This window comes from Diadema antillarum, unplaced genomic scaffold (assembly GCF_040938485.1).
Source record: "Diadema antillarum isolate AM-2024a unplaced genomic scaffold, OU_Dant_1.0 seq00000514_RagTag, whole genome shotgun sequence".
NCBI classification, from domain to species: Eukaryota; Metazoa; Echinodermata; class Echinoidea; order Diadematoida; family Diadematidae; genus Diadema; species Diadema antillarum.
The window spans coordinates 297,145-436,658 of NW_027271468.1; the positions used below are offsets into that span (position 1 = coordinate 297,145).

Below are 139,514 nucleotides of genomic sequence, written 5' to 3' on the forward strand. Positions count from 1 at the left end.
CTAAAAAAGTAAACCCAACTTCAACGGCAAATTTTCAGAAAACTACAAAATATTTACACATTATTTTTTCATGGTTAGATAGTCCAATAAGTCTTCTGTCCAATGATACCACGTAGGTTATGTAACTCTCATGCATGACTGAGCATGATTCAACTTAGTGAATGGGTGTGAAATCATCACTGTGGCAAGTTCCGTGATCAGCATATACTTTCTCACATTGTACCAGATAGCTCTTTTTGTTGGAGGCTGCCTGTCGGGGAACTGCACCCGAAAAGCCTCTTGAACTTCCAAGAAACTTCTTGTTTCCTGGTATCGAGTTACCAGGAATACTCTCTGCTCAATTGTCAACTGTACCATGTGTGGAAAGCATGTGAAGTGTGAATGTGTCAGGAACAACCTTTGCTGAAGTTGTTATGTGATCATAGGCCTAACATGTGACAAAAATTTAACTTCAAATATGCCCTGAATGCATGACAATAGCAAGAAATAACTTGCCACAGTGATGATTTCACACCCATTCACTAAGTTGAATCATGCTCAGTCATGCATGAGAGTTACATAACCTACATGGTATCATTGGATAGAGGACTTATTGGACTATCTAACCATGAACAAATAATGTGCAAATATTTTATAGTTTTCTGAAAATTTGCTGTTGAAGTTGGGTTTACTTTTTTATGGTGTGTTCCATAGCATGTTCGTTCAATTTGTTTTGTATGAATTTGTATCGATTACAAACATGTGTTATTGGAAATCAAATTTCTTTTGATTTGAAAACAAAAAGAAAAGAACCCTGATAGGTATATACCGCGATAGGTAATTCATAATTCCAGGAGAGAAAAGTGTACAGCAGTAAAGTTAGGTAGACTGTCAGTCATCTAAGTTCAAAAATAATTGCCAAAAGTAGCTGGTAACCAACAAAAGCATTTCAACATTTTAAACTTTATTTTCGATATCTAATTTCGAACAGAGCAAATAGTGTGAGAATGTTTCAGTCACGTGAAGAAAGCCAGGGAATTTCGTTTACTTTATTAGTTGATTAATGTCATTTAGTGCCCTCTTCTCCACTGCAACATACTGGGCAACATCATTATCTTCACTATCATCACAGTCATCGCCATCAATACCAATGTCATTATCTTCATTATCATCATCCTCTTGAATATTTTCACTATCATCATGATAATTATCATAAGCATGACTATCATTGTCATCATAGTTATCATCACCAATATCACCTTCGTCATCATCAACATCAATCTTTCTACCCTTTGAAATACTAAAACCATTTCGATTACTTTGATTGCTTAAAAGTCAATTGAAATGACATCTATGACGAATCACGACTAGCTGTGAAAGTGGAATTCGTTAAACAGATGATAAAGCATTTCAACTTTGACCGTTGTCCAGGACCATTGCCTGGGTGCTAACCACACACTCAACATCAATCTTTCTACCCTTTGAAACAACAAAATTGAACACTATTCAGCTATTGCCAACATCAATGTCAGTGTTATCTGATGTATAGTTTTTGAACTATTAAGGATCAAGTGGGAAATATATATGTTTTTGTAACTCGAGCAGTTTCATTTTAATTGCATTTTAGATAACACGGCTAACATAAACTGGCTAATTAAGGTGAACTCCTCAGTGCACATGTTCTAAAGCTTTAAGTCAATTAAACATGTTCGAATTAAGAATTGATATAATCCATTGATAACATCTGATATATTAGCCATGATGTTTCCTAAAGCGAGATTACGACAATCGTAGGGCTACATGTGCTATATCAGTGATGATGATGATAATAATATAATAATAATGATAATAATAATAATGATATTAATAATAATAATAATATTAATAATAACAATAATAATAATGTCTTATTTATCCAGGAAAGCTTCTTCAGTGTTGCCACTGCTCTACCAGAGGGCCCTGCCACATGACGAATTTAGTCATCAACTACTGCACATTTTTGTTTTGTTTGCTTGCTTGTGTGGCGTGTGTGATGTGGTTTTGACGAGGCACATCAGTCACCATGGTTAGCACTCGTACAAAACAAAATACAATACAAAATTGAATCAATTCATCAACGCCCTGTTTTAACTCCGAGAACGGTTTCACGTCCGATCCTGGACGCTTCATCAGCTTGTCTGATTTGGCAATGTTTGGTGGCGGGAAGGCGTCTCGATCGTTGCCAATAGGGGCAGACGCACTACCAATGTTATTGTTCTGAGTTAGTCGTCGAGGATTATTCCAACACAAAAGTTGCTATAGTGCGATGACAATTTCTTGTTTATGTGTATAGGTAACTAAGTGTTGGAGTGTATGATTTAAGTATGTTAAACGGAATCGAAATATCAGTGATAAAGATAATATGTTATGTCAGTACGTATGTGCATCGTGGCAGTTCAAAATGTTGAAAGGTCTCATTATGCATTTGTGTGTATATAATGCGTAGCGACCTGGGATGCGACAACTGTGATAGTTTTCCTTTTATGATCAGTGAAGAGCGTGCATATATATATATATATATATATATAATCTCCATCACCATTATATGCATTTATATACATGTGTTATAGATTAAGATTAAAGTAAGAGAGAAGAAAAGTAGCCATTGCTTGAGTTAATTAGGTAAGGGGTGGGTTCAGTATAATGTCATTGATTTCGGGGCTATCTTTTTTTTTGTATGTCGATCAGCGAATTGACGGAATATCGGAATCTACCTTAAAAAATATGCGTTGTGGACATAATGGGGAGAAAACGGTGTATACTCATACGTGTATATACCTCTTTGCATAATTAATGTGTATGTTGAAGGTTCAAAAGGAAGAATGTCTCCGTAGATTACCATGACAATGCGGAAAAACCAACGTTTTGGGGGTCATAACAGTAAATTTGTCTGCTTGATTATCTAACTCTTGTCAGAATCTGTCAGCAAGACTGTGTGTAAAAGGAGAAAATGGCGACGCTGCAAATAGGTCAGCGGGTCGTGCGCAGTGACATGTGGACCTGGCCGGACCAAGATGGTGGAAGTGGTCACGTGGGTACCGTAGTGTCACTTCCAGGACGTTCCATCCTTGAGGTGCTAGGGTCCGTTCCCCATGGATGGGTCAGAGTTCGATGGGACGTAGGTAACGGCAACAACTATCGCGCTGGCGGTTCCGAGAAATATGATCTGCTCCTTCTCGACAATGCTCCAGCTGGTGAGTCATTGGTATAAATACTTGTGTATACTAAAAAAAAAAAAAAACGGTTAAAATGTGTATTTTTATTTATCTACTTTATTATTATAATGATAATTTATCATTATTATTATCATTATTATTATCATTATTATTATTATTATTATTATTTGCTGCTTAATAAGTTGGGGGTGATTGTAACCAGAAAGCTATATTTGCAATCGACCCTCTATTTTCAGCCATAGCAAATTCGTCATCCTGAAACCTTTGTGATTGAATTTGGCAATTCCATTGTAGTAAAGCCCCGTGGTAATCTTTATAGTTGTACTTGATTGTTTGATGAGGTTTAGTGGATTATGATGAGTACAGGGGCGGATCCAGGATTTCCGAAAAGGGGGGCGGGGGCGCCTTATTTGCAAAATTAAAGGGGCGGGGAGCACGCGTCCCCTCCCATTTTTTTTCTTTTTATTCTCTTTTGTTACAAAATGAGGGGGGGGGGGGGGCGCTCGCCCGGTGCGCTCCCCCTTTATCCGCCACTGTCGACTGTGAGTATTATGTTGTCGCTTATTCTATAGTTCATTAATTATCATTATGCGGAAAATACGCGTATGTAATGCTATAGGTAAATCTATTTGTAATTATTCGTGAATTCGAAATATATGGTAAATGCTTGGTCCTGTATATACAAGTTTCCCCCTTTCCCTCTTATTAAGGTCAATATTTCTGAATTTCAATTGAAGCAACTGTTTTTACAATTCAAATTTGGTTGGCTTTGGGAAGAATTCTTTGGTTTGGTATGGTTTTCGTTTCATTTTCCATCTGATTTTTTTTTTTTTTTTTTGCTTTTGATATTCAAAAACAAAAGCTGTAGGGTTATCCATGTATTATTTCGTTACATAGTTAGTCAATTTAAAGCCGCTTTTAAAATAATTTTCTTGCCACGTAATCTATACCAAGGCGTGGTACACAGTACCATCACATGCGACCATTGTAGAGAACATCCTGTAGCTGGCATCAGGTGGAAGTGTAGCCACGAGAGCTGCCCGAACTACGATCTCTGCACGAAATGCTACATGGCCAATGAGCATGACGTCACACACACGTTCATACGATTCGCCAGTCCCAACGAGACAGGGTAAGAAAATAAAGTGGAGATGGGAATATCCCCAACCTCCGTAATAACAAACTTCTCACATGTGTATGTGTACATGTAATTTTTGCCTCTCTCGGGTTTTTTTTCTCAGTCGTATCATAGACAAACAATTTTATCGGTAATTTACAGGAATGTGCAATAATTTCACCAGTTCTTCAACTGTATTTGATGAGGACAAACTGCTCATGGCATGCTTTCCAGAATAAGATGAAAATGACAAGATTTTGAAAATTACTTTATTTAGGTTATTTTGGCCGGCCCGGCAGAGAGCCCCATTGGGGCACCACAATCACTGATACAAACTAAGATTCTTTACCCATTGAAGAGTCCTTGCAAGTTTGGTCAATCTTATAGCCACTTTTTTTTTTTCAATAAAGAGATGAAAATGTCAGAACTTATGAAAACTGGGTAATTTTGCATATTCGGGCCGAACCTTATAAGGGGCCCATTATGCGGAACTCCCATTTTTGTACCAAATATAAACCCAGTACGGCTGTATATGAAAGATTGTTCAAAATCAAGCCCCGGCCGGTTTTCCAGAAGAAGATAAAAATATAGGCATACAAAATCATGACAATTTGCTAATTTGAGGTATAAATTGTGCCCCACACACGGGGCTCATCGCGAAATACTTGGTATAAAAAATCACTGCTGGACCACGATTTGTAAAATGCGATTTAAAGTTTGGAACTTGACTATGCTAATGTAATGTTGATATCCACTTAAGACGGCAGAAAGAGAGAGAGAGAGAGAGAGAGAGAGAGAGAAATATATAGCATGGATATTACAAAACTCTTGGTTTTACACATTTATGAACAAAATATAATGAACGTGTGAAAACTTTTTTTCTTGTCTTTACTAACTTTTTGCTCGTGACCAGGATCCAAGTGGGACCTCGAGTCGTAGAGGAGTTAAGAGCTGCCAAAGGCATATTTCCAGGGGCAACTGTAAAGAGCGGGAAAGACTGGCAGGGAGGAAACTCGGACGGTAGGTCAATGAACACTGCTTGGGACTGGTTGTAGGTAAAGGCCGTGTCACACCTTTCCGAGCAAGCTACCCGGACTTGTTGCGAGGAGGGATTATTTTTTCCAGCGCGGGCGGACAAGAATGTTTGCGACTTTCGTTCTTTTTTTTTCTTACCTACTAGACGCGTGCTATCTTCTACTTGCGTGTATTCCATGTGACCTGTCTGAGAGCTTTGAAACCGATCCGTTTTCCGTTACGAGCGACTTACAGGTACTGAGAAGTACCTGCGTTGGAGTTGCTTGAGAGGTGCTGCCGGTAAGGGTCTCCTACTGGTGTTCTGCGTGTGCCTCTGCGAGCGAACCCCCACGACTCACTCGTAACAAGTTTTGAGCATGCTCAAGGTCTTGTCATACCGTATCTGGGGAAGTTTTGCGGCTTGACATGCGGGGAAACAAATTTGCTACCCGGAGCTCTCCGCAGTTGGTCCGCACCTGACAGTACCTGGTGCGTATCTCGCCTGTAGTTGCCCGGAGGTGCGCAACCACGTTTTGAGCATGACCAAAACTCTTTCCGGGTGAGTCGCGGGGATGCCTTCACTGGGTGCGGTTCGAGCGCTCTGAAGCGAACCAAATCGAACTGAACCCCTCAGAAATTGACCGGTATAATACTGTAAAACGAGAAATTTTCGCGTAGCATTTTAATTTCTCGAATTTCGCGAGCGCCAAAATTCGCGAAATTAAAAATGCACGCGAAAGTTTTTGTCTATACTACATGCATTGAACACCTAGTGGCAATTCGCGAAAATTTCATGCCACGAAAAGGGCTGTCAGCTCCAATTCGCGAAAATTTCATGCCGCGAATATATCATGTTTTACAGTATGCTGGGAAAATTTCCACACACAACAAGCCCGCGTAGCATGCCCGGAAAGGTGTGACAGGGCCTAAGTATGGTCGCGGGTAAAAATATTTAGGTGCGCACCTCCGGGCGACTACGGATGAGATACGTGCTAGCTACTGTCATGTGCAGGTCATCTGCGGGGACCTCCGGGGTACTATTGTTCTTCACAAGTCACACGCAAGGCTTGCCCGGAAAGGTGTGACACGGCCTTAAAGACAATGCTGTACGTACTCATTATACATACATAGGCACGCCCAAGGAGAGATTACTGCAGAATTTATTAGAGTGGCAACACACACATATACGCACACGCACGCACACGCGCGCGCGCGCACACACACACACACGACACACACACACACACACACACATATGCATAATAATATGTATTAATACGTGTATTTTACAATTTTATTTCTTTTCTTTTAAGTATAGGATGCGGGTACATGTATTAGGGTATGATTATTTTTGTTTTTTCTTTGTCTTGTCTTTGTACTCGTGCATTCTACTGGTCACATCTTCTTAATAATAATCATTGAATATTCACTTATCATTGTTGCTGCCAATGGCTATATTGCTGTTATTGCCATTACTCAGGTGGACCGGGCAAAGAAGGCTAAGGTCGTTGAAATCACGGACCATTCTGGGATTCCTCGTTCCGCTGCACTGGTCCAAGTGGGGCTCCACCAAGTCCACCAGCAAGCACCAAAGTCGGCTGTAACGGCAAGATGGAACTATCCCTTGTCAAAAGTGGAGCCCCAGGACCAACCTTTTACCCCAGACACTTGCCGCACTTGGGTAAAATTGTCGACCCTTTATACCTGTACTCGTTTTCAATTTAAATCAGAGCACTCCAATCCCTACTAACATTCTATTCTACTAGTAAAAACACTTGGACCCGTAGATATTTGACTTCTCCGTTGTATAGCCAACACAACGCCAAAGATAAGAAACAAAAGTTCAATGCAACTCTTCGTTGTCCGTATATAAGGATTGTAAAATGGAAGGTCACGATGTAAAGCAATGCTTTTTAGATGTGCATGGATCCCCGATGGAAATCTTAATAACCCTCGAAATTAAACAGTCTGATAACGACGGTTTTTCAAATCCGCCCATCCCTCTATCGATTTTACCTGTTCATAAAGCTTCATCTGTATCAAACTGAAACCAAATTCCATTCGCTTTTGGCCAATGTGCAAGGTATACAGGCAGCATTTTTGCTTGTTTGTTTGTTTACCAGAAAGGCTCCCCCCATTATTTCGTGAGTCATCAAGGATGGATTTCATTCTCACAGAATTTGTCAATTTTATATTATTATGTCATCAGTTGTTGGTCATAGTGTTACAAGTAGTTATGATAATGTTTGCTGATACCAAATACGTGTTTTCATGTTGGTAACGTCAATCGTATTATCACTTCCTTTAGTTTCATCTGCATCGCTGTTGTTATTTCAGCTACGCTGTCGATATCATTAAAGCATCATAATCATTCAAACCAAATCGATTTGGGGATTATTAGTAAATGACATTCATCAGGGAATTCGGATATGAATTCATACTAACTTCTATCTAGCAGATTACACACATCAGACATGATGTGACAAAAAAAGCAATGAAGTAAAAAAAGACAAGAGAGAAACATGAAAAATGAGATCAACTTGAAGCTCCTGAATTGATTATTACCTGACTCTGTGAAACTGGTTCTTCCTTGCAGGAAAGGGAGTTTGCCTCAAAGTTGGTGATTCCGTAGCGGTTACCTTGGATACTGAGGCACTAGAGGCAATGCAGGTGCTAGTAAGGCTCCAGTGGACGCGCCGAGATGAAAGGGGTGTGTGACACAACTCTTTCATAGATTTGTTTCTGAGGTTAAAGACATTTTCCGTTTCCAGATTAAACAAAAACCTAGCTTTTGTGCTTCAAAATAGTTCTAAATAACTGTTAGAGATAGAAATAACCAATGTAAAATTGTTAATCAGTGTAATCAATGTTAAGTTTTGTTGAAAATAATTATTGTGAACAGTTGTAATCAAATTGTTTCTAAAATAAACCGACTACAGTTATGGTTTATTGTGGAAAAATAATGACATCTCCTTATGTAAATTAGGCTTTATTGCGAAATGTTTATAATAGTGGTAAGTTGTTTGGTGCTACAACTGACCTGCACATATGCATCAAATGTGATAACCTGGAACGTTTTTTATGTCCTATATATTATAGCATAACCTATTCAACCTTCCTAGCATTTGGAAATCTAAGCAGCAGCATTAACATCAACAATAACAACAATAACAACAAAAACAACAACAAGACAAATATGTGAATTTTCTAAGACACTAAAAGAGTAAAAGCGCAATTGTTTATTCCCGGAGAGAGTAACCTGATACCTTCCAACCCTAACACTTTTTTATGCAGGTAAAATGTGATATTGCATTGAATTACCAAAAAAAGAAAATAATGTACGAGACAGTGTGATGTTGTTGTTGTTGTGTGTGTGTGTGTGTGTTTTTTTTTTACTTTTTGTTACGATTATAGACAATGCAATCATTTTAGCATATTTGAATATTCCCTCACCAAATGCCAATTTCACTATGCACACTTAAAAGTTGGTATGGATGTCTGAAAAACTTATAGGTTAAATAACGCATTCAGAGTTGGTGTCAAAAAACTCTTGACTCATATTATCTCCTTATGTGACCAAGTGGTATAGTCTGTAGTTAATAAATTGTGTTATTCTCTTCCAATCTACCCACGCTCCTCAGGTTTTTGGGAAAGTGACTAAAATCTCAAAAGTAAATTCACGTGGGAATGTGCATGTTGTCTACTACGGTAGCAACAAATCGTTTGTCTTTCATCCAGAAGTTCTGAGCAAGGTGAGTCAATTCTCTGTCTCTCTGCATGTGTTCTTTCCTGTCGTATATATCTTATTGTGCAGCTTATAGGGATCAGTTGTGACAATAAGCGAATGTGGGAACCGAATTGTAACAATTCAGAAATACGATGAAAAGAATACTTAGTAAGCCTGATGATATAGTTCACAACATGAATAACTGCAAAATTTATTGATTTCTATATCACAGAGACACGCACACAAAAAATACTCTATTCTTTTTGGTAAAATGCACGTTGTCTCTCTCTTTTTAAAAATCTTTTTTTATTTCGTATAATAATAATAATAATAATAATACATACAATGAATAATGAAAAGTATATATTAAAAAATAATGTATGTATATAAATTATATAATTAAATATAGACCCCTTATATATATATATATATAGGAATTTACTTGTATTATATATGATTGAATATAGCACCCTATATATATATATATATATATATATATATAATATATATATATATAGTATATACATACATACATATTATAACATACATTGCTTAACATCACTTTGTATATGTATATATATTTTTTTGGGGGGGGGAGGGGGGGGGGTGGAGGAGGGAACGTTTGTATTATCTATTGTTAGATATAGTCTGTGAATTCTGAATTGTGAATCATGCATAGATTTTTCTCATCTGTAAGTAAAAGAAGAAAAAACTGCGTCTGCTTATGTTCTCATCAAATCTCTGTGCTTTATTAGTTTTGTTTTTTCTTGAAATTTGGTTGTTGTTTCTTCCAATGATATACGTCAATCTAGATTCCAAATCTGGGCAAGGGGGATCGGGTCCGTGTGTTACCTGACCTCACCTACGTGAAGAACCTTCAAGACCGAAGCATGAATGGTTGGGTAGACGGTATGGAGAAGGTACGATCACACGCTCGAAAGTGCATGATGATTCCCTCGATATGACTTTTGTTTGATTCCTCATACACGATAGAACTGAAATTTAGGTGGTGAAATCGCATGTATTGACAAATTCCTTTCACCAACACAGTTAATGAATAAAATGTGTATGGCTACAGCTCACGGATGGGTGCTCCAATCATTGTGCCGATGCTTTACAAAGTCCGATATGCATAGTCATATCGTGGTTGTTTTTATAATGCTTATTTATATTTGTGGTAGAATGTAAGATTAAACCAAGATATATAATGCGTAAAAGATAAAGTACAAGCAGCAAACATAAAACTAAGAAGAAAAATGTTTTTTTTTTCGTTTGTTTGATATTTATTTTTGATATTCATTTCAGCCATGCTAAAAGGGCTGCTTTTTACTTTATGTTTAGCATGCAAATAAACCAACTTACCCTATATGATTCCTCAAAGTTTCATTCTAATTTATTTTAAACAACCTTAATTGTCCCCGCCGAACGAGTTCGAGCAGGGGACTATGAAACGGGCTCCGTACGTGTGTGTGTCCGTCCGTGTGTCCGTGCGTCCGTGTGTCCGTCCGTGTGTGCGTCCGTGTGTGATCAAAATGTTCAAAATGCTACTCCTTCGCCATTTCTAACCCGATTTTGATTCTGTTTGCTTTATATGATAGCACTACATGGGAGCTTTGAAACTTCTATACAGAATTTCAATTGTGACCTTTGACCTTGACCTTTGACCTATATTGTACATTTTGCTTCAAAATGCTACTCCTTCGCCATTTCTAACCCGATTTTGATTTCGTTTGCTTTATGTGATGGCACTAGGTGAGGGCTTCAAAACTTCTACACAGAATTTTGACCTTTGACTTCTTTGACCTTTGACCTTGATTTTTGACCTATATTGTACATTTTGCTACAAAATGCTACTCCTTTGCCATTTGTAACCCGATTTCAATTCCGTTTGCTTTAAGTGATGGCACTAGGTGAGGGCTTCAAAACTTCTACACAGAATTTTGACCTTTGACTTCTTTGACCTTTGACCTGATTTTTTTACCTATATTGTACATTGGCTACAAAATGCTACTCCTTCGCCATTTCTAACCCGATTTCGATTCCGTTTGCTTTATGTGATGGCACTAGGTGAGGGCTTCAAAACTTCTACATAGAATTTTGACCTTTGACTTCTTTGACCTTTGACCTTCATCTTTTTACCTATATTGTACATTTTGCTACTAAATGCTACTTCCGGCGGGGACATATATTACGCACCGCGTAATTTCTACTTTTCCTTGTTAATTCATTGTACGATATTACGAATGCACTGCTCTTGGCTAGTTGTGAGCGTTTGAAAGAAACCCATTATCAAAATCATGATATTTACTCAAAGGCGCTCGATCTCGCGAACGGATTTCAGAATTATTTGAAAATGAGAAGTGCATATTTTTATTTCACTGTAACGGAGGAGAGTGCATCTATTATATACATCGTACATTATTTTTGTCACCTTGATTTTCTTGAAAGAATTTACTTAACATATTGTCCAAATATTAACAGTTGGGTGCTTAGTAATTAATCGCATTTACATTTCATTTCATTTCTTTATTTTGTTTTCCATATTCAAGTAATTCATAATTGTATCAAAGTAACAATCATCATTTCGTACAAGCAGGTGAATATAGATATAATTATAATGTTCTACACACATTAAAAAAAAAAAATAAGTGACCCTGCACCGTCCCTGTCTCAATGGTGCAGGGAAAGTGACTGTTCCAATCTATGCTGGAAACAACAACCAGTGCTGTTCTCTGAACAGTCAACCATCGGAGATGATCAAAGGATGATAAGTAAAAGTTTTCGCGACAGTCCCTTCGAACATTTTGGTAAAATTGGTTTTTTGGCAAGGTCTTTGACTATCTCGAAACGCATCAATTTCTTTCTAGCTGTATGATACGTGGTAATTGCCCTCATTCATACGCGCGTATCTGTTGTTCTAACAGTGTGTCGGTCTGCAGGGAGAGGTTAGTGGGGTGGACATCCACAAGAACGCCCGAGTGAAGCTGGTGGGCATAATGAATGAGCTGTCGTGGCACCCGTGCACCCTCGAAATCCTAAAGAAGATCAGTCCGGACGCTCCTGCCTCGGACATCCTGCCAGGTTTGCTGCAAGGGAGAGGCTATAATAAGGTTTGGGATGCATGGAGGACGTTCATAGGGGTGGGGCGTTATAGGTTGGACGAGCCGCGATTACAAGGGGGTGTTTGGACTTATACGGGGGATATTACACCACGGTATTCTTCTGGGTAATTGTCTATCTTAAGGCCGTGTCACACCATAACGCGGGCTTGTGGCGAGGAGGTATAGTTTCCAGCACGTAGAAGATTTTCAGCGGGCGAACAAGAATGTTTGCAATTTTCATTCATGCCTTGTCATACCGTACGGGGGAACTTCTGCGGCTTGACTTGCGGGGAAACAAATTTACTCCAAGGAGCTCTCCGCAGTTGGTCCGCACCTGACAGTATCTAGCGCGTAGTTGCCCGGAGGTGCTCACGCAAGTCCGATTTAACCGCAGCCAAGTTTTGAGCATGACCAAAACTTTTACCGGGTGAGTCGCGGGAATGCCCGTAGAGGTCCACGAAGAACGCCAGTAGGAGACCCTTAGCGGCAGCACTTCCCAGGCAATTCCCACGCAGGTACTTCGCAGTCCCGTATAAGAGCGAAGATAATGAAATTCTGTGAGATTTCAGCCATTCCATTAGAGGAATTCCTTAACTAAGTTGTCAGACCCCACGCGACTGGTACAAAGGTCACACAGTATACTCGCAAGTATAACGCGTCCAGCAAGTATAAGACACATGCGCTGACTCGCACAAATCCTTTTCCGCCCTCAGGAATGTCCGGTATGCTAGAAAATCCCTACACGTAACAAGCCCGAGTAGCTTGCCCGGAAAGGTGTGACAGGGCATAAACACGGTTGCGGGTAAAAAAATATGCGTGCGCACCTCCGGGCGACTACTTTTGAGATACACGCTAGGTACTGTCATGTACGGATATATCTACGGGGACCTCCGGATAGTCAAAATTGTTCTTTGCAAGTTGCACGCAAGGCTGGTGTGACACGGCCTTTAAGGCCGTGTCACACCTTTGCGGGCAAGCTACCCGGACTTATTACGTGTAGGGATTTTCTAGCATTGCGTTGCGTATTTTTCTTTTTCTTTTTTCTTTTTTACCCGCAACCGTGTTTAGGCCCTGTCACACCTTTCCGGGCAAGCTACCCGGACTTGTTACGTGTAGGGATTTTCTAGCAGACCGGACATTCCTGAGGGCGGAAAAGGATTTGAGCGAGTCAGCGCGTGTGCCTTACTAGCTGGACGCGTTCTACTTAAATTATACTTGCGAGTATACTGTCTGACCTTTGTACCAGTCGCGTGGGGGCTGACAACTCAGTGAAGGAATTCCTCTAATGGAATGACTGAAATCCCACAGAATTTCATTATCTTGGCTGCATACGGGACTGCGAAGTACCTGCGTCGGAGTTACATGGGAAGTGCTGCCGCTAAGGGCCTCCTACTGGCGTTCTGCGTGGACCATTCCGGGCATTCCCGCGACTCACCCGGAAAGAGTTTTGGTCATGCTCAAAACTTTGTTGCGGTTAAATCGGACTTGCGTTAGCACCTCCGGGCAACTACAGGCGAGATACACGCTAGATACTGTCAGAACTGCGGAGAGCTCCGGGGAGTAAATTTGTTTCCCCGCAAGTCAAGCCGCAAAACTTCCCCAGATACGGTATGACAAGGCATGAATGAAAATTGCAAACATTCTTGTTCGCCCGCTGAAAATCTACGTCGTGTGGAAACTACCTCCTCGCCACAAGCCCGCGTAGCTTGCCCGGAACGGTGTGACACGGCCTTTTGAAAGGCAATGGAGTTACGAGTACGTCCTGGAAGATATCACTGCATAAATGCATAAATGCCGGCATAAATGTCGTCAATTTGTTTGTAAATTCTGAAGAAGGAAAGACGAATAAGAAGGAGGAGGAGAAGTGGAAAAGAAAAATGATCACTCAGGTCACTCAGATCATGATATTATTAGGATTGTCTGCCAGTATCACTCATACGCTATCCTGATTTATCGTTGTTGGTTTTTTTCTTCTGAATGGAAACATCCCGTTGTATTGTGCGCAAGACAAATCATGGATAATATATTGAACTGCAGCTCAAAATTAGGAAAGAAACAGAAATCAATGTCATTTTTAACGTTTATTGAATTGTCGTAATAAAACCTAAGCCCTGTGATAACCCGTGTTCTTTTGTTAGGTCTGGATGACGCTGAGGTGTTCACGAAAGCCCTTATGTCGTTGCTGGGAATACATGCAGATGATGAGTCGGACTCCTCGTCGAGCCCCTCGTCGGACGATTCGGGGGACAAAAAGGACGAGGAATTCATGGAAGTGGCCAAAGCCGGCAAAGTCGAACGTGTCGTGGAAATCATCACTGAATCCCCAGATAGGGTTAGCTAACCACACTAGCACCCCTTCCCAACCCTCCTCCACTGATATAATACGTGTATATATATATATATATATATATATATACATATATATATATATATATATATATATATATATATATCCTATACTATAATACTCGAAGTTGTTGTTGTTGTCGCGGCCTTATGTATTTCCTGTTTTATTTCGGCGTTGCTGGTTTGTCTATCTCCTCCCGAGCCGTCGGCTCCGGGCAGTTGCGACCGGTGCCGTCGGCCGCAGGAGAGTATCCTACATCGAATGGCGCAGGTTTCGTCCCCTCTCCGTCTCCGTGTCGACGTCGAGGACGAAAAAGAAAATTTAATTAGCTACATGCATAATGCATTTTTGTGCGTGACGAAAGAGCCGAGCGTTTCAATATTCACGGAACCTGCGCTGGCCTCCTGCTTTCTCGATCTTCCATCTTTTAGCTTGCAGAGACACTGGGGGATACTAAAGATGATGGTGCAGCGAAATCTCTGACATCTTCCGGCGGACGCGCACGCACACACACAATGTACCTCGCAGAACTCTATACACACTCTACACTGTGTGTATATAGTTCTGTGATGTACCTTTGCCTCCGCCTGTTACGTGTACTGAATGTATTGACGATGGTTACACGAATCTGTGTGTGCGTGATATGGACTACAAGGGCATTTACGTACAGTTCGCCATTATTGGCGTCCCCAAATGAAAACAACGAACGTCAGGTACGTCATTTAGTTTGCTCGCCGTTTGCTCTCAAGTCCGGTGTCACTGTACGCAGACTGTTTAGGACGCGGCTAAATATATTTGCCGATCGTACCCTTACATACTAGTATCAGATTACACGCGCAGCTGTGTCCATTCGTTTACTGCAGAGCTGCTGTAATCATACATATTCATAAGATGAGCGGACGTAGAGGAAAACCTCGCTTTGCCGACCGCCTATTTTTAAAATTGCAAGTGGAAATAGAATGTGTGGTTCTATGGTCTATCAAACCAATAACCGGAGGGCCAAACCCCAAAAAGTCGCTTACTTAACGTGTGAGTTGCACTCTCTCTACAAACTAAGTAGACCATGCTTATTTTCAAGTTTTTATCGTAACAAACAACATTCCACTGGTCTACCTCAAAAAATTTGTTGCGAAAGCCTCCAAATCCAAGATGGCGTCCAAGATGGCCGCCATATTTACTAAATTTGTTATTTGAATGATAGAATTTGATAAAAACATCAGATTTCAACAAATTTGATGTCATATGAAAGAGAATAAAATTTTCTACAAGTTGATACCATTTTTTGTGGGTTATTGTGATAACTGGATTGAGATTTTAAGGAAAAAACACTCATTTTTTGATATTTTTCTGAAAAAAGGAAAATCATGAAAATGCTTGATTCATCATAAATCAAAGAAACACTGAAGGATTATCTTGAAACATCTCAAGAATTTTGTTTGATATATAATTAATACTTGGAGAAAATTAAGGGTCAGTACCGTTTTTGGTTCAGGAGTTATAATGTCTCAAACTTGAAAACTCACTATGTAAAAATGGCCACTTTAGTTGTGACAAGACTTCGTTGGTCGTAAAAAAAGCCTGCGCGCGCCAAGACTACTACACGCACCACTGGCACTGGCGCTTGTAGCAGTGCCAGTGGTGCGTGTAGTAGTCTTGGCAAATGCAGACTTTTTCTTTGACAAATAAGGGTTTGTGCCTGCAAACTAACTTTTCATACCAAGTGGTAGCTCGGGTGACGCTGATTGCTATTATTTCAAAGTAGATTGTTCTGAAGCAGATGAGATGAAGCAAAAAATATCTTTCAAATAGAGGTAGAAGCTTGAAATAACCTTGCTATAGAAAGTTTAAAACAAAATTTGGATCAATCACTCAAAAAATTCAAGATTGTAGGTCATCAAAGCTGACATAGTGTATTGCGCCAAAGTAAATGTATCATTTCGATTTTTATACAATTTTGTCTGTTTTGGTGTCTATTTATATGGCTTTTATATATTCTGAACATTTTAATGCTATTTCAAACCATCTTAGGTTTTTATGGAGACATTTTTCAGAATGCACCATGAATATTTCTCTAAAAAGTTGCACAAAATTAAATTAAAAATGTTTATGAAAACCATGCAGAAATTAAAATCTTTCCCATATAATCAATATTTGGAGGTCAGTATTGTATTTGGTTCAGGAGTTATAATATCTCAAACTTGAAATCCCATTTTACATAATATGTATTTGCACGCATCTGTTCCCAAAGACGTCACAGAGGGTCAAATCCAAGATCGTGCTTACTTTTCGAGTTCAACTCTCTCTATAAACAAAACCATACATAATATTAAGCATACTAAGCAATGTTCCGTAAGTACACCTCAGTAGATTTGTTGCTAAAACCTCCAAAGTACAGATGCGGTCCAATAGGGCCGCCATTTTTATTGAATTTAACATTTCAAACATAAAATTTGATAGAGACATTGGATTGCAACAAATTTGATGTCATATGAAGGAGAGCAAATCTTCCTAAAAGTTGATACCACTTTAGCTGTGTATTGTGATAAATTGGGGGGGGGGGGGGGTTGTTTGCTTCTCTCTTTTTTTGGGGGGGAATCAATATTTTTATATTCTTTTGAAGAAAGTAAGAAATGTAAAAATGCATGATTTAGTATTTATCAAAGAAGAACTGAAGAATTATTTTGAAACCTGCGATTGAGATTGAGATTTACTGAGATTGAGACATAATTCATATTTCTGGAATTACAGGCAATATCATACACTGTTGACAAGTTAACATCTAAAACTTGAAAAAATTATATTCATGCATTATAAATTTTGCATACAATGTGTTTACATGGTCACATAATAATACTGTAATGGTCTAGTGACTTGCAAGTACCTGCATGCAAACTAACTTTTCATGCCAAGTGGTAGGTGACGCTGGTCGCTGTTACTGTAGCATTTCATTATAGTAGATTGTTCTGAGGCAGATAAGATTGAACAGAAAGTATTTTCCAAAAAGAGATAGGAGCTTGGAATTTGGCACAAATTTTTCCAATGTGTAATAATTAGCGATAAAAACAGTATCAACACAAAATTCAAGATGGCGGTAATTAATCGAGGTTGTCTTTCAAGGCATTATTTACCATTAGTGCACGTAAAACGAAAAGCGAGCTTTAATTAACTCCTCAAACTAGTTCTAAACTGTGAGTTAGGGACAGAACAACTAATGTGCAAACTTAAATCAGTATATTTAATGCTAAATATTGTTAGATGTACTAAATAGATCTGATAAGAATGTTTTTTTTAATATATAATTCAAATTCAAATTCAGATACTAAATTGTTAACAGTTATCATGGTTATGGTTTCTTGAAAAGAAATGATGATATCTCCGTATGTTTTAGGCTTTATTATGATTTTTTTACATAGTAGAATGTTTTGTAATACAACTAACCTGCACATATAAATCGAATGTGATATCTCTCCCAATGGCAAAAAAATACCTTAAGTGTGTTGCGTCAAAGTTAAATCTCAACTTATAACTTATAATTTGATATATATTTTTGATCTTCTTATCTTTCTGTCTATTACATGTTTCTATACATCCGAACGATATTGTACTAGTGTAAACCATATTGAGGGTCTTTTTTTTTGGGGGGGGGGGGGGTGGAGCTCATTCCAGTGTTTGGGTAAGGCCCAATCTTTGATAAAAAAAGAAATGCTTCTGTATCAAAGATACTATATGCTTTTTTACTTGTATGTTACTCTGCTGTTGTAGAAACGTGAATGATGATAGTATATGTGTAATAATGTCTGATCCGTATATGTCCTTGAAAGCCCTTCTGATCCGAACCCCCTCCCCCCCCCCCCCAAAAAAAAAAAAAAAATCCGACATGGCGGCAATTTCTCTACTTTGCTCTTAAATGTGTTGTGCGAAATTACTTTTCAGTATATTGTTCGAATAAAATTTTCCAAATTGATTACTCGTGCTGTATATTCACATTTACAAATAAGCATGCTGAAACTGTATTTACTGTTATCAGATTTTTCTTACAGTGTTTTTGGGCTGACTTCATGTGGGTTATAGTGTCACAATTGATCTGAACTTATGCCATTGGTAGATGCTTTCCCATATTAGATATCAGGATCACTCGAGAGTGAAAATATTCATTTTCATTTATTTTAGAGTGACCTCGGGGATCACTCGAAGAGTGACGAGTGATCCCTATTCAAAGGCAGGGCTCGACACTAACGTTGGTCCGGTGGCCCGGGGCGCGTTTTTTTTAAAGACGGCACAGATTGGGGCATGGCGCGTGTTAAACCTATGGGAAAAACGTTGGGTTAGGGTTTTTGGTTATGGTTAGAGTTAGGGTTAGGGTTAGGGTTGGGGTTAGGGTTAGGGTTAGGGTTAGGGTTAGGGTTAGGGTTAGGGTTAGGGTTTGATGGTTAGGGTTAGGATTAGGATTAGGGTTAGGTTTAGGGATAGGGTCCCCGATAGATTTTTAGTTTCCCCAATCTGTGCCGTCTAAAAAAAACACGCCGGCGCCACCAAAAACGCACGTCGGGCCATCAAAATGTCAGAAATGAAGAATTTGGTGGCCTGATCGGGCTACCAAAAAAGGTCAGATATTTGCCTTTGGGCCACCAAAAATAAAAGTTATTGTGGAGCCCTGCCTAAGGTCACTCTAAAATGAGTGAAAATGAACATTTTCACTCAAAAGTCACTCCAATTTCACTCTAAATTCACCGTTTTCTGTTATTCACTCCTCACATCAAAAGTAAAAACTTCCACTCGATTTGTTTTTTTCTTTTTCAGAGAGTAGAATATCACTGCTTTTAAAAATGTGTCCATAAAAACCTAAGACGGTTTAAGATATCACAACAGACAAAATTGTATCAAAATCGAAATAATACATTTAATTTGGCGCAATACACTATGTCAACTTTGATGGCTGTCATCTTGATTTTTTTTTGAGCGGTTGATCTAAATTGTGTCTTAAACTATCTATAACAAGATTGGTGCCCAGTTTCAAGCTATTACCTCTATTTTTAAATTTTGTTTGCTTCATCTCATCTGCTTCAGAATAATCTACTTTGAAATGATAGCGATCAGTATCACCTGAGCTACCACTTGATATGAAAAGTTAGTTTGCAGGCACAAACCCTTGTTTGTCAAAGAAAAAGTCTGCATTTGCCAAGACTACTACACGCACTACTGGTGCTGCTGCCAGCGCCAGTGCCAGTGGTGCGTGTAGTAGTCTTGGCGCGCGCAGACTTTTTTATGACCAACAAGGTCTTGGTCACAACTAAAGTGGCCATTCTTACGTAGTGAGTTTTCAAGTTTGAGACATTATAACTCCTGAACCAAAAATGGTACTGACCCCTAATATTCTCCAAATATTAATTATATGTCAAACAAAATTCTTGAGATGTTTCAAGATAATCCTTCAGTCTTTCTCTGATTTATGCTGAATCAAGCATTTTCATGATTTTCCATTTTTCAGAAAAATATCAAAAAATGAGTGTTTTTTCCTTAAAATCTCAATCCAGTTATCACAATAACCCACAAAAATGGTATCAACTTGTAGAAAATTTTATTCTCTTTCATGTGACATCACATTTGTTGAAATTTGATGCTTCTATCAAATTCTATCATTTAAATAACAAATTCAGTGAATATGGCGGCCATCTTGGACGCCATCTTGGATTTGGAGGCTTTCGCAACAATTTTTTTGAGGTAGACCAGTGGAATGTTGTTTGTTACAATAAAAACTTGAAAATAAGCATGGTCTACTTAGTTTGTAGAGAGAGTGCAACTCGACCTCTGTTTTCAGCTTTTGGCCCCCCGGTTACAAGTTTTGGTGACAAAAAAAGAGGGAGCAAATGAAGACGAATGCAGTGATGTATATATTCTTCTTTCTTCCATAACATGGGAAAAATATTAAAGAAAAAAAATACGAGGTCGTGAGAACCTACTCCCACGGGTGCCTTATTAAACCTGATGACTATAAAACCTGATGACTATGATCTCCCCCTCCCCAAATAATAACAATGATGATGATAATAATAATAATAATAATAATAATAATAATAATAATAATAATAATAATAATAATGAGGATAATGATAATAATGATATAATAATAACAATAATAGGAGCAATAATTGTAGGCCTAATATGAATTATGATAATGTACAATCTGAAGCAGATGTAGTTCTATATTAATATGATATATCAAGCCAAGTTTGGGTGATTAAAGACAAAAAGGAGGGAGCAAAATTATGAAGACGAAAATATCTTATTTTTCTCTCATAACGTGGGGAAAAGAAACATGAAAAAAAAAAACACAAAACAAACCGAGGCCTTGAGACCAGCCGTGGATTCCCGCGGGTGCCCGCGTGGATGCAAGAGCAGGGGGTAATCAAAGTCATAGTGTTAATATCTTCCCGTTTCGACGGGAACAACCTGTGGGCAGAACTTTCGGGGAATCTCATTTGCGTTTTTGGTAATTTTTCCCTGAATGTTTTTGTTTTTTGCCCTGCGGAGGTGGAAATGTGTGTGTGCGTGGGGGGGGGGGAGGGGTGAGGGGCAACAAGACAGCTGTTGGACTTCAACGGGTGCAAATAACCCCTCGAAACTCAAGTTCTATAATAAAAGCAAGAAGTGGCGGGAATGATCCCTACCAATGGACCGGATCGCCTGGCATATACTACAAAAATGTATTATAAAATTTCTGGGAAGGGTGGTCATTTAGAAGACAGCACAATTAACGAAAGAATGAGAAGACTTTTCTTTTTATTTCTTCAATAAAAATGTGCAAAATCGTATTATGAGAAAAAAAAAATAAAACCCCTCAGACCCGTGGATTTCCACGGGTGCTGCTAGTATATATATAAACACACACGCACGCACACACAACCACACACACAAACACATATACACATTTCAAAAACATTCATGTGGTCTCGAGGGTCAGCAGTTATTGAATATCAACGGGCTATAGGCTAAAATAGGACCCTGTTCGCCATACAGCCTTCCTGCACCTCAGTGAATGTGTATTATATATATATGTATATATATTCTTACTCCCTTGGGATATTTATGTACCAGTTAACTAAAGACGAATTACCTTATGCTTTCACTCCCATGTTTGTAAAAAATAAAGTTATACATTCTTACCCTACAAGACAGGAAAATTCATTTCACTTTTCTCCCGTGAGAACTGCATTTGCTCTTAAAACAATAGTACATACAGGTCCGACATTCTGGAATAGCCTTGACTCCGACATTACTGAATCGTTGTCATTGAATTGTTTTAAACGTAAACTAAAAAAATCCCTTGTGCAGGCTTATATCTAATAATACAACATGCAATTTTATTTGAACTCCCTCTTCTTTATCAGATTCGTTGTTTATCATATGTATTCCATGTTTGCCTTTCGTTCTTTTTACTGAGTCATTTATGTCAAGGCTATTCCTGAATTGATGAATCATTATGTATCATGTGCGTTTTTGCGCATTCTTACAGTTACGTAACTGTGTTGCTCGGGTGACAAGGAGTCTTGTAAGCGCGTTACAGGTGGCTACTTTTTATTTCGCTATGCTTTCGTATATTTTATTCCTTTCTTTTGCTCTTTTTGCTCTCTTTTCTTTTACGTCCCTTTCCTTCCTTTCATAGTTTTCGTTTCTAGGTTGTTTAAGAAGACCAACACTTTCATATATACAGGGACCTATTACATGCTTTGCTTTTTAGTAGGTCCCCACATTTCATGTTTGTTAAATTGTCTTCTCTTGTATTCTTTGTAATTACGACGCTATGTTCAATCTTATGTTCAATCGATCGTATCATGTTTGATGTTTTGAAATGTGGAACAATAAAATAAAATCAAATCAAATGATAGGTTACTAGTACTACTACTACTACTACCAATGACTACTTCGACTACTACTATTGCCACTACTTCTACTGTACTATCACTACTACATGCTTTAAAGACTACTTTTACATCTTTAACATCTCCAGCTCCTCCTCCTTCCTACCTTCAACAATATTCAATTCAACTAAACCAGAGTCATGCTAATAAATCCACTCTATTACTTCTGTAACTATCACTGAGTACAATGTGCTATCTTTATATTTTGATCTGTGTCATCAAAGTATGTATGGACTTTATTAAAAAATATTAAGTGAAATCAAACTTGTCTGTCAAACTACGGTTAACTAAAGCATGCTCAACGTAGTGAGTTAAAGTTGTTTAACGTTCGCTGTTTTCCTGCGCGTCGCTCTCTTTAAGGTCAATCACAAAGTGAATGGAAAGACCGCCCTCCACCGTGCATCCCTGCAGGGGCACATTGATGTTGTCATGGCACTTATGGAAGCGGGAGCAGATGCCAATGCTACAGACAGTTCTGGAAATACCCCCGTAATATTTGCTGCAGAAGGGTAAGGCACTAGCTTAATCCTAAAAGTTGCATTACTTGCATATCTCTGTGTTCTAGAATCATAAATAATTATGTACGCATACAAACAATCTCTCTCTCTCTATGTATATATTTAGTTTATAATATATGTATGTATATATATATATATATATATATATATATATATATATACATGTGTGTGTGTGTGTGTGATTGACATGACAAAATATTCATAAGAGAAGGAATCGCACAAAAAATGGTCTAAGTTCGTGTTTGTGTATTTCTATTTCTATTCATATATACAATATATCATATTTGTATTTATATTCATCAGTCATCAAAGCTACCTTTTTTTTTTCTCAAAATTTACCACTTTGTGATCTTGAAGGTGGGTCTTCATAAACTGATTAAAATTGGCACTCTTGAATTCTCCCAAAAGCACAACCTCTGTACGTATTACGTATCAAACATCGTTTCGTTTTCCAGTCTCAGTTTGCATGCGGTTCATGTATACCATGATCAACAATCTTTCTGAACTTGCGTCTTAGGGCATGGGGAAGACTTTTTGTGTGTTGAGGTCGTATGGGCATAAGTTAATTCCAACGCATACCGTCTCATAGGTTGTTCATATATTCTTCTCGCCTTAATTTCTGGTTTCTCTGTTCTTTTTATTTAGAATTTCTTCGGGTTTTTGGTGCTTGTTGCTCTTGTCTTTCTGCTTCTAGTCTGATTTTTGTCCCTAGATCCAGCTCGCGTCGTGTGTGGGTCCGAAATCTGAGCTTGTTGATTTAGGCAGTTTTAGTTTGTTCTGTGAACAAGTTCTCAAACATCAAGAGTATATAAAACAAATTATGAAGGACATACTGTACAATACACAAATAAGAAAATTTGTTGTGGATGAACTCTCACAAATTTTACAATGTTCAAGAAGAGAATTCTGTTCAAATTTTATTGAATTTAACAAAACCTCGAACCTGTCTGCTTGGTTAGTTTCCCGGACAAGCCCCCAAACTTACGGCACACTTCGCACTGCTAATCAAGGTTAACACAATTCATTATGTTGAACAGTAAAAAAACAAAACAAAACAGAATTTCAACAATTACAAAATAAAGATGACAATGACATGTCAAAATACGACAATCTTCACTGACAGTTTTACCCTTGCAACAAATCAACGATTTCTTTTTTTTTTTTTTTTGGTTTTGTTTCAATAGTGGCTGTTTTACACTGTAACTTACAGGTGATGAACCTGACTTAATTTGCCAGATCCAAATAGGGCTAATCCTGAAATATAACGGTTCAGTAGAGGTCCGCAGTGATTTGGCTGGATTCTTGACTGGTGGTGATGCACTCATCAGAGGAAAGTTTGCAGTTTCTTACTTAAACGTTGATGGTGTTTCTCCTCTCGTTTTGTTTTTCTTTTTCTTTTCTCTTTCTCTGTAGGGATGAACCAGCAGTTGTCAAGTATCTCGTCGGAAAGGGGGCAGATGTGAATCAAGGAAACAAAAACGGTCGCAGAGCTGTTCATTGTGCCGCCTACAAGGGTTTGGCCGACTGCATGCGAATCCTCATCAATAGCGGCTGTGACGTCAATCTTCAGGTGAAAGATTAAATGCGTCAGTTCTTGGTCCACTCCTGTCACACTTCTGACCTCAATAGCCCACCCGGGCAAATGTAATATCGACCCTAAATACAATACATCTTAACCCTAAATATAATACAAAAATGTCGGATGCACATTTAATGCCTCCGCCACCAAGTGTCGCCGAAGGCATTTTGTTTTGAAGGCAGGTTGTTCGTCCGTCTGTCCGTCCGTCTGTCTGTCCGTCTTTCCGTCTGTAATCAATTTTGTAGACAGAGTAGCTTAAAACCATTTGAAGTATCTTATGGGCAATTCCGCAGTTAGGTGGACATGACATGGATAAAAGAAATGTGCCTCTTTATCTTACTCTTTTATTTAGGTATCAACTAATGCCATGGATGTTCACCAATCATTAAGGTCTTTCAAATTCAGTAGATTTTATTTTTTTTTTAATTTATTGGTTTTGCGAGATCTGAAACCATCATTTAAAATGTACATGTGGGACTGGGGACGCTGAAATTCACTTAAATGCAAATTACAGTGGGTTCCTTTGAAAATTTTTCCTCAAAGTTTTGCTTAAGGGTATTAAAGATGAATACATTTAAACACTCCAGAAGTCATGTGACATTTTGTCAATTACAAAAGGGTGAAATGACCCGCGGAATTACTCCGGACAAATGTAACGTTACTAACCATGCTTTTGGGGGTCTAGCTAATAAATTATCGGTCGAACTGCTAAAAATATTTGCATGAACGTTGGTCATGACGCAATAATAGAAATAAATGAAACGCTTTGTTTGAAGTAACTTGAATTTTTGCACACTTTTTGTTGCAAGACATTGATTTTTTTTTTTGTCATGTCCTTTTTTCGTAACGTTACTAACCAGCCCTTTTAGTTGCCATAGCAATTCTAATATTTATTAGATTGTATTCATTCTTTTCTACTAGATATCATAAACCTGGGAAGGATGAACATGTTTTTAACATGATTTTGACTTGAAATGAAAAATGGTGATTTAGTAGTAGAAATAAATATCTAAATTTGTTAAAATGTAACTTTACTAACCGAGGAATTGCCTTTTAAATACTTGGCATGTAGTATGTATGAATGGACGAAGTTGTACGTGTCATATTTTGGGTTCACAAAAAAAAAGGTCAAGTGAAAATGCTAAAATTTCCCCATTTTTTTCTCCATATCTCTTGAAATGGCTCAAGGCATCGTCATAAAAACTTTGTAAATAATACTGCCTGACAATGATTCTCTTGGGAAGTGAGCCATTTATGAGATATGGAGAAAAGTGAAATGATAGCATTTTCACTGGACCTTTGATCTTTGACCTTTCACCCCCAAGGCCCAAACTTTTCCTATATAGAATCTTTATCTGGTAATACATGTATACACTAAATATCAAAAAGTAGGCATTGCATAGATGTGGGGAAATAATGAAATTTTGAGAATTTGACCTTGACCTTTGACCTGAGCATGAGCACCCGAAATATGACAGGTACAACTTCGTCCACCCATACATAATATCCCAAGTTTCATTTGGATACCTCAAACGGTTTTTAGGTTACACTATGCACAAAATTGACTGCAAGATGGACGGAAGGACGGACGGACGAACAGCCTGAAAACATAATGCCTCCGGCGACACTAGGTGGCGGAGGCACAAAAAAGTGCATCCGACATTATTTTTTGTATTACATTAAGGGTTAAGACGTATTACATAAAGGGTCTATTATACATTTAAGGTTGAAAGATATTGTTTTTAAGGTGGTTTTCACATTAATGGTCAAGATGTGTTACATTTAGGGTTGACACGTATGGCATTAAGGGTTATCTCTGGTTAGTACATTTAGGGTTAAGGTGTTCTATATTAGGGGTCGTTAGTACATTTAGGGTTAACAAGTATAAGGCCTACTTTTAGGGTGGATTTTGCATTTAGGGTGGATGATACACTTAGGGTGGATGTTTCATTGAAGGTTGACATGCATTACACTTAGGGTTGTCACTTAGGGTTGTCTGCGGTTATTACCTTTAAGATTAAAATGTATTACATTAATGGTTGACACGATTGTTACATTTGGGTCGATTTTTCAATTCGTTTTAAAACGTATTACATTTAGCGTTGGTATTACATCTAGCGTTGACATTACGTAACCACAAGGCGTGTGGCAAAGACAGAAGGAACATGCAAGCAGGGCGGTGGCTTGAACCTACCGAATGTCGTGTGTGTGTGTCCCAAAGAGGTAAAAGTATCTTATACGAAGAAATCTTTACCGTCTTAAAAGGATGACGATGGTGATACTGCGATCCATGACGCCGTCAACAAAGGGGGTGTTGATGTCGTCGAACTCCTACTCGGCAGTCGGGAGCTAGACTTGGCCCTGACTAATAAGAGAGACCTAACTCCACTCCAGTTTGCGGCGTTCCTGGATCGGCCCAGGTACTTATGATTTGCTCCAGTTGAACTTCATGTGCATGATTTGTCCATCATATAAGCACTTAGAACCGTAACAAGCAATCACGTGACTGTATCGGGGCTTGAGAAGTGCGCCATTTTCCCCATTCGCACGCTAGTGCCAATTTTTGGATTGTTTTGGAACATTGGTGCATAAAACTTGATTTCCCTCTGTCTGGCAAATAGTTTTATGAAAGCGTAGGGTCCTTTGATGTGCGATATCTTTTCAAAATATATTACTGCACACTGTATGAAGGAATCATGAAGTTCGCAAATTATTGAGCCACGCGATCAATTCTGACTGTTTTGTCACATTTGCATTTAAGGCGTTTTCAACATTAGACCAGTTCAAAAATAGCTTTAAAATAGGCGTAATATACTTGCCAAGTACTTTGATGAAGAACTTTTTTTTTTGGAGAAGAATTTCGTTAATAGGCCTACATAGAAATTCCTTGCGGCAACAAAATACGAGAATACTAGTACCCGAAGAGCTGTTTAAGACTGGCAGCATTTATTTTGCAATCAGTTCACGGAATCTACATATAAAGAAGCAGTACTCCACCACATGAAATTTCATCTCCTTTTCTTTTTTTTTAATTCTGTGAATGACCTGTAAACATTCAAGTTTCAAGACTGACCTTTGTAAGAGTTTGTTTTTATATTTTATGAAGTGATAGAATCGAACTTGTGACGTTCGTACACTTGTAGAGTTTGGAATTTTTGACGCTTTGTTCGTTTGACTGAATTTGTTTCATCGAGTGATGACATTTTTAAAGGAGATATTTGTAAGCTGGTTTTGACACATTCGGCGCCTTTCCATGAAGTACCTAAAAACAGCTAAGGACGGTAAATATAATAATAATAATAGTGGCTACTTGTATAGCGCACAGGTCCACTTTTCAGTGCTCACGGTGCTTCAAAAATGAAAAGATAGCATATATTTACATGCATATACATATTCAAACATTTCAACAAATAAGATAATGGTAAACAACAACAAATATATACCAAATAAAGAATACAACATATACCAATTAAAAATACAATATTTATCCAATATTAATGACATACAGCAATTACAGTCCTCAGTATGAAAGGAACAGATAAGTTTGAAGTTTGGATTTGAATGACTCTGTAGATGACAGTTCCCTTAACTGAAGAGGTAACTGATTCCACAGTTTTGGTCCCATAACGGAAAAAGCACGATCACCATACCCATGTTTTACTCTGGGTGTTTGGAGTAAGAATGCATCTGATGATGAACGTAGCCTTCGTGTCGGATTGTATTTTTGAACAGAATTACTTATGTATAATGGGGGAAAAGAATGAACTGAATGATGTACTAATAACAGAATCTTGAAAATAATCCTTTTTTCTACAGGTAACCAATGTAAGGAACGGAGAACTGGTGACATGGAATCAAACTTATTAGTAAAAGTTAACAATCGGGCAGCAGAATTTTGCAACCGTTGAAGTTTTGTGACATCTTTTTTTGAAAGATTACACAACAATGAATTCGAAAAATCCAACCGAGAAGAAATCAGAGCATGAATAAGTATCTCAGCTGCAGATTTAGACAAATATTTCCTTATGAAACTTAAATTACGCAACTGATATCGAACATTCCGCTGAATATGAGTTACATGACTTCGAAATGACATTTCCTGATCAAATATGACACCTAAATTACGGGCTGTTTTCGACGGAGTAATGCAAGTGCTAACGATATTGACATGACATGACTGATAATCAACTTTGCTTAACATATGCTTTGATCCCAATAACAGAAACTTAGATTTATCATCATTTAGTTTAAGGCCATTGGATGTAAGCCAGATTTTCAGGTCTTGCAAACATGCTTCGAGTTTTGCAATGGCGGATGACAATGAAGACACAGTGGGTTTAAAAGACAATATAGTTGTATATCATCCGCATAACAATGATAACTAATACAATGCTTGCGAAATACTTCACTAATTGGTTGCATATAAAGAGAAAAAAGCAGCGGGCCTCCAACAGAACCTTGAGGTACACCAAACTTTGTCATAGTTTTACAAGAGGTAGAATCACCAATTCTGACATTATTGCTGTCATAATATAATAGCATCAGGTGTGCAGCGACCTATCAGTCGTCAACATCGAAGTAGGAACACAACTGTAATTCCAGCTGCAATTGCAACATTCGTTTAGTTTCACCCGTCTGTGACGGCAGACCCTGGTAGTGATACTAAACCTCTTGTCATTGTGTGTAAAGAAAAAAATCTAAACAAAAAATATATATCTACATAGTATGATGTTATACATATTGATACAGAGGAAATTGTGTTCACCAGATTTATCAAACTGATTGGTATTTGCAATGGCAAGGTACATTTATTATGAACTATATGGGGTGACAGCTTAAGAGTACATGGGCGTCACCAGGGGGGGGGGGGGGGTGCGTTGGGTGCGAACGCACCCCCCTTCAGACCCTTAAAAAAAACAAAAAAAAACAAAAAAAAAACAACAACAAAAAAAAAAAAACCCTCAGTCTGCGAGCGACCTCAACGCCGGACACTAAATGATTATTATTTTTTATCTATTTATTTATCTTTTTGAAATTTTGCATCGGGGACAAAAAAAAAAAAAAAAAATCGTGGGCAAAAGCAATTCGCACCCCTGGTTCTGGCAGCACTGATTTTATACATAATTATCTACTAGTGCAAGTGTATTCTATACAGTGTTGACTATAATACATAGATTTTGGACATCCTTCCCATGACATACTTGGTCACTTCGACACCACCTCACTGGTCATACCTCCCCAGTCATGAACATAAACCGACACCCTTGACTACCAGTGCCGGATCCAGGAGGAGGGGCTCACCGGGCGTCCCCCCGCCCCCGCCCCTCTTAATTTCAAAAGCGAAAAAGTATAGCTACAAACGGCAGTTTTTAGACTGTAAAATGTCAAAATTTTCAAGCTCGCTCGCTGGCATTTAGTTGTAATGCCATTCTCCTGAAGTTGCTGCCAGTAATTGCCGGCAGTTCCACCCGGTGCGCCCCCCCCCCCCCTTACTGCAAAAAATATAGCTACAAACGGCAGTTTTTGGAGTGTAAAATGTCACAATTTTCAAGCTCGCTCGCTCCGCTCGCTCGCATTTAAATTCTCCTAATATTGCTGCCAGTAATTGCCAGCAGTTGCGCCCGGTGCGCCCACTCAATATCGAATGCAAAAAAAGATATAGCATCAAACGGCAGTTTTGGGACTGTAAAATGTCAAAATTTTCAAGCTCGCTCGCATTTAATCTTTATGCAATTCCCCTGATGTTGCTGCCAGTAATCGTCCAGTTGCGCCCGGTGCGCCCCCCCCCCTTAATTTCCAAAGCGGAAACATATAGCTAAGAACGGCAGTTTTTCTACTGTAAAATGTCAAAATTTTCAAGCTCATTCTCTTCGCTCGCTCGCATTGAATCGTTATGCAATTCACCTGATGTTGCTGCCAGTAATTACCAGCAGTTGCGCCCGGCGGCATGCGCTCCCCCCTTAATTTCCGAAGCGAAAAATATGGCTAGGAACGGCAGTTTTGGGACTGTAAAATGTCAAAATTTTCAATCTCGCTCGCATCCAATCTTTATGCAATTCCCCTGATGTTGCTGCCAGTAATTACCAGCAGTTCCGCCCGGTGCGCCCCCTCCCTTAATTTCCAAAGCGAAAAAATATGGCTAAGAACGGCAGTTTATGGACTGTAAAATGTAAAATTTTCAAGCTCGCTCTCTTCGCTCGCTCGCATTAATCTTTATGCAATTCCCTTGATGTTACTGCCAGTAATTGTCTACAGTTACGCCCGGTGCCGCCCCCCTTAATTTCCAAAGCGAAAAAATATAGCTAACAAACGGCAGTTTTTCTACTGTAAAATGTAAAATTTTTAAGCTCGCTCTCTTCGCTCGCTCGCATTGAATCGTTATGCAATTCACCTGATGTTGCTGCCAGTAATTACCAGCAGTTCCGCCCGGTGCGCCCCCCTCCCTTGATTTCCAAAGCGAAAAAATATGGCTAGGAACGGCAGATTTTGGACTGTAAAATGTACAATTTTCAAGCTCGCTCGCATTTAATCGTTATGCAATTCACCTGATGTTGCTGCCAGTAATTGCCAGCAGTTCCGCCCGGTGCGCCCCCTCCCTTAATTTCCAAAGTGAAAAATATGGCTAAGAACGGCAGTTTTTGGACTGTAAAATGTAAAATGTTCAAGCTCGCTCTCTTCGCTCGCTCGCATTTAATCTTTATGCAATTCCCCTGATGTTACTGCTAGTAATTGTCTGCAGTTGCGCCCGGTGCGCCCCCCCCCCCCCCCCCCCAATTTCCAAAGCGAAAAATATAGCTACAAACGGCAGTTTTTCTACTGTAAAATGTCAATATTTTCAAGCTCGCTCTCTTCGCTCGCTCGCATTGGATCGCCCGGTGGCATGCGCCCCCTCCCTTAATTTCCAAAGCGAAAAAATATGGCTAAGAACGGCAGTTTTTGGACTGTAAAATGTAAAATTTTCAAGCTCGCTCTCTTCGCTCCCTCGCATTTAATCGTTATGCAATTCACCTGATGTTGCTGCAAGTAATTGCCAGCAGTTCCGCCCGGTGCGCCCCCCTCCCTTGATTTCCAAAGTGAAAAAATATGGCTAAGAACGGCAGCTTTTGGACTGTAAAATGTAAAATTTTCAAGCTCGCTCGCATTTAATCGTTATGCAATTCACCTGATGTTGCTGCCAGTAATTGCCAGCAGTTCCGCCCGGTGCGCCCCCCTCCCTTGATTTCCAAAGCGAAAAAATATAGCAACAAACGGCAGGGGTGTTTTTTTTTTTTTACTGTAAAATGTCAAAATAGTCAAGCTCGCTCGCTCCGCTCGCTCGCATTTAATTGTTATGCCTTTCTCCTGATTTTGCTGCCAGTAATTGCCGGCAGCTGCGCCCGGTGCGCCCTCCCTCCTTTATTTCCAAAGCGAAAAAATATAGCTCCAAATGGTAGTTTTTTTTACTGTAAAAGATGAAATCCTAGCTACGCCGGTGCCCTTTCCCCGCTTGGTTTCCCTCAACAACAGTAAAAGTCTAGGGATTGAGAGCTTCCTATATTCCAAATGTCTGTAAAAAAAAAAAATCTCGTTACGTTCGGGTCAAAACGCACCCCCCCTTGAAAAAAAGCTGGTGACGCCCCTGGAGTAGTACATGACGGATTGCAATAAAAAAAAAAAATGATAATGATATTATCATTCATTATCAACCTTAGAAAGTTTGATCATACACAAAGGCACAATAAATTCCTGTCTGTGTTCCCTTAACAGTGAAGCAGAGCTGATTGTCAAGGCGTTCCCCAAGTCTATCATCATTCCCCGAGAGGATGGGAACACCGTCCTTCACATCGCCGCTGTCAACAACCACGCTGAGGTCATTAAAAAGATTCTCGCCGTTCAGGTATAGGCACTCTATACTTTTATGAAACATACATTTTGAATTCGTTATACAAATTGATTAGTGTAATGTAACACAGACTTTTGATATCACAATGAATGAGCAGTATAAACATATTTTTTTTTTCTCAGTACAATTATTTTCTTGGGGTTGCAAGGGTCAACAAAAAAAAAAAAATCAAAGCATGAAAGCATTTACAACCCTTGAAGAAATCCTAAGCATTGTAATATTTTATGATGTTGGCACATAGGAAGAGACAATTAGACAGTATAAGTGATGGAATCTGATAGGCCTATGCAAAAGTAGAGGTTTCTAGCAAAAAAAAAAAGATAAAAAAGTTCTCCAAAGAAAATTATGAACCAACCAACAAAAGAAGTAGTGTTGTTTTTAATCCTTTTTAGGTCAAAGGACATTATGGTTAAATAAGCCAGTTCACAGTTAGCACTAGTCTGCAATGACCTCTCCAATCACAGACTCTACAAAACATGGAATAGTCTTTAAGAAGAGCAGTTGAAAACAGCCATGTAGGAAGTGGTAATTTTACATGTCAGTGCTGCATGAATGGCTTTTGTTAATGCTGCTGAAAAGAATGCACATTCACTTGCTCATACCAATTTGCACCTGGTTCATTTACAACACAGAGGACCTTAAGCCCTGTCTAGGTTTTGAATACCTCAGTTGCAAGTCGATTTCAAGAGAAAGTCTGCAATGACCTTTATCTGCACATGCTCAATTCAGGGGCGGATCCAGGAATTCCGTAAAGAGGGGGCGCGTTGACAAAATTAAAGTGGGGGGGGGGGGTGCACGCACCCCTCCCCCATTTTTTTTCTTTTCATTTCTTTTGTTTCAACAAAAAAAAAATAAAGGGGGGGGGGGGCGTGCGCCGGTTGCGGTCCTCCCTGGATCCACCACTGCAATTGGAACTGTGAACTGGCTTATATAGTTATCCTCTTTTGCTCAGTTGTAAAATTGTATTTCAAATGATCATCATTATGAATACTACAATGTACGTCTGCTGTCTCCTGTAGGACCATGGACTGTGTCTGGACTCAAAGAACGAAGATGCACTGACTGCTCTTCACCTCGCGTGTGCCAAGGGCCAGACACAGTGCATCGAGTTGCTTGTGACTGAAGGAGCGGACGTCAACTGTCAAGGAAAGGACGACCAGGGCGCCCTTCACCTCGTGGCATTATCAAGCAGGAGCGAGGAAGATGTAGAGGTCAAGGACACACCCACACTTCAGAAGGTATGGGACGTCCAAATACTTGGAAGTCCTCTTCTTATAACAACTCGATAACAGCCGTATAATTGACGACATATTGTCTAGAGCATACTAGAGTCGCGCAATGAGAGAAGGTAATATCAACATGATCAGTGGAATATAATTTTACAAAACTTGATAGTATATATATCTAGCATGACCTGAACGGCTGGTAGTCCGTGATTTAGAGGCAAAAGCTTTGACGCACATCCACAGCAGAGTATTGGAAATTATGTTAATAAGTTTCTTTGCAATGTTTTAGAATGTCCTTTGCTCATACTATCACTGTTTATAAACGTTGATGATGATGATGATGATGGTAATAATAATAATAATAATAATAATAATAACAATAATATATAAAAAAAAATATATATATATATATATAGAGAGAGAGAGAGAGGAGAGATAATACATGCATACATATATATATATATATATATTTATATATAACACAGCAATAATTAGTTTCTGCTCGGAGTCCTAAGAAAGTGTAGATTCACAACAGTAGGTCAATATAAAAACTCCGTTAGAGACGTGAATTTGACGAATTTTCGCCCAAAGGGCTTTGTCAAGTCAATACATTTGACACTTTATTTTGAAGCAGATCAAAATAGAAGACGCGTCGTCACTGGTAGCGCGTCCATCATTTTGTTATGGACGCGCTACCAGTGACGACGCGTCTTCTATTTTGATCTGCTTCAAAATAAAGTGTCAAATGTATTGACTTGACAAAGCCCTATGGGAGAAAATTCGTCGAATTTACGTCTCTAACGGAGTTTATATTGACCTACTGTTGTATATATTTTACATATATATATATATATATATATATATATATATATATATATACACATGTCTTTGTACTTAATTGGTGTACGTGGCACATTCTACATGCTGTTCTATTTTGTTCTAAAGAAGGGGTCATTTATACACACGTGTAATGGCTAATGCGATGTCCTTGCAATAATATGTAACAAAAATTAAGATGATAAAGATTGACAAATTACTTATCATAAAATTGAATCATAGTGATATTTTCAATCGCCAACCTGCTAGATCCGTCAAACTTACCAGAAACACGGTTGCAAGGACGCCGCATCCGCACTGCTCATTTTCATGGTCAAACACGGAGCGTCTGTTACCCTAGAGAACATGAAGTGCCGAACTCCCCTCTCCTACGTCAAGGACCAGCAACTAAGGGCGACGCTGAAGAAGATTGCTCGGGGAGAGAGGTGGGTTTCCAAATCCCAACCTGATTAGTCAAGATTAAGGAACACGGCCACCTGCATCCCTCCGTCTCTCATTTTCCTGCTGTGTCCTCTCCATCTCTTCTTCAATGTCATTAAGGCAGTCAATGTACATGTTATTGACAACAAAGAGAATATCTACGCATTGTTTTTGTTTCTCTCCCTTTGCTGTTTCTCTCCTAGTCTAGCTTCTGGACTCTTTTTAATCGTAGGGGTGATTCAGTGTACGCGACAAGCCGTATGAGGGCGTGACACCCGAGGATTGCGATACGCCGAGAACTGCGATACCCGAGAGACGCGCAGTCTCTCGATTATCGCAATCACAAAAATTTGCGCCCTCTCTTGGTTTATCGCACCAAGGAAAAGGGGATGGAGCCCAGACTACTTCTCTCTGGGACCTCCCTCTCTCTCTCTCTCGCAGTCTTTCTAGTCCAGTGGAAGGTATAAATGTAGAAGTCCTATTCAAAATTCCACCAAGTAACTACTTGTCAATACAGTTTGGTTTGGTTTTGGTTTTATTTCTGCACTTCTCATAATCTTAATGCAAAATAAAATCATTGATAATATTTGTCTACATTAGAGACAACAGGATATACAGTGTAAACATATCTTTGCAAATCTATCATCAACGATGATTAAAAGGAATATTCATAAAGGGAAAATGCATCAGACCATTGTGATGGCAATGGGGTAGAAAGATTATTTTTCACTGATCACGGTCGAAATGACGTTCGGTGTTTTCCAGACTTCCCTCATTCCAAACAAGTTGCAAAACCCCCATGGAAAACTCATGCAAGATTTACAACAAACATCTGCCACAGATTTCGCTATCACAATGAGTACAGCATTTGTAATCATTCAAGGGCATTTTTCAACGTCAAAGTTTGTAACACTGTACAGAAAAAATGATTAATGACACCAGCGTGCGACCAGGTAATTTTTCAGTCTCGGAATTAGTTGCAATTCTTTGTCCGTAAGGACCGAGCAATTACTAGTAACGAGCTAAACATTTCAGCTACTTCTGATAAATCAGTCACAATGTTTGGAATCCGGTTTTTATATCTCAGCGTAGGGGTTATTACGTCAGGCAAGTCTCAAGCAGGCTTTCTAGAAATCAAAGACGGTTTTTTTTTCTCCCATGATGGGTAAGCCTTTAGTATGAAAAAAAAAAAAGGTTAATGAACTGGTCTACTGCAAAATACATCTCCGAACAGAAATCCAAATACAGTGTAGTCCTAAACCCTCTTACCCTCTGTAAATGACAAAATTGCAGACAATGTCCAGGAGCGGATCCAGGAATTCCATAAAGGGAGGCGTCTTTACAAAATTAAAGGGGTGCACGCCCCCCATTTTTTCTTTCTATTTCTTTTGTTTTAACAAAAAAATAAAGAGGGGGAGTGCACCCGATGCGCCCCCCCTCTGGATCCGCCACTGATGTCATGTGTTTGTGATTGCAGCGTCAGTGATGACGGCGTGGATATGTCGACATGGGAAGACCTCGGCGAAGACGAGGACGTGAAGACGGGTCGCTTGGGTGGCGATCCTGTTGATGAAGTGGAAAACAACATCGTCGATGACGCACAGACGGCTGGACGGACTCGACGTCGATCTGAGCGGGTTTCCGAGGAAGAGCCCAAAGAGACAGGATCGGCGTCCAAGACAACAGGATCTGGCTTAGCTGGTACATCTTCACCAGGAGTGAAAGGTGACACATATACACACAGACAGACAGACACACATACACAGACAGACACACATCCACACACGTACACACTTTTTCCCCCTTAATAATGATTTCATTCGTATCATTCATAAATTAACCCATTCTTGGTGTAACATGAACAAAAACGGTACAAATGCAAGTCAAAACACAAACAAACAAACACACACACGCACACACACACACACACACACACATACACACACATAGTGACATTCATTTGTAAGTGGCCTATAAGATACAGAGCTCAACATGAGCAGTGGCCCGGTGGCCTGGGGCCGCCAAAAATTGATGTTGGGCCACCAAATTTCCCAAAACGGTAAATCATTTTGTGGCCTGATTGGGCACTTGAGATAAAAAATGGATTGTTATGTTTCCATTTATGTTGAGTCACTACATTTCTTTTTAGGAGCACCAAAATTTAAGATTTAATCTAAGATTATAATGACCCAAACAGGACATCAGAGGAAAAAGTATGGTTGAGCCCTGGTATGCCCTGGCATGTATGTCACATATGTAATTATGTATATATATATATGTTAATCTTGGACATGTGTTACATATATATATATATATATATATATACACACACACATATATAAAACACATTTTTCTCTGTTGGCCCGATTGGGGCCACTAAGATCTTTGAATTTGAAATTTCGGTGGCCCAAAATAAAAGGAAATTTATACAACATTGACATTTTGAACTTCAGCTGCCAAAAGTGTGGTGGCCTGATATCAAATTTTATTGGCCCTGGCCTACCACACCACACCCACTGTTCAGATGCCGAACCCTGATATATATATATATATATATATATATATATATATATATATATATATATATATATATATATATATATATTATGATATGTATAATACGTACATACATACATACATACATACATATATAAATATATATATATATATATAATGAATTCTTGGGTGACATCTTAATTAGACAACAAGGGGTTGATAATACATTAAGGACACTGTAAACTTTAAGGAGACAGCTTTTTGTCTTCTTTTGTTTTTGCCTATATATCTCCCAATCAAAAAGTGTTTCACAGCTGACAATGCTATAGTAAACAATCTCTTTGATACACTTGAAGAGTTTGTTTGCAAAAACCGATAAGTCCATATTTGCCAAATGGAGATATTTGCGATTAAAGGTCAAGAAAAATAAAGAGAATAATAAGAAAATGTTTGCTTCTTTTGACCATAACTTAAAAAAATATACCTTTATATGTAGTGACCAATATATCATTTAAAAGGTATCATTTTGTAGTTTCTTACAATGATCGTACTTCAAAATCTTCAAAAATGGACTTATCGGTTTTTGCAAACAAACCCTTCACTTTCTCCGATAAAAATGCCATCTAGTAGTATATAGCATATTGACTATGAGCATAATCATATATATGTATTTTTCTATCTATCAATAGTAATACAACTTTTTGAATTGCTTCTGATCTAATTTGACAGGCACCAATCCTCTGGTGTCAATGCAACTCATTATCTTCCAGTATAACCCTGGACTGTAATTGTATAGATTAGTGGATACACGTATTATGCGATTGTATATACAGTGACGATCATAATGTCGTAATATACAGTTCAGAATCATCATTCATTATTTCCTATATCTAACCCCACCCCTCCCCTCGTTTGCGCTTTAGTGTTCGACCTCGTACATCAGGTAGGAGCTCAGGAGCTCGACCTGGGTGACGTCATTGGGTCTGGACAGTTTGGCACAGTATACAGGGCTGTCTGGCACGGTACTCCAGTGGCCGTCAAGAAAATCTCTTTCCTCGGAAGCAAGCAGAGTGAAGTGGAAAAAGAGGTCGCCATTCACAGGTGTGGCTAATCAATTACAGTATTAATTCAATTTAAGCTAGTCTGATATGAAAGAGTAAAATATTAAGAGTTCAACAGTAAAATTTTGATTAAAATCGGGTGAAAAATAAGGAAGTTATGACATTTCAAAGTTTTGCTAATTTTTCAGGAAACGGTTCATGAACGATCGATATGAATATGCAAATGGCAAAGTGAGCATGTCATCCCCTCACAACTTGCCATATACATGTAGCTTGTACATAAATTTTGAAATTTCTAGTTTTTCATTCAAAGGCAATATGCCCGATTATGCCCAAGGCTCAAATCCTGATATATCTAACTGATCGCTATTCTGAAATTATTCCACCAGGAATAACATGGTCAGACTTCAATGACAGAAACATTGGATTTTCAGGTATTTTTTAAAAGCATCAATTGAAAATTGTGAAAGTAGGACATGGTTAGCTCACACATTTGCATATTCATATCCATTGTACAAAAACTGTGTTGCAGAAATTAGCAAACCTTCAAAATTTCTTAATTTCCTTATTTTTCATCCGATTGCAGTCAAATATTTGCCACTGAACTCATTGGATTTTACTCTTTTCTTGTCAGACTAACTTATTTTTGGACTGGATTTCCCCTTTTAGGTGATGACCCACATAGGTATTTAGCCATCACTCCTGCATATCTAGGGGTGTAATTCTCGTGTATGAAATATTACTTTCTTTGTTTTCATCTCACTCGAGGAAATGAGGTTAAAATGAAAGAAAGAAGCACATTGGTGTACAATCGTAATTAGCCCACCACCATTTTCATAATCTTATGATGAAAGCTTAATGCTGCTTTTACGAAAGAACAATAGGCATACAGTGCTATGATGAAAAGCACATCACATTCATTTGATTAACAAGCAAATGCCACCATTTGGGTACATAAAAAATGACCAAAAACTTCTCTCATTACTGTTGCTTTCCTCAGGCGCGCATCACACCCAAACATCGTCCAGATGATGGCGCTTGGCTACGAGGGTTTGCACGCGTACCTTGTCATGCAGCTAATAGATGGAAATGCTCTCGCGGATATCCTCTTTCCTACCAAGAGTGGACAGAAGAAGGTAAGATATTATAACATTGTCTCGTGCGATGACACCACTGCATGTAGACAAGCAGTAAAATATGGCATCGTTCACACAACACCTCACTTTCTATGAATACACTGCTGCCTACTGATCCATCAAGACTTATGTGGGGAGATGTCCCCTCCAACCACAACTTTGTTATTATGTCTCGATTTTATCACCTAAGGTTCAAACAGTTTTGTATCAACATGATCAAGTAGTCGATCATCATGTCCCCAAATTCATCTGGTAAAGATCATATGTTACTCAGGAAAAAAACCCACAGTGCAGCTGTAATATACAACCAGCTTAGCTAAAGGTAGCACAAATTGTGTGCAGGTTCTTTGGTATTACTATGCACAAGAGAGTAGTTTTAATACATGATGTATATGTGCCATTTGCTGGGACTTAATTGTGTTGGTGAAGGCTACCCCTTCTGATCATAGTTAAAAACTCTATCTGTTCTCCTATCTTTCTGTATACATGCATAAATCTTTTGAAAGGGAGGGGAACCACAAACGATGAAGAAAACAGTAATATAACAAAGCAGGAAATGAAAAGAAAAGTGACATCATAAAGACACTCATCAGAACTTTAGTCAGATACAGAAACTTATAATCTTTACTAGTTTCTGAAGTTGAATGATTAGAGTATACACACGTGCTTCAATTTACAAGACATGAGGTTTATAAAGAGGCACAAGAATTGGGATTTTGGTGAAGGATACTAGGAAATAGAAATAGAGAGAAAAAGAAAGAAGAGATGGCACAAAATAAGAGGAAATGTTCCAAAGGACTAAAATGAGAAAAAAGGAAAGTGAAACATGATAGTGTGATCTCAGTACCGTAATGAGCTTCTGTAGCTCTAATAGATACCCCAAATTTTCTGCGACGAAGCAACAATCTTCACATGGTTTATTTGTTCGTGATTATCTTTTCATCCTCACAGATGAGTCTGAGTAGCAAGGAGAAACTCCAGATATCTCGAGGGATCCTCCAGGCTGTGTCCTACATGCACGCCTGCAACATCCTACACCTGGACATCAAACCAGCGAACATTCTGGTGGGTATAGCCTCTATAGTACCGGCTTCCTCCTACAGCATTCTTATTTCAGGATGCTTTATGTTTTGGTGACAAAGTGTAAAAGAAAACTGACGGTGTTTACTTTGATACGTTACTTGCAATTTGCCAGGCTCCACGAAAGGCACCCAGCAGGGATTATGACTCTGTGCGTCGAGTTACAGATCCAACATGTGACTTCGCGTGGCAGTCCTGCAAATAAACTTAAATTTCATTCGCCTTGTTATAAAGGTTACGGGAAGGGGGTTTTGTCAGGAGATTGAATTGCATATAGAGTTACTTCAAGTTGCCCTCTGTGGAAGAAATGCAAAAAACCCCCCAAAAAATGCATTAAGCAATCATCGTATCAGCTACTACAAGTACCATTTGAAGAGGATAACATGTCTTCCCTATCAGATGAGGTTGTTACCACTGCTGGCAAAGGATTCGTGCCAGGAAAATCTCAAGATGCCATCCAAGAAGTAACAATAACTCTTCTTCATGTAAGGCATCCTGGAAATACTACTTGACAATTCTGTTCCTTTTTTCATTGGTCAACACCCGATATAGATTGAGACTTTGACGAAGCGACCATATATCTGCGACCTTGGCCTTGCCCACATCAAGAACCGCAACGCCATGTCGCAATCCTCTGTCAAAATCCGTGGCACGCCCTGCTACATGCCACCAGAAACACTGTCGCCAACTCCCGACACCAAGCATAGCAACAAGCACGACGTGTGGTCTGTGGCGGGCACCCTGGTTGAGTTGCACTCTGGGCAGCATTTGTGGGGGGAGGGCCCCATACATCCACTAGCATTCCTGGCGCAGATGATGACGGGCGTGGAGGGCCCACCGCAGGCCCTGGCCAAGGTGGAGTCCGGCATGAGGAGGATCTTGGAGCCGTGCTTTAAGCGAGACCCAGACCAGAGACCGTCGGCACAGCAACTCCTGGAAAAATTCAATGCCCTCACATAACTAGCCTTATATCTCCTAGTCAGCGTGCAAACTGCTTCCAGGCGATGTCATCGTGCATGTAAATATTCCCCCACAAACACTTGGTGCAATGAGCCAGTTCGTAACAACTTATGCCAAAGCAGTATCCACCAATTTTCCATGCTATAAAGCGAACTCGTACAGCTAGTTGGAAAATATGATTACTAGGGCATCATCGATAATCATGCAATGTTTTGCCTGTACCACGCATGACTGTATGGTGAGGGTGGTTCACATTATGAGGAGTAAAAGTTGTAAGCACGGGATCTAAATCATTTTACACTTTTGATCTCAAAATACTCCAAAATAATTCATTATCCTAGCAAATTGCGTCAGCCACTAAAGTTTCTTGGCAGACCCTCTCGATATATTTCAGGGAATTTCCAACTGGTTGAAGATGAAGTTGGAAGATTCTGGGAACATTTTTGGCTTAATTCAAGCACTTACGTTATCGTTCATCAATGTGTGATCATTTTTGTTTTGTTTGAATTTGTTCAATCTGAAGAGTTATGGATGCACCTGCACACAGTGCATTATATTCATGGATGTGTGATGCTGATCATTACTTCATTCTGCAAAAAAAAAAAAAAAAATTATGTGAAGATGCCATTGCCAAACATGAGATATCTTTGCACACTGTATATTATTTCCTTTGAATGAAGAAAAACAACAACATACAATATTGTTTGAGTAAGTTTTCATCGTGTTATAGAGTTGAAATAGGAGAATAATGTCTCCCAAAGCTGTGAATAAGAGTGCAAAGTGTCATTAGTTTGTTATTATTTTTCTATTAACATTGGGAAATTAAAGCTCTTTGTAACTGGTCAAAGACTGGTTTTTCTCTCTGGCAGATTTAACAGGCAAAGATTTTTATGTTGTAAAAGTTTGTAACTAAATGTCTAGCTGTTGGTTGGATACAAAAGTAGCAGTTCAATACATGTTGTTGTTGTTGTTTTTTTTCTGGAAGACTTTTGAGATTTGTTGTGTCATATTTTTGTACCTAGAAGAGTTTTATGTGAGAAGATGCCTTCCAACAGGGAGCTATACATTCACGAAAAATCCACACTGATCAATTCAGTGCTGACTTAGGTTGATGTAAGGCAATTTGTCAATCAGGTGCAAATATCCACACTGATCATGCATTCTTCAGTAACCAGGGCAAGTTGTTTGGTTTGTTTGTTCATGTACTTGTAGAGCATTTATACATGATGCAAAATCTGTGACTGATTTATGTGAGTGTGGCCTAATTTTTTTGAGTATGTCCAAAATTCCATCAGATATGGATAGCTGTGTAAATAAAGATACAAATGTCAATAGTTATGCCTAATGCCACATGTGAACTACAAATACCAAGGCATGTTTTCTTCTTCTTTTTTTTTTTATTTTTAAAGGTGAAAACCTTGTGTGTTACAGTTGGTAGCCACAGTCTAAAAGGCATAGAAAGCAAAACATTTACAGCAGAGTACACGATGTAAATGGACTAGTATTTTGCACGATGTATTATGCATATTCTCATTTAAAACATTGTGTATGATGTACATTTTACACATTGTATTTCCTAATATGTATCAGTTTTGTTGAACTGAATTTGTCATCACAAAAAAAAAAATGAAATTTGTCAAATAATGTTAATTGCATGTACTACCTTCTGCACAATAGAGAAGTTGATTTTGTCGCAGTGATTTTGTCTCAGTGTTAATGTAAACCTACGCAGTGCACTCCCATTATAACACAAAACGAAATTTTGGAAACAATGAAGCAAAAACCCAGGGGCTCGTTTAAATACCAGGAATGACCAGAGTTGATCATGTGGCCACGAAGGGAAGTAAAATCCATTCATGGAGTCTCTCATAAGCCTGTCTTATGAGCGGAAAAAAATTAATGAAATGGACCTTGAGTCACAAGATTATTGTCTATATATCCTTTACGTATGAAATTTGTAAACCATTTGGCTGTAATGAAATTTTGGTAAACACAAAACAAACGAAACAAAAAACTGCCTTCCCCGAGGATTTCGTTGTAACAGGAATTGCCTGTATAGTGAGGGGAAAGATACAAAGGGCAAGGGGAGTACATGTGTGCCTTGAAATCTTCAATCAATTGAAAGGAACTGAACGCAAAAAGGTTACATAAATTTTAATCAAATGTATTGTGCAGCCCTGGATGAAAATGGCACCTGAGAAGCATTGATCTGAGCACTTAAACACTCAACACTTGCATCAGCATTTGTTTATATGCCATTTTGCCTATTTAAACAAAACAAAACAAAAATTCACATAAAATTACTGCATGTCAATGCTTTGTAAATAGACTCTTACATATATACAATATACAATATACACTTGTATGTGTCAAGTATGTAAGGAGGTAGAAGCAAGTTTGTCTCAACGAAAGAGAATGTGTAGGCCTACTGTAAAAAGTAATGCAGTTTTACATCGCAATATATCGTGATGCATAATAGAATTATACGTAAATACATGTACTTTGATTTGTTTATACAGTACCAGTATACCACCTTTTTCACTTGATGTTTAAAGGGCCTAAAAAGGGTACTAATATTTCATTGGTTTGGAGACTGAAGGTATAGGTGGTGACCTGGTGACAATGTGAGTCTTGCTGATTGTGGAGACATCTCCACGACATCTCCCGAGACCAGCCTGGTCTCCAAGGAGTTGGGAGAGAATCAAACCATTCAAATTCTTCAGAGACTTTTTCCAGTCTCTGGCTGGTCTCGGGAACGTCTCCATGATACGAGTGTCCTTAGTTGCGGCCAAGTTGCAGAGACTAATATTGTTCGCGAAGTCTTCGGAAGGTCTCTGCGACTTTGCGGAGACGTGGATACCAATGGTGACCTACCAGCGATGTTGTGGAGACATCGCAGAATTGCTAAGTCTCCTTATTGGTGAGAGTGCTGGACATTTCCACTTGCAGTGACTGACCCATTTCAGCGATGTCTCCTCCAGTGAGATGCTTGTAGACCCTCTAACAGTAGGCCTACCTGTTTCCTAGGTACATGTACATTCTATCGTACTTAACGGGTAACTAACAATCATGTAGCAACGGATTCTCAAAGGTTGCATTCTACTACAGCACTAGTACATGTACTTACAGAGTTATCTTGTGCAGTGTAAGTGACGGTGACCAAAACATTTGCTACTGAATAAATTCAACCTTGTTGTGAATTAAGTCTTTCCTTGTGTCATTCAAATATAGACGGTGCATGCTGTGTCCGTATCTGCGAGAGTGATTGAGTGTGTTGTGCATATAGCATATGTGATAAAATTAGGAAAGCTTGCACCACAGAGCTACCAACAGCATCTTAGATTGAGAGGCTGCATTATAGATCTTTTGTACTTGGATTGCGTTGCATTATGCAATAACTTTATTAGACAGAAAAATTTTCTGTCCAGAGGATTTTGTTTCGAAATCACTTGTTTGTTTGTTTGTATTTTTTAATTTTACGGCCCTACACCTTGGAGGGGATTCCGTGAAGCCAGACATGTAGTCTCTGCGTGACATATCTCCAATGACAAGATACAGACTGATCTTTCGGTCAACAACTTTGTAATCACAGATGATCATGGTACGTGTACATGTAATCCAGCCCCTGCTGCTTTGAATACAAAACCATTCACATACACACGAACCCACACAAATGACATGCTCACACAAACAAATGAACACAAACAAACAAACAAACAAACAAACATACACAAACAAACGAACACATACCAACACTCAATAGCTTTCTATAGCCCTCATCTTATAACTATGCAGTGTGCCTGAAAACCAACAAGAAAACAGAAACGAGTATCAGTACCAAAGTTGTCATCATTTCTTGTTTTATTTTTTTTTCCAATGGAAAAAAAAACAACATATCCCTGCTTTATTACAAACATAAACTTCACTGAAACGTGTCGTGTCTTACCGACTATGATACTGTTCATGCAGACATCGTGGCAGGGTGGTTCATCTCCTGTATTAACTCTCTGCATGCCTTTCAGGGAATTTGACCCACTAAGCACATGCAGTATAGTGCTGGCTTCATTATCATCAGTGGAAGTGACAGGATTAAACTTGAATCTACTTTATTGGGCTTACACTTTAGTATAAAATGATATTCAAACACACTGAGAGCTGAATGCAAGCTCCATGTTTCTCCAAAGAAGAAAAAAAAAGGTATAAAATCAGATGAAAACTAACTAGCAACAATGGCCCAGCTGACTTTAAAATATCTAGACCTCAAGTAAGCCTTCTGTACACTTGGGGCGGTCTCTGGCATACCTAAAATGGGAGCAAGATTTGCTCGCAGCTTGCCCAGCCTTGTGCCTTCAGGAGAAAAATTCTACTTTTTGAAAATTCTAGCTATGACACACAGTTGAAAGAAATGGGGGAACAGACGAATATCTAGTCATCCTTACTTTGGGAAATCAACATCTATTGTTTGAACATATTACCAAACTAGTCCATATGGCAAAAGATAATTCAAGAAATACAAACTATGACAGAGACTTGCTTTGTTTGTCCATTGATTGTCCATTTTAATCTTGGCTCATTCAATCTTCAGCAGAAAAAAAAATGATGAAGAAGAAGAAAAAAAAATCATGTCTTAAAGGACCCACTTATGGGGGGGGGGGGGGGGGGGGGGGAGAAAGGAGGAATTTTCCAATCAAGGTTGGGTAAAAGCTTTACGAGCTGAGTGAATGTCTGCCAGCTTAATGACTGATATAATATTATCATGCATCACAATATTCACTAGACTCGCCCCTAGTGCTGTCAGTACAGCTTTACAACATCAACACTCCATTTTACTAAGATCATCCTAGCCTGGGCAGCAATTTTGGGTGCACATTGTGTTAGGTTCAATCACACGTCTAAAGCATTCAAAATATCCCCTACAAGGCACCCGCCCTTTCACACTTCTGAATTTGTATATAGGGGAATATTGCAGACAATGCATTTTGCAATTAAAAGGATGCAAGTGCCATTTCAGGGTTTTGAACCCTGAACCTCCAAGCAGGACAGTTACCAACACAATCATGTATGGGTGCAGTTGTATTTTATGCCTACCTGGCTTTCTACCCATGATTGTTTAACGCTGGGGCAAAAACAGTCATGTTGAGAAGTTAAAAAAAAAGGGACTACTAAAAAAAAATCACATAATGCTGTCATTATCAATAATAAAAACACATACAAATTCTATAAATCAATAATGTCCATGAAATGATCCAGCAAACACAAAGAAACAAGATTTGTATGTCATACAGTTGTAAGGAATCATGAAATAATTTCAACTAGAAAAGATTTTTAATTCACTTGGAACAAAACTCACAAAAACACATATTCTGAGAAGTTTTATTTTAACTATTTGTTCTGAAAACTGGAGGCAACTCTTAAAAAAAAGAAGGAAGAAAAAAGTGTGATGGCTTTGTTCATGTAGATCTATTGACAAGTCCCACTATCTACCATTCACAGATGGCACACAGAGTATAAGACCCCGTTTACAGTGCGAGGCTCGGCCGTGGCTCAGCCCACCTTCATTTCAGTGTAAACGCGCAAAAGGCCAAATGCGAGGCCAAAATTGGCCTCGCATTTGGCCTCGCTCTGGAGGTGGTCTCGGCCGCGGCTGAGCCGCGGCCGAGCCCATGTAAACGCAAACTGGGCCAAATGCGCGGCCAATTTTAGTCTGGCTTCAAAACCCTCTGCCTGCATCTTTCGCTATTCAGGATATTAACCCCCTCAACGTTGAAAACTAGTATAGATTACGGTAGTTTTGTCCTGCAAAGGATTTTTTCTTTCGGCAAAGGCCTTTGCACGAACGGCAACTTTGTCGCCACGGAATTCAGTTGGCAAAGGGTCTAAAAACCAGACAATACCAAATTGCGTTTGTTTACAAGCAGAGCGCCACTACGACAAAATATTGAAAGGTTCGAATGAAAAGCGCGGCCGAGCCCTGCAGTGTAAATGGACAAACTTGCGGGGCTCGGCCTCGCAACTGAGGCTGGGCTCGGCCGCGGCTCGGCCCAGCCGAGAACTGTAAACGGGGTCTAACACTATTAGGAATAATACTGATATTAAAAAAAGGTAAAATCATTACATAGAATCTTTTAAGCACAAAAGAAGAAGAAGACAAAGAAGAAGAAGAAGAAAAAGAGCAAGACAAAAATATGACAGTTTCAATGACATCTCTGGGAGAAAACTTTTTGATACCCAACTAAACCAGGAAAACTACAATTGCCATTATCAGACACATACAAATGCTCTTTATCCGTAATTTGTGCACATCTTTCACACACTTTGACCAGCATCTACCCACACTCTGCTCTGTGGGGCTGGGGTTGGGGTGGGATAAAGATGGGACACGGTGCATGTGTAGCCTCTCTTCCTTTTGCTTGAAGTCCCTCTATGTATGAACCAAGTTACAAACCAACAAGTACACAAAAATACACCCCAACACAGTCATTTCTCTCTGTCTATATGTTTCATTTTATCTTAGATTGGAAAGAAGGGGCTGTACCGGTTCTTGCAGGTTCACACTGTAATATAACCTACTGAACAATATAAATGGTGATACATATGCATTGACTCTCGAATCTGATCCAACCACTATGTTCTGAAGGGTAAAAATACTTCATCTCACCATCGTTGAATAGACACAACTTTGCCTGAAATTGGCAACACGATGTACATACAAAACTATGTTTGGGTATCTTGCTATACAGTGTGTGTATCATACAATAAATGTTATCACATTTTTGTTTTTTGTTTTGTTTTTTGTTTTTGTTTTTTTTACAGCAGTATTAACAAAATCTCCACTATCATTAAAAAGGAATAACAAATAAAGCTGTATAAGAACATAAATCAAATTATACACAATATAAAAGCCTTTTGAAGCCACAAAGAATCGGTGGCTGAATTCCACCGGCATCTCAAATGTACAGCTGCTTTTCTACGACAAACTAACAAATATCATTTCATACATACGAGTGAGTGCGGCATCGTCAATTGCTTCCTAATCTCTTAGAGCAGCGCGAGTTGAAATCCCTGTTCTTGGGCATAGAGTCTGTTGCCGGTCTGCAAGAGTTTTGGCAAAATGTCCGAAAATTCATTTGAATACTCTTGTACAGGATGCAGTGAAATTCATGCACGACATTGACCCTCTGACGCATCCATCTCAACTAAAGTGGGATACGCACTTCATCTGACTTTTAGTCGTATAAGTCCGGACGGGTGGAAAGACATTTCAAAACGCACAATACATTCCTCCTCATTGGTAATATCCACTCATGTGCACAGGAAGGACCCAAAATGGACCCAAAATTCCAAGCATATATTAGGCTCTGTGCTAAAGCAGTCAACACGCTAATGGTCATGTAATCTGGATAAAGTGGCTCTAAGCATTTGAAGCATAGAAGTCTCAATATGAAATTACCGTCATCTCTGTTATGCTTTTTGTTTTTTCTTCCAATGTTTCAAGGAGTCCAAGCATTAACTACATTGTGCTCGCCTATAGAGGGCAGCATACAGAAATGAGTCGAAAGGCCTCTGCGAAGCTAGCTCAGACTAACTCGAACGCCAAAAGATTAACAAACTCTGTCTGCTGAGAGCAGGTGTGGGTCGGTAGTGAAGGAGACATACCCTGCCTACCACCGGGACTCATTCAAAAATATGTGACCAGCGACATGTAGAACAGGCTTTCCTGTCGGTGAATACGTGCACAGAGGCATGTGCTCATCGGTAAGACAAGATCCTTCAGTTACGCGTGCGTGTGCTGCGTATAAATCTGTACACAATTCGTTATGGGGATGGTCAAATATATCTAAGTTGGGTTGAAATTCGCAATTAAGTGTTCCCACACTTCTGGGTCTTAACCTTCAGAAATTACAATGAAAACTATTCTGTAAAAGTGGAAATTTTCGCGCATTTCGCGTAACCCGAAACTAGCGCGAAAATAAAAGCACGTGAATATTTTTGCTTGCCATATGTTCCAGTAGTTGAAGTCTTGATTCCGCGCAATTAAAAACACACGAAACTCTTCTTACCCCGCCGAGCGCGAATAATTAGTCACACGAAAATATCCTCTTTTACAGTATCTAATTCTCATCAAATTAGCAACAATGAAATTTACTGCATAGTTGATATCGGAGAAAGTTCAGATAAAACTGGTCAAATACATAACATCTGTCCAAAGTCAAGATTTAAATATAAATAATTGCCAAAGTGAAACAGATGCTTTACGTGTAAACTTTTTTAGAGGTGTTGCCAATTTGGGGATCATCTATGAATCAAGCTGTTTGTAGGCCTGTGATAATTTGGCAACTGAAACAAACAATGGAATACATATGACCAAAGTAGGGCTAAACTGAGGAGGACATTTTGATTTCTAAGTATGTTATACAGGCCATGAGTGACAGCAAATAAAAATAAAAATAAAAAGATCCATAGCTCTAAACTAAAGAAATATGTTTTTTTTTTTTGACCTGGTGGATCCACAATGAAGGCAATGTGCCATGACAAACAGATGACGCGATAATTCAGAGCATGTCACACATACATCTTACATCCCATTTATAATAAGCAAAAAGCGGGTCCTGAAGCATCCTTGAGCAGCCCTGAGCAGCCTTTCAGCTCAGTATACACAAACAAAAAATGGAAAAGTAGATTCGATCCGATCCGAGCGGGTTCTGAAATCAGCTATAGGGGTGGTTTCAGAGCCTCCTATAGCAGCGGGGAGCCTCAGCTTCAGTATCAACGCTATGGGGTTTGAGAAGCAGCTTTCTTGCCAACCCGGAAGTTAATCAGTGAATATCATCGCCAGTTAATGTGAACAAACCACCCGTTACGACCGTCTGCTGCTGATAAAGACTGCACAACTTGCACACTTTCGCTCCCAATTACGTTCGCAGTTACATGAAAAAAATTCAAAAGCCTGTGCTGTTTATTGGAGGGGACCTTGGTTACCATGAAAACTGAGCCATTGAGGGCCTGCTTTGGGCTGGTGGCCCAAGCAGTATAAACAGACAAGAGACTGCTTTTTTGAAAGGGTTTTTGCAATGGTTCGAGGAAGCTCCAAATTTTGGCCACATATAAATGGGGCATAATTACTGTCAACGCAGACAACAATCTTGTCATCTTTAGAGGAACATGCAAGATTCTACTGTGAGTGCCATTGCTAGGGAGAAAAGATTACCTTCACATATTTCCTGTCTAGGGACATATTCTTATTCAAAAGCCATCTGTCTACTCAGAAAAGTAACAAGCCACAGCAAGCCAGAAAGCAAATTCTTCAGAACTTTGTCAGGACTTTGCAGTTATATTGTTATTGCTAGAATATACCTGATACATACTTTCACTGCACTATCTATGTCAGTATTTTGAAAGATAATTGAAATTCTTTGTTCGATTAAAGACAAAATTGAATAAACATAAAAAATAAGCACAAAGGACACATGATATGACTGAGCTTATGAAAATATGATCTCTATCATCCTGCAGTTTTGTCTTAATGTTTTTTTCATGATATATGGGAATCTTAACAAATATGATAATCATGTTTCAGGAAACGTTTCCCTAGTTTTGCTTTTTGTTGGCATTGGTGTGCTATATTAATTGCTAAAATTACATCTTGCTATTAAAATCACCATGCAAACTCAATTCACTTGCAACTTTAATCATGCACGAATCCTCTTCAAAGTTTTTGACAGGCAGAAAAATATCATTTTTGACAAATATGATTTTTTTTTCTCTTGTAAAGTTATATATAGTATATCAATGATTGCATCAGAAATGGCCACGCAATGATCAGTGAAATTCTACCTCCTACTTTCCTTCCAGGTGGCATTTTTTGGTACATGATGACTCCTGAGGGCAGGGAGATGTTATGTCTCTAAATATGTGGCAAACAGGAAAAATATTTTTCCCTTTCGCTTAATTATGTGCAGCATACAAGACAACACAAAAAGTGGTATTTCACTATGATACTCTCCTGCCTACAGCTGCTCTGTGCAATTTACAGGGTCTATTAGGTTAAAGATTAATAAAAGAACTGGAAGGTCGGCCAGAATGAAAAGGAATGAAAGAGAAAAAAAAAATTAAAAAATGTAAGTTCCACACACAGCCTGTCAATCACAGACAAATCTCACACGAGACAAATATCCATGTACTTCAATCAACTGATTTCTCGCGCTGTTAGGTAGGCCCCGAAAGGATGGAAACACTTGCGAGAAAGACTTACATCGTGCACGGCAGCCCGAAGGCGTAAGAATGCGGACGGTGCTTGATAACAAGGCATGGGCATTGCGTATTCCCACATTTCCATTGCCTTCCCTCACTGACACAGAGCTATCTGAAACAAGGTTCTAAGCTACAAATAAACTCGTCACGTTAAGGGGGATAGGCTCAAAATTTTGGAATGGAACTGCTCTCAATACCACTGATGCAATTGGCTGTTGTACTTTTTAATGCTCCCACTATTGCCGAATTTGTTTAATGCACGGGAAACAGAATGGAATAGAATTGCGTTAAATCAATTGCGAAAGTATGCATGAGCAAACAAAAAAGTATTGCAGGATTGCGCTACTGTTGCAGTTCACTTCACACTTGAGTACATGAATGATGGTATTGACGCACAAACATGGCCTTCACTGTTAACATTTCAGGGAAACGTGCGGCTATGACTCTTTGAATGATGCTATGAGTTTCTCTTAGAATATAGAGTCTGAAGCAAAAAGGAGAACAATCCACGCATCTGAGTTGACTATATATTCACTGTATTGAAAGAGTTCACTGCTAAATAATAGACTTTTTTTCAGACTTCAGCTGATACATACATTTTTGATACAAAGTATATGTCTTTCATTTTCAATTGAAAGATATCTGACCATCTTTGCCATTTAAATAATTTGAGTGCAAATGTGGCCACGAGACAACAAAACAAAACAAAAATGAAATGATCCTGAAATAGATGATATACTAGTAGTTTGAAGAAAATGAAGGATTTAGCGGAACTTTCAGTGACCTCTTTGCATTTCAATTTCTTCATTGTCACTGTGCTGAACATAAGCTGGTACACCATTTATTTATCCACGATCTTGTACTTGTGGAATACCATTACCTTGTCCGGTACAGACACGAGCTATCAAAATCACAGTAGGCCCATTCACAAAGCCACAAATATTTACAATTACGGTGTTTTCAATGTGTGTGGACATAATAATTGCAAATATTAGCAAGATCCAAATTGTGGTGTGCTATGTTTCTGAAATAGTAAGTTTTTTTTGGTTTGTTTATTTGGTTTTTTTTTGTGTGTGTATTAAGTAGTCATAATGTTCACAATGTTCCCATATATCTGCTGTGCGAAATATGTGTGAACAGTGTGAGAAATCACACAATTCTAAAAAAATTCACATAATGCAAGGGGCGTGGGGGACAGTCGGGTCAAATTTGGGTAAAACTACATAACTCGCTCATGTACAGTTTGGCCTAGCTTGAACCGGTGCGATAAAAATGGTGACTATTATTTTTTGCCTGTGTATGCGTGAAGAGTACAAAAAAAGAGTGATTTCAATCGTGATTTCAATCGCGATTCAAGTTGCGTTCTTGTTTCTTGTTTTCAGTGTGTGCAAATGGTCCTACGTAGTGCCCGCACGCAGTAGTCACTCTAGGTGAAAAGTCAGCATGTGGAATGATGTGGGTGCGTTTTGTCCTTCACGTTGTACCATGAGAGACTCATTACTATGAAAGTCTGCCTCCCTCCTTCCATATTTACATTATGGGAAAAACAAACCAATAAAAAAAAATCACTGCTTCAGAATCTTGGGTGATGGAGCCCCTTCTTTGCAATTATATTTCAGCTACACCTAAACAGGGACTGTAAGATTATATACTAAAAAAGGAAACACTCTTATGCAGTTTTCCTCCTCCGAGGGAACTAGAAACAGATTCCCAAGATGTGGAATATCTTGTCACTGGAAAATTTGAACACTTTTCACAATCTGAGGGACCAGTGTAAAAAGGAAAGTAATTATTTTTTTTTTTTCCATTGTTTGCATAAAAGTTTCATCAGGCATGAATTTTCCATTTACCAAATACTACAGAAATGCAAAGCTTGCAATGAGTAGCCAGTTGGTCAATGCACTTCAAAAATGCAGATCAAATGTACACGAAACATCATGAGTGCGGAACACTAGACTATCTTCAGCTTTTTTTCTTTTTTAGTAGTTGATAATATTTTGATACACAATAGACTCATCACCTAACCTGGTAAAGTTGTAGACTCCTCACCTAACCTGATAAAGTTGTAGACTCCTACGGCCAGAAAAATTTCAATTAATTTGATTTTTCACAGACATTTTTGATAGATGTTATTTTTCGCGATTTGACATCAAGGCTGTCATAATCCATTCGCTCCGCAAATCTAATGTGTATCAAGATCAGGTGGCGATATTTTTGCATGTTACTAAATTCATGGTCCATCAGTGATTCGCTAAGTTTGCAAAAATTTCAAAAATAGCAGCTTTTATAGTATATGGCGGCCGGCATCCAAACTCTTTGGAGAGGTACATGTAGGCTTTGGAAAATATAGAGTGGGACAGAATCATACAGTGCTGGAAAGCTCAGAGTCTGGAAATTTGTAAAATACTAGTAATAGGGAGTCAATGGAGAGTAACTTCTTTAGGCTTTCATAGTGATGGTTCATATTCATAATACAGCATCTGCATCCATGTAGAACAGCTTGCATGGGACGTGTGCACGTATGACCATCAACATTGGAAATTTGTAGCTTACTGTTGTTGAATGGAGACTGTTCAAGCCCGCTGGTTTTTGTCAATGTTTCTTTTCCTTTTTTTTTTTTGTTTTTTTCTTCTAATCTGCAGTAGCGGACAGCACGAGTGTGTCTTTAATAGGTAATGGGAGTGTGTTTCACTGTATCGCCCTGGATGAAGGAATTTCTCTCCTGAGATAAACGATCAAAAATGATTATCAAAACAAATGATACTCCACACAAGGGTCGAGAGAGAAGCTGCAATGTTAACGAAGCCCATCAAACATCTGCTTCTGGTGTTTCTCTTCACATATCTATACCAACATAATTTCACTCTTCTCTACTGAATAACATACGACAAAAAATCTACGAGAGCTAGGCTCTAAAGCTCCGACTCCATTTGCATCAAATCAAATCATAGCGACATGACAAAAATCACGCACGCAATAAGTGAAACGACCCCAAAATTCATAATATATACAAATGTACAAACCTTAGACAAAAAAAAAACACAATATGACAGAAAGCCTTTTTTCTCTGTGAAGACAATAGCTTTACAATAAAAGAAAACGGAGGATAGGAAAAAGCACAAAGGGAAATGGGGGGAGGATAGAATCTGGACTAATACTACTTCTGGTGACAATGCTACGTCCTCCGAAGGACCGCCGAGAGAGGCGTGCCCACAGAACTGGGCGAGGAGGACAGTAATGTGGGCGGGGCGGAGTGGCTGACGTTTCGCCTGAGAACGGAGCGCACGTCGCTGGTGAAGCGCAGCGCGTCGAGGAAGGGAAGAAGGTTGAGGAGGCCCGCGTCGGCCGGATCAGACATCCACGACTTGATGGGGATACCGTTATCTAGAGAGAAGGCAAAGAAGAAGTGGTTGAGGCCTTGTTGTTATGCATATCAGAATTTTCATGAACATTATGTTCACTATGATTTTGTATATGAATACGCTTTTCTAATACTCAATTTGTATTAACATGTGGAAAGTGGCAATTAAGTTTATCTGCCAATGTATTTCATCATCTGGGCCCCATTTTATCAAGATAAAGTTAGCGTTGATTGTGAAATCAACGCTAACTTTGATCAACTTAAAGTTGGCTATAACTTTAAATCAACTGTAAGTCTCCATTTTACAAAGAGACTTGATAGTCGATCATAGTTATAGCTGATCACTATGACTTGATTATTGATTTAGTCAAAACAAAAAACACAGGACGAGGCTGGTTTCCGGTACTGTCTGCTTAAAAAACAATACAATACATAAAGTAAAAACAAACAACAAAAACATGAATGTACATGATTGTTTGCCACGGCCACGGAAGCGTAGTCTGCTAGTGCGGCGCAGTATGATTAGCACTACAACCGCTGAATTATTGTATGTTTGCAACAGAACCGCAAAATACGCCGTTTTGCAGTGTATTGATGAAAGTACGTCGATAGATCTACATGCAGCACATCTCGAGCTCAACGAAAATCTGCGTACGCGCGTACCGTGAAGATCCTGCACACTCTGTAGGATCTTAGATCTAACGTGAGTACTCATTGACATGGATAATCTGGCACACAGGATTTCTGCAGTGGGACTGTCCATGGTGAAGGTGAAGGTCATGTACGCATTGTTTTTCAAGTCTTGTGTGTTATGTGTAGGATTATGGAAACTTGTGAGCGTGTGAAGACTAGCTTGTTTTTACCTCTACGGTGCAGATCGGCTTTGAAAAGAATAGATCGAGAGTCTACATGTCGAAATTCTTGATCTAGTAGACGCTCTAGTCTGCAGTGTTACGGTTAGTGCAAACGACCCCGCTGTAAACGCTATGTTAGGCCTAACTGGTTAGATAGATCTTACTGTCGTACTCGGTGCTATAGAATTAAACTCTTTACTTTCTGTATAGGCCTACTTCACTATTAATCAATATCTATTGACGAACTAAATCTACGTAGGCCTACGCACGTCAGAAATCACTGGTTTCCTCGCATATTCTTTGGCAAGATATGCATTGCACACAGACATAGTTCCAGCGTTCGGTTACTTGCCCTTGCTGGCGATGGCTTGATAGGCAGGCGGGCGGGCCGAGGCGCCGGGCGCGCAGGGTGCGATTGAGACTGCTGTCTAGGTGTTTGCGTGCAGCAGTCGCGTATGCAATGCATGCCGATCGTGAATTTCATGCAAGGAAAAGACCATAACTAGATGAAAGGAACGTAACTAAATGTTAGAGAAAGTGAGCAGTTAACAGACAAACATTTGTGGCAAGACCCCAGCTAAACTAGAAAAGTATGACACTCACTTCCTTCTGTAAATTGCCTTACAATTGAGTTTACCTAGACTGTCTCTGCTTATAGTTGATTTTTTAATCAACTATAAAGTTATCATGGATTTGGAGCGGTTGTGAAAAATTAAAGTTGATTTGGGAGGAAGTTAAAGTTCATTTCATCTTTGGGTCTCTTGATAAAACAGACTTTAAGTTGATTTGGAAGTTAATCATTGATTAATGGACTTAGAGTTGATTAGAGAGGTTAATCATAGATTATCTTGACTTTATATTGATTTTATCTTTTGATAAAACAGGGCCCAGGTATCATGCCACTGTTACACTTCATACAGTTACAGTCCACAATTTTCAGTGAGAGCACATACTGAAGTGAATCAAAAATACTTCCCCTTCCCCATTTTAAACAGAAGCTTGTATTTGGCATGTGATGCTGCTTCACAGCATTTTGCATCGTTTCCAGAGATTCACCGAGTTTGCTAATCCTGACTTCAGGCTGAAGTCATGCCTGCAGGTAGCACTATAAATGACAAGTGCTTGATTCCTGATATCAACCACAAAATGTCAATAACTTTCAGAAGTATTCAGACAAGGTGTAAAAATCAAAGAAACAACAACCAGCAAATTGCATCCCTGATGATCTGCTAAGGAGAGTGAGTACACACTGGCATCTAAATGTGGAAAAACAGCTTTAAAGGGGAAGGCTAGTAACTGATCAGTGGGAATCAGTGGAAATGCTGGGAGATGATTGTTCCAATTCTTATGGGATTCATTCAAGAGTCCATTGTATATCTATTGTTGTGTGAAAATGATTTGCTTCAGAACGGTCTCATATTCAAGTAATGTGCAGATTAATGCCCCGTCACTGACCAGGGACGCTAACCTGGAAGCATTAAACTGCACATTACTTGAATATGAGACCATTCTGAAGCAAATCATTTTCACACAACAATAGATATACAATGAACTCTTGAATGAATCCCATAAGGATTGGAACAATCATCTCCCAGCATTTCCACTGATTCCCACTGATCAGTTACTAGCCTTCCCCTTTAATACATGACAGACCTTTCAACAATGAAATTAAGTACCTCCTGTACTTAAAATGTACTATTAACGTCTCATATGCTATGTTGTTTCATCTATAATTTTGCTCCTTTTGCTTCCTTCTACATAATAAATTGTGGTTCACAAAATGTATTGGTGTGGGAAGCAGGAGACAAAAGTAGGATACCTATACAAGTCCCACATATTGCGAGAGAAGCATTTACTGTACGAGCTGAAAGTTTCGCGGTGGTTTTATTTTTGTGAATTTCGGGAATCCCCTTTGAAGCGCGAAAATAACAACACGCGAAAATAATAACACGGGAATAAGTAAGTTCAGTTAGACCCTCGTGAAAATAATATCTGCGCGAAAATAATAACACATGAACAAGTAAGTTCAGTTAGACCCTCGCAACCGCGAAATCAACAACACACGAAAATGTCCTCCAAATAGCAATTTGTGAAAATATCTGTACGCGAAAATTTCAGCTTGTACAGTAATCATTTCATTTTGAATATTCACCCGGCATCCACGTAAAAAAAAAAATATGTGTGTCTATCCACATAAATGCTATGTATGATTATAGTTACTTGTGGAAAGGAAAAGATTCATCAAAACAGGGAGAGAGAGAGAGAAATGAGTCCAAAAACATGGACAAAGAGGGAGGGGAAAAGATGCTTGAATACCTGGAAACAAGCGGTATGCTCCCGGCGAGTTATCCACGATGAATATACTGCTGAGGTCTGGATGTACCGCCGAGAGGTCTTTTGTGTAGCTACCTGAGTCTAGCGTACAGTGCTGAAACAGAGAATAGACAGATCTTACGTTTACAAACATTGGAGGACAGAAGGACGTATAAAACATGTCTCAAAACACCTGCTCATTGAATACTCAGTTGTATCATAATTGCCTTGATAACTGAAAGACACTCTTTCCCCTCCCAATAGGTGAATGTCTATATAGTACACATTTCTTGTGACTGTGAATGTTTTGAATTCCTGTCTCAGACACAACACATAGTTTCGCAAAGCCTTTGAGGTGTCATAACAGGAGAAAGCAAAAGCTAGGGCAAGTTGATTTAACTACATGCATAGGTTACTCCCACAAACTTGCAAGCATAACCTTTCTATTTTCTAGATCATCTGTAAAGCAGTTGTCACACATTAACTTTAATATTTAAAATCAAGTCAGTCTACAATTTAAGTGAAATACATTTCAAGAAGCTGACAGAGAGAGAGAAAAAAAAATCATATAACATCCTGCTTGTAAACTTCCAAATATACCCTATTTTTCAGATATTTTAATCATTAATTAGATGCATCCAAACAAGCAATATCAAATATTACAAAAAATTACTTTTAAACTCAAACCATCTCTGAATATTTATCAATTACATGGTTATCTAAAACATACACACACACAAACATACACACAAGCCACGGCATGCTTTCTGGGAAAAGGGAGTTAGGGGTAGGGAAGCATTATTTGTTTTTTGTTTGTTTGTTTGTTTTTTTATTTCTTTTCTTTTCTTGGCTTGTAAGGAGCAAAATATATCTATTTATATATATATCAATGATTACCAGAAAAAAAAAAACACAAACAAAAAAAAACTTTAAGGAATGAATTACTCCCAGCTTGCAAACTCATCAGACATTTGGGCTTACTTGTCTGTAGTATCTTCTCTGTAAAAGACCTCTACCATTGTCTAATTTTTCTACGACCGGCGATCCGTAGATCTCCATGCTGGCTGTAAACACTACCAACTCGTACCACTGGCTAACCTGGGGGTAGATGGAGAAAATGAGAAGAGGAAAAAAATGTGTAAGGCACATTTTATAAGTTGAGTGCAACAGTATAATACAGTGACCTCAAACAGACAACTGAAGAAATTTCAGCAAAATCAGATGTGCCATGCACAATGCAGTTAGAGAATTTAAAGGTTCATATTTTTGCACAGAACAGAGATATTGATTGCTTACCAAACTTCTATGACAAGTAACAATCACAACAGTGACAGTAATCTTCCTACTTCTACAGCTGATTATACGCATTTTACTTCAGCCTGCAATAATAGTTGAAGGACGATGGTAATACTTCTATCTTTACTTCTACTACTTGAATGACGGCAACAAGCATAATCATCATTCTACATATCAGATATGATTAGGAAAGATAAATTTACCCAACAAACACTTTTAAGAGATCAGTGTGCTAATAAATGCCATGCGGTAGTGTTCTTGCCATGGCGTGTTATGTACAGTACAGGAGATGTGCATACTCGGTTTATCTGGACTTTGACATAGTTAAACTTCAAAGCAAGCAGACACTAGTGTTTGCATTGAAAGGAGCAATATCTCCTGTATGTGTTCAACAAATGACATTGTGGCATATATTATTTGAACAGCAGCAAATTATGCACAGTTTCAAGTAATGTTCTGTTCCACTCCTCTTTTCCCTAAAAGTAGTACCCACAAAAATGTATCACTTTAATAGCTACCGTACTGCTGACTGTGTTTAAAGGGATCGCATAGTTTTGGTTGAGACTTAACTTCAGGTTTTTATCATTTTTTGGTGAGATAGTGAGAAACTTCTTATGAAATATGAAAGAGCATGTAATTCCAAGAGGGATTCAATGTTTATTTGATGAAAATTGGTTTTGAAATGGCCGAGATATCCAAAACAGAGCAATTCTAATAAAGTGTGGGACCCACATTTTATTACGATCATTTTGTTTTACCTTGTTTTTGGATGTTTTAGCTATTCCAAACCCGATTTTTATCAAATAAACTTTGAATTCCTCTTAAAATGGTATGCTCTGTACTATTTCATGAGTGTTTTCTTGGTATCTCGCAAAAGAGTTAAAGCCCAATTTTCATCTCCACCAATACTGTACCATCCATTTACGCTTCTTTCCCTTTTTCATGCACACTTTCAGATAATTATTGTACATCACTGGTAAAAATGGAGGAAACCAACGTGGAACAGACATCACTGGACCTACAAGTGTACCAATGACTGCTATAAACTTGCATTAATAACATCATTTTCATTTGTATAATCGAACAAACACAAAAATGATAATTCATGATGCAATTAAGTAATTTGTCTCTTATAGTATAGGTGAGACTCTGAAAATGCATACTTCCCGTTATCTGATCTACCACAGATCATACAGACTGGTGTACTTCGAAAAAAAAAAATAGCACTTGCAATTTGCAGCCCCAATATCTTCCTTTCCACATCTAAACAAAACACTCAAATAGTTTTCTTTTCTAATGGGGGGGGGGGGGGTTGTGTTACCTATTTACCCATTTTTTTTTTTTCAAATCTAAAACAGATGTTCATCTAGGATTTTTATAAATGAAATATGGACATTTGGCAGCTTTTCTTTTTGGTGAATTAAGTGAAAAAAAATCTACCCTACATATAAAAAATATATGTTTAAAGTTGATGTGCTTGTAAAATTCAAAATAAAAAGTAAAATTATGAGAATAAAAGCTTTTGAAAAAAAAAAATCTGCCCCATAAACAAATTGCAATGTACTTGTAAAATTTAAAAGAAAAGTAAAATCATGAGAACAGCTTTTGTACAAGAAATTTTATTTACTTTACAGTTTCTCCATGCATCTGACTTTCCTCATGTTTTATCACATTATAGCTTTATACATGATTTCAATTGTTATTCAAGACCACTGATAATAAGTTCACATTTGTACTTAGGAAAGGAATGAAAAACAAACAAATAAACAGACAAAATGAACAAAAACTAAATTAACACATTAGTCTTTTCTGATCACATGATTTCTCTGGTCAGAGACGTAATGGTCAAGTGACAATGCTGATCAATACAGTGGTGCCATACACAAGTATGCACGTGATTCATCAACATTCACAAGTGTCCCAAATGCCATTAAACAGCCTTGTCTATAATGCTCTCAAGCCATGACTGGTTGTATTGATTACATTGTGCTGATTTTCTGAACATTTAGTTTGATGTCTTTTGCTTTCATCATCTCCCAATGCTACATACTGTCCTCAAGAAACCACAACAGTGCTCTACACGTGATACTCTTGTATTCACACATTCCCAGGTCACAATGGACGTGCCATTTAGCTTCTAAGTATTTCCTCCTCTGAAATCTGGCGGATTACAGACACACCATCACTTTCACTTCAGATATCTCCTAATGACCAATCTACAGAACAACTGTAATGTGATCCCAAAAGAAAAGCTCAAAAAGAAAAAAAACTTTCACTTTCTAACAACTGCTAGTTCCGTGTATGCATGTTATCACACATTTTGTTGAATTAAATTGCTCGCATTCACAGCTAGAATTATATTGCAATGCAGAAGACTCTATGCTGCTTGAAAGAGCAACTGTGAAAGAATGAGTCTGTGTATGTAAGGCCTGAAATCACAGTGATGGTAATGTCAAGAGCCTTTCGCCTTTGAAACAAACACTTGCAAAATCATCATGTGCCTTGGATATAATCACTGGAAGTATAAACCCATAGAAGACAGGTCCCAAGAATACTCAGGCAGTAGGAAATGCATGTTTGTTGTAGCAAAATTGGTCCATCCTCAACGGGTTAATGCATTTGTCCTTTTTTTTTCCTTCTCTTTCTTAATTCTCTCTAATTCATCCCAGGTATGACAAATAGTGTCAAAGATGTTTCGTCATGCTTTCTGGCAGAATTGTGGGACTGATCATATACAAGAGTAACAAGACAACCATATCGTATCATGACAATTAATCCCCGAGGACAAGTGTTCATGAAAATTCCACTTTCATAGTTACAGTCTTCCAATGAAAATGTTGTCATTTAGAGACAAAGATCTGGCATTTTGAACGAAAAAAAAAGCCACAGTCCTTCACATCCTCCCCCTTCTATAGGATTGCACCAGACAAAGTTGTGTTTTCTTGTTTATGGAGGTTAAGTCTTTGTGTGCATGACAGTACAACTTCCCCTAATTCCATCAGACCATATGCGAAATGGATATTGCTATGAGGCTGTCGGCAACAGAGCGCACCGACGTCTGCCGACTGCGCCGGCAACAAGGCAGTCTGCGAAATTTATAGCTACTTCCTGTGCCGGTGCTGGTGAAGATGACAAAAACAACAACAACAACAAAAACCACCCCTAAATCCCAGAAATTCCTGATATCACCCAGTCAAAGCTTCCTGAGTAATTATTTCTATGTAACTGCCTGAGTCACGATGGGATCACATGATCCCAATTTTCGCAGTTAGCTGAATATTGAACATTGGAAATATCTGTTGGGATTACACCCTCCTGAAGATGAGCACAATCAACGTACCATGACTGGACCTCTTTCCTCCCTTTTGATGTTTGCAAATCTCTAATAAAATGTCTATCCATCTAGCTTATGTCAGAATACCGTGAAAATAGTAAAATGTTTCAATGGGATTGAAAAAGTACATTTGCCATGGCAAATACTTGTGCGTGTGCGCGCACGAGTGTGTGTGTGTGTGTTTGTGTTATTATCTCATTGCAATATTCATTCTGTGCGTGGCTTTATTTACCACAATGTAATTGTAAACAACCTGCTTGTTTTCTATGTCGTCATCCCCTTCAAATCACTGGAAGAGGAATAAAAACTGGAAAGGGGCATGATACATGGAGTGAGATTCAGAAGGTTGACATATTACTTTAATAGCAGAAAATATAAAAATATAAATATTGATTTCTGTCTTTCTTCTTCTTTTTCTTACTTTTTTCTTTATTTTTTCCTTTCAATGTAGAGAACAAATTATAAGAGTTTTCGCATGACAGAATATTTGTGCTATTATGCTCCCATAGGCATACCAATAAAAGAAAAAAAAAATCCAAGACAAACAATTCAGGATTTCTTAGAAATTTGAGGCAGGGGTACATCTAATGAACTGCCGACATACATGTATTACAGTAGTCTAGACATCAGACATTGCTGTGGGTATACTGCAGATATTACACAGGAGTACAGTTAAAGAATTGCATTCTGTCTGTTTTGCAATCTACTATTTCCATCATCATCAAATTTTCGTATCTAAAGTTGGATGGATGTATTTACTTTAAAAGGTTGGGCAGAGATGTACATGTACATTGTATATTTGTTCAGTGTTATAACCATATCTTTTTCTTTCTCTCTCTCTCTATTATGTGTATATACTAGATATCTACACTGTCTGTACATACATGCTATATGCATCTGGCATGACAGTAAAAGGGACGTGATTACAAAATTTCACAAGACTTTTCATGAATGCAAACACTGGACTACTACAGGGGTAAATGACTTTTACGTGCACTAGAAAAGGGCTGTTAACTTTCATGATGGTGCTCGCCATGTGCAAGTGACAAAGGCATTCGATAACAAAAGGGCTTTCACATGTGTGACAGTCAACGACAGATACTGGTACTCTCGGAAAAATGTATCGACCGAGTGGTTGAAGACACAAATTCCTTTGGTCTGTTGCATATCTCACCCTACTTTTTGGGGTGATTTATGATAAAACCGCAAGAACAAAAAAAAAAAAAAAGATTCTCAAACATGGCTAACTTCAGATTGCTGAGACGTGAAGTATTCCCTAGATGGGGATAGATAGGCTGATGTGTCTGCAAATGCACGAGTGTTTTGTTTTGCACACACTGACCAACCACCTAGCCATCAAACCAAAGCTTCAATATAACACATGGTAATATAGATTTAGGTGAATATATTTGAGTGTAATTTTGAAGAAAAGTCTGGAAAAAAATCTGAACCTTATATGGGGAAAAAAGGTCCAAAGTGCAATACGATGTGAATATTTATTTCAATGTGTTTGAATTGCCAAAAAGTCTGAAAATGGGTTTTGGGCAGAGTAGAAAAAATTCTGAAATCAAAACTCTGAACTCTCACATCCCTGTATATCAAATGCTCACAGCTCACAATTTTAACAAGTCATACTATCTGAACAGATTTTCTTTTCTTTTCCAAACTTGACCACAGTGCATTTTTTGTATCACTGCATGCACATGTCATATCTAAAGATTGCTACAATAAATAAAGGAACATTAAAGGTGCATAGTCCCGGTAGTGTAGAGGGCGCTGCTGATGATACTGCCGATCACCGTTAGCATTGATATGAAGATTACCGAAGTTGAGCTGTTTAGAAGAGTAAAGTGCGTAGGTGTTGCTAATGCAGCAGTCATTTGTATGACGCACCTCTTGACCCCCGGGATAGGTGCGTCAAAGTACCAATGTGCGTCATACCTTTTAGGTACCATGACGTACCCTCCGTCACAAAAAGTGACACACCTCTCTGAGACATTGACGCATTAACCAGTCAAAATGGTGACGCACCTCTTCGTGAAAATGACTGACCCTTGACGCACATGTTATTCGCGGTACGTACCAGACTGGAATGCTGCAGAGCTCTGAATGATCATAGAAAAGTGTGCGCTCACGCAATTCGCTGCCTGCGAACTGTGTACACCGAACGGGACTTCGCGCGCGTGAATCCCTGTCGCCTACGGACCCTTGCTGGATGTTTACATCGATCGCCGTGGTACTGTATCCCCATGTGTGGGCGGCTGGGGAGCGTGAGTATAGTAGCTTAGCTGCACACTGTAGCCAGCTGCCACTACACACTACATTACCCTGTTTCGATTTGAGTCGGGGTAGAAGCGTTCCGTTGTGTAATGTCTGCTTCTTTTTCTCTTTTTCTCTTCTTCTTCATCCGCTTGTCCCTTGCCTCCCAAGTACGAAATGATTTTTAGAGTGCTGTGTGTGTTTTTTTGTAACGTTATTGCATCATTTTTCTGCAAGGAAGAGGTGAGTTTCTGTTCGTGTATTGATGTGCACTGCAGTAAGTGCAGGTGAAAAGCGTTCGAACTTTCTTTCCCCGAGTATCGTGAAAACTCGATGTATTTCTAGGCCTATCAAAGGAGATCTCATATAACAGAATACTTATAACAAACTATTTTCCGGTCACAATGAATTGATTTCCTTTGTTTTGTATCGTTAATTGACTTGATCCTAAGGATCTCGTCGCAATACCGAGTTTCCAATGTGTATTTATTTTCGCGTAGCTTTCGGTGCTGTAAACTTTTCTAGGGCCTAAGCTTGCCTGACCAGACCGCTGTGCAAAGCACAAGCGACAGCGGCTGCGTGTAGTTAGGGCCTAATAAAAGCCTACTACTAAACTTACCGTTCTCCACTGTCGTTTCTCACACCTCGTTTGGTACGATTTCTTCCATTTTATATCTCTTTATCCGTTCCCTTTATACTTTGAAGTATTTGACGTAATTTTTTCAAGTGTCTCGCACTGCTATTTTCGTAACGGCGTTTTCTCCGCTTTGCTGCAATACTTTTTCGAATCGAAGCGACGAAGTTTGATACCAGCCGCTCTAGTGTGCTGTGTGTTGTCTTTTTTTAAATATTTGTGTTGTTGGGAGGTGTTGATACTTTGTATTTGTTATTTATTTTCCTAGGTCTTTGTCTCGAGGGACTACATTGTATGCATGTTTCTTAATGTTGATAGGAAAAGGCTAAAATTGTCTGAGTGATGTCTGATGGTGATGATGATAACTATGCTGGTGTAAAAAGACGGCTTACTGTGAATGCTGAGCGTACGTGCCGTTCGTTTCATTTCACTTTCCCTCTTAGTCTTATTCTTCTTTCCCCCTTACTCTTCTTTTCCTTCCCAAGAATGATAAAAAAGAAATTACATACATCTCACAACAAAATAGAACCACGTGCTACAAGTTAAATCTAAATGTTCAATATCAGCAAAGAATAAGGGGAAAGCACGAATGACAATAAATTAGAGCGAAGAGATTGTTTTACATGCAGTCTCTTCGGCTCGAAGAAACTTGACACCCCACCCCTCTCCCCTTGTGGAAATTTCCACAAAAGCAGGTGCCACACCCAGGTGCGTGCCAGACGAAAGAATGCGCGCACTGGAATAAACAGCGTGTAAATATCCTGGAAATATCGATCGAAGAACCAGCTCATTAGTTGAATTAAGGGAATCATTGCAAAGATATCGTGATTCTATAGCCTTTCTTTTGGCGCATAGTGGGAAACATCAAACAGTCGAATATAGTGTACTTGATCGAATATCTTATGTTCCCTGAACAATAAAAAAAAAAAAATCACAGAAATACTTAAAAGGTCTCGTATGCCCAGAGAAATTCACTACGAGTAGGTTCAATGAGATGCAGTCATCACCTGGTTAGACAGCAAAATCATGACAATTAATTTCAGTTCACGCTCATCATAACTGCTTATTACTTATCAAAGTTTTGGCTATCAACATTCGTTCGTAGGTGTTTTTTGTTTGTTTTGTATGTTTTTCGTCGTGAAAGACGTAATGATTTCTTCGTATCGAACGTAGACTGCATGTTTACCATTTATCCAAACAGTAGGCGCCTGAATATATTCAGAAATTTCTATCAACATTTTTAATATATAACAAGACTCCCAAATACCAGTTGAAAAAAATAAGAAATCGAATTTTTGAGATATGAACAACAAAAAAACAAAACAAATAAAAATGCGTAGGAAAAAAACACTTCAACTTCGAATGACTTCGAATTTCTCAAAACCGTTCCCTAGTTCATGGACATCCCACTGAGAGGGGAGATCAGTGGGACATCCCATAGAAACGCGTGTTTTGATATACACGTTGCTATGGCATGTCCTCGAACTATCTAGTTTTGCGAAACTACGGCCTGGCCACAGTAATTTTTTCCGTATTAACCCTCCCGCCTCCCCTTCCCCGATTCGAAAACAGCTTGATTGAAGCCCCTGCCTATTTAAACACGAACCTTATTAAACCCCAAGTTAGGTACATGGTTTATATGGCTAGTGTTTAAATAGAATTTACTATTTTAAGTTAATATAGGTTTTAACAGACTCTCAGTAGTTCCATAATCGTTTGTATGTGTTTTGCGGCCTGGCCTCTGTCATGCCTCGTCTTCTGTACGTACGCCTGTACTGTATACGTGTACCACACGGTCACATCACGCACGTGATTTTGCTGCAGATTCCACGGTCGACGGTCGATGCTACACTACACAGAGCGATTGAAGGATAGCGAGCTTCGCGATGCCGCGGGCTGTATGTGATGATTTTAATCACAAATCGTGTTTGGTAGTGTGGTTTTGGAGCAAATTTGTGCTCAAACTTTCTGAAAAGACCTTTAGTCTGACATCAGATAGAAAAAGAAGACATACGAGAATGAAGTGAGTATCAGTATGTTATAATAAAACTGAATGAAAATTGTGTCATTTTCGCGTTTTCAGGAGCCGGTGAATTCGGCCGGCTCGCGATTGCGAGTTTGTTTTCTTCTGTTACGGAGGGATACCATCAAGCCTCGCAAAATTACATGACGGTCCTATTAACGAACCTTTTGACACACTCTGGTTAAATGACCGACTATGACGCACATAATGGGTCAGTGTTGTGACGGACATTTTGCTCCCGTGACGGTACCACGTGTCATCAAATTGGTGGTACTTGACGCGACCATGACGCACCTTTCCCGGGGGTCAAGAGGTGTGTCATACAAATGACAGCTGCATATAAAGTAACGTTGCCTTCGTTGTCTTCTCTGCGCATCGCCCAGTCTGTAGTAATGCCAGGGTGCGTGCATATGTGCTTCTTATTATGACATCACAAAAGAAGTTTGCTAAAGCTGTCATCCCCCTCAGCCGAATTATGAGCCAAACTGTGATCAGACCACTGACTACAGTGAATCGGACTTCTTCCGACTCGGGGAAGTGGGCCACGGCGTAAGCGCTAAAGAGGAGTCGATAGCGTAGGTCTCTATAGGAAACTTGCGCCATGCGCCCGCGTACGCATTTGACTAAAACACCGGGACCATGCACCTTTAAAAGACCAGTGCAATGACCTACATTGTATTAAACAGAACACTGAACTACTGATTACATCTCACATTTCTTCCAGCTAAACAAACCTACCGAAATGGGTCAGTCAACAGTACGTTGACTTCCACTTCCACATTTTTGTATTGCTTTACAGAATGCCTATGTTTTAACTTTATATGAAAAATGTGGTCTTGACAATAACAGCATTGGCATCTACATAATATATGCCGGCATACTGCTCGGATGGTTCTGTATTAAAACTTAAGTGTGAACAGGGTCATGTAGCATATTTATATCCAGCTACTTGTAACCCGTTGCTCTGTAAAGTTACATCAAACCCAAGACCACTATGGCCTTGCCTTAGAAAGCAAGATACTACTGAAAATGTGCGACACTGGGCCTGCCATACTTACTACACTGAGAAAGAAGTCTACATGCGGCCTCTTGTAGACGTAAAACCTTTCTGGAACAGAGTCTATGGTGACCTACAAAAGAACAAAAGAAAATAAGTGCATAAAGTATGAGAGTATTCATCATGACCAAAGATCAATGATTTAGATTTCAGGCAAGATACAGTGGTTTAAGTAACTTACTGCTGATATATAATACAAATAAACATTTATAAAGTTCACAGAGGCAAGGGCATTAGATGTTTAAAAGTACTAGGTAGGTACTACCTCGTATATTATGTTGATTTATACATGTCTCAAGCCTACACACTTGGAAGTCGCTGCAAAAGGTACATGAAAACAATAAAGATAACATGAATCAAGATTGGTTGGAATGTACATGTACCCCGTAGTACTAATACTCATTGGTCACTGCCTCTGAACAAGATCAAAACATTGCACTCCTTTTTACTTGATAAAGTGATTGGGTAAGAGAGGCAGGCTGGAGTTTTCAGAGTTTACTTTATTGACCAGATGTTACAGTAGTTTTGACTGCTCTGTGCAAGTACAGTGTACCAAGTAGAGGGTATAATGTGACAGATGCAACAATGTAATGCAGGGCAACGCAAGCAGCTGACATTTATCTAATAATGAAACATTCCGCTGGGTTAACACAAAGAGTCAGTACAATGAAATCATCTTTCCAGTTTGCTCAATGAAGAAACCGGTCAAGTGTTGAGCACTGTATAAAGCAAAAGTTCACTCAGAGTTTACTAGCCCAATGACCAGTTCTGGTTATCCCTGGGCAACAGCATTTGGCAAGCAGTTGACGATATTGAAACATTCAGCCGGAAAAGTCAGTTCGGTTGTCAAGTCATAATACACGATGACACACACTGTCCGATTTGAATGATGGATGGCACTGTAAATCTATCCTATCCCTCTTCTCAGAGTCACCAAATGTGTAGTCCCAAATACCCACTTTTATATAGACTTGTGACCTTGGGCAGAGTATCAAGGCCAGTCTGTACCTGAGCAAGACATCACACAGCACCACATGGTCCTTCTACATTTACCTGGTATTAATAATGTGATTATGATTTTCCCACATCACTCTATGAATGAGTTCTGCTTTGAACAATGAGTTTTCTATTTTCTGTCAATTATGCAGATATATTTACATAAACTTTGACAGTCAGACTGTCAAACTGTACCTAGTCATATGACTGACATACATTTAGTGTATCGATCATTGCTGTGAACTTGCAATCTGTCTAATAAAACACAAAATGATAGAATGGTTTCTTTTATATCTGGAATGAAGGAATGAATTTCATCTCTCTTGGAAAATGTGGGGAAAAATCACTATGTTCTCAACATACAGTGGTAGATCACAGGAGCACAGAAAATACACTGCATATCTTTCAAGAAAATGAGGCATTTTTTTAAAAGTTCATCATTTAGCAAGCAGGTCTATTGAGCAGTTCAGCAATATAAACTGATAATATATACAAATAATCACATGACAAGGGACAATGCTTGCATTCTGTAAACCCAGCAGACAAAATACAGGCAGTTATTAAAGACTGGCATTAATAGTTTTGGTTCTGCCTGATGTTTCTCATGTTTCACAAAGTGTTCACGCATTCAGAGAATACATACATTGTACATGTATGTCACCACGGAGTACCAGGTCTCTTCTCCCATAATCCACCAACAAATTTACTGGGGGCCCAGAAATCTTCACCTCCTTGTGCACTTTGAATGGCATGACCCCACTTGGCTGGTGGTGCACCAGATGCCAAGCTGAAGATTCACTCTTACCGCCCTTTTGCCGTTACAAGAAATCTATTAAAGCTTGAACCAAGAGGGCCCCGTGAAGACAGGCACAGACTGGAAAAGTAATCAACCCTTGGTTTACATCATCACAAAGGAGGAGAAAGAAGGTGGCAACAATGGTAGTGATGTACACATAGACAGACAGACACATAGACAGACAGACAATAGAAGCAGAGAATGAAGGACTATGTGAGTGGAGAATAGACAGACAGACAGACAGACAGAATGGGACACAGAGAAAGAAGGATGAGGGAGGAAGGTGAAGGGGGGAGCAGGGAAACCAAGAGTGAAGACCTATTCAAAACACATGATTGATATCTGATAGACAGAGCTGGTACATTGTAGAACAGAGAGAGACATTATAACAATATGTGTAACAGATCAAACTTTTGGGACAAAATGCTTGGAAAAGCTGGAGAGACGAGGAGAACAATCGTACCTATACTGTAAAAGTGGATATTTTCGTGTGACTAATTTTTCGCACTCGGCGGGGTAAGAAGAGTTTCGCGTGTTTTTGATTCCGCGGAATCAAGACATCAACTACTGGAACACATGGCAAGCAAATATATTCGCGTGGTTTTATTTCCGTGCTAGTTTCGAGTTGCGCGAAAAGCGTGAAAATTTCAACACCGCGAAAATTTCCACTTTTACAGTAAATCATTTAATCAGAAAGGCTCTGTGAGGTCTGCAGTATTACAGTAACAATGATTTCAGTTTCTAGGGAAAGTACTAGTGATGAAACATCCAGAGTTTGGCAATGCTTCAGAATCAGAATTACTGTTTGACATACATTGGGTTGTCAGTCATGTGCCACAATCAACTCATGTCCTTGGTGCAGTGATGTTTGGGGAGTCCTAGAATGACCCCAAATCAACTCTAAAATAAACAGACTGTCAGCTGACAGCCTCCCAGATTGATCTGGCTACATCCTGCTGGGTGCACATGGCGACATAGGCCTACTTACTCCAAAACCAGAAATGTTCGCCTGCCATCTAATTTTACAAATTCCGCAAGAGCCAAAACTTGTGAAATCAAAATGCACACGGAAGTTCTTGTCTGCACCATGTGCAATGAACGCCACTGGCAATTAGCAAAAATTCAAGCCCCGAAAATAGCCATCGGCTCCAATTCACAAAAATTTCATGCCGCGAATACAGTAAACTGTAGTCCAGTTTTGAATTGTAGGCCTACCTCTTTTCACTCTCCATTATATGCATACTGTGTTTCATGTATTGCAATTCATGATAATGAAAAATTGTCAATGTTGTAGGCAGAAACAAAATCAAGAGAAGGAATAGATGTGAGGGGAGGGAAGAAGGGAGAGGAGAGAGGGGAGGGGATGGAAGAGAGAAGAGAGAGGGAGGGGAGACGGGATGGGAGGAGGGGAGGGGAAAGGGAGGGCGATAGGAGGGGTGAAGGAGCGGTGAAGGGAGGAGAAAGGCAGGGGAAAGAAAGAGATGGGGGAGAGGGTGGGGACAGGGAGGGGAGAGCAAGGGGAGAGCAAGGGGAAAGGGAGGGGATGGGAGGGAAGAGGGAGGGGGAAAGGGAGAGGAAAGGGAAGAGAGGGCGGGGAGGAGGGGAGAGGGAGGAGAGAGGGAGGGAGAAGGGATGGGAGGAGGGGAGGGGAAAGGGAGGACGATGGGAGGGGTGAAGGAGGGGAGAAGGGGGGAGAAAGGCAGGGGAAAGAAAGAGAAATGGGAGGGGAAAGGGCGGGGACAGGAAGGGGAGAGCAAGGGGAGAGCAAGGGGAGGAGAGAAGGCGAGGAGAAGGGGAGAGGGAGGAGAGGGTGAGGGGAGAGGCAGGGGAGAGGGAGGGGAGAGGAGGGGACAGGGGGATACAGCAGAGTGAGAGGGAGGAGAATGGCTTTAAAAGAGAGAGTGAAAAAGAGAAGGAGAAAAATATCAAATGATCATAGTTCATTCTGTTGAGCCACTCTCTAATGATGGCTGGGACGGAATGTGAAGGACGAGAGACCTGGAAGTCTGAATATGATCTGTCTTTATATATCAAGGGTGAGTCTGTAAGGAGCCTGTAGGTAAGGGAAGGAGCCCCCCCCCCCCCCCCCCTTCAGATCCAGCTCCAGAGAGGGAGAGAGAGAGAGAAAGCAACTCAAATCACTTCTTTCTTGGTATAATTTGCTTTTTATGCCCTTGACAGGAAAAAAAAAAAAACCTCTTACAACTATGTCCAAGTTACTTTCATACAAAATCTCATTTAAGCAAAGGAAAAAAGTGTGCTTCAATTCTGGAATTCTCTACTAAAGCCAAGTGTCTGTTAACATGCGGTCTCTGCTATGATAATCATACATACATTTCTCAGTGTACATCTCGTTTATTACATTTACACTGTAGAATGACTGTCTTCCAGCATTATCTCTATAGTAGATGTGTGTAAAGAAATCAGCATTAACCCACTTGCAACCATTGTTCAAAATTCTTACATTGTATCTCAATTGCACACACCAGCCTTGCCTTTTGGCATGACAGGTTTAAAGGCAGAATGGTACAGACATAAAGTCAGCCTTGGGGATGATTTGTGTGAAAGGCTGTGATGGTGAAAAGGGGGGGGGGGGGGATGGAGACATGGTTACATTTCTTAATTCATGATGCGTTCCTGACTACAAAATATTACTGCCATGTAATTAATGGCCCTGCACTTTTTATGTTGCTGATGTACAACCCTACAATACTCCCTACCCTGGTGTGATCAGCATTTCTCCCAAGACAGGGACATGAACCGGTTGTCAGCTGTATGCTTCCTGTAGCCTACAATTATAGCTCCCCCAGCTCTCATCCCGTTCTCTTCCAGTGTGCTCTATGGATTATGGAGTACCTTGCATTTTCATTAGCCTAGAGACAAGGCTAATCAAGTACTCCAGAGAGTCACGATCAGGACATGAAGGAACACATTAACTGTATACATGTATGTGAAGTATTTTTGTAGTCATGCCCCATGAGGGACATCATACAGTGTATTTCACAAATCCAATATGGTACTGTACTGTTCTGAGAATTCAACTCTAACCAGGCCAGGATGTTTTTGGCTGCAAATTACATTAGAAATTGTAGACACATCCTAACATACATCTCTGTGCCACGCAGCACCACGGCTGCCATGATATCACAAGTAAAGTGATAGGCCTACATTCTGCAGTGGACTGTGCTTTACAAGAAGAAGAGAAAGGTTACAAAAAAATTGTCGTTCATTGGCTGTGCTGGTTGTTGTTGCGTTCAGTTGTTATTATTTTTCTTTCTTTCTTCCCTTTTAAAGGTCAAGAAACAAGCTCTTACAAGTGAATTAACCATAGCAACTCTGATCCTAAGAATATTCACATACATGTAATTACATTGTATCTTATGCTTATTACACATGCAATGCATATGTGGGCCCTACACATTGTACATTGTGGTTATTGAAGATTAAGAAGATTAAGATTAAGAAATGAAGTTGAAGCACTTTTTAGGTTTCAAGAGACTTCTCACGCTACACAAGTCTTAATTACAAGGAGAGGAAAGACCTTGAGTAATGTATATTACAGAAATCTCTCCAAGACTGGTGAAAGAATTTGAGCAGAACATTAGGTCAAGGTACAGTATGAAAGGTCAAACAGATCAGACTACACTGCACAAGGTTAGTGGGTATACATAAATCATCTCCAATGTTACAGTCAAGTATGATTGATAATCCAGAGGATAATGGCAACAGCATGCCGAGTGGAGAAGAGTCCAACTTTGGGTCCACCTTTGAATTTTACAATTGAATAATATGCCCTATTCTGTATTCTTCAACTCTGTATATTGCAAACAGCTTTGAATCAAATGATGTACACAAATGCAATGATTTTTGGTTGAAATACAATTACTCACATTATATGAATATATTTTGTGAGATGGCCAAAAAGGAATATACTGTATACGCTATAATTTTCGCGTACATAAATTTTCGCGAATTGTCGCTGTCACACATTTTCGCGAGTGGTTAAATTCGCGATTGGGGGACCAGAGAAAATATGAAGTGGCAAAGAAAGTGTGAATTTTCAACTTACTAGCAAATAAGAATGATACTAGTTATACACTGCATGAAAAAGACTTGCCAAACTCTGCGAACTAGTAAGTTAGAATTCAACATTTTTGAAGTGGTTATTAAAAGTCCATCGCGCTAGATTTCTTACGAGTGGTCCCCTTGCGATAATGGATTGGCTCTCTACAGTATTCGTAAGTACACGTGGACGTGCGTAAACAAGCTTAGCCAGTATGGTCTGTTCGGTAAGCCGTGACATGGTACATGTATACTAGTACTGAAATGTTCGTATCATCAAGGCAAGGGATTCATTTTGGAAGGTAATATTTTCGCGTGTTGTTAATTTCGCGAATAGCTCCCGACTCGCGAAATTCGCGAAAATAAAACCCCTGCGAAATATATAGCGTATACAGTACACAAAAATACAATTATGTATCCTGTTAATCGCTGGTAGTTTGTTCAGATCAATGAAAATATCATGCCACTGGAATTAACGCAGGGATACTGTCCTCTCTGCGTACATGTACCGGTAATTGTTACCAACAAGTCCCAGTACTATGGAGGTGACTGTAATAATTTCTGTTCAGTAGCATAAGGGCATTACTTTCACAAAGTTCTGTATCAAAACTCTATGGAGTTGTGCCCCTCTCCTTCTGTCATTGATATGTCCCTCTGTCCTTATCTGTTTGTCTTGTGTGGTTGGTGGGCGGTGTGGGGGAGGAAACACCACCACATACTTTGTGGTTTCCATCTGCTCAGTGAGCTGCTTGCATGGCTGAGTGGTTTGTTTGGCAATAAAACCGTACATAGGCATTCAGACTTTACAGCTAGCCTTGGTCATGTCAGCATCCTTCACTGGCAGGGACAGTATGGTATGGTTTGGTACGTGTAAACAGAGGATATTGGAAGACTTGCCTGAAATCAAATAGACCTCATACGATGAAGCAACCACTTGTAATGAACCTACAGTGTATGAGTTCTCTAATGAAAGTCGATCTGTTGCTCAATGAAACCGACATTCATTGTACAAAGTAGGCTCTACACATGTATGGGCTGGCATTGTGAATCTCTATTAGTTTACAGGGAAGGTCATTTTGGCATCAAGTGTTCATTGCGTATATTTTTCTTCCTCTACAGTTCGACCTCGATTATCCGGCCATGTCGGGACCGGCGCTCATCCGGATATTAAGCGAATTGGCCGGATATGGGAGACACAATGTTAATGTATAGCTGCCGTCAGTGCACTGGCAGCTAGGCAGGTAGTGTACCCCGCAACGGTGGTGATGACTGCTTACTTTTACGATGATAATGTGGTGTGAATTTATGTCAGTTCTGTCGGGAATATTGTAGGGAGTTTTTCTCAATTTTTGGATGAAAAAAAAAAGTCCTTCACTGCGTGAACGCGTCCGGATAATAGAGATTTCCGGAAAAAAGGAGGCCGGATAATCGAGGTCGAACTGTATCTACAGTGCACCATGATCACGTAGGATTCATAAATTCAATTACCATCTTCTTCATCCCCCCCCCCCCAAATCTAGAGGGAAAATACAGCTGTATCAGTTGATCTTTCCCGAATCAATTTTCATCATCAGTTCATACACTTTGTACAGAGTGCTAGTTTATGCACCATATAACATTGTAAAATGCAATGCAGGCCCTTCATTATTAAAGCACAGAGGATCCCTGAAAGCTTTGCCTATTACTTAACAATGTGCAATGGATGAAAAAAAATGTTTATAAATATTCAAACTTGCGACCTTCTCAGTGCAAAATAATAACTTAAGGCATTCATACAATATAATATGCACAGGGTTGTACATGCTATGCTATAAAGTCTTGTATGTGTATCTTCATGGGCTGAATCACAATAAACTGTCATTTGAGAATTTTGTTGGCAAATAGCAAACTCTAATTTCAGTCACCAACACAAAACACAGACAATGTTTACATTTTAACTCTTGAACTGATTCCTTTGCTCCTTCCCCCTCAGAAGAGTATTACCAGAAAGTTGCATACTAAAGGGCTTTTTACACTTGTAAATTTTTGCTTAGTCCCGTACCAACGGTGGGGCTAAGGGGGGGGGGGGGGGGCCTTAGCCCCACCGTTGGTACAGGACTATCCTTAGCCCACTTTCTGTTTACACTCCTTTTTGCCAAAGTGGGCTAGCCCCACCGATAGTCCCGTACTATCTGGCCCTGCAAAACAGCAGGGTTAGCACCACAATTGCGGTGCCAAGCAAGTGAGTGTAAACAGAACGAAAAAATAATCTGGGGCTATTAAAGCGATGGAGACGAAGTCCGACCCCCACTAACCAATCAGAAACGAGGTATTCAAGTGCTGCCAGTGCGTGCGTGTACGTGTACAGTGCACAGCGTAATCATGAATATTCATGTGGTTTGGAAAGTCTGGGGCTAAGATATACGAGTGTAAAAAGGTCAGTTTTCTCCTTAGCCCCGGACAAGAGATAGTACGGGACTAATTGGCCAGTGTAAAAAGCTGAAAAAATTGATACGGGACTAACGATAGTCCTGGGTCAGAGAAAGTCCGGGGTTAAGAAACATGTGTAAAAAGGGCTAGAGTCACTCATTCAATATTAAGGGCCATCCCACTCCTCCCTCCCCATCTCTTCCTCAGGGATGCCAACATTCTAAAATCACAGAGATTCTAAGGACTGATCAGGAAGATAATTGTTTGCTGCATGCATTTCACTAGACAAAATGAATTCCCAAGTCAGGGGGTATTTTTCTTTTCTATTGTATCAAGACATAAAGAAACAAAGTTTTCAGGATGCCTCCAGTAAAATCTGGGAGACTTGGCAGCGAGTGCTTCCTTTACCCTTCTGAACCTTTGACCCCTTCCCACGATGCATGAGAAGACAAATATTGTGTATGATGCTGACAATAAATCAATACCGATGGGGCACATACATGTATGTGTATTCTTTTGACACAAGAGCAAGGCTCCTCTTGCATGCTGCATGCAAACTTCCACCCTTCCACAGTGTCCTGTATGTACTTCAAGTTTATACTGTACATTACACAGACCATGCTTACCAGGAGGACAAAATCTGGTGGTATACTTGGTCTATTCGGCCGCATCGTTGGACTGGCATGCTGAGAATGGACTAGGGTTTCATCTAGATCCAGGACCAGAACTTTCCGCTTGACCAATGCTGGAGAGGAAGCAGAAAATTGGGGGCAAATTGATCATACAGGTGTAATGACAGATATGTCACATGTAAAGGGAAAGAAGAGACACTTACAGGAGAAAATAAGGACAGACAGGCTAAAATCCAGACACAATTATTACCAACTGGGCAAATATATCAATTTGAGCAAAGAATATAAAGATCGTTCATCTCCAAAAAAGTGGCACTCTCAAATCAGCAACATCCCTGTATTACTGATGTTTAAATAGTGGAGTTATTCATCTCCATACCCTTTAAAATGCAATACTGCAATAACGCATTCAAATCATCAACTCAGTTATAAAATGTGCTTTACAGAGTTTTGTTTCACAGAGTACTTCTTGTAGTCCAGTGCCCATCATGCAGTCTTCATGAACAGCATGCATGTAATGGCAGCAACATGCCTGCATGGCTGGGGTAGTCAAAACTTAAAGAGCTCTTCTAATGTTCCTGGATGACTCAACTTATGAGCCTTGACAACAATACATGTACAGTTTGTAAGTAAGAAAAGCAAATCTTTCAGTCTAAGTGACATGATGTTCTCTTCACATTTCATGTAATGTACACATGTACAAGGGGAAATTTGAACATAAGCAGTACTACATGTAGTTTATAAACTCCAGGATTTACATAATATGATGTAATTGGAAAGTGCACAAAGGTCAACAAACCTGTAATCACAGGGCTCATCAATCAAGAGACATTATAATCCTTGGAAGAAAAAAAAAATGTCTCCAATAATGTAAGCAAAAGGATAGTGCCCTTTTTTCAGCGATCTTGGGTCCATGGAAAAAACAATTTGTACATGTAACCCCCCGGAGACTCAGCCATGTACGAATCATAAGACATACATTTTCTCTGAGCACTACAAAATTGTATCTAATAAGTGGCATCATCATGAACTTGATACAACGTGCCATACCTCGCAATGCATTGCTCCCAAAGAATCAATTATGAGCAAATCTCTCATACTACAATGTACAATGCATGTATATTATGCAAGTCAACTTTAGAACATGCTTACAGTGAAGAGGTTCATAACATGACATACAGTGATCTATAAAAAAAATAAAAAAAATAATGCATTTATCTACCGTCTGTTGGTGCTGACACTACATTTTTCAAACAAACGTGGACATGAGGGTGAAAATTACGACTTGCAAAGAAATCAGCAGGCTTCAATAATCTTTGAAACCAGATATTTTAGACTTCATTTGTATATCTTTCCATTACAATTACGTAAAATAATGAAATTAAATAATAGAATGTCGCCATGTGCATTGGGGTAAAAGTGCAGCACAAGTTGTACAATAGCACCAATGTCAATTTGCGAAAACATCTTGCGAAAGCGTCTGTGATCTCCTCATTCGGGAAAATGTCTGTACCCGAAAATAACAGCTACAATGTAATGGTATCTTTAGTCTCCCAGACTAGTTTGCGGAAGTTTGATAATAAGCCATTGAATGGCCTGTTTGCATCGGCGACTTCCTGTGAAGGAACTGGCACATCAAACTTTCCATTCTACACTGCATGCTCCTATCAGGTCATGATGCCTACACCAAGGAAGTGAGAATCTGAAAATGTCCACAAGCAGATGCCTTTGAATTATGATTTCTTGTTCGCCGTTGAACTGTTTTCATGTGGCTACCAAGGAACGATAAATGCTCAAAGCAAGCAGCATAGGGACCAATGAACTGTATCATACCTGTAGCTTTTAGTCTCCATGCCAGAATTTTGAGTTCTTCTTGTTTTTCAAATAGGGTTTAGAAACATGCATGAGGGACATGTTTCAATCTGTTTTACAGCACAAACACTAGACTGGTTTAATAACAGCAATAAACAAAGAACAAAGTTGGTGTTTACAAAGAATAAACAAGCATTAATTGTTAACACACATGAGATATTTCATTTTTTTGTACTGCCTTCATTGTGCTCTACAACAACCAAGTTTTCTCAATGGCTCTGTAGAATAATGAGATCATTACTATCACACATAATAATCATGGCATGTTTTGTGTACTACAATTTCATGATTTCTCTCGCTTAAAGGGACAGTACAGTATTGGTGGAAATGAGAATTGGGCTTTTAACTTTTTGCGAGATACCCAAAAAACACTTATGAAATAGTACAGAGCATACCATTTTAAGAGGAATTCAAAGTTTATTTGATGAAAATCGGGTTTGGAATGACTTAAACATCCAAAAACAAAGTAAAATAAAGCGATCGTAATAAAAGGTGGGTCCCACACTTTATTAGAATCGCTCTGTTTTGGATATGGGCAAGTCCAAGATAACGCGCACGTTACGTATGGGACATTCAGAGATTTTTATGACCTAAAAAATAGTGTTAATGGCCTTTGATCATATTGAACTTTATCATGGTGATTGATATCTAGGAGAAGTATAATCATGTAAAAAATTGAGAAAAATAACCATGACAATTAAATTCTAGAAGAGAAAATGTGTGCCGTTACGTATGGGACCAGAAAATTTTTGTTTTTTTGAACATTTTTTTCAACCTCAAAACTCTCTGAAAGTATACCATTCTACAACTTGTAACTCACTGTGATGAAAGTCACAACACTCAAGATTATCATAGGTAAGTTTCATGTCATTAGGCAAAAAGCTCTAATTACAGGTTCTAATTAAAGACAGACATGACGTGTTACGTATGGGACAGTTACGTATGGGACAGTTTGTCCCCCATTCATTTAGTGTGTGAAGAACCATGTTTATGGGTATTTTGCATAATCATTGAAGTAGAATCAGTTGAAACTACTCAAATACTGATCCAGATTTTCAAGGAAACAATATTCCCCAAATATTCACCATCATAATCATATTCAATCACATTTTTATGTTTTTATGACCAACCTGGGTATGCATGCCCTTTGTCCCCCATTCGTTTAGTGTGTGGAGAAGCATGTTTATGGGTATTTTGCAAAATAATTTTGCAAAATACCCATAAACAAATTTTTGCATAATTATTGAGGTGGAATCAGTGGAAATTACTCAAATACTGATCCAGATTGACAAGGGAACAATATTCCCCAGATATTTACCATCATAATCACATTCAATCATATTCTATATTTTTTATGACCAACCTGAGTATGTATGCCCTATTTTTATCAGGACAGTTACTACTGAAAAATTGAATACCTGGTAGTTTAAAGTGTTTACTTCCATTGATGAAGGGCAGTTTGCCATTTAGTTTCAATAAAAAACAACTTGACACAAGAAATATTAAGTTTAATAAATAAGGAATACCTGCTGCGTGGAACCCCAGTGATTGAGTAGATATGATGTCTGTCTAGCAGTCAGGTCATTGATTCGAGTCACACCTCAGTATGTATACCCATGAATTTTGTTGTGGCTACTACTGAAAACTGAATAAGGACAATTTGTGTATCACTTGCATTGAAAAAAAAATCATTTTACTTTTTATTTTGTTTTCTATATATATCACAACCATTTCAAATTGGATCTCCGTCACCTAAACTTTGAATTCCTCTAGTCTTAGGATTTTATGCTCTTAAGTAATTCATATAATTGGTTTCCAATCATCTCTTTAAATGTTGAAAACTGAATCCCCATTTCTACAAAAAACTAAACCATCCCTTTAATGCTGGTTTTTCATTGTGTGTTTCGCCATTTCCCCCTCCCCCTTTCTGAAAATTGTTCAGTCAAGTTCATGTATTGTTTCAAGTGTCTATAACTCAAGAAGTAGCTACAATGTTGGGATGCTTTCTTCAGGATGATTGACCATTTGTGTACTGAGAGACCTTCCCAGCTAGCTACATGCATTCACATGCAATATGTATGAGGATGTCCCATACGTAACGCATTTGTCCCATACGTAACATTATTTCAATGCCTAATAAAAAATAGTTCTTTTACTTTTTTTTCTTTTTTCTCTGGTATTTCATTTCTCTAAACAATAAATTAGAACTTTCCAAAAGGGCATTAAAATAACCTTAGCAATTTCAGAAAAAACCTAAAAAAATGACCTCATTTTGTTACGTATGGGACATCTCATGATAGGACACGAGCTAATTTGCATAATCATTTGCATAATCCCTAAATTTTCATACCAAGTTATACTATGTGATGAACTTCTTATGTCCACATATTAATCAAATATTATTTGCTTTCCTTTGAATTAATATGAATTTTTATAAATGTCCCATACGTAACGCTGTGTTTCACATATATGCAAATGAAGCCCTTAAAATTTGCATAAATTTACATAATATCATTTTTTCCTCCACGGAAATCAAAACTTCAACTCATAAGCTTCAAAATGATACCAAACATGTCAATATTTAGCAAAGATGAAATTTTGCCTTCTGAGGGGACCTTATCTTGGACTTGCCCATATCTCGGCCATTTCAAAACCAATTTTCATCAAATAAACATTGAATTCCTCATAGAATTACATGCTCTTTCATATTTTATACGAGGTTTCTCATTATCTCACTTAGAAATGTTCAAAACATGAATCCCTTTCCCTCAACCAGTACTGTACAGTCCCTTTAATGATAATATGTCGTTTGTGATATTTTGTTTTCTTTCACACTTTATACCTTTCTGTTTAAAAAAAAAGGGGGGGCAATAAAATCATTTAGAATACTAAATTTCACAATGCTTTTCTCCAACATACAAAGTCTTCTGTTTTCTAACAATAAGCCAAGTTTCTCATTATCTTACCAAAAAATTTTAGAAACCTGAAATTAGGTCTCAACCAAAACTATACGATCCCTTTAAACATGTACACACCCTCTATAAAAATGATATGGTGTAAAGTGTATATTCATTTGTTTTCATATATTAGGTGATTATCAATATCAAATTGCCATATTCTGGTGTGCTTCATGCAACTGAATTGCTACCTGACGCTGAGCCAGATCTTGATTTTTGTGTTTGTACATGTCATAACAAAATAAATTTTATTTGTGAAAGTGAGCCACAGGCCATGAAAGTAAAGACGTGCTTCTGAAATCAAGGAAATGACATAGCACTCAGCTTCTTAACAAGGGTACAAAAGTCCAGAAGCAACAAGAAGTGTGCACAAAATAAAGAATTCCACAGGAACAAAAATCTACATGATCAGGTTAGTAATGTAAGAATTTGAGAACGATCCGTAGGTCTTTGAGTCCTTAATTGTATGGGCCTAGATACATGTACAAGAAGGATCCCTATTTCTAAGCACTCAAGTTTACAGTGAAGCTTGCATTGAGAAAGAAAAAAATATTAACAGCAGAGCTCATTGTCACATCTCAGCTCATAATCAGCACTGACAAAAGAACTGCACTCCTCCAATTTCCTTATAATTTCATTAGTTGCTGCACATTTTCCTTTCAGGCATATTATGAATGCTTAAACTGTTTAAGGCAGGCTCCAAATGTCAATACAGTTGTACCAAGCACCACTGCCGCTCTGCAGATTTATGCTTTAAATCTTTAGTGTTTAGATCTTTGAGTAGCCATTGAATTGCTGGTTACATGTGGGCAATTCCATAAATTTGTCAACCAGAGGGTCAATTTTTCAAAATGAAATTATCAGCACAAATTATATATCATTTTGATGGGAATTGTTCAAACTGTTCAAAAATGTGAATTAGAAATATACTTAACCAAGGTCAAGGTCACAGGAGTGATTTCAATGAAGCCATTTAACAACTGCTCTGGAACCACTTTTATAATCCACTATTTCATTTGATATTTTTTGTGAAGGAAAAGGAAACTTTTCAACTCACTACATCATTAAATATGAAGGTAATGAATCACTTTTTCCATATCCATAGGGTAGAGAATGTGAAAGTGACAATTTATGTTGTTTTCTTCACTTTTATTTTATGCATTATTTCAATGTACGTCCGAAACAAAAAAACACCTTTTTTTAATCCTACATAAAAACTTGATTGCCAACAAACTGCAAAATCTCAATGCAAAGCAAGTTTTTGTTGCTTTTCAAATGTGTAACTGTAGAATTTTGTAATCATCTCTAATTAATGAAAAAATATGTGTTCGGACGTACACATTTTTATGTACGTCCGAAACAACTTTTATGTACGTCCGAAACACTTTTCATGTTGACTTCTTACTGTGCTCTGGAAGCCATTGAAAACAATCCCATTGAGCTTACATGTTTAAGGAATACATTTCTGTGTCTAATCCTCTTGTATACATAGGTTTATAATATTCAATAAAATTTTAATTATTCATTAAATAACAAATTCTGTCCATGTATGTGTGTACACAAACAAGTTAGGCTGAACAGAAAGTGTGGTCTGAAGTTGATACTGTGGAATGTATGAAAACCACCAGCAGTAGGGAATGGTCATAGCAACATTCTGGGACATTCTTTAGACAATGTGTCTTTACAAAGACAGATATTGATTACTTGCTTTAACTTACATAGAGCTGAGAAGGTGGCTTGTTGTATGAAATACCCTCCTATTTTGGCCAAGACTGAGTATTTCAGCTTCTTATCACCTTGCGTTCACATTGCAATACTACAATGTACTGTTTACTACCATTTTTGTCGGCTGGTGTTTACAATCCTAATCCTGTGACTTGAAGGTATCATCTGCATCTTCATGCTTTTTTTATTACAGATATATGGACACACAACCTGCAATTTAGGCAACAATAGACATTGTTATGACCTAAGACCTCAAAAACATACAATGTTCAATTCACTTTGGTTAGTTCCTAAACCTTAATTGTCAATTTTCTTGACAAAGCTATGATGTATTTATCTTCTTTCAACATCGGTTTCATGGTCTACTATAGTATCTATGTCATATCATATCTTTTCAATTTAATGATTTAATTCAATGCTGCACACTGGCACTGGTCCGATGGTCCAGCACAAGTAAAAATTACTGTCGGACCAGTAATTTTTTTTTAAAGAATGGACTAGTAAAGGATGGAAAAACTGGGCACCTACTGGTCTGACAGACCAGTCTGACCAGTAGAAAAAATGGGTATTAAAGTGTGCAGCCCTGTCTAATTTGTGATTTATCTTCATGCACTGTTAATAATCATTCATTTGAAAATTACAGACTAATGTTGCTGCCGAAGGAGTACTGGAGCTGGTCATGCCATAAAAATGGTCATGATAGTGTTAGTGATTTATAATAATAATGATAAATATTTCAGAGTGAATAAGATTTTTTCATATAATAAATTATGCAACAAAAATACACTGCATAGAGCCCAATGGTTAGCAGGCACTCAATAACATTTCACTATTAAAAATCTAATATCTAAAAAAACAACATCAAAAGGCCTATGATTACCAGAATATTCCAAGCATAATGCAAAACTGTCCAGTGATATGTTACTTTCTTCATACATTACCATGCATGTTTCTGTGAGCTTGACCTCACAAAAAAGGAACCCATAATGTTTAAATTACACTGAATGTTGTGTTTAATATATAAATCACTCATAAATTGAATGTGACCATGCACATTTTGCTTTGCTCTTTTCATTGAAAGTTCAGAGAATTTTGAGAACAGAGTAAAATTTCATGTAAAATTTTCTGGTCCAATTCATGTACTTACTGTTGAATCAACATAAAGTAATCAGCAAATGGTTTCTTTTGATTATTTTTTTCCATAATTGTTAAGGTCCTTGTTTACTAAGTACTGCAATATGCTTTAATATAGACTAGGGTTTAATTCTAATATTGGCAAAACAGGGCTATTTTTTACTCTTCTTTCCCATAAGATGGCAAAATAAAATAGCTTTGACTTGCCCATGAACAATATCCATTGTGTCAGGATTACTCTACTGTTGTCTGTAAAAAAAAAAAAATGTATTTTTTTCTCCCATGGTATACATGTAATAAATATCTAGTCAGTATACAGTTATTGGCTACTAATGTAAATCTTTCTATTTTCCACAAATTTTATTTTTCTTTCTGTTTGTAAATACATGCATCTGGTACAGTACTTCGTTGACCGTACATTATTTTGTACCTTGATCACATTCATTGTGAAAAAAAAATAAACAGAAATATAATGTTTCTATAAATCAAAATGGTAATTGGTTACCTACAGTTTGCAACACATGTGTTTCTGTTGTTCTGGCCAGTTAGTTTTTAGGCTGTATTTTGTGTTATAATCACAAAGTTTGTTATTAGAATTTTGGTTCTGTAATACAAGTACATGTACGTACATATACTTATCATGCCTGAATATTGTTACATGTATTAAGGCAGCTGATAATGCACAAACCCTATGTACACAGTAGTTTTCATGTTCTGAATCTCTTTTATTCATTTACACTGGTAATGCTGACATGATAGACAAGTGCTATCATCTCACTCTGAGAAGGGCCTAGGATGAATAATAGTTATGTAACAAATGTCTTTTTGCCTTTATTATAAGTGTTGTTGAGGGCGTACATAGTGTACGTCCGAAACGGCGGTCGTGTACGTCCGAAACTGTACGTCCGAAACAAAAAACAAACATAAAAATTTCCATGTTAATTGTCTAAATTGCTAATTCTTTTTATGTTTCTACATCATTTCACATCTACTTTAACTGATATAATGTGAATTTTTAGAAAAATATTGCATACTTCACAGAACTTTGTTACTGAACTTACGAAGTCAGAAAATTCACTTTTTCTGTGTACGTCCGAACACATGCTATCTTTTAATCATTCCAAGGTCACTGAGGTCTTGGCATAATTTTTTCATAGTTAATTGTTTTGTACTGACCACTTGTCATATCATGGCCAGAAAAAAGTTTCATATTTTCAATCTTTGTATCTTGGGCAGCTAAATAATGTGTTCAAAATGTACGTCCGAATTTATGGAATTGCCCATGTGTACATACATTTAATAAAAATGCTAAACATATCCTCCCTAAGATAATCTTATGTTGTATAAAATTTAGGCTGCTACAGTAGTTGAAAACAAATCTTGCCAAAATCACTGCTCATACACATATAAACATGTACAGTACAAGCTGTATTTGCAAAAGGCTGGTACAAAGTCCAACCACAGGACCTGAACTGAAGGTGATACTCACAGAGCTTGTGACTGGAAAGCGGAGAGGAAGGAACTGTGTAGTAGCGGATGGTCTGATACTCCAGTACCTGTGTTGGGACAGAAAGTAGAGGAATATAACCAAATGTACATTGTATAATCTGATAAGACAGTAATCATGCTTTAACTGCGGAAAAATCATAAATGTTCAAGTACTGGGATAGAACTTCAGACACTACCTACTAAACCAATACGTTGTTGATGTCCATCAATGCACAGCAAACCCAAGTTTCAAATTCACTCTTCGTGGTGAAGAACTTGTAGTTCATATTCTAAAAGCAAGGTGGAACAAAAATCATTCTTCAATCAATTAAGAACAAGAACATAAACCGCAGACAAAGACCATAATGAAAGTGCTGTTCAAGTGTACATTTCACATGCTTAATGCCGTTTGTTACACTACACATTTCTTTAGTCAGGGCTCCACACTAACTTTTATTTTTGGTGGCCCAAAGGCAAACATCCGACCTTTTTCGGTGGCCCGATCAGGCCACCAATTTCTTCATTTCTGAAATTTTGTTGGCCCGACATGCGTTTTTGTTGGCCCGGGCCACCGGGCCACCGTTAGTGTCGGGCCCTGCTTTAGTTCAGAGCTCGTGATAGACCTGTAGGAAAGCAAGGCAACTGATATAAAAAACAAACAAACAATTAAGTATCCAATTCTGATGGCTTACATTTTGGATAAGCCACTAGACTAATTGACTATATGAATACAAACACAATTGTATGTCAGTTTTACAGCTCTCTTTCTCTCTCTCTCTCTCAAAATGAAAAAAATGTAATTTTGATTCATTTGACCACCTACAGTGTATGTAATATGCACAATTATACATGTACCCTAAATATATGGTCATTCACACTGATCTCAAAGGGTTCAATTGACCTTAATTCACAAAGGCCATGGCTGCTTGAATGCCACTTTCAAACATCACTGTATAGACTCAAACATTTCTTGCCAATGTCATTTTTGCGACTTCATGACATTTTGTGCCAAATGCAGCCCAGTATTCATAAAAGTGGATCAAATAAATAATAAAGAAAGAAATGAAGTCCTCATCTGATGTACTGTACACTTTACATTCCAATGCGCCATTACTTTGTTAATACAGTTGTATCTGCCTAAAATGACCAGAAACAGCACTGGTATTAAAAAAGGGGTCTGCTCAAATTTCAGGACCTTTGCTTTTTAGAGTTCACCAGACTGCTTGACTGAGTCATTATCCCATGGAAATATAATACAGGATGCAGCGATTTAATTTGCAAATAATATCAAAATACAGTTTGTACTGTAGTGCAGATTCACTGGTTGCTTTGGTTCATCCCGGTGACGTTCAAATTCAACTTTGCATTTCTTATGATCTCTTGACCTGGCCTGCAAAGGAGACCTTCTAATGATGACAGCACAGTAACAGAAAGAATGCTAAGGGGAGGGGGTGGTATCCTGAAAGTTTTCCTACAAACGCCATCATCCTTTTCATTTTCCCTCCGGCATACAATTTCTTGTGCATATTTCTTCATCTACCTGTTTTCTTCTTTTCCTATTGTCCTTCTTTCTCCATATCAATATCAGTTAAAAAGAACTGAATTTCAAATATAACAGCATTTTCATTATTGACATGCATCTTTATTAAGTCTTATAGGACAAAAGAAAAAAAAAGAAACAAACAAATTAAAATGTATGTGTTAAAATGTATTATTACAGGAGATGAGGGCTTCTAACTATTCATAGCCCTTCATAATAGCTTCACAAGTGTCACATTTATTTGATTCATTCCTGTAGATTTGTGTGCAACACACAGGTGTACAGTGTACATTAACTCTCTACTACTGTTCAGATTTGCAGACATTATACATTGTTTGCACCCCTCTGTAGTATTTTATTTCTTCGCCAAATAATGTCCCCAAAGTTCACTGACCTCACTCTAGCTACTGGTGTACAATGTATGTTCAGTCATAAGCTGATGAGAGCTACACTGTTCACCACCCCCCCCCCCCCCCCCCCCCCCTACCACCACCACCACCAATTATGTGTGTGTAACAAAAACAGCAGCTACAAGTACAAGGGTAGATTGGCACTGTTCCAAAGCCCAAAATGGGTTGGCATTTACTTGCTTGGAAATGGAGCTTGCTGTGGTGAAATGTGTATCAATTGTATTTTGCTTCAATTGTGGCACTGGCAATACAATGTACCCCACCATATTATGGTGTCATTACACATCATTACATGAACCAAACAGGTTTCATGGGTTCATGAATTACTACTACCTTGTAGACCATAGACTGTATTGTAGGATACAAAACATGCTATAATGTCACAGTTCTGTGCAGGTTACATCATGTGCAGTACCTTTAGCTCTCTATCTATAAATCACAGGGCTGCCAACATTGGAAACTAGTTGAGAGTGAGACTCCCATCTTATAGGCCAATATAATTTAGGAGTCAAAATGAGTGAGATCAATAGAAATGCATGCAAATGAAATAAAGTTTTAGAGTGAGAAAGGACCAAAATGAGTAAGTCTCATTCTCAATGAGTGAGAGTTGACAACCCTGAAATCAGTATGGTATTAAAGGGACTTGTGTTACTGATCCTTCATGGGTGATGTACAACTACATTTTTGTAATGTTGCTTTTTCTCAGGGCCATCCTGCACAACCCACCTGTTAATTGTACACATTGATGACACATACGTACAACTGTACACTTGTACATGTACTTGTACATGTAGGGATGTACATTGTAACAATGAACATTGCATTTTGCTGCCTACATGTACAATGTATCAACATTAGCACGGTTCCGCACTGTTACCATCATAGATGTCAAGTTCAAAAAATTTTTATGAGTGAGATTTTCATGACTCAGCATCTCGGTGCGCGCGCATGTGCGTGAGCGAGGGAGCGAAGCGACTGAGCAAGGGGAGGGTGTGTCCGCCCTCCCACGGTAGGGAGCTTTTTCACAAGCTGGTGCATACTTAAGTGACTTATTTTTACTTATTTTGAAAGACAAAAGGGAAATATGCCTTCAATTGCAACTATCACTTTAATCCTTTAAATTGTGCTCCCAATGTGTGAGAAAAATGGGTGTCATGCGTGAGATCGTGAGACAGACCCTAAATGCTTGAATCTCACTCACAATGCGTGAGACTTGGTAGCTCTACACCATTAGGAACATGGGATCCTGGTTGCCAATTACAATGTATTGTACATTACCTTTGGTATCAAAAGGTATAAAAAAAATATAATGTTCTGCCAACTATTTTGCATCTAACTTAAAGCAGGAGATTACAAAACTGATACCAATCAAAGACCAATATGACTGTGGAATACAGATCACCGTAAAGAAGCAAAGCTAGAGCTCCAAAGCTTTTGCTGCTGATATTCAGTAAAAGGAAATGAGTGGCTAGACAAGGTCATTGACATAGTAGCATGAGTCATAAAAAATACTGAATTGAAGTATATTATCTAGCAGATCTTGGCCCTGCCTGTGTCGGACTACCAGCTGCAGCTGCGTACAATACTGTACATGCGTCCAGCTACATAAGCCACCAGACGCAGACGCACTTCCAGAAACTCTTTCATTCAATACTCCAAGATGAGTCCAACCGCACCAAATATGAGCACTTCATCTTCACACACTCCTAAAAGTCTTATATTCCATGTACCATCAAGGACTGGATCTCATTAAACCACCCGACAGCCACCCAAAAGTGAGTGTGTGCATCCATGCAGATTGCAAGCGAGGTTAGGCTAGGTACATAGAGTTGTGTAGATCTGCACTGACCCACTGTCTGTACTAGACGTTGTATATGTACTTATGTAAAAGGAGGTTCGAGAAATAGAGTCACAACAGTCTTATTCGCTTTGATCCCATGCTCGAAGCCGCCACTCAAAATATTTGAAGTACAAAAGTTGTATGTGTCAAACTGGATCTGCCGCTCAGATGCGAAGACAATTGACTTGTGTCTCATTGCATAATCACCAGCCACTTTCCAAGGAAGATATGTCTAAAGTTGTGATTTTACTTTTCGCTATCCCTACTTACAAACGATGGGCGGTAGACAATGGTAAAGGCAAGGGGGTGCGCGAATAGAAATTGCTCAAATATTGCTGAAATAGATATCAAAATTACTCAACTGTATGTGTCTGTACGCTAATCTGACATATTAATTTATAAAGAACTATACTTGAAGATGATACCATACTAGTTTCATTTGGCGGAAATAAGGAGAAAAGTGATAAAACCGGCTTTCCATGAGGGTAAAATTTCAAACACTTTCACAAAATACAGCTCAGATTTACACTTTTGCACATATTTTCAAATGGAATTGACTTTTGTTTTATATGCTTTATCATTAGGTGAAATTTCATCGCATTTGATATAAAACGAGCAGCATGTACCCGATATTATGTTAGCGATAAAAATGAATCTTCAGATTGCTAAGAAAGATGGCGGCTTCAAACATCAAACATCAAAGGCACAAATGCAACTGTGGAATTCTTTTGTCCATCCATAGAAAACTGACAGCTTACTGAATAACAGTCAGTTGTACACTGTAACTGCATCTCTCGAACCTCCTTGGTACTGTATGTATATGCAAGCATGGTAACTACCGGACACGCACATTTTGCGTACATGTACTAATGACATTCTGTACGCGTGAGACTTTGTAGATTAGCCTCACAGAACTTTGTGTGGACCGAAATCGCAAAAAACACCACATAAAAATGTAAAAACACAAAAAGAATTCATATTTTACCTCAAATTTATAGTTGAGTGACCCGCACCTCCTCATAGTTAATATTTATGCATGTGTGAATCACATTTCGTGACAGAAATTCTATGAAATCCCATTCACATACAGAAAAAATGCTGAAGATTCCAAATACTGCTGAGAACCAAAGTTCACTGATCGATATCGGAAACTTGTAGCTATCATCCTCAAATGCGACGATGCGGAATAGTTGTGCGTTATAGGGGCCCGCAACTCGTCACCCGTGCATGCAGCTCCCATAGACAAAGCACGTATTAGAAGTTGTGGATTTCTCACAAGAGTTTTATTGCGTGAACCGTTCAAAACGTTCAACACAGACATTTTGATTTTTACCGTAAAATACGAAATTTGAGCCTCATTTGCCTATTTTTTGTTTGTCATCCGCTTGGTGAGAATATGTACAGTGATTTGTGGGATGAATTGTGATTCTGGTGCAAGGACTAGGTGCGAAAGACGTAGATTATTTCATTGCGAAAATCGTGTCCGGTAATACAATGCGATTTTGCACCGCGTAAAAAGACAACTTTTTAATTTCTAGAGGGGTAGAACTAGAATGTTTGAAGCATATTTAACAATTGACACAAGTAGGCTGAATTCGTTATTTCCAGGACTCAGGAGTCTGTGAATAAGTGGTGTTATTTTTAGCTGAAATTCCATCCTCTGACACCGAGTACGGAATTCAAAGCCACGAAAAAAAAGCGTACGGTAATTGGATCTACCATCCTACAGTACTACTACGTACTACCACTACTTCTCGGAGACTAGTGTAATTGGGATGGCTGTCCCAAATAAAAGGAACTCTTTCCGAAGATTCCCTGGCCTGGCCTGGTACACAGGCACGTTTTGCTTTGGTGTAACCGTTCAGTGCCAAACGTTAGATGGTAGATAATTTATCTAAGCTTCAAAAGACAATTAACGCAACTGGGTTTTTAAATGGGTCCTATGGGACCCCCTTAACACCGCCACACCACATTATCTGCAGAAATGTACCACCATGACTGACCATAACAGCGACGTGTGGCCTTCAAGGTAAATTCAAGGTAAATAACATTGTGGACACTGCTCAGACTGACTGTGAGTGTGACTGTGTGACTGACTATGCCTTTGAATATGCGCTATGCTTATGACTGGTTTTGCCTTTGTTTTGCAACTAGCCCGACCGACGCCGTGCACTCTAACACTTGTGTACAGCGACAGGGCTGTGTATTTTATAGTTACTTTGCAACTAACCCCGGCGTACTTTATTTGCAACTAGCACTAGCACATGAGACTGAATTGAGAACTGATTTCTATGCCAATGAGACCGAACTGGAAGGCCTGACGGCATAAAATCACATTTACCTTTCGTGTGTTCTTCCGTATCAAGTAGCAAATAAACTCCCATATCTTTGATACGATCAAAATGACCGTTCGAAACCCCATTGGGACAAATGACGGCATCGGAAGGCGAGTGGAGAATCTTTCCAACTTCCTTCGCAGGAAATCGCAAGACCTTCCACACTCTAAGCTTCACGGATTTTATTTTACCAGCTTGGCAGCAGATGACAAAACGTTGCTGAAAGTGGGATTCTCCGTTTATGTTGACTTGAGCACCTCACACAGTAGACACTTTTAGTCTCAAAAACTTCCGAGAGAGGAGAGATATGACTCCGCTTGCGCGTTTGAGCAAATAAATCCCAACTATTAATATTTTGGCACACACTTGTCACTTGCCACCATACACCATGTACACCACACATGCACAGTGCGCATCCGCATCTATGCAGCGTCTAATTCTCGTCGAGCTACAGTATCCGGATCCGAAAGTGAACGAGCCATCTCACAGTGTGTGTACTGCATGTAAAGTGCAATGAGGCTAGCTAGCTGGGGATGGCTCCGCGGCAGCAAAGCGGTAGTGTACGTGTACGTTCAAGCTCCACGGCATGCAGTCCGGATAGTAAAGGAGTGTGCGGCATGTTCTCACGCTTCCCCTCTCGCATCACACCATTCATTAGGTGGTTTCGGCAGTACACTGCAGTGCAGTGCGCGACTGACGAGGTCCCATGACCCTTGACCCGTCCTAGATCCTTCCCATCATGCAACAACTCATTAAGCGAGAAAGGCGTTATGTTGCTACGGAAGTGAGTAAATACGATTGAGATTTTAGTCACCATTACACTTGCAATACAGGTAAGATTAACGTGTTTCGAGTTTTCTCTTTTATTTTTAGCATTAGACACATATTGGCGAATTGTAATAGCCCGCCTTTTAAATAATGATGTTGGAAATTCAGTTTAAAAGGTTTGGCTCTTCCGAGTGCCGCGCCGCACTTCACACTATACCCACCCACCCCTACGTTGTTGTGTACAAATGCCGGGCCGGCCGGCCGGGCAGGGCAGCCGGCAGCGCAGTGCAGCGCAGCGCGATCCCCTGCAACACAATGCTGCATTGCTGGATGTCTCTAAATCAATAATATGCTCTTCCTCAACGCTACGCACCACGGTATCACTTCATGTCGAATACAGATGAATGTGCATAGATCTATGTGTGACGTGACCTGTGTGTGGGCTCAACATTATTTGCCTGTGAATTACAAAGAAAACCTGCACTGCAGACTGTTTTAAAAATGTGTTGTCATGAATGGCCTGTGACACTGTCTGTGACATATGTTGATTTTAATTTGCATGTCTATTTTTGACTTATATGAGTAACGTTAGATCTATGACGCGTAGACATGTCTATGACATGACCAGTGACCGTGTCAGTGATGACGTGAGAAGTTAATAGATTTGAATCTATTGTCTTTTTAAAAAGTGGTATTGATTGAAATGACAAAATCACAATGTTGTTAATAGAAAGCCTACAAAACAATACAAGTATACGTTTAACAACTAATGCTGCTAGAACTAGGGTTTACAAATTTCGTATCTTAACTAACAGGATCTTGGATCTACAAATGACATAGAATCTATAATGTTGTGTAGGCCCTAGCAGGGGTCGCACTTAACTTTTTTTTTAACTAGCCAGGCGGACTAGGGTCTACTTAGAATCAATTTTAACACTGAAGCAATATTTTGGCAAGCCAGACGGACTAGTAACTTCAGAATTTTATGATTTTTAGCTAGTCCGACGTGATACTGGGTGGCCAATGGCCAGCAGACCATCGCCAATTTCGAACCCTGCCTAGATGTGATATATTAGTACCCAAAAAGATAGGTCCTACAGCAAAAAATATTGCAATCTCTCAATTTTGGATGCTCCCTGATGTTTAAAATTCATTAGGCCTCTACATCAACGATAATTAATACACCATTGTCCATATCGCGGATGGACCATAGCAATATCCATGTCATAAGAATGAATCACACATATGCAGCTTGTAATATGCAAGTAATCTACCTACTACTAGTACTGAATGGGGAGGGTGCTTCAGGAATAAAAGTTGGGTAGGCCTACCTTGACTTTTATTATTTCACAAATACTCCAAAACAACAAAAAATCACATCAGCCAGACAAGGTCCTTGTAGAGACTTTTGATATATTGCAAGCATATATTCCAAATGGTGGAAAATGAATTTTCCACCCTTGCGAGAACTACTAGATCTATGTGTGATGTTTTTATCTTAAATGAATTATTCCTGTTTGGTCAGAAAACTAGATCTAGTTGGTATTAGGAGGCACATAGCAGGTGGTGTGAAGTTGTGTATTTGTACATTATGTAGTATATCATGCATTTCTTTGTCACACATGTATTCATTCTGTACTGTCTGTATAATGGACAAATATGGTTTATCTAAAGTCACCTAACTTGATGTTTTGATGTCATGATACTGAGAGGCTATGTATGTTATAGGTTTTAGTTAGATGAGAAATTGGGAATTTCAGATCATCGCTAAAGATAGTAAAGTGAAGTGTAATTCAAGTTGGCTTTAATTAATAAGATAATCTGATTGTTATTACAGTGTGTAACAGACAAAGTGGTATAAGTTCCATCTAACACACAAGAAATATTAATGTTGTATGTTCCATATTAATCTTGATTTTTATCTTTGATTTTAACTTTGAAATCTGATTCTTTGTAGACTATATAAACAGTTTAATGATAATGTGTCATTTGTGATATTTTGTTTTCTTTCACACTTTTGTACCTTTCTGTTTGAAAAAAAAAAGGGGGCCAGTAAAATCATTTAGAATTCTAAATTTCACAATGCTTTTTTTCCAACATACAAAGTCTTCTGTTTTCTAACAATAAGCCAAAACATAGTTCTTAATAGAAGTTCTAATAATTCATTTTCTGCCATTTGGAATTTGCTTTTAAGTGCATTGAAAGGGTCTACCAAGAAACTTGTCAGGCGGATAAGATTTGGCAGGTTAACAAGTTATTTTGGAGGATTTTAAACTGAAAAGTGTAAAATAATTTTGATACTATACATCAGACACTTGCAAAATTAGGTAAAAGTGCTCAAATTCTATTTTGCCACATGGCATTCTATGTTAAACAGAATGTCTTGGACCTAAAAAGAACAATAATGGCAGTTGAAGAGTGCCACCAGCAGATGTACCTGATGACGACCATTTCCACAGTGGGTTGACATGAGTGCAGGATGGCAGCAGATAGTAAGCTGCACGAGGGTGTCCGCTATGGCGACTCTAACCTGGTGGAGAGTTCCCTGGAGGATGGCCTGGATCCAAATGCCATCGGTCTCTATGGCTGGAGCCCCATGCATGAGGCCGCCTCCAACGGTGACCTGGAAATCCTGGAGCTCCTTCTCCAGTACAATGGTGAGATTTCATTTCAAGGCAAAAAGAAGATGACTACCTATCTATACCAAAATTTAAGACGAGTTTGGAAAAAAAGTGTGAGCTATCTTACGTACTAAAGTAATTTTTTTTTTAAAATTATCTACCAGCCAAAATTAGGGAGAAAACATCAAGGTGAAGTTTTCATAATGCCGTCATAGAGCTTAAGTCTGTTAGAAAGTTAATGTACTCATGAGATATTGTTAACATGTACATATGTATTTATCTTATTAATGTAAATACTTTTTGTTTTTGTATGAAGTGGTCATTGTTTGTGACACACATACATATATATCAGGAGATACATCACATAATGAAATTTGCTCATTTAATTTTTTTTTTGTATCACTCGAATATCTTTGTGATTACGATCTAATAGTAACACCTTACTGAACCGAAAAAAAAAGAAAAAAAAAGAAAAAATACTTTGTAACTGCCTTAATTTCAAGGGGCTTGACTCAATTCTGGTTCTTGTTTTCCTTCCTTTTTCCATGTGACTGCATATCCTTATTACAATGACCATCATTGCATTGGATAATAAATTCATTTGTTCATTCAGTCATTCATTCATGCATTTACATGTATCCATTCATTCATTCATTCATTCATTCAGGGTGTTTACACAGTTGTTTTTCATTTTGGGCACTCATTATGAGAGGCTTGTGCATCTGTATTAAGTGGAATATAATTCAGTGGCCATGTCATATTTATAGAATTTTTCTCCATATTAACTTGAATTGCTGACTGTGAACTTTTGCTGTAGATATCAAAGTGTGGTGTCAGTAGTAAGATACTATTGTTTTAAAGTACTGCCTTTTCCATCCAGGATAAGAGTGCATAATATGTATCAGTAGAAACTAAGTTAAATGTACATGTATGCTATTGTCGAATAATTGCTTCTTAAGATTGATTTTGATTTAAAAAGGTATGAGGAAATGTGCCAAACCTGACAAAAAAGAAAAAGAAAAAAAGGTTTATTGTAAGGTGCTTTCAGGACGAGTGCAACTGAATGACTAGTACAGTAAAGAACAAGTAACGTTACAACATATGCAGTAATACTTTACTGTACACCATACTTTTATGTTTTTAATATGAAGAAGCCTTTAATATACTGTCTGAAAACATCAATGTACTCCTCCCTCATTCAGGCATCCCAGTGAAATAAAGATATAAAACAATAAATGAAAAAAAAATCATTTGTTATACATCTGACATCTACCAATTATATGCCCATGATTAATTTTACCTGCACTAAAGGTGATCCCAACTGCTGTGACGACATAGAAGGGTGCACGCCGCTGCACTATGCTGCCAGAGAGGGTCACGTTGAGTGCCTGCGAGCCCTCCTGAAAGCAGGAGGACGGTATGATGTGGAAAACAACAGCGGCAAATCTGTGCTGGAAGAGGCAGCTGAAGAATGCAGGCACATCCTGGATAAAGAGAGTTAGTTACTGCTTTTGATTATGTTTTGATCTTTGTGTTAAGAGTATGCAGCAAATTTTATGTGACAGCCACTTGGTAACATCCACAGGCCTCAAATTAACCGACGGCCACCGACGGCCATGGCCGTCGGTGCCCCTCTCGTTGGCCGCAATGCCTTTTTTTCCTTGATCAAAGTTACGGCCAAAAAAAAATGTGCCCTTTTTCTTGTGGCCCTGGCAGGCCTCGAAATAGGATTTTGGAGGGGCAAGGCCATTTAGAAAAGGGCACTTTTTCCAAGAGGCCAGGGCACTTAAGTCAGTCAGAGGGGCACCAAGGCCACATTGGAAAGGGCATGTTTAGTGTTTATGAAAAAAGAAAGAAGAAAAACAAACCGAGAAAAACAAACAAACACACACATACACACACACACACACACAAAGTGCAACACACAACAAAAACCTCTTCCCTACAGCTGTAACACATTCCCGATCTCCGCGTTTCTATCAGGTGAAACAACATTTTTTAAGACAGGAATAAAACAACAGTAGGTATTGATTGAAACTCGACACCCTTTCAGGCCAGCCAGGCTGCCATGAAACTTCAAAGCACATTCCGACAGCTGGCTGGCAAAACCACAAGGCAAAGGAATTTGCGTGCGCGTGTAGATTGCTATGATTAGTCTGTGACAGACAGTTCATGACCTCCAAGAATGCGCCAGTACGCGCGGTTTCTTCTGTTGATTGGTCTCTCTCTCTCTCCACCCCTCCCCATTCCCCAGTCTGGCACACCTTGGCATCGTGGGATTTTTCTTTTTTCTTGGTGAACTTGGAGTTCACTCTTTACTACTCTATCTGAATATGCGCTGCCTAGCTAGTACATACTCGCGGCCGCTGCGCTGCGGAGGCAGTCGGGACGGTAAAAGCCGGTCGGGCGTACATAAAGTACGTACACGTCGTCTCGTATCTCGGAAAGATACTTTGAGTTTAAATCAGATACATCAGGACGCGAGTGAACTGAAGGTATGATATTTGAGATCAGGAAAGTTGTTCAAGCTTATTAAAGAGACTTTGAGAAAGGGCATATCATACGTCATAAATAATAACTTTCATTCTAAAAGGGCACCACGGCCCCAAGAAAAAGGGCACATTTTTTTTGGCCGTAACTTTGATCAAAAAACAAAAGGCATTGCGGCCAACGAGAGGGGCACCGACGGCCATGGCCGTCGGTGGCCGTCGGTTAATTCGAGGCCTGCCCTGGTGCCCTTTTAGAATGAAAGTTATTATTTATGACGTATAATATGCCCTTTCTCAAAGTCTACACTTTAATAAGCTTGAACAACTTTCCTGATCTCAAATATCATACCTTCAGTTCACTCACGTCCCAATATATCTGATTCAAACTCAAAGTATCTTTCCGAGATACGAGACAACGTGTACGTACATGTACGCCCGACCGGCTTTTACCGCCCCGACTGCCTCCGCAGCGCAGCGGCCATAGAGTTACTAGTTAGGCAGCGGCGGGCCGGAGCAAGTGGTCGCAAGCCATGCTAAAAAATGCCAGGCCTGTCGGACGGCTGCGAGCATTGCCATCTCTCTCGCTCTGCATTGCATGCCCGCCCGCATGCTCAAGCAAAATGGCGCCGGAAGTGCTCCAAAGCGAGCGCGGCGTATGCGTTGAGAACGTAATGTATTACAGAAGCTAAATCGTATTGCGTATGGCCTACTGCTTATAGAACGTCGTCTGCTGCGGATACGTGCGGAGAGATCTTATGCGTGAGTGCGCTGCTGGAGTGTAGCAGCACGGTCGATAGCATACAGCTCTATGGGGCATTCACATCACGTATAAACACCCAACATGCCCTTTCCAATGTGGCCTTGGTGCCCCTCTGACTGACCTAAATGCCCTTTAATGGCGGGCCTCTTGGAAAAAGTGCCCTTTTCTAAATGGCCTTGCCCCTCCAAAATCCTATTTCGAGGCCTGCATCCATCATAGGTAATGTCAGTATTTGAGCCCCCCCCAAAAAAAAAAGAAAAAAAAGAAAAACAAAAAAGAAAAAAAAAGAGACAAAACAAATGTATATTCATAAATCTCATCTTGTAAAGTACAGTTGGTTAAAAGTAATGTAAACAAAATCATCATGGCCATGGCAAATTTGTGATAGCAAGTTTTATGGTTTGAAAGTGTGAAGGAAAATGATGAGGTACAAAACTCAGTAGGGTTTGTCTTCTTTCAATACCACAAGTATCAATATGAGTTCATATATTTCATATTGTCAGAAACCAAGGATTACCTCAGCATGACATTGGACATGGCCCGCATCACAATTTCCAAGCAGAAGGTGCCTTCCCAAGGGTCATCCGCAAAGCCAGGGGGTCGGAGGTCATCAGCCGAGACCTTGGGGGATAATGACAGCCCTCGGGAGGTGGTTGGTGGGATAACTCCACGAGCCTGGAACACCATCAAGGTGCTGGAGAGCCCCAAGGATGCAGGGAAAGAGTCCAGTGAGTGCTACAAACGGCATATTGCCTATGGTCCTAAAAGAAGTAATAGTTTGACGACTGTATAGAATGATGTGCATGTACATACCATTCCATACTATCAGGAGTGTCAAATTGCATTTTTAATGATGTGTGGGGGTTGTTTTGTTTAGTATAGTTTTGCTTTGCTTTGTTTTGTTTCTTTTTGTTTCTTTTTTTTGCTAAAAAAAAAGGATTGGAAAAGTATGTTTTTGAAATGATGTTTTCTTTTCTGAAATGTGATTTAGTATGCTCAGCTGTATGCAGTTTTTTAGTCATTTCTTGTTTTAGAAAAATCATATTTTGCCTTCAAACTATGTTTTGATTTGTTTGAATATTGGTATTTTTTTGTGACTTGAGGAGGTTGGCAGCCATATATCAGACATCTTTGTATACATGTATCATATTGATTGAAATAAGATAAAAAATATTAGTAAAATATTATTTAATTCAATCAAAATCAGTTTTACACTCTATCAGTGAAGTAGACTTTTGACACTAAAATTCAAGCAAATCATATCATAAGTGATTGAGTTGTCAGGCAGAAAAATCAAACAAACAGTCCCATCAACTGAGGATATTGTGTGAGATTATTATTTTTCTCCTCGCAAAGACATATGACGACAAGAGGATACTTGCGTATTGTGCTGTTTATAGCTGTACTTGCACAATCCGCATACACCTTTCCATGTGATTGGAAACAATCGTGATATCGGATTGCATTGCTTTTAATACTTGCACCTCTGTGAGCAGTTCATTTAAAATCGAACAGAGAAACTTCCAAATGTAGATACTGACCATTCAAAGCATTTAATGCAAGTAAAGTGTGAAATGTCAGATATTACATGACCCTGTTTCAATACTAGTTCAATGTTTTTCTGAGTTTCTATGTCTCATTCCATTCTTGCAGTCACAGGAACCCTGCAGCTGTCATTTGAATACAACTCCAAGGCCAAGACCTTCAAAATCCGTGTATGGTCCTTGCAAGACATTCTGCTTCCTCCAGGTAAGTGTGGGGAGGAAAGGAGGAAAAGGGGGAAGATAAGGTCCCATTTTCACTTGCCATTCAGTCTGAGGGCAGTTCTCACCTTCCTGTACTCTTTCAATCTTGATCAAGTGCACGCCTCTGTTGTACAGGCTTTTGTGTATCAGGATTACCGCCTAAGTGGTTTACAAGGGATTTGCATCATGGGCAAGTGACTGTTATTGATGTGAATAGAGAATGGGGGGAGGGCAGGGTTTCATTCATGGTCATTGCTCAGAAACATCCATTGTGTTGTGAGTAGGCTATTTCGAGGGCTTATGTAGGCTTGTGGGCAGATAATCAGACAAAGGGACTGGTAGACAAATGATTTAAAGCCATGTCTCTCCTTTTGTCAGCAAAATGGACCTCTGAAGCCATTTGTTCAAGCCAGCCAACACTAACTGTCATACAGGGGTCGCAGCCAAGTAGAGGCTTATGTCATTCTAGCATGAAAGTTAGGCTTGCCTTAGCAGAGTCATTTGAATGCGAATGTATTGGGTGTCAAAGCCATAATCCTGATAGGTGTCCTAAAATGTGTAGAAACACCAGCATTTCTTTTTGATAACGATATATATGTAGAGTTTGAAATATGAGCCACGTATTACTCAGTGATGATGCATGGTTTCATACATTCTGGCAGCACCATTGCTATGAATATGTTATTGTACTTTGTGATGTGATACTGTACTTATTGTGGATTTTTCACTCATTTTGTTTGATCCAGCTGAATTTTCCAATCTGTCGAGGCTGTACATCAGGAGTCACCTGCTGCCAGACAAGAAAGGGGAAACGAAGCGCAAAACTGATGAGATAAAGATTGAAGACCCGACAAAGTTGGACAGCAATCTTGTAACTCTGAGGAGGAAGGGAATGCGTGACAGTTTTAAGGCAGTGTTCTTGCCGTCCACCTTTAAATTCAGCAAAGGCCTTGAGTACCAGAACGTCACCCAGGATATGGTTAGGAGCAAGATGGTCCACATTGCCGTGTGCGTGAAGCAACGTTACAGCACTAAAACCATCCCCGTCGCTAACGTCCAACTCGAAATGAAAGTTGCTGTGCGCAAGCTGCTGAAGGAGAAGCACCCACTCCATTCCTGTATCAACTATTCCATGCCAGACAATATTCACGCATATGATCCCCATGACATTGTCATCATCTCCGAGGGGATGTACAGCAATCGAACGACCAGCCACCCAACATTGCGTACTAAGTCGCGAGTGAGCCTGGAACTGGAGGAAACCAACCCCCGGGCATCAAGCGACATCAACCTCAAAGCAGTCCGCTCTCACTCTGTAGAGAGCATGCCGTCCACCATGGTGGACATTCAGACAGGCCAAAGGGAAACGTCCCTGGATGACCTCTTGGAAGTGTCGGTGCACAGTGATAGCAATCGGAGTGACCAGAAGGTAACTGTTGTGGATGTCCACGAGATACCGCGCCCATCCCAAAGCCCCCTACCTGGCATCACTGAAGATGGTGAACTGACTGATGTGAGTATTGTCTCGTCGTCATGTCACAGTCCTGACAGCGCTGTTGTGGATATGGATGGCCTTGAGACGATTAATCTGGACAGAGATGCCATTTCCCCCGTTGGGTCGTCCACACCTTCGGCCAAGAAGCTGCGCGCTGGTGTCAAGCATGGGTTTGCAAATCCTCACATTACGATTGTAGATGATGCAGATAGTGATGACTTTGAGGTGTCAGTTGACAAACTGGATGGAAGGAAAGGGCTTAGGGATGAGGTCATCGACCTGAGCAGTAGCAGCCAAGATCTGGTGGAAAAGGGCAAAAAGAAGGGATTCAGAGGACAATTACATGTATTCAAGAAGAAATCTAAGCAGAAGAAAGGAAAAGGAGATGGTGTAGATAACCCAGGATATGTTGTAGACATGAGAACTGGCCACAGGAGCCTTATAGGAGACTTTGGTGGTAGCAGAGGCAAAAAGGGACAGCAGGACCTGGAGATGCTTGAGATTTTATCTGATGAGGAAGCAGATGCTGTCTTTGCTGACAAAAGAAATGATACCACAATAGACAGCAGAGCCAAGAATAAATCGGTATCAAGCCATAATGACAGCCAGATAGAAACCGTCATCACTGTTGCTGCTGCAGACCAAGTTACGGAACTGAAGCGTGGGAAGAAGATGTATGATGTTCAGGGTGCTATGAAACATGATCAGCTGGCATTGAAACCAAGGAGGACACTTCGGGACGCTGTAGGAAAGAAAGAAGGAGATCAGAGAGCCAGTAGTTCAAAGGTCTCCACGTCTGAAATACCTTTGCGTGAAGTGACCAGCCCTGTACCCATTATAGTAGTTGAGTGTGTGGACGAGACTGATCGATCAGCTTCAGCTGGTAGCCGGTCTCCCCGATCCCCGAGGCATGCTCGGAAAGTTAGCCCCATACCAGAAGTATCCAAGAGAGGTCGTCAGTCCACCAAGCAGGACTTTACCCCTCCGATAACTGCCGGAATGCCCCACACCGAGTTGAGCAAGCCAGAGAGCAGAGTTTCCATCAAAACCAATGACACAACGCATTCTCCTAATGGTGCTAGTCACAAGGGAAGTCCCACCGATGCGGACGTGAAATACATCTCTGAATTGGGTGACTCAGATCATACTCCAAAGCAGAACAATCGGTCAAGGTCTGGCAAGGAGAAGGTTGTACGGTCCAAGGGCAGATCACCAGGTAAAGCCCAAAAGACCTCGGCAGCCGCTGAACCAGAGTTTGAAATGCTGACTCTCTGGAATGATGAAGAATGGAGGAAAAAGTTGGCCACACCCGAGTTCAAGCTCCGGATGTTCCAACGCACCAGCCAGGATCAACATCCATCCACGCCGCTCCTCAATAAGTACCATGGCATTGATCCGAGTAGCGCTGCAGCCAGCAATATGGTATTTGTGCACGAGACCCCTCCCAGTAAAACTAGTCAAAGCACCCCTCAGGAGGGAGTGGGCAATGCCAGAGAGAACAAAAGATTGCATAGCAAAGGTGCTGTGATGGATAAGTCAAAGTCACAGAAAAGGGTTGAAGTGAAGAATAATCCTAGCATCACAAAGCTTAGTCAAAGCTGGCTGTAGCAAAGTTTGATTCATGAATGAAACTCATAGTTTGACTGGAATGAGATGTGAGTAGAATTTGAGCTTCCAATGTCAGCAATACAAGTAAATAATTGAGTACAGGTACAGTGTAGGAGGGTGAGATATATTTATTGAATATTGACAACTGTTCATAACAAACATTTTTATGCCTGCTTAATTGTTTCTTTGTTTGTCTCAAGTGCCCAGTAGATACTAGAATAACAAAACTCATTGTGCGACATATATGGAATTTGCTCAAATCAATTTCAGAAGAAGTTCGGGGACATCTCTTTACCAGGTGTACAAGAACCTCAGGCCAGTATGCAGTTATTTGATTGTCATCACCAATTTTTATACCTATTTGTTCTGATGGAGCACATATTTTTTTTCCCCAAGACACAACAGCACAATGAAAAGTCAGTGGTGCACTTCAGATTAATTACTATGCATAGCTGATTCACCATTCTAAAGCTGTGATGGTAGTAATGGTTGCCATTTCTGCTAATGAAGATAGTTTCCTTGATCTTATTTAAATTCTTTTTCACTGCCGGTCCATGTCTGAACCCTGGTATGGTGGGTTTACCCCAATGAAGGGTATTTCATCATTGTTTTCACTTAGCAGTTTGCCTGCATGATTTTAAAGACTGCATAGCAATATTGTTAAGCACTTGTTACCTAGTTCTTTGAATTTCTATGCAATAGAATTTTCATATATATCTTTTGTCTAGGAATTTTGAACTTGAAATTTATATCTAGTACACATCTTTTTTCCGTGCCATGTTTCTCTTTGTGTGCTTTGCTGTTTGTTACTCCAAAGTGCAACTTATCTATGTTTCCATAGTATTCTAGACTTTATCACAGTAATACACAAAATAGTGTTACACAGTTTGGGCTGTGTCAGCAGCAAGATGTCTCTTCCAGCCATGCATGAGTGGGGCCACTACATATCTTTTAATAGAGAGAAAAACTATGCATTTCTGTCTGTTTGTAGTGACCACCTTTCAATAATGGTCATTTTTGTTGTTGTTTCTTGAGGGCCAGTCTGTTCCAGATACATATTGTAAGTTGTTTTTGCGGGTAAGACTATGCAATCACCACTTCATAGATTATGCATGTAACAACATTGCAAGATAGAAGCGGGTTTTATTTTGTTCCAGTGCTGAAGTCACTGTCATCTAAATTCCTGTGGAGGAAATGATATAGGCATTGGTTTTGGATCACTAGGATGATGATACTGCAACTAGTCTCCCTTCTATACTTGGAGGTACATGTACACAGGCTGGAGGTGTTTTCTTATCAGATAGGCACAGATGTTTCAGGGGCGGATCCAGGAATTCCGTAAAGAGGGGGCGCGTTTACAAAATTAAATGGGGGGCGCACGCACCCCTCCCCCCATTTTTTTCTTTTTATTTCTTTTGGTTCAACAAAAAATAAAGGGTGGGGGGGGGGGGCGTGCGCCGGTTGCGGTCCTCCCTGGATCCGCCCCTGTGTTTGGAAACGAGTAACTGTCAATGAAAAGAGATTACCTAATCCCTTAATCTCTTTTGTGTCACCATGGCCCTCCTGTGGGACTGATGCACATTGCTAACACCCGAGTGGGCTCACTAACTTTTTAACTACCAGTAGTCCAAGTTTGGATGGGTGTTTGATGAAAAAAGCTTTGCAAGTTATGCTTAGTGCCTGGACACACACAGCCATTCACCTCGTGTTCCAGAATACATTTTTATATGATACATACACAACTCAACACAACTTTTTTTGTCTTGCAAGCAAAGACAGATGACATTTTCTGCATGGTGGCAACACAGTTGCACTGTTGTTGAATTTGATATTAAACATACGGTAGTCTGCCAGCAACAGTATTGATATTGTTCATGTGTAGATGTGTAATTTGAAATATAAGTAATGTTGTTACTCTATACAGTCTGACAGGTAATCAGCCCATACCAATACTACTTGAGAATGCACCAATTGATGTGTGATGACCAGTAACCTTTCTCATTTTAAATGCCATTTTGCTTCTGTTTGCAGCCTACATTTGTATTTTGTAGGTAGCCCGAAAACGTGGAGCTGTTGTGAACATTTGACAGGATTAGACCATGATTTCATGGGCCTAGTGAACTGGAAAATGTAGTAACAAATAGACAAACAGACAAACTTGGAATACCTCAAAAGTCTTGTCAATGTCTTACATTTCCCTCGCCCTATAACTCTTTAGCTCTTAAAAGGACAATTATTCTATGATTACTTCCCAGAGAGATTTCCAGATGAACACAGTTTCATCCTGTCAACATAGCAAACTGGGAGTGGAAATAAGTCAATGAATCTGTAAGAAAAAAATTTTTCTTTTATTTGGAGAGAATTATGCTTGGGGCCATTAAACCTAAGAGATATTTAAATTGCAGAATTTGACTTTTTATACTTTTATATCAAACAGTATTTTTAGGACTGAATGGAAGATTTTGATTTTATGATTCAGCTCATTTCTTTGACATTGTTTTAATTTGTCAAAAAGTGTAGAATGTCTGCTATTAGGAAATGCTTCTCAGGAAATGATCAATGCAGATGTGCCATATCTTTGTACTTTTATAATCTTCAAATCAACTTCTGTTTTTATAATTATAATTTATGATTTGGTTTTTTTTTTAATATCCAGAGGTACTTGGGGTATGATCATATTCATTCTGTTGCAATGTATGCTAACCTGTGGGATGAATGTGTAAAGTACCAAGGCATTGAGGTTGATCTTTATGAAATTAGATGGTTAATTTGATGTATCTTACAGTGTATGGCAATTAGGTTGCATGCAGTGCCATTGACAATCCGAGATCGTGAGTTCTCAGAGGGTTAAATAAGGTGGGATTACACATCCTTCGCTAGAAGTCACTATCAGACTTACTGTACTCAAGAATCGAAATCCAGGGAATAATTTTCAAGCTCGAATTTGATTACCAATTTCAGCTGATGAATAATATTTCAAATGGAATTTTGTACATATCTACATATGGAAGAACACTGGCACACAAAAATAGACTGTGTAGCGGTGATAAAAAAAATGCATAGCAAATTGTGATGCAATGGAGAATTATTCCCTGGAAACCTCTTTTTAGTCCCTGTATATCTCACACTCCTCATAGATGGCAGATGGTGTATAGAACTCGAATGAAATACACTGAAGGTGTTCTCCCTGCTGAATGTTGATTCATACTCTGAGATTGGAGTAGATATCATTTCGACTGAAATCAAAGATGAACAACTACAATTGTACTTTGTGAGATCATAACCAGAGCTCACTGAATAGAAAGTGAAACAGCATTTTAAAGGCGTTTGTTGCAGATTAGCATGATGACCATAATTTCTCAAACATGCTGCATTACAAACAAAATGTTGATTAATGTAATGATTGAATCTTTTACTGTATACGCCGTATATTTCGCGATTCTAAATTTTCGCAACTCGGGAATTCCCGACGATTTCGCGAGTGGTTAAATTTGCGCTCATGGAGGCCTGTACTGAACGGAGAAGTATACATGTGTACGTCACATTCACATCGGGATCAAAGTCAATATTTTTGTGTGTCTTTAATTTCATGAATAGCACCTGACTTGCGAAATTTGCGAAAATAAAAACCTCACAAAAAAGTCGGCGTTTACAGTACCTTATTACGTTGATATGAAGCATGTACGACATATAATATGGATGTATTGAGATGACAAGTTATGTGTGAGTTACAATGATTGTTACTCTCTATAGAGGCAATATTGTTGTATATTCTAGCATGAAGTACCCGTAGTGATTTTAGGTAATTATGTTGAAATATACTTTGCTCGTACTGTTAGTATAGAAGGGTTGGGGGCCATATCACCTTTTATATGTTCTCACCTGGGACATACATGTACAAATTGTAGTATTGTATGCAAAAGGATTTTAATTGTAATCAAAATGATTTTGAACAACAACAAAAAAAAGGAAAAGAAAAAGGAAAATAGACCAAACTACTGCACTGGCCATAAGGAAATGTGAGCATATTACTCTTGCAATGGTCACTTTACCGAAGGATAACTACGCCCACCCCTAATCAACTCATTTTCGCTGTTGTTGTTTTTTTTTAGATGATAATGATAATAATAATAAGCATTTATATGGGGCTTTATACGAGTGATTCTAAACATGCTGAAAATGTTGCTAATGTTGAAGATGACAAATATGATAGGATTGCATATTCTGTGGGTGAAGTGCCTTTAAATTACATGATATACAATTTATGTGATGAATAATTAAATGACTGAGCTTCAACCAACCTTGAATTGTAGAGGGCAAGCTTTATGTGATGCACTCTCAACATTCTCTATTGGAGAGTACCAAATACTACCACAAGAGCTGGTCTACATTTTTTTTTTCAATTATTGTCTTTTTTTTTTTTTTTTTTATTCTCTCAAGACCTTTGTTTTGACTCCATGGCAGCAATGGATTTGTGGCTTTGTGTTAAATCACATGATGACTCTGATGGCTTCGAATGCTTCCTTTTCGGTTATTATGATATTTCTTTTCAAACAAAAGAAAAAGAACTAGGCCATCCAGGTTTAGTCATGTGACATTATCTTTACTTCTCTTCGATATCTTTACTCATTTCTATGCACATTCTAAATGGTAAGTGTGGAGTAATTTTCAGTGTTGCTGTTGTACGACATGGGAACTACTCCAGAACTGACTTTCTCAGGTGTCCTATTTCATAAATGTGATGAAGCTAGTTGAAAAATTACTAACTTTGGCATCGATCTTCAATATTAATGTCCGGTAACTGCTGGAGCAATATTCAAAATGTTGCCCGTGCAATATATTTCCCTTTGTTTTGACTTGATAGGTTCACAATTTGGTGTACACACAAGTACTCCACTCACTGTCATTTGTCTGTACTGTAAATTGAGAAACATGGAGCTATCGGTCAAAAAGGGATGAAGAAATGTTCAGATGCATAGAACAGTCATTCTGTATCTGTTCGATTCTTCCAGTGCATGATACACTGGAAACCCCTGTCTTATAATCATGCTTACTTGCAACGAGGTGAACTTTGTGGTCCCAATTTTACATTATAACTGTATTTAGCTGGTCTCTCAATACAGTTAGAGCGAGGTGCCGGTTATAATGAGATACAATTTGGAGGTCCTTGTGACCTTGTTACAAGGGGGTTTCCCTGTATGTCTGCACATTATTTTTGTTATGAGCTCATAGATATTATGTGTAATATAGGTGGCTGTCGTGGATGCTGATCCTTCATGCAGTTGTCGATAACTGAGGGGCCAATACATTAAATGGGATACTCTCTTTTCACTAGATGGACTTTATATGCTCCCCAATCCTATTAGCTCTGTATGTCTCATGCACACAATACATGCAGCAGACATTGAAAAAAAAATACCCACAAGGATTAATTATAATGTTGAACTATCTGGGAAAAAAAAAAATATGTAAAGAGGGGCAAACCAAGCAGATGAATGGTGGCAGGTGCTACGATGATTTTATACCAGTACTAATTGATGAATTAATGAACAATGAAAGGCTAGTCATGGACTTTATCAAAGAGCTCTGTACACGTATGTGTTCGTTCATATACTCACTGTGACCCCAAACTATTTGAAACATGTGCCAACCATCAAAGTGGGCCTGTGCATATGACTTTGTGCCATGATTGAGTGTGTGGTAGTGCCTATTGCGCCTTATTCATATCACATAAAGCTGTGAATCCATCAAATTGCTGCCCAGAGTACTAGTCATTCTTATTAACTTAATATACTTGGCAGTGGACATTTCAAGAGAGTAACGATTGTATGCAGAGTATGTCACATGCATATATTTCTTGGGAATTAATTTGCTCTCCTGAGAAAAAGAATGTGTGATAGTTAATTTATGATATATAACTGTTCATAAGAAATGTTTGCAATGCTTCAAATATGATTTAGAATTCTAGTTTAATAGAGCAATGCCAGCTTGTAGATCAGTAGCCAGTGATATTTGCTGTGAAGCCTCGATCTATAGATGTTTAGAGAGCAGTATTATCGTGTACATTGATAGCATGATTTCAGTCATCTCAGCTGATGTGTATTTACTTAGATTTAATTCTTTCCCCTTATTGTAATGCCTGTAATTCTCTCTGGCATTCGGTGATGATTAAATTTAAATGGTTTCATTGTCTTTCAGGGAAAATTGTGTACAGGTATATCACCAAAAGTAATGATATGAAAATGACAGACAGACTGACTGGAGACAGTGAGAATGAGGTAGGAAGAAAGAAAGACTGAGAAAGATAGAGAGACTGAGAGTGAGAGATAAGGAACAAAAAGTGCAGTATATTATGTACATATAAATATATCTACCACTGGAGAAGAGGACTTTTCACAAGTGTCAGACCTCATTCAAATGTTGAATGATGGAAAGTATGGTGTGTGTATACATGTATATCACTTTGAATGATGGTCTTTTTTTTTTCTCTCTTGGCCTTTTGACAACATTCCATCCTTTTCTCTCTTTTTTTTTCTCCAGGAGTACTCCAATACATTACTTTTCCCTTTTCTAAATGTGTGTATATTATTCAAGTAAATTATTTCAATATATTTCACAGATAGCTGGCATGTCTTGTATTTAATATTTCTGTGTCATGGTGCTCTGTGTAGTCGTGGTGTGTGGTATATATACAAAAATGTACAGTTCATATAAATTTCATGTAGGGCCTAAGCATGCATAGCAAGGTGAAAAAGAACAGTGGAAAGTCGTACAGTATGATACATGCATGCCACTGGAAAAAATTGCTTAGTTTGTGGGGCGTATTTTAACTTCAATAGCCAAAACAATCAAGAGAAAGATATTTGTTCCAATGGGGGGGGGGGGGGGGGGATGTTTATATCAGGTACATGTATGAAACTTAATATCTCTCTCTCTCTCTCTCTCTCTCTCTCTCTCTCTCTCTCTCTCTATATATATATATATATATATATATATATATATATATATATATATATATTGGTATAAATATACTGATTTCATATTGCTCATCTACTGGTGAAACAGCATTTTTCCTTCCTACAACTGGGAGAAAACATATGAGGGGTTTTTATGAAGATGGGTAAATTATTTCAAGTAGTTCATATATTTCTAACCCCATTTTTTTTTAAACCTTAAAAGACTTCGTCAAGTATTCCTATGATGATTGATGCAGAGAATGGCATGATAGACAATGTGAAACTGAATCCATTATCACAAATGTACCGGGCAATATGACCTTGCCAAAAAACACATTTCAGAAATTGAAATGTGCACCTAAATGAGTGTTATGTCTGTGAGTTTTCTTGCTCTTTTAAAAAGAACATTGTTATGGGTTGACGTACCCTTAAAAAGGCCATATTACATGAGTGAGAGAATATGTAAGGTTTATTTCATTCGTATGATGACAAATGGATCTGGACTTAAAGTTTGTGAATTTATGTATGTATGTATGTATGTATATGTATATGTATGTATGATGTATATATATATATATATATATATATATATATGAAGAATTTGATTGCAAAACAGGTAAAGTTCATTTCTTTTAACATTTTATAGTATGCCATCATCAGATAGGACAAAAAAATAAACCTTTTCAGTGATACCTCACTTGTTATATAACAAGGAATATTCTTGAAGTTATGGTTGAAAATATCCAATATTTTCTTATTTTCTTGTTGCAGCTTTGATTACCAATATCTCAAAGCAACAGGAATGAAGTTGACTTGTTTTGTGATCAAACTCATCATTATAGTTATACTATATCTACATCGGTTATTCCATACATATGTGTACATACAGTATAATATATACATAATATGTGCACTGAAATCACAGTATAATTTCGGCTTGATACATACCAGTGATAATCATCTTGCAACACTTGAGACAATTATCTGCTGCAGCAACTGCAGGCAGTGCCCGCAATCAGGTATATGGCAGACTTGATCATTCCTGAGATACTATGATCAAGGCGACTCGGGCCTTTATCACTATAGTGGTCCTCGGGACCAGCAGTTTTCTTTCATCATAGTCTAAAGCAAGAATGCTACTATATGGACAATCTAACTTAACCCTCCGTAAGGCACCTCTTAAATTGTATCCTGATTTATGAAAGGATATGAAGAGTTTGTTCACAAAAACCGATAAGTCCATTTTTGAAGATTTTGAAGTACGGTCTGTATCATAAAGTACAAAATAATAGCTTTTAAATGATATATTGGTCACTACATATAAAGGTATATTTTTGAAGTTATGGTCAAAAGAAGCAAACATTTTTTTATTATTCTCTTTATTTTTCTTGACCTTTAATCGCAAATATCTCCATTTGGCAAATATGGACTTCATATATTGTAACATATTTTATAAGTTTATAAATAACACCCAATTCCTTCAAGATACTGACAGATGAAGCTTCTGTATAATCAATACTTTATACTTCCAAGTAATATGTTGGCCTTGCCGTATTGACATTATGTGTACCTTTTGTAAATACTGTAAATATGTTTGTTTACCTGTTGTTTTCATCCACTAAAACTTAAAAAAAAAAATAAACATAAAAATATTTTTTCGCAGCATGAAATTTTGGCAAATTGCCATGCACTCAGTGCATAGAGTATAGGCAAGAACTTTTGCATGCATTTTACTATCACGAATCTTGGCATTTAGATTAGATTTTGAAATATACAATTATTCATGACTTAATCCATTGCTCACTATACTAGTAATTGTTTCTCAATCCTAATTCCTATTCATTACACACCTGTGTACCTCCAGGTGACACCAACTGTCATGAAATTAAAAATGTATCATAATGTTTGCATATTATGGATTTTGCATGGTACAGATCTGGTACATGTTCCATTATTTCTGTCAGAAACTATTGATATACATGTAAGAACACTAATCAGCTACATTTTTTTCTAAACCTTGTCTTATAAGATCATTTCACAGCAGGGGGGGGGGAGAGAAAATCAGTCTTCAAATTTGTATATCAAAATGGTAGAACAATAAGGAATTCTAAAGTGGCGGGGTATATATTCAAAAACATTTGATAGTGTCTCTGTTTTGAATTACTATACTCTGTTATGAAAATGAAATTTAACAAGGACTGACATACTTTCGTGTTCTTGTATTTCTTACATGCGCGATGCCCCTTTTCACCCCCTCCCCCTTTTCGTCGTCTTTCTATTACGCGATACAAAACGCTGTACGCGAACGAAAGGAAAGGTTTGAAGCCAAGACTAACCCCATTCACATTTTCAAGATGGCGCTCGTTGGTGGACGAATGTTATGTCGAAACCTGCTGATTGCACGCACAAATTCACCTGTTATACGAAGTGCAGTCCATCCAAAATGCAAAGCATCAAACAGTCAAGGTAATTCTTCGAATCATTATCTTTCTGTAGTGTCGGTTAAATGGGTAGTAGTAATTCTAGCGGTAACAAATCGGTGAACTTCTCTCTCTCTCTCTCTCTCTGCATATTTATCGGTCCCACATATTGGGATTCATGTTTTCTTTTAATAATGTTTGTGCTTGCCAAGCCAACATGATTTTTTTTTTTTTTTTTTTTAAATGTCGATAAATCGTCGTGCGCATGGCAGATTGTCGTTACAGTGTGGGAGTGCACATAGCAGATTGTCGTTACAGTGTGGGAGTGCACATAGCAGATTGTCGTTACAGTGTGGGAGTGCGCATGGCAGATTGTCGTTAGGGTGTGGGAGTGCGCATAGGGTTAACAACATTCTGCCATGCGCACGGAAGTGCGCTAACAACAATCTGCCATGCGCATGAGGAAATGTGACATCATTATTATGATCGATAATCTTTACGACAATTTACGTCAATGCAACATGAGCCACTTGCCGAAAGTACTTTTGAATCCAGTTTTCAGACACTTAAAATCATTCATTTTAAGGCTATAGAGCGAGAGGGCCTAACTAACCAAGCCAAGCTAGGGCTATTCTTTGGGCACAATTGCCATTCTTTGAATACGCTTAAATTTAGATTTATTTGAGCTTTTTTAGCGTTTATCATATGAAAATCTGGGGGGCATTTCATGAAGGAACTTGGCGGATAAAATATCTGACAAGTCAATTATATCCGACAAGTTCAGAGAAATCAGCCAATCAGACTAAAGAATTTCTCAAAACTTGTCGGATATCATTGAATTGTCAGATATTTTATCCGACAAGTTCCTTCATGAAATGCCCCCCAGATGTGCACCCAGCCATGAAATGAGATCAATTATCCGTAGATTGATACGCAATATACATGTAGACATGAACAGTGTTTAAATCAACCAATTTTTTTGTTGTTTTCTTGAAAAAATCTCGCGTTTTTAATAACTTTTCGCATTCACGATTTTTCCCATTGTAGTGGCGGCTTCGATTCGCCCATCGTCATAAGTAGAGAGCTCGCTGGCGCTGAGCCAGCGCGCGGCATCTGCATATGCAGAATGGCAGTCGTAAATCACACAACACCCGTAGCGACTCCCGCGGCAGCAACCGCGAAGCTCTTCGCGGGCTGCGTCGGGCAGCCAATTTCACTGAAACCAGGCATTGCATTGCAAGGTCCATTTCGTGTACCATTCTTACCACATCATGCGCTTACGTGAGGTCGAAAAATCTTCCTTTCAAAAAATCAGAAAACATTTCAATTTTGAAAAAAGTGAAGTTTCGATACTGCCATATTTTGCGCAATGTGGATTAAGTACAAAATACACCAAAGGTCACGACAGTTAAGTGCGAAATTTCGACTTAGCGTGCTGAACAGATCATCCTCCTCGGGCTACTGGCGGTAGGGTAGCAGACGCAAACCCATGTACAGGAAGGCAAAAGTAGTTCAGGTTTGTGATTCGAACGTGTTGTTTGCCATACGGCCGTATTATTTTTGAAAGAATGGTATCAATGTACCCCTATCATAACTGATACAGCTAGCGATCGTCACAAATGGGCTCAGAAGTTGAGCACTGTGTGCGTAGAAAACGATGTACATGCGTGAGAGCACCATCTAGTGCTGAATGACGAACGCTAGCTTTTTTGCAATATTTGTTCAACTCAAATAATGCATACAAAATTACATTGTTGATTTTGTTCAATACATCATAAAATTTCACAAAATCCCCAAATATTATCACCTTGATCATCCCCCCAGAATCCATCCGGACTCTCCAGAATTCGGATGCGCGCTGATTTGTGTTCAATGTCAATGCGTGTACAAGGCTGCTGAAAAATGCGCCGCGCCATACCTTGTTGGCGCAAGGTTGCATCGGGAAGGTTGCGGTGTCCGTTGTCAGTAATTGAATGTTCCTTATTAATCATTGTATTTCCATTGTGTGTCTTTTCCAGTGTACGACATTGTCGTTCGAGGGATGGCAGGTGGCGGCACTCCAAAAATGTACATCAAATCTTCCAGATACACAGACACTAGGTTTCTCAGAGCCGCGGTAAGAATATAGAGCAGCACTCATCGTGTATAATATTCTACATGTACTCAAGTGTTTGTATGCTCACTGTCACAACTATCAGTCTGTGGAAATATCCCATATTTTTTCTGCATGCTGTCATTATTCAAAGGAGTGCAGTTAGCTTTATAGCCATCTGGGAAAGGGGGAGGGGTGTATTGTTGGAGTTAGTGCTGTATTTGTGTTATTGTGACAATTATTTTGTTTTTTCATTCTTGTGTATGTTATACAAACTATGGAGGCTGGTGAAATGTCATAAAGGTCAGTGACAATGGCGGAAATATTGACAGATAAATTTAATTACAGGCAAGTCTATTCAGTGGCAGCAAACTCTGGTGCCTATTGAAATTCCTTTGCTGTTTCAAAGTGGTCAGTGTAGGCAGTAATGCTGGTGTTTCCGGAAGTGGAAGTGGATGCTATGACATGATCGACCTAAGTGCATCGACCAAATCAAAAAAGAAATAGATTAATAAAATTTGACTTAAAAATGTTTTCTGGATACCCTCTTGCTGATTTTGTGATTTCCCAGATGTACAACAGAAGGCCATTGCAAAATCTGTAAAAATTTTGTAAATATTGATGAGAACAGTATGTAATCTGCAATACAATCTAACGAACAAGAATTACTTTGTAGAATTAGTGATGGGTCTTCATACAATATGTGTTGCTATGCTTCTTTTCTTCTTGTCTGTCTTCACACACCATTTGTATTGCTTGTGTGGCTCCTACCTGGATACTTTTTGAATTTTCAAGCCTATGTGAAAAACAGACTGTCATTGTAAATGCTCAATTAACCCTTCCCAAACCCCCAGCCGTCACCATGCCTGATATTTCTCCTAATTTCTGTTTTGTCTCCACAGAGATTCTATTTTCTGCTGACTGGTGTACCAGTCCTCACATTTGCAACGTTGGTCAATGTCTTTATTGGTAAGATCATACCAGCAAACACAGTACAGTGCACTCCCGTTATAGCGAACATGATTATAACAAAATTCTGGTTACAACAAAGTGAAATTTCAGGCCGCAACATTATCCACTCAATGTATTTTTATTGTTTATTTATTTGGTCATAATGAAATTTCGATATAACAAAAGAAAATTGACTGTCCCAAGGACTTCGTTATAACAGGAGTCCACTGTACTCATTTTATGTTAATGTCGGTGCATGGCATGAATATTTCACCAGTAGGCCTTATCTACAGCTGTACTCCTATTAATTGCCATGCAAACCATTTACAGTGGGTGTGATCCAAGCATTGGTGTAGCTATACATCAGCAAATATTGGGAGGTCTTATCATCTTTTTTTTTTCTTTCTTTTTTCTTTTTGTGAGGGGCTGAGATGAGACATATGTGTAACTTAAAATGATATTTTTTTATAAATGCCAAAGCACCTTATTTGGGAGATGGTAAAGCCCAAGGCTACCAAGACTTGGTATTTTCTTCTTGTTTTACTGCAATTTTTTTTTTCGTAAAAAAAAAAGAAAAGAAAGAAAGATGAAAAGTACATATTCCCTGGCTCTGTTACTGACGTTAGTGTGTGATGGTGGATGTAATTTCCCCTGCTTTTTGTAAGAGGTCTGGAAAGCTAAGTGCTCTTCATTATGCTAGAAAAGTAAAATATGCTAAATTTTCTTGATTTTCTGTATATAATTTTCCATACGTGACCTAACAATTTGTTGCAATCTTTTCACCCAGCAATGGCAGTGCAGAAACTTTACAAATTCGCAACATTTTTTAACCCATTGAGGACGGGCTAATTTTGCTACAACACGCATTTCCCATAGACACCTGCCCGAGTATACTCGGGACTTGTCCTCTAAGGGTTAATGGATTGTCAGATTTTTTTCTCAAACTTTCAGTAATGTGTTCTACTAATATTGCTGTATTCACTCAATCCACATGTGTATTTAGGGTCCATATTCCTTTACGTCCATGGATTCAGACATATTTTAGGGAAAAGCAGCACCTTGCCTTGGATAAAGTGTGGCATACATGAGGTGTACCATGTACTACACTTCATCTTTGCCTCATCTTGCAGGAGAAGCAGAGTATGCAGAGATTCCTGAGGGGTATGAGCCAAAGCACTGGGAATACCACAAGGTAAAGATTAAGGTACTTCTGCTTGCAGAAGGACCTGGACCGTAAGAAATGGTGCATGGGAGTTATTCACAAACCACATGTCACCCACCGCTCTGCTGTTCCCAATGATAATGATGTAATCATTCTGGCATAGTGCATTATGCATCTGGCAAGGTCTCTCTGCACTTGAAATAAGAAACAAGAAGACGCTCCTAACAAGTGAAGAACACCTCTTGTATTGACATGTGGACAGTGTACATTCCGGGCTAACCAACAAACCAATTAGAATACTAAATATTAAGGAACTGCAGAACCTTGAATGGAAACTTTAAGCCAGTGAGCCCTGGTTACGCGATTATGGTGAAAACTACCATGGACAATGATGCTAGAACAAAGCTTTCTTTGGCTGTTGCTGTATGTTTATGCTTCGATATGATAATTGGAAATAATGCTGATTGTCATTATCATAGTCACCATCAATATATCTCTTTGATGTAAAGTGTTCATTGATATGACTGTATTTGCTTGCTTGTGTTCTGTGAAATGTCAAGACAGAGCACAAATTAATCGTTTTTATCATTGCATGTACACTAAATAAGTTTCTCTTTTTCTACAGCATCCGATCACTCGATGGCTGTCAAGAAATCTGTATCCTAGCCCCCAGCAGGATTACGAGAAGATGGCTCACTACATGGAGATTGAAGGGGAGAAGATGAAGGCTAGGTAAGCCAAAAGTTTTCCTCTATCAAAAACCAAGGCCCTGCTTCAAAAATGTGTGTGCTGTAATGATTGTGAGTTGCAACAAATGCTGTTGAATACTGTGGCAACACAATGAAAGCCCTCATCTGGGCCCCGTTTCATAAAAAGTTGACCTGATGGCAACTCTCGCTGGAATGGCCGTTTTCATGGTAACAACAAGAATCCAACTTCCTGATTGGCTGATGCTATTGGAAGTTGTCATTCCAGCAAAAGAGTTGCAATCCTGACATCTTTTATGAAATGGGGCCCTGATTGGTTGTTTCCTGGTTTCTGTCATGGTAACTGCAATTATTACAGCTGGCAGGAATTGTAAATGACACAGGCCCCTGGTTGTTACTGTTGACAAGACTTTCTGTAGCCCATGGTACATGTACATGTACATGCATTTCACGCATCATGGAATGGTGGAAAGGTGTGAAAAGCTCATCTCTGTTTTTTGCATTTGAAAAGTTGTTGGCAGGCACTGAATGTGCTTCTGTATGTGCACCACACCACTGTCATGGTGAGCTATAGGAATACAATGTAGCTCACTTAATGGCTTCAACAAGAAAATCATGTGAAATTCAACATGGTAAGCCAGACATGTAAAGTTAATCATGCAAGCACTTCTGCTCCCAGAGTACCATATCAATAGTCCCTTTATGGAGACAGGCTGTTTGTTGCAGTGGAAGTTGCTTCTACATTTACATTGAGTTTAACATGCAGTAAGTTGCAACTGTAGTTCATCCTGCCTTCCACATAAATCTACTTCACAAATTATGAAGCCAAATACATTGAAGCTGGTAATGCATTCTTCTTCATTTCAATTCAAACACAAGTTGAAAATTACATGAACTTGAAGTCCTAGATTGAAATTACTTGAAAAATTAAATGAAAGCAGTAAAAACTGTTGCTGACCTTTTGTTCTGTTATTCTTGTGTTCAAGGTATACCCAAAACCTACTGGTGTACCCACCTCATTGCTTTGTAAAAGTCTCTGATTTTATGCTTTAGTCTAGTGGACAAATAAGACTGACGTAATAAGAATTCAGTCCCTGCACGAGTCGTCATACTAATCTCATTCCTATGGCAGTGTTGTGTACCTCAGCATGCCCACTATAATCTTCAATCTGTAGATTAGTTTCATTTGTAACTTTCTCTTTTTATTCTCTCCAATTCAGGGGAGAGGAGCGGGAGGTCAGGCGATTGATGAGGGCAAGGGGCGAAGGTCACTACTACTATGCCGTGGATACGCCTCCAAACTGGAAGTCGGAAGAGGAGATGAAGGAGTGAATGCAATATCAGTTGCATCTAGAGTTATCTTGTCAAAGTTAAAGATGTTTTAGTCAGGGAGACAAAATATGTATTGTGTATGTGAAATAACAAGGAGGGTCTCATAGATGCTTACTATTCAAAGAGTGTGTTTCTTTTGTGAAAGCAAACTGAACCAGAGTTGTCTTGTTTAAAGGTGGGAAGCTGTATGTGTTCATACATTTGGCTAAGAGGTGATGAAGATTAAGAGATATCATACAAATTGATATGAGTACACTCTTGAAGATAAACGGGCTAGTTGGGCTTGCTTAGTCATAGAATGTTATTGTTATTCAGTGAGGAGAAACCTCAAAGTTGTACGTCATCACACAACAATCATTAGGGCCATGCATACCTGGTATGTGATATGGCCTTTAGGGCCTTTATTGCAGGATGAAAGTGTCTCAAGCATCCATAGCCATGGGAACAATTGTTTGAGAGATGAACTGGAGATTAATACTTTATAATGTGGTTGAATGCTTTTCTATGCTAATTGCTTTTGCAATATTTCAGAATATATCATTTGGTATACCCCAAATACAGCATTGAATTTCGTGGAATATGCCATGTGTACATCATGAATATCATACAAGGCTGCTCTCGTTCTCGTAGTTGGACTGACAGCTAGGACCTGTAAGAATAACATGGTACCATCCCTTTGTATTTATGCCTCTATCTGTGATCTACTTTCTCCACCAACCTGATGCAAGAACCTGTACTGTATCACTTTTTGCTGCTGACAATGCCATATTGCTGAGCCTTCAAATGCAGTTGAACACATTTGTAATGCAGAATTGGTTTTAAGCAGACAGATTGACTATCTTGCCGCTATTGGGGCAAAATGAGAATCCATCAGTTCCCTCACATAGTTTTAAATAGATCTGGGTGTAATATGTCAACAATACACATTTTTCAAACTTTATGATCAGGAGCTGAAAACATGTACAGTACGCTTTCAGTGGTTACTTTCAGGGTCACTCAACAGCAACATTGATTTTTAATTAGTAAAGAAGGGGTTGGCTCTTCAGAGTTTTAACATTGACACATCAAAATATGTTTGGTATTGAGGAAAGAAATAAACATGAAGGGATTCAACTATAGCATCAGTATTCAAAGGTTGCATGTATGATACTGGCACAGAGCCATTAAGTTAGCTGAATGTTTCCATCATAGCAATGTGTCTGCTGCCATCTACTGTTCAAGTATGAATAGCCACCAGTCCAGCCTCCCTGTCCAGTTTTGTCCAAGGAAGAGTGGTATTTTGTGGCTTTCATTGTCACTCCGTTAATTCTGTGTTTTGTCTCCACCTTGTTTGAATGTATGCACCAATGAGACCATCTGTGTGCCTGTATGTGTGTTAACACAGGAAAATTCTCTAGGTTCAGTTTGGAGCCTAGACAGGTCATTAATAAAATTCATATTTGATGTGAAAAAAAAAAAATGGATGGTAGTGCGTGTGTTTGGTGTATGTCACTTGAGCAGGAAAAATGTTCCATTATGAGTAATTGCACACACACATATATGCAAACAGACCATAATACACAAGCATGTCATCGTGCACACACATACACTTGCAAACACACTCACCAATACAATCTATGAATCTAGTATACATGTATAATATAAAGGAGTTTGCATGCGAGGATGAGTTATTGGTGGTTGGTAGTGTGATGTTGAGTTTTCAGACTGAAAAAAAAGAGACTTGAACCAGAAGAGGTATAAATACTTAAATATCGGTTGTGAGGTCCAATCCAGTGTGAGTCTATGCATATAATTATGTAAGTACTACGCATATGTGCCTCGGTCAGAGCGTTCTAATACAAAGAGTAGCAGGTATGCGTAGATATGCATTTGAAACCGCTCTGCAAACGTGAATGTCCTTGGTTGCTGAGTAAGTCCATTAGAAAGAGAGAGAGAGAGAGAGAGGGGCTGTCGGAAAATGTATGTGTCAGTGAATGTCCCCACAGCACTATACGCATCCATTCCAACCGTCCCCCATATTTTTAATCAACCTTTATGCCAATGGGATGCTCTTTTTCTGGGATGATGACTATCCTGAAAAAAAAAAAAAATCAACCTTGTAATTACCATTACAGGATATCTGACCTTGGCCAGTTCTGTGGATTCAAAGCCATGATTGTGCAGAAACAGTAACGCTGCAATGGCTGGGAGAGATAGTTTTTTTGTTTTTTTCTGGCCAAGTCGAGTTGATGTGGGTGTTTTGTTGTTGATGAACGCAAGTGCATGTAGAAAACAAAAACAAAAACAAAGGAAAGAAAAACAAATGTCTACTGTTGGTAGTATTTTAATGCCTTTCTATGCACCTGTTTGAGTGTTTGTGTGTGTCTGTGTATGTGTGTCTTTTCTGTGCTTGTATGTATGTGTGTGTGTGTGTGCCGATGTGGGAATGTATCTATGCAAAGATGTACAGTGTATTATTCAAAGACATTCACAACAGGAAAACAAAGAACAGAACAAAACAGGTGAACCTTCTTAAGCTGAATATGGCAATGACCAAAAAAACATCCTGACAATTTCCTTGTTATCTTTTAATTATTATCATTTATCAAATCTGGGTACAAAAACAACAAATATAAAGAGTAGGGACCTGCAAAGTCACCTGTTATATGAGGGTTTTGTTATATCTGACTTCAATATAACAAGGCTCCATTGTACAAACATACACTTATGGACACACACATACACACACAGAAAAATCAAGGACTGGTACTTCAATTAAACAGCATGCGGTACATACATACACACACATACATGTGACACAAACACTGGCTTCCAAAATGAGTGCTCAACAACCTGCTTCTATAGAATTTAAAGCATTTTATTTCCATTATCCATAATTACAGCTGTACTTACACTGTACAGAGAACATGACAAACAGTCTCATGCTCTAGCTCGGTCCATACATTACAATGAGCGGCCAAACAAAAATCACCACTTTGACGATTTCTTGATGAAATATTATCATAGAGCACGTGTAAAATATGTATGAGACTAGAAGGTGCAAAAACTTGAAAGATCAGCTAGTCGTGCAAATGACCTTTGACCTTGACACATCTCTACCATACTGCTGATTCACTCCTACAAGAGTCTGGTCTGAAAGAGTTGATTTCATCAACATTCAAGGGATTATACATGTGGTATTCACAGAGGCAGATGCTTTACTCACTAGCAAAAAAATGACTAGGTCAATGAGGAACAAAAGAAAAGAAAAAAGGAAAAAAAAAAGGTTTGAACAAAATACACAGACCTATGATTCATTCCACATTGGTGGAAACAAATCTGCATCACTAAATTCTTTACACAATCAGCCTTGCAAGAAATGAAATTCATCGACTCAAAGCTGCACTAACATTTACACTACCGGTACCTGATTTATTAATCATCATTAAAAAAAACAAAAACAAAAACAAAAACAAAAGAAAAACGGAACTCGTGCCTAATTTGAATATCACCACATGAACACCCCAACAGAATTTCAGTTTTTGCAAGACTGACTGTGTATTGTGGCATAAAGCCACCCTTCTGTGTACATTTTATCTATGAATAATAACTGTCCAAGCACACAATTTGATTAAGTCCCTACACTGCTTGTCAGCTGTGTTCACAAATAATTCACTCATCACTCAATATACTGCCTTTTTGCTCCCACTCTATGCACTCTGAATTGTTACTCTATAAACTGTAACTTGTTAAGTATAAATCCACACAACAAACTGATTGATACAAACATATAGAGACAGACCTACAAAACATACATCTGAGAACAGAAGAAATATTCACACCAATCTCATGTATGTCATACTCTCATTAGAATGAAAACAAAAATGCTGAAACAAGACACACACACAAAAAAGAAATATAATTATCATTCCCATCATGTAGTGCAACAGAGTTCAATTAATCATATTCAAAGAAACCATCACACTCTAGTAGACTGCACTGAAAGGAATGAAATTTACTCCATTTATAGGAAATTGTTTTACAACCATAAATCATTTGCTCCATGGGAATGCCCTCTTTGATTATTTCTTCTTACAAAAACATAAACAAAGATTTTCATTCTTCTTCGTTAACCCAATGAAGATGAGCTGATTTTGCTATAACACACATTTCCTAAAGACACCTGTCCGAGTTTACTTGGAACTAGTCTCCGATGGGTTAACTGGATACATTATTAGGTCAGAGACAAATACTTGAAGAATTTGTACCAACATGAAATCTTATTTCCTCCAATAGTCAATACCCTTTTCCACAGCATAAATGTGAGAGGGGAGGGGTGGAGAATTAAAGATACGCAAATATACAAGAAACTGCAAATTACAATTTTGCGAGTATTTATTCTTGAACTCAACATTACCACTAGATAGATCATTCTTTTCTTGTCCAACTTATAAGGAATATTTGTCACACCAATCATCATCAATTTCAATGTCTCCTCTGGTATATCTATGAGACACAGGTGAATATGCCATGTACACTTGGATTCATGCTTGTAAGGTACTTGGGTACTCAATTTTACACTAAAATGGAAAATGAATCTTGTGCTCAATGAAGCCCATCACCACTGTACTGCTGGAAAACATATCATCAATATGAAAATACTTGATAGATACAATATCTGTGGTTTTGAAAGTGACTAAATTTTCTGAATATGGTCGAACAGCACAAACAATAGTTACAATGTACACAATCGAATACATTCGCCAGTCTTGCACCGTGCTGTGAATTCAAATGCCCGATAGCATAATTCCCAATCTCATAACAATAAAGTATACAGTATCAACTAAATTCACTACAAAATTTACTAATCCAATTTTGTCAATGGAGATTTCAAAGCTCACAGCCTTCCGTCCCTCTTTTCTCAACAAAAAAATTCTCATCCCTTCTTTGATTTCTATACACTTTTACAAACACTTTTCACAGTTATGTCTGCCTCCAAGAGCTTCCAGTGTAAAAAATGCAGAGTAGTATCAAACACACAGAAAAACAAAAATATGAGCGTAACAGACTATTAAACTGATGCTTTTTTTTTCTTTTATGGAGACAACGCAAAAAGAAGAAGCAAAATCCACACATAAATGATGACTCTTTACTGTTGGTAAAAACACACATGAGCTAATCATATATGTCCAGTTGGGATAGAAGCGTTATTTATTCACGACTGATTACACACACACACACACACACTGCTACTGCTACACTCACACACAAATTACCATGTACGTATACAGGCACTTCTCATAGATTCCAATCAGTTATATGTACACAAGGTCAAGAGAATTGGAACGCTATACAATGGAATAGTGAAGAAGTACAACGGACTTTCAGTCAGGAACAGACGAGACATCTGCACCTACCTGCCTGAAAGCAGAATGTACAGAACACAAACACTGTTACATCTGCTATCGTCACAGAAATCGAGTATAAAACATGTGAAAGTGACTTTTTTCAGACTGACAGTGTGCTTAAAATTTAGTTGTATATCTCATTTCTGTCATATCACATTGATGAGAATCACCTGCAAGAATGAAGGAAAGAGGGAAATTCCTAGCAACACAAAAAACAGACAAACAAACAAACAAAGTCCCTACATTCTCAGTGACAGTATTTTCTTATTACACTATGATTCATCGGCGCGCTTACGCCTAGCTTCATCCACTTTTCATGGACATGAAGCTGACCTACATTAAGCTGACAAAGGTCAAAGTTTGTCCTCCCTTTTACCTGCATAGTGGGAAAAAGAGACATCAACTCTGCATTTTTCTTTTCTATTGGATTTTTTTTTCTTCACGCAAAAAAAAAAAAAAAAAAATGCATATTCTGAACACGGAACAGATTGAAAAATTGTCTCTGAGCCCTGCCATCGTATCCCAAACAGCAAAGAAAAATACAGGGCCTCTGGGGGAGATCTAATTTCATAGTCAGTTAAGGAGGATATGTACACATTTTCACCTCAGTTCATTCACTTTTTTTCTTTTTTTTTAAAAACAAATCAGTGTAGAGAAGATGGATCCCATGACAACAAATATATGTACATATATGTATGACTGAAGAGGGGGAAAGATAAAACCCATAGATGAATACTAGCAGAGGTTGATCAGCCAAACTGGACTCTCGTAGTCATTGCGCGTAATTTTATATCCACTTGTTTGCCGCCGTCCAGTTTGCGAAGCACTTGCTGCATTTTCTCAAGATTTTCCCATCCATCCCCTTCCCCCCAAAAAGGAAAAACTGAAGAAAAGGACAAAGATAAATATGAAATAAAAAAAAATGATCCAGAAAGCTAACACCTTTTTTTTTCACTTCTTTTTCATACAGAGAGTAATATCAGGTAGAGTGCTCAGCAAATATTGTTCATCTCATTCCTGAAAGAAGAAAGAGAGGGGCCGGGGGGGGGGGGGGGGGGGGGGGGTGAAGAAAGGCAAATACAACCCATAATACGTCAAGCCTTCGTGCCTGGATCCTTACTAACCCTTTCAAAAAATCATCCTTTGTTTAGTCTCTTACTTTTTTCTCTTTTTTTTTCCGCCACCAGCAGGAGATGCAATACTCCTTGAGCTTATAATACTTCAGTACTAGCACAAACTAGGCTGGTCTCAGAGAAAAGAATCCAGCAGGTAAAAGAACACATAGAGGTAACCCAGTCTAAACCAGAGCATACTGTATACGACAAATATTTCACGAGATTTTTATTTTTGCAGAATAGTTGGGTGCTATTCGCAAATTTAAAAACATACGAAAATATTATGTAAACTCTCATCCTGACATGAATGCGTCGAGCATGAATACATTTCTACGTTTAGTGCTCTACTTCACAATCACGAATTTAACTACATGCGAAATTGTCCGGAAGTAGCGACTCGTGAAATATTAGACTTGCTAAATATGATCGCGTATACAGCAGTCTACTTGCATGAACCAACTTTCCATCGTTGAATATACCAGCATAGCTCAAGTAGTGGCCATCGAATGCTAGAAAAAAAAACAACAACGACTGAGCAAACTGGACGTAATGTCTGGCCAACGAGCCCCTAGAACTTCCCTGCACGAATGGACTTTAGTTGGTGGAGGGAAATTTGCTTAGATTCTACTCAGGCACGTCCAATACAATAGACAGTGACATTTTCGACAATTCTGTGCCAGTTTGAACAGGAGATGGAGAAACACAAAAAGAAAAGAAAAAAAGGTTGAAAGAGAGTGCAACAGAGGGAGAGATGTGTAGGGGTAGATTATTAAATCATTAAGCACAAACATAGGCTTGTGTTAAGGTTGTATTTCAGCAGCGCTCGGACTATTGCTGGTTGTGAATGGATACTTGTGCAAATTTACAATCATGCTATGTGGATTGCTATGAGTCGACAGGCAAACAATAAATGCTCTCACAAAGGCCTGGATGCAAACCCTGTGTATTTGATGAGGGAACATGGTGCTACCAATTACACAGGCAATTACTTTTTTAGTACAAGGGAGAAAAAATGATATGTGCGCTCTTGTAGAACAGCAGAACACAAGCAAAGAAACAGAATTCTACACAAACATCTTTATATTCACTACACTACTAAAAATAACTATATCTTTATTCATGTATTTATTTATTTGTTTGTTTCTGTACAAAGGAATGCACTTTCCACTGATCCCATGTAATGCCTTAACATAGTTAAGGAATCAAATTTTGTTTTTTTATCTATCTTCCTCTTCTCTCAAAAACAAAACAAACCATGTTGAAAGAGAAAGAAACACACCTCCTATATGTCTCGCTTCTGTGTGTTACGAAGTATTGCTACATTGATTCCAGTGGAAGTCTATGAAACACATACTCTCATCTTCCTTTTTTTGCCCTTGTTTTTCCTCAACCACTCCCATTTCCTACTATTGCCATCCCAGTTAGAGTCCCCCAGCCTTCATCATTACTGGCTGTGGTATTATGTGCCTGATAATGCGATTGAATGCAGGCATATGCAAACGAAATGCTCAGCTGTGAACCATTTCTGACCAGCAATGATATGATTGTCAGGCTTGTCTCCCTTTGACGTAAGTTTCCTAAAATGTACGCTTTGGTGCTAAAATTCCTCCAGGCAGGCTGTTTTAGTCTATCGCGACCTCGCTTGCTTCGCGTCACGTGCGCCGAGCAATTACGATAACGATGGAACAAGCAGGCGATTTCTACGGACAGCATGATGTACATCAGTCATAGAACTATTTTCCTCACCATTTGACATGGCAAACTTCAACACCTACTCATAGGACCACCCCCCCCCCCCCAAGTTTCGCTGGATTCTGTCAGGATCTTCATGCACATCAGTGAAGGACAAGCCCCGTCTCTAACAACTTCCTGCAACATCAACCAGCAGTGATTGTTGGCTTCATGGGTTCATGGCTACTATCTTCAGGGCAGGATCATTGGGAGGCTGCCAAGGAGCTGCCTACGCATGACCATCATCTATGTATCAAGGCCCTTGTTACACCTGCAAATGGTGGTACCGGTTTTTTTTCATCTCTAACTGATTCAAGTTCACTGCTTCTAATCCACCACTGAGATTCAGAAATGAACTCTTAAGTGACGCATTAAGGACAGAAACACAAAGGCTTACACTGACGTCAGCAACGTGTTTAAAATTACTCTGGGGGAAAAAAATGGAACCCTCTGGCTATCATCAGCGACCCTTTTGCAGAATTTTCAGGAAAGACGTGCTATACACAGGAAGGGAAAACAGGAGATTAAACATTCATCAATTGGGGGGGGGGGAAACAGAGTCTTCATGAATGAGAAATGGGCAGAAGAAGAAGGTAAAGTGTCAGATGGGCATCAAATTACCCGATGAAGGTTTTCTGTGGTGCTAGTATTCAGAGAGGTCAAAGGAAGTAAAAAGATGCTTGAGCATACACAGAGCAGCTGCCATGGCAACCACCCCGAGTTGGGAAATTAAAAAACGGACTTGTGACCCGTGATCACCACACCGACTGAAATGCAATTAATTTGACTGTTGTGTGGGATGTCGAGCTAGCCTTTGCAACCAATTTAAAACGAGCAATTTTAGCTCGGCTTGAATGGAGAGTCAAATGTCAATGAAAAGACTTCCAGGCTTTCTGTTAAATTACCCACATATCACAAGCAGTTCAAATGCTCCATGCCTTACGGTATACCGTTCATTCTTTCACTAATTTTTGGTCCATTCATTATGGTGTATCTCTTTTTCTCCCTTAACATCCCCCTCTCCTATCAAAAAAAAAAAAAAAAAATCTCTTTTGTTTTTTACTGGACTATCTTGTACGAGTTTAAGCGAACAATGTGATAGAATAATTCTTAACTGCCTAATACCCTATTCTATCCCTACCTCTGTACTTCTCTTTTGTTTCGTATGTTCAAATCATCCTTATATGCTAAGGACAATGTACCACTAAACAGGACAGTAAGTCAGAAATGTCTATAGGAAACATCATGCATCAATGTAAAAATATCCAAAACAAAACCAAAAGAAAAAAAAAAACACCAAAAAGAAACATACAAATAAACTTTGTAAGAGTTTTTTTTTCTCTCTTCTTCACTTGCTTAAGAAAAAAGGAAGAAAAACAAAAACAAAAACATTCCCTACAGAAATCAGAAGAAATGACGCAGTCGTGTCTCGCTCCATTAGTAAGTATGTCAAGTTAATGTCCCAGGTATACTGTACATTGCACCCTTAATGCACCCCATTAGGTCAGTGGTGTTTGTACAATGGTGTTTTATACACTTAGATGCAAGGATCTGCTAATCTGCAGAGCCCTTTTGCAGACTGACAAATTTTGTATCATTAGTGACACAGGATACTCACTCAGCAGCTATTACAATATAAAAACTGTCTATCCCCTCCCCCCCCCCCCCCCCAAACTAGACAAGCTTAGATTTTGCAGTAGGAAAGTGACATACAAATGCAACCAAAGTTAATAACAATGACCTTTGCCTGCAGGTGGATTGAGAAAGACAAATACTGGTAGCAGTGAATGCTGCACACACCTCAAGTTGATGTTTTATAAAGGGGGCTTGAATCAGGAACCTCATTATGACATGTGCTAGTTCTTACAAACATTACAATTACATCCCCACAAAAAAAAGTAACACACAAACAAACAGATTTAAAAGGTAAATAAAAAAAGTCGGTGAAGAACCTATTTCTTTAAATCTTCACGTTCATTTGAAAAACTATAATACACTTTTTATTCATTTACATACGTACGAAAAGAGGAAAGAATCATATGAGAATTATTCAGAATCCATTACTATTTCACTATATATACAATCAAGGGTGAAAACCACAATTACATACAATTTTAAATCTTCTTTTGTTTAAATGTTTTTTCTTTGTCTCCTTCTTCTCTCTCCTCAAGGGCTGATGTCAAGTCGGGGTCAAAGGTCAGACGTAGTATAGTCGTACTCTGGACGTGCTAACCAAGAGGTCCTCGTCGAAGAATTTCGTCTCGATCACAACGTTGCCACTGCACATGAAAAGAAAAGAAGAATATATGGAGGAAAATGAAACAAACTCATGACGTACTCAAAGAATCTATTGAACACAAACTAGTTAGTCTCACTGCAAGTTTTTTTTAAAAAATTCATATTGAATAATAGTGTGACAGGTAATGTATACAATGTGTAATGATACATTCATGTACAGCAGAAACAAGCAAAAACACTATCAACTGACTTCCTATTTGGGATACTTGAGGAAGGGGGAATACATTTGTTATTCTCATTTAACAAGATTTTATTTTCAAACATACAGTTGTACATTGCATATAAAATATCATTAATCGGATAATCTACACTGCCAGGTGCACTTATTTTAAATGTTTATAATCTTCAAAGACATTTATGGGTTTGACGTACTTGGTGGTGAAATATTTGAAGTTAAGCACTGTTTTAATTGACTTCGCAATGTTTTAATGAAGGTTTCCTCTTACATCCTAAACACATCTTCAATGGCAACAGGGGCAGGCTTTTTGTGCAGAAATTATTTCACTTTATTAATTCACTCAGTTCTGTTATTCTTTCTTTTCAGTAGAAGACCTCTCTCACAATAACAGTTGAGAAAGGTCTTTAAAGGGGACCTCCACATGATTTTTAGACTTTTACATTTGAACAACTATAAATTAGTCGAACTGAGTACAGAGTTTCAGAATTTATAGTGATTCGGATAAGTAATGAGAATGTTTTCAAAATTTATGATGAATTGCAATGAACAAGGATGATGACGTGATAGCCTCACCATAAAGAATGCATGGGTTGGGGCTCAAGGAAGCAGAACAAAAGAAGAAGGTATGCATGGATTTTTCACAGGTGACCTTGTTGAGCAAGCTGTATTGTAATGGAATTACACTGCTACATTTCTGAAATATATGAGGCTCTGATGTCATCCGTATCCGGGCACTTACCCCCTGGGCAACTACCCTCCGGATAACTACCACCCGGATAATTACCCCCCAGGTCTATTCCCCCTTAGGGCAACTACCCCCCGGACAACTACCCTCCTAGGGCAATCACCCTCCAGGGCCATTACCCCCTAGGAAAACTACCACCCGGTCATCTACCCTCCTAGGGCAACTACCCCCAAGGGCAATTACCCCTAGGACATCTACCCCCCGGATAACTACCCCCTGGGTAACTACCCCCTGGATGACTACCCCCCGGATAACTACCCCCCAGATAACTACCACCCGGATAACTACCCCCTGGATAACTACCCCCCGGATGACTACCCCCTGGATAACTACCCCCCGGAGAACTACCCCCTGGGTAACTACCCCCCGGAGAACTACCCCCCGGATAACTACCCCCCGGATAACTACCCCCCGGATAACTACCCTCCGGATAACTACCCCCCGGATAACTACCCCCCGGATAACTACCCCCAGGATAACTACCACCCGGATAATTACTCCCCGGATAACTACCCCCAGGATAACTACCACCCGGATTACTACCCCCCCCCCCATTAACAATACCCCGAACCCCCCCCCCCCCCCCCCCCCCGCCCCCTCCTGATACTTACCTACTGGACAACCCTCCCTCCCCGCCCCCCGAAAGTTACCACCCGTCGTATATTTTCCATAAGTTCATAACACCATATCAGAAGATGCACCTTTCTCTTACACTGTCATCACTCTTTTGGCTTGTCATTTATTTTCTACCGTTATAACACATGATAGACGATAAACATAAGAAAAGGAGAGTTGATTTCACTGCAATTCATATTCCCTTAACATTAGCGAGGGACTCTTCGATATGAAGCCATAATTTCTGATAGGATCCGGGCACGGTTTTATGAAAGTTATCAGTCCTGACAAGCTGTCAGTTCCACACAATTACCAATCGTTGTAGGTCGATCAAAGCAGGTCCATGGTAACAAGTCAGTGACTCGAGCTTATCAATCAAGCAGAACCCATGGTTTTATTGAAATTATTAGATACTAACAAGATGTCATAACTGGCAACTTTTATCAAAAGGTGCCCTAATCTGTCATGAGAGTAAAATTACAGCTTGTTTTACATACAAGTAGAATTGTGCTAGTTTTCAAATTAAATGTTCTCGACACTTTAAGAGGAAATCCAGTTCAAATATAAGTTAGTCTCATTAGAAAGAGTAAAATATTACGAGTTTAACGGTATTTTTTATTTTTTTTTTACAAAACACCCCTAGTTGTTAACGAAGTCTTTTGTCCTGCACCCTCTTTTTGAATAGATCTAGGGAGAGTTGTAGTTGACAGAATCCTTTTTACATTATAGGGCTGCTCTGTTTTATCCCGGCCATTTCAAGAGTATTTTTTTTTCTCAAAAAATTGAATCCTTCTTGGAATAACATGCTCTTTAATATTTCGTAAGGGGTTTAAAACCTGAAGTTAGGTCTCGACCAAAACCAGACGATATGAAAAAATGTTGGTTTTTTTTTTCAATTCAAATAGCTAATGTGTTCGAAAATAACAATGAGAGACGTAATTTTCTGAGGGAGAGTTATTGTAAGAGGGGTGATTGTTTGGAGCCTAATTTTAATAAGGAGTAATTGTCAAGGGAGGTAATGTTCTGCAGTGATCATACCAAGGATGTGACAATCTCTTCCCACATCCTTGATATACTAGTTGTTAATATGCCCAATAATGCAGTAGGGCAATTCTGAAATGAGCGCTAACGGTATAACAGTAAAATAGTTACAAAATTGATGAAACAATGCAAAGAAAGCAAATTAAGACAGAGACGAAGTACACAAATAAAGATATAGTGCACTCCCGTTACAACGAACACGGTAATAACGAAATTTCGTTATAACGAAGCAAAACTTCTGGTCCCAAAATTATCGCCATTAAAGTCTATGGTACAAAATTCGCTTATAACGAAGACGGTTATAACAAAATTTTCGTTATCACGAAGTCTTTTCTGAGCACCACTGACAAAGAAAAACAAAAGAAATGCGCTCCGTTATAACGAAATGCGGATCGCATTCGAAAATTAAAGCGTCTCTGCATGAGCGAACGCATCATTAAATGTTCACTCCGTGTATCACGCACAGTTTCCGAGGGGAACTTGTGTTGTTGTAATAAAATAATTTGAATTCAGATAAGGTTTGTTTCATTGTTCCGAAGTCCTTTAATACAAAACACACAGATTCTGATACAACTAAATGTCCGTTAGTTCGGAAATGAAAGAGGGTTTGTTATTAAGCACATTTTGGCGTTATTCCAAAGGTTCGTTAATTCGATAATAAAATATGGTCCTTATTCTTATTCTTATACGGTTCGTTAGTCCGAAAATGATAGGAATTCAAAACGTTCGTTAATCGGAACATTACAAAAAGTATCGTTAATCCATGGTGGAAAAAGGAGAGTACACTAACAAAACTTAAGAATTGCAATCTTTATAATCGTCTTAAGATAAATAAATCTTCGAAATAACTAACCTTTCTCATTTTTTTTTTCATTAACAAAATTTCTTCGGAATAACGAACCTTATTTCATTTTCGGATGAAAAAGCCTTCGGAACAACGGACTTTCTGACTAGTGAACCTTTTTCTTTTTTTTTTGATTTATAAACCTTCAGAATGACGAACCTGATTTCATTTTCAGATCAACGAACCTTCGGAAAATGAACAATATATTATTTTGATCTAGATTATGAACTTTCGGAATAATGATTCTGCGGAAATGCGAACCTTCACATAAACAAACCATCGGAATGGCGAAACTTCGGAATAAGGAGTCTTCGGAGTAACGTACTTTAGTAAGAAAAGAACCTTTGGAATAGCGAACTGTAACCAAATCCTACACCGTCATTTTCTACACATGTGTGACAACACAAACAACTTTATGCTCTTTTTAAAATGTAATATTTAAACGAAATTAAAAAGGTATTCTCCCATTTCACATAGCTTTCCAGCGTATGATGAGGATTCAACAAACAAAATTTTTTTATGCGTGGTTTCCTTCTTTTCGTTATACATTGCATATTATATTTGTTCGGTTACAACGAAATTTCGTTTCGTCCTGAGCATTTCGTTTTAACGGGAGTGCACTGCACATGAACACACACGAGATAAATCCCTTGTAATGAGAGAAAGAGGAAAGGTGAGTTATGAATGACAGGAATAGACTACCTTCACAGTGGACAGAGAAAAGCGAGAGGGAAGAGGAAGATGATGGGTCAAAACCAGGGCACGTGAGGCATGAGATATAAGCTCCTCAAAATAAAGAAGTGTTACATGGAGTTGTGGTAAACGATAGACAATTGTGGTTAAAAAAATATTGCAAAAAGTTTAACTCATTCTGAAGTGTAACATTTCTTCAAAATGTCTTTAGTTCAATGGTAAAGGCATTCAAACTTAAAACTTCTTTTATACTATACTATCAAGAGAAATCCGAAATTTCGGAACAGTAAAAGAAAATACAGATTTAGCGAAAATAGTTTGGTTAAAGGCATTGACATTTACTGGATTACCGGGTAGGATATGAAGGGACAGCTTCGTTTTTTATGAACATAGAGTCAAAATACAGAGGGAGAAATTAAGCTTTTACATAAATTGTCCTAAGTGCAAACGATACAAATCGTAAATCTTTAAGATGTTGTTTTCATAAAATGATGTATCAGTATGGCATCTCCGTGATTCCTGGCAAATAATACAAAGAACTTCGTTTCCTGTAGTAATGATAATCTTTTTTATTAAATGTAAGATGGGGGGGGGGGGGCAATGACCCGGGAGGTAGTTACCCAGGGGGTAATTGGCGTGGTGCACTGTCCTGGGGTAATTTTCGTCTTGATAGTTATAGGGGAGGGGGAGTTGGGGCTTGCTTATCCGGGGTAATCATCCTCGGGAAGTTATCGGAGGGTGTAGTTATCGGGTGGAAGTTATCTGGGGTCTAGTTATCGGAGGAGGGGGTAATTAACCTGGGGATAATTATCCTGGTGGTAATTATCGTGGGGGGGGGGGGGGGGGGTAGTTATCCGGAGGGTAATTATCCGGGGGAGGGGGGGGGGGGGGTGATTATCCGGGGGTAATTATCCGGGGGGTAATTATCCGAGGGGTGATTATCCGGGGGGTAGTTATCCGGGGGGTAGTTATCCGGGGGGTAGTTATCCGGGGGGGGTAGTTATCCTGGGAGGTAGTTACCCAGGGGTAGTTCTCCGGGGGGTAGTTACCCAGGGGGTAGTTCTCCGGGGGTAGTTATCCAGGGGGTAGTTCTCCGGGCGGGGTAGTTATCCAGGGGGTAGTTATCCGGGTGGTAGTTATCCAGGGGTAGTTATCCGAGGGGGTGGTAGTTATCAGGGGTAGTTATCCGAGGGTAGTTATCCAGGGGGTAAGTTTTCCTAAGGGGGAAATTGCCCTGGGGGGTGATTGCCCTTGGAGGGTAGTTGTCCGGGGGGTAGTTGTCCTAGGGGGTAATTACCCTGGAGGGTAATTGCCCTTGGAGGGTAGTTGTCCGGGGGGTAGTTGCCCTAGGGGGAATTGTCCTGGGGGGTAATTATCCGGTTGGTAGTTATCCGGAGGGTGGTTTTCCAGGGGGTACTGTTCTAGAACCGATGTCATCATCACTGTTCAGTGTAATTTGTTTAAGACTTTTAATTTATTTAATTTATTGGTTTCTCTGCTCAAGGACCACAATAAATTCCACGATCTATACATGGAGCTGTTGATTTATGTACTACATGATGTGAAATTATGAAAATCGTCCGGAATGCCCCCTTTTAAACTTCAGAGGATTTTCTAGCACCAGACATTCCCCTCCCCCTGAAAAAAGACATTAATTAAAATTTCAAACAGCTACACAATTTTCATGTCTCACAATATTTCATATTGCAGTATCACATCACATACGTCAGCACAGCCACACGCATACATCATCCATGACAAGCTGTGTACTCATTGTCTGTTCTTACTGATGCAAAGACCTGGAAAGGGGGGGGGGGGGGCAGAGAGGAAGATAAAACTTCCACAAATTGTAATTCAAATACCAGACTGTGTGGAACGCCACCGATACGTTTAACAGCCTGGGGTCGGAGGTCAGAGGCTAGGTTTGTTGAAGCATCAGATAAATCACGGCACGGAGGGCAAGTTCGTTTACAGCTGATGCAACATTGGGCTCTTTGTACCCCCCACTCACAACCGAACGAACATACATCCAGCCTCCGCTCGGCTCGGCCGAGCCATGTCACTCTTCTCTCCCATTTATCACATCCAAAATGGCCCCGGTCTTCTTCACGTTGTCTCTCTCGACGAGTCCTGTTTTCTCTCTGCCCGTTATATTTGCCGCATCAAGCACTGTTTTGTCTAATCCTAACAGTTTCTGGTTTCCTGGTTGCTTTCAGTTCACTGCATTTCTGACCTTTTCTCCAAGTGGATTCGGAGAGGATGCTGTCTCCACTCAGTCAACATTTCTCTCTCTCTCTTTCTCTTGCAGTCCATAGGAAGTGTTGCCAATGTAACCCTACGTCACAGGAGACAGGCTGAGATTTTTAACTGGAGCTGATTACATTATGATTTGCAGATTCACGAGTACATTTTGTCTGGATTTACCATGGACCAGCTCAAACAGAACAAACTTGTCCAAAACACACTTGGGCTGGGGAATATTTTGTCGGACTAAACCACTGCTTTCTGGATTATACCTTTACAAGCCCACGAAGTTGCACTGTGGCTTTGTTTTGATTGAAATGGAATGAAACTATTGCAAGTCACATCCTGGGTCATTGCCAAACCTAAACCAATTTCAAACCATAGATTAATATGACCTCTGACGGATTAATCTTCCAGCCAAAGCACAGTCATGAATACAAAAATCCTTTTGTGAGAAATATGCTAAACACGGCTTTAATATGTTGAGTTGGAAAGTGCCTAATTTATATCTTTAAGTTAACCCGCATGCAATATGCTAAATGATACAATGTAGAGGAGTGTGTATGAAGTAAACAAAATAGTAAACAGTACAATATACATGGACGTGACTATGTGGGACTGGTATATAAATCGTATGTTTTGTCTTTCAATTTGCTTTCTTGCTGGGCATCTCAATAGATGACCTTTGCTGTAATATTATTCTTTAATCTGAATTTATACCTGAATAAATGATACATGCTGACTTCCTCAATATGATGAAAAAGAAAAAAACACACACAGACACACACACAATTTTGCACTCTTTCATTTTTCTTTTCCAGTGGGTGCCTACAATAGCTGCATCCACACACAAAATTGGTTTTTTGCCTGAAGATTTGAAAATCAATTTTATTTTCTACCATTCACACACACTTGTACAGGATGAATTATCGCAGGAGTTTAACCCATTGAGGATGGTTTGATTTTGCTACAACTCACGCATTTCCCATAGATGCTTGCCTGAGTATACTCGGGACTCGTCCTCAACGGTGTTAAAAAAAAAATCAACAGCGGTCAGAACATGGCCACATGTAACTGAGTGTAAGAACCTGCTATAGCAAGATGCATTATGGGATTTTGAATATTGAATAATTGATATATCCATTAAATGTCTGCATGTGCCTTTCACACACACACCCCAGGGCAAATCATCGTGATAGTTTAAAAACAAATCAAACAGGACTAACTTTTGCATCACAGTGCAGACTGTGAGAGTTACTATTTTGTGTGTGTGTGTGTGTGTGTGAGTGTCACACGACGTAACAGATTTTGCACTGCACTTCAAATATTTATTTTCAAAACAATTAATTTCGGGGTACACATGAATGCCGCTAATGATATCAGGCTTTTAACACTGAATATAGCTTCTCTTCCTGTAATGGAAAAACACTTGAGAGACCGAGTGTAAACACTCATCCTAAATCACCGCAAGACATCTAGGTAACGTTCGTTTATAGCTGACTAGGTGTTCTATTTTCATAGTGCATTGGCATGGGGGGGGGGGGGGGGGAACTTACCCATCGTATTTCTTTCCTTGCAGCACTTTTCTGGTATACCTGCTTTTTTTGTACACCATACTTTGGGCCTCTTTTGTATAACAACAGTGATTAAGAAAGCAATTCCTGCCTCTTATATCGCTTTTTGGAAGTAAACTTTGGCACTCTTGAGATGAAGTAAAGACATGCAACATTTGATTCCTCTAATTCTCTGTCAACGTCCTCCCCCATCTTTCTTTGTTTCTCTCTTTCTACATGCCGTCACACTACCACAAAACTGCTAATACTTCCACTTCCCTGTATTTTGCTTCGCGTAATTTGGGCAGTGTGACCACAAACTTCTTGAGAATGTTACCAGCCAAACTTCCACAAAACCACCTGCATACACTTGGGGAGTTTCTTTCTCCCTTGTCGCGAAACAACACAGAGTTACTGCGCAGCGCGACCACGTGCGGCTACTGAAACTTTGAGAAGTTTGTGACGGTATAATACATGTAGGGACCTAGATCCATTCATGTTGTTTACGCACATTGTGCATTCTTCTGTACGCTGTCCCATGTTAGTATTTTTTCCTGCAAGAGACAGAAAGAACAGGTAGTTTCCTGTCACTGAAACTATGCATAGTTTTGTCTGCAGTTTGACCACATGCTCAATTTTCTTGAAGTTATCGGGAGGCACAAAGTGTGCGGCCAGTTGTCTTTACACCCAACTTCTCCTGTTATTACACACTTCCACCAAGCAACTTGGGTGAAAATCTTCTGAACTCAAGTAGTTTGATATCAGATTACC

The 139,514-nt window shown here is 38.9% G+C and overlaps 5 protein-coding genes across 5 annotated transcripts; 4 read left to right on the forward strand and 1 right to left on the reverse strand.

Annotated features, from left to right (window-relative positions):
• The first annotated feature begins 2,968 nt into the window (after nucleotides 1–2,968).
• On the forward strand, nucleotides 2,969–5,370 carry LOC139734229 (E3 ubiquitin-protein ligase MIB2-like). The gene is made up of 3 exons (XM_071645029.1): nucleotides 2,969–3,212; nucleotides 4,149–4,326; nucleotides 5,225–5,370. Exons 1-3 carry the CDS (start codon nucleotides 2,969–2,971, stop codon nucleotides 5,364–5,366), a joined length of 564 nt encoding a protein of 187 aa, XP_071501130.1. The 3' UTR covers nucleotides 5,367–5,370.
• Nucleotides 5,371–9,034: 3,664 nt separating this feature from the next.
• On the forward strand, nucleotides 9,035–41,614 carry LOC139734228 (uncharacterized). The gene is made up of 15 exons (XM_071645028.1): nucleotides 9,035–9,077; nucleotides 9,865–9,972; nucleotides 11,977–12,133; nucleotides 14,292–14,485; nucleotides 22,780–22,928; nucleotides 24,351–24,507; nucleotides 26,782–26,936; nucleotides 32,263–32,392; nucleotides 33,418–33,636; nucleotides 34,711–34,886; nucleotides 36,359–36,606; nucleotides 38,301–38,478; nucleotides 39,439–39,574; nucleotides 40,526–40,639; nucleotides 41,207–41,614. Exons 2-15 carry the CDS (start codon nucleotides 9,943–9,945, stop codon nucleotides 41,612–41,614), a joined length of 2,451 nt encoding a protein of 816 aa, XP_071501129.1. The 5' UTR covers nucleotides 9,035–9,077; nucleotides 9,865–9,942.
• An 11,618-nt stretch (nucleotides 41,615–53,232) lies between these two features.
• On the reverse strand, nucleotides 53,233–93,476 carry LOC139734233 (CTD nuclear envelope phosphatase 1A-like). The gene is made up of 7 exons (XM_071645032.1): nucleotides 93,199–93,476; nucleotides 87,069–87,135; nucleotides 77,886–78,004; nucleotides 68,998–69,069; nucleotides 59,375–59,491; nucleotides 58,397–58,508; nucleotides 53,233–55,249 (listed from the first exon to the last, which is right to left on the reverse strand). Exons 1-7 carry the CDS (start codon nucleotides 93,295–93,297, stop codon nucleotides 55,041–55,043), a joined length of 795 nt encoding a protein of 264 aa, XP_071501133.1. The 5' UTR covers nucleotides 93,298–93,476; the 3' UTR covers nucleotides 53,233–55,040.
• A 2,964-nt stretch (nucleotides 93,477–96,440) lies between these two features.
• Nucleotides 96,441–104,679, forward strand: LOC139734237 (uncharacterized). The gene is made up of 5 exons (XM_071645036.1): nucleotides 96,441–96,618; nucleotides 97,894–98,079; nucleotides 100,335–100,559; nucleotides 101,485–101,580; nucleotides 102,323–104,679. The coding sequence occupies exons 1-5, from the start codon at nucleotides 96,441–96,443 to the stop codon at nucleotides 104,677–104,679; spliced, it is 3,042 nt and encodes a 1,013-aa protein (XP_071501137.1).
• Nucleotides 104,680–113,989: 9,310 nt separating this feature from the next.
• On the forward strand, nucleotides 113,990–120,299 carry LOC139734230 (NADH dehydrogenase [ubiquinone] 1 beta subcomplex subunit 5, mitochondrial-like). The gene is made up of 6 exons (XM_071645030.1): nucleotides 113,990–114,101; nucleotides 116,074–116,171; nucleotides 117,050–117,116; nucleotides 118,229–118,290; nucleotides 118,886–118,992; nucleotides 120,188–120,299. Exons 1-6 carry the CDS (start codon nucleotides 113,990–113,992, stop codon nucleotides 120,297–120,299), a joined length of 558 nt encoding a protein of 185 aa, XP_071501131.1.
• The last annotated feature ends 19,215 nt before the right edge of the window (nucleotides 120,300–139,514 follow it).

Coding starts and splice junctions, on each gene's coding strand:
- LOC139734237 (XM_071645036.1), top strand. CDS start 96,441: ATGGCAGCAGATAGTAAGCTGCACGAGGGTGTCCGCTATGGCGACTCT. Junction 96,619..97,893: donor GCTCCTTCTCCAGTACAATG/GTGAGATTTCAT, acceptor CCTGCACTAAAG/GTGATCCCAACTGCTGTGAC. Junction 100,560..101,484: donor GGATGCAGGGAAAGAGTCCA/GTGAGTGCTACA, acceptor CCATTCTTGCAG/TCACAGGAACCCTGCAGCTG.
- LOC139734230 (XM_071645030.1), top strand. CDS start 113,990: ATGGCGCTCGTTGGTGGACGAATGTTATGTCGAAACCTGCTGATTGCA. Junction 116,172..117,049: donor CTAGGTTTCTCAGAGCCGCG/GTAAGAATATAG, acceptor TTGTCTCCACAG/AGATTCTATTTTCTGCTGAC. Junction 118,993..120,187: donor GGGGAGAAGATGAAGGCTAG/GTAAGCCAAAAG, acceptor TCTCCAATTCAG/GGGAGAGGAGCGGGAGGTCA.
- LOC139734228 (XM_071645028.1), top strand. CDS start 9,943: ATGAATGGTTGGGTAGACGGTATGGAGAAG. Junction 26,937..32,262: donor GCGTTCCTGGATCGGCCCAG/GTACTTATGATT, acceptor TTCCCTTAACAG/TGAAGCAGAGCTGATTGTCA. Junction 38,479..39,438: donor AAAGAGGTCGCCATTCACAG/GTGTGGCTAATC, acceptor TGCTTTCCTCAG/GCGCGCATCACACCCAAACA.
- LOC139734229 (XM_071645029.1), top strand. CDS start 2,969: ATGGCGACGCTGCAAATAGGTCAGCGGGTCGTGCGCAGTGACATGTGG. Junction 3,213..4,148: donor TCTCGACAATGCTCCAGCTG/GTGAGTCATTGG, acceptor ATCTATACCAAG/GCGTGGTACACAGTACCATC. Junction 4,327..5,224: donor GCCAGTCCCAACGAGACAGG/GTAAGAAAATAA, acceptor GCTCGTGACCAG/GATCCAAGTGGGACCTCGAG.
- LOC139734233 (XM_071645032.1), bottom strand. CDS start 93,297: ATGCCGTCATTTGTCCCAATGGGGTTTCGAACGGTCATTTTGATCGTA. Junction 87,136..93,198: donor TACGGAAGAACACACGAAAG/GTAAATGTGATT, acceptor GTCCCAACACAG/GTACTGGAGTATCAGACCAT. Junction 78,005..87,068: donor GCTTTCCAGTCACAAGCTCT/GTGAGTATCACC, acceptor CTTCCTCTCCAG/CATTGGTCAAGCGGAAAGTT.